This window comes from Phaseolus vulgaris, chromosome 3, assembly GCF_000499845.2.
Source record: "Phaseolus vulgaris cultivar G19833 chromosome 3, P. vulgaris v2.0, whole genome shotgun sequence".
Taxonomy (NCBI): domain Eukaryota; kingdom Viridiplantae; phylum Streptophyta; class Magnoliopsida; order Fabales; family Fabaceae; genus Phaseolus; species Phaseolus vulgaris.
In genome coordinates this window covers 41810846-41924167 of record NC_023757.2, presented here as the reverse complement: position 1 = coordinate 41924167, position 113322 = coordinate 41810846, and the positions used below count along the sequence as shown (strand labels likewise).

Genomic DNA, 113322 nt, shown 5'->3' with positions numbered 1-113322 from the left:
GATTAGATACTCGTTTTAACTATGTAAAAGATGGGATTTCATATGGATGAAATGTGTTAAAAGTAAGTTTTATTCATATAGGCGAAAATGGTGATGAAAAAATTGAATGCAAATTGTTCCTTTAGTACTTTGGTCTGTGCATAAATTAATATATTAGAGGATGAAAATTAGATAACACTTGAGAACTTTGAAGGTGGAAGTCTCAACTCTCCACTTATAGAGCATGCAACCAGTGTTTTTCCCAATGTAAAAAGTTGTATTCTCATAGCCAAACTTTCCTTTTTTTTCCGTTTTTACTCCATAAATTGAAGTTTGCTTAAATACATGATGTCTTTTTAAGTAAAAATAATACAAAAAATTGTGTACTTTGCATAACTTCTTACTTAATGGTCTATCTTAGCACCGATCAAATTCAATTTTTTATTTTTTCCTTTTTCACGTGCCACTCGTTTAGTAAGTGGTATGTTCATTAAACGAGTCCTATGACTCAAACTTTCTAATTCTCTCCAAAAATAATACAGATATATTAGTAGTATTCCTTCCAATTGTAATCCTAAGCAATATGATTGTATTGTCTTCCTAATTCACAAAAAGTGAAAAATATTAATTAAATAAGAAGTAAAAAAGTATGATAATTGAAGTGCATTAAATCAATGTAAAAATAGATTTTCTCAGGAGTTAAATAAAATTACATTCCTAGACATGTTCATTGTCTTAATTAATCAAAGAGGGTAGTTTATGTTTTTTAGCCCACAAGGTTATTTTGTGTTCGCTTTAATAGTGTCAATGTTTGGTTAAAGCAACATCTAGTAGCATAAGGGATATTCTCATCTAGTAGCATAAGGGATATTATTATTAGAGGACAAAAAATTGGGGATGAACAATTATAATAATTGGTTGAATTTTTATCAAGCAAGAATGAGATTTGTGTGAAATTTGGTGGAAATGTGATATTTAAATGGATATAAAGAGTGAGGGAGAAAGAGAAAGAATGAGGAATAAAGGGATAATGTATGTTAATAAGAAGGAAATTATTTCTTTTGATTTTTTTTTAAAGATATATAAGGTGATTTGTAAAAGACTAAAGGAAATGAATGAAAGGAAATGAATTTGTTCCACAACTTTGGTCCACAAGGATGAAGGTTAAGTTACAAGTAATAAATGGTGGGCCAATTATATATAATATTATTTGAGAGTTATACATTTTAGTCAAAAATAAGTTAGTAATATTATGAAACGTATGTGATTTTTAAAAATAAAAGATGAGCTAGATGTTACTCGCTATGATAGGATCGAAATGATCCTGATACCATATTACAAAGTGAACTTTAAGCCTTACTCAACCCCATAAAACCGGCTCATAAGATTGAGGTTTTCACCCACTTATATACCATGAAAGACTCTAATCTCTAGTCGATGTGGGATCTCCAACACTAGATGATTTGAAAATCAAGGTAAAAAAGTTCAACTTAGTAGATGAAATACATTAAAAGTGAACTTTAATTATTTATTTAGTTATTATAGTTATACAAAAGAAAATACTTTTATACTTAAAAAAATTATTTATCACTCATACCATTTAATCCATTTAGTTTTTAATTAAATAGAGTAGCCTCATTTTAAAAGGGAATTAAAACGATTGATAAGTCCAAATAAAAAGCTCACGTATAAACCAGATTGGTGTCGAAATTCATATCTTATTCATGCTAGTGGTTTAGGATTAAAGAAATAATCAATAATAATTCAAAAGGTGGTATCATGAAAAAAATGATGAAGAGAAACAAAATGTATAAGATTAGATAATTTAATTATCAATGATAAAAAAAATGTGCGTGATTTCACGTTACTTTAATGTATAATTTATGGTGATTAAGGATGATAATTTAATAGAATTAATCAAAGTTTGTTTTTTTTATGTTCAAATTTATATTTATTATAAGTATGAAATGAATATCTCAACTTTATTAGATAAAGAGTATATTTGTATCTTTATTTGTACTGGCGTAAATTTATTTTGCTAAAATTAAAAATTAACATCTTCTCTTCAATACTAAATAATATCTAAAAAGATACATTTACATAAATAAATTTCAAAATAAAATATCAAATAAATTAAAAGTGAATATGAAAACGTAAACGAACATGTATATAATCATTATCTCATTTTCATACATCATTTAAAAGTACAAATATCACTTACACTCATAACAATTTTTAATCAATCAAAATTTCTCAAACAACACTAGAACGAGTTTATAAAATAACTGTATTTATTAATTTATTTGTCATGTAAGAATTATTGGAAAAATATATTTTGCTTTGTAAGAAAATCTTGAACCTATAACTATATGTAATATATATATATATATATATATATATATGTGTGTGTGTGTGTGGGGGGTGAAGTTGGATTGCAGTTTTCTAGAATTTAAGTTGAGATTAGTCAAATGACATTAATGATTTTACTTTTATTAATATTATTTATTGAATTTAATTTTATCAACAATAGATGTTATTAAAAAAATCCCATTAAAATTGTTACATGACACTTTCCCTAGGTTTTCTTATTCAAAAATTATTTTAATTAAATATCATTTTAATTAAAATATCATTTTATTTTAGAGAAATACAATCCGTTTTTTAAAGATAAATAAAGAAAGTAATTAGATGAATGAAAATAGTGTTAATGTGTTGACTGCTCTAACTATATCATAATAGAAATTTATTTTGCCAAATTGTCAATACAGTTCCATATTTAAACTACCTTTTAAGTTCACTTTTATTTAAAATACCATTACAATAACCTTTTTTAAAAAAAATAATAAATATTTTTCCTTTTGATCATTACCAAAAAATTGACCAAATTAAATTCTACAAGGAGTTAAAAAGACCATACACATGGAAGGGTCCATATGAATATAGGTTTTTACTTTTGAAATTTAAACATTTATCAATGAAAAAAAAAAGTAATCTAAAATAAATGTAAAAAATAAAAAGCATTTAAACTTTGCATTATGAATAATATCTATCATTCTGAATTAAAAAAAAAATAATCATTCATCCATAATTAATATATATCAACCTATGAATTGATGATTTTTTTTTCATTTATCGACTTATTTAAAATATCAGATATCAAATTAAGTCTTCCTCACGGAATTCTAAAATCACAAACCAAAAACACATTGAAACTAAAATAATTGCTTACAATATAAGCTCAACAATACAAAAACAAGTGTCTCGAAATATTTACCACCACTTAGAATTCACCCAAATACATCTATAAATTACCACGCTTCAACACATATCTAAAAATATTTCGTAATAAAAAAATTAAAAAATAATAATAAATCATTGTTTATGTGGAAGTGAACCATGTAACAAACCTCGCATTAAAATATGAAATGAGGATGGGCCACTTAAAATTTGATTGAAATGATTGTATGATTGAAAGATAGTCCCAACTCTCTTGCATCTCCAATATTTATTTTTTTTAAAAACTTTTATATTAGTTATGATTATGTAACTTGACATCTCACTAGTTATGTGAAATCAAGTAACAACAATCATCCGTATAAAAAAAAATATAAAAATATGGAAAGATTAGATCAAAATCCATATGCTAATAAAAATATACAAAGTGTAGGTACTTTTTTATTTGAAGATGTTTCATTTATGTTTCAATCTTTATTATAGTTAAATGTTGATTTTTATTGTTATATTTTTCTTAACTTAAATGACTCGTAAAATTAGTGACAATATGATAATTGAAAAATGAGGACTAATAAAATAGCATTAAAATTATAAAAAGATAAATTATGTAAAGGATAAAATAGACTAGAGAAATTATACAAAATTAAAACATAAAACAAATATGTTATAGACATGGGAAACATGTTTGATAAAAGGTTGAGTCAATGTCTTTAGAGAGAACCAAATAAGCTCTCAAGAAGTAGTGGATGTATCACCAATCACATTATATTCTACTACTTTTTGCATTAGTAATTAGAAAAATGATTGCTAAATAAGTAGGGATTTGATTATAACTTGGATCATTTTTTTCTAGATTAATTTTCAATCAATAAACACTCATTTTCTCTCCATATTTTTATATTCTGTAGTCTAACTATTTTTACTAGTTTTATTTTTCAAATTTAACTCAATTGTCTTGTGCCCAATTAAATACTGAATAAGAAAGGAATTGAAAATTTTACATAAGGTCACAGGAATAAATTTATCGAGGAAAAATACAATCTAATTTGAAGTTTTCATAAAAAAAAAAGTAATTAGATTAACAGGAATATATTGTGTTGATTTTTGGACTACTCTAAATATATCATGTTATTAGATAGAGAGAAATTTATTTACAAATTTGTCAATAAAGCAGGGATGAAAGTGACAGTTTCATAATAAAACTACCTAATTGTCCACCTTTATTTGTAGTTTGAGTTAAAAAAATATTAAATTCATTATGTTTGATATTGAATGGCATTGAATACAGTAAATGTACTCTAATTTGACCATACTATTTTGTTGAAAAAAATTATCACATATCATTATTGATTTCCCTCTTATTCCTTTAATTCCATCATTTTGTTTTTTACTAAGTACCTAGTTAAATTTTGTGTGATTGGTAGAATTATGGAATGCGAAGTAAGAGTTCAATAAGTTGAACATATCATGTTTTTGTTATCTTATTTTATAACTATAGATATGTAACTAATTATCTTATTATAATTCATGGAGGAAGTGCCAAGGTACTTTGGATAATATAATAATGAGTAGTAAACAAAACGGAATCACAAAAGTGAAACAAGGTACACAAACATTTAGAGATCTGGGAGACCTTTTTAGATTGTCCTCCTTCTCCATAAACTTCATCATACAAAATAGGGTAGGCTTTCCACTTTTCACTAAGCTACAAAGTACAATTGCAACCCCCCTTCTGCTTTATAATACAATTTCTTCCCCAAACCATGCCAAAAGTTTGGGTTCAAGTACAGTTCTTGTTTGGTTTTCAAAGACTCTATTGCTAGTGTGAGATCACTCTTGATCCATCTCAAACCATTCGTCAAATTAATAGCATCCACGGGAATCACTTTAATTAAGGCCATAGACACATTTATGAAAGTAGCATACCCCACTAACCACTTCTGCCAACAATTTCCTGGTTATTCGGATCAATGTAATGTAATATTTGAATAGATTTTAGTTATCCTAAGCACTGAAAGACGGGTTCAAATTCTCTCTATCAAAGGTTTAAGAAGTTGTAGCTGGAGAAATAAGAAAGAGACAAGAATGAGAATGGGGACTCATACCAAAAATTTAATGGCATGGACCCCAAATATACGTGACACAATTGAATGATTGCGCAAATTTTGCAGGCAAGAAGTAGTGAGCGAGAACGACGTGAGAATACTAACAGCCCCTTCCGTGCCCTTTCAAAATTCCTGATCAGATCCCATATCCCCCACCTATTACCCTTTTCTTCTTTGTCACATTGGTACACACACACCATGTTATTTGATAACTAGGTTAACACATCACTGCATTCATTGCTTGGGACACTCTATTCCCATATTTTTCCTACTCCTCATATTGCTAATCTTCTCCTACCAACTATTTCAACTTCATTCAAACAATTTGGAAGAATATCAAATGTCCGCATACTTTGTAGCATTAGATACAATTAGAAAAGTATTAAATAATTTAAAAATTAGAATTTTAATAATTGTACAACCGAAATTGATTTCAGTCAAAAAGATAGATACACATGTAGATACACAACCACGTTAAGGGCTCACGGTTTCTTCTCTTCCATTTGTTATGCGGCATTATCATCTTTAGAAGCTGGAGCAATGTACAGAAGCTGTTGCTGTTACTCCAAACCTTTTCTTTGTAACATAAGTGTATCCAAAAATTATTCTGACCATTGCAGAATTCACCTCCTTCAACCTGCTTTTTGTACTGCGGTTTTAAATAAGAGAATGTATAGTTTTTGATCCATGGAGAAATATAGAAACCCTCCAACGGAATGGGTCACAAAAGACCCAAAACTAGTCCCCACAATACAGTGCCATGCCGGCCCATACACCCCGTCAAATTCCTGCAAATCGCAATCACCCAACCAAAATTCATTGACCGACCAATCAACCACACACCCAAATTTTGAAACACCGCAACGACTTAATTACTTGCTAGTAAAACTCTTAGCACGCAGAACAAATTAATTAATCCAGCAAAACTAAAACCGAATAAGGTTGTTTTGTTAGAATTGTACCTTCTTGAGGGAGAGTGCAAGGGTCTTGGATGTGAACTTCTCCATGCTATCCAAAGCTTTTCTGGCACAATTCACAGCGTGGATCTGCATAAACGGTGGCATGTCAACCGAAACCATTTTCGCTCCATTGATTGCAAAGACATCTCTTAAATCAGTCTGTGACCCACAGAAGGATCTCCTTCTACCCCCACCGCCACCCGGAGCCACAGACATTCTCTCAACACCATCATGTTTTTCCAAACAAGGTTTCCCAGGTTTCTCCAAACAAGGATTCCCAGGTTTCTCCTTTTCAACCTTAACATCCTCGACTACACCCTTGTCGTTAGGATCACCAAGCTTCCTCCTTTCCAATTCCAAACGACTCCTTTGGGGCTTCTCTTTGTGGGTTCTCTTCACAGCCACAGCAACAGCACTCTCTTTCTCTGGGACGACAAGAGGAGAGTGTTTGTGGGGTGGATGGGTTTTGTGGGTTGGAGCCAAGTTTAGGCTTGACATGTGTTTTACCAGGAAAGAGGGTTTATAGGTTTGGATGAGATCTGGGTTTGGGGATGTAAGTTTGGATTGTGGAGCTTCCAAGTTCCGACGTTGGGAAGGGTGGTGTGCCATGCTGGAAGGGTGTTGGAAGGGAGAAGATGGAAACTGGAAAGTGAAAAATTTTGGCTTTGGGTTTGGTTTGGTTTTGTTTTGTTTTGAGAGAGAAAGAGAGAAGTGTCTATTGTAATAGGCGTTTGCTTCTTCATCCCAACAACTACTGTACACTAGATGGGGACTTGTGTGGTAAGATGAACACTTGAAGTGCTGTTTAATTCCCTCACGCGCCATGGGGCGAGTAGGACCCATTGAGAATGGAGAATTGTTGACCGTTGACCGGATACGCCGAGGATCTTACGTATGAGAATGGGTGTTGTATTGGGGGAGTGGTAGGGTAGGGTAGGGTTGGTCAGGAGTACACAATAGTAGATTATTGGTATTATTGTTGTTGATTGTGATTTTGAACTTTCTCGTGCTAAGAATTGGTTTATTCTTGCTTCTATGGTTGCTTTGTTAACGTTACGATGTTTCAAATTTTGTAGTTTTGCGTAAGGTATATTGAAAAATCAAATATATTGAATGTTATTCGGGTTTGTTTTGGAGACGGGTAGTAGTCATAGCACACACATGTGAGCGATGGGGTCACAAGTTTTGTTGGGTCTTTGTTGGTAAAAGGCTGAAGCGGAAGGAAAATGCGTAATTGTCATTTGAAAATCATGAAAATTATGAACATGTCTCCTCTAAAATATCAGCGGATCCAAACTACCCACCCAATCTCTAATCACTCTACATCACTGTCAACTGAATTTACAGTCAAATAAACACAACATTAAACCACAAAGATCTTAAATATACAGTGCTAACTACTTTTTTATACTTAATTTCAACAACGTGTCTTGTAAGCTTGATTTATTTTAAATTAACCATTATCATAGATCTATTTATTTAAATTAACTATAGAAGTTATAACTTTTATTCTACAAATAGTGAACCTTATTAGAATTATTTTAGTTGAAAGAATATATGCTTGTCAAAAAATATATACAGTTAATTTTTAATGAGACTATTTTCACCAGTAAATATTAAATTTTAAGTTAACTTTTATCCATATAAATTAGATATATAATTAGTTTATTATTTATTTTTATTTTCCCTTCACTTTAACTTTCTAAATAATATTCATATTATTTTCTCAATTATATAAAATTATTTCGAATAGAGCATAATTGTTCCGTTGAAATTTTTATAAGAGTAAGTTTCTCTTCTAGTATTAAAATGTTGACATCTGTCTTTAGATTTTATTGCACGGATATGTTTATTGTTTCTATAGAAATTTTTATCTTTAAAAATAATTTTGGTTAGTTTAGAACTATAATAATTTTTTTTATTTTTTTTTTAAATTATAACTTTTGAAAAAAAAAATTGTAAGTTGTATATTTATGGACAAATGAATAGAAGTGTTGGAAGTGAGAATATATTATTAAAATATTTGATATGAAAAGTACACAAGTGAAAATAATATTGTGTAAAGCATTTATATAAACTCAATGATCTTAGTATATGGTTTTAGTGGATTGTATTGTTGTAATTGGATTATACTGGTGATTATGTTTTTTGAAATAGGATGTGTGTAGTAAATGTTGGAGTTGTATCTTTTATTTGGTTTATTTTTTTAATAATTTAGTGTTTTACCTAAAAGATTTATGTTGATATAAAGTGTTTTACATTTTTTTTTATAAATTTTCATATAGAAAATTATTTCTCAAACTATATAAGGAATATTCTTAAAAAAAAGGGAAATGCACAACTTATTCTTTTAAGTTGAAAGTTTACTTCCATATATATATATATAACAGATCATGCAAGATCTTAATATCATGTAAGTTTAATGTAGACTGATGGCATATTTAGGTATCAGTACTTGGAGAAACATTTTTATAATCCCATTTAGGAGAAATAAAAAAATAACATAAAATTTTATATAAACTAAAATTAATTCATGAATTAACTAATTTCTGAAAAAGATATTAAGTTATTTTTTTCATAATTTCTTTTTTAATTTATATGTAAATAAAAAAATTTAAAATGTCAAGTTTTCATCAAGATAATTGCTAAAAATTAATTGAGTGGACTTACTATAGATGGCTCTTCGTCAAAATATTTGAACAAAATTGATAAAGTGGAATTAGAAGGAACTAAGAAGTGTAAAAAAAATTGTGTAATTATATATATTGACTACCCACTTAAAAAATATTTAGCGGTTATTTTTTTTCCGTTATAAGGATATATACTTGAAACAATCTGTTTATACTTGTGAGTATTTAAGACATTCATCAATAAAAATAAAATAAAATTTGAAAATCATTCTTTAAAGTATGTACTTAAATAAATACTTCCTTCAAATATAATTTAAATAAAATTATACTATAAATATTAGTACAAGAAAAATATTTTTTAAAAAAAACTAGAAGTTAAGTCACAATATATAAATGACATGGCTTGGCATAAATGTGATTTTACTTTGGTTTGGGTTTATTGTTAGGACTAATGTTCTTTGAATGTTTCGTAATCGATGAAATACTTGTCTTAATTACTGTGGGAAATGTTTAGGGTTACTCATATTTTTTTGAAGAGAATGTGTGTGTGCTTTGACTAATTTAAAATTTATTAATAGATAATCTTTTTATTTGTATAATAGATTATCATCTAGTTTTTTTATAATTTTTATGAATAGGTATAATCTACCTATGTATCGTTTTTGTTAACATATGAGTTTTGGTCTAGTCTCCATATTTTTGTATTTTTTTTTAATAATACTTTTAACATTATAGTTAAGTCTAACAAAAAATATAAACATTTATAAATTCAAACTTTAAAATATTATTCAATTGTTAAAAAATTTATATCAATTATTTTATTTTGTTCATTTGATTTGAAAAAAATACCTTAAACAAAAATAACTAATAATTAGTATAAAGGTATTATTATTTTTCAAATAGTCATAACCCTACCATGAATGGAGAAAGCTGAAAATAATAGTAACTTATCCTAGAATAATTTAAACTCTTTTTATTTAACCTACTATTCAAAAGAATTTAGGTAAGATCAATTCAAGAGTTTATTGTGAATCTGTTTTTAAAAATAATAATTATAATTAAAATATTATTATTTTAATTAAAAAATATATTAATTTATTGAAGAGTGTATGTTTTGTAACATCACGCAATCCTATTACATTACACTTTAAAAAAAAAAAAAATTTATCAAATTAATATATATATATATATATATCTTTTTTTATTGAGAAATTTCTTACAACAATCACATAAACACACTAAAAATAAAAATAGTAAGCTAATATTTTAAAAGTTCACATATATACATATATTAAATTATATACTTAAAAAATCATAATTTATACAAATCATTCAAATTTGATTCATTAAACATATATTAAAATTAGGTGTCTAACTCTCAACTCAATTGGTTATCTCTCATATAATAAATAAATCACAGACATTTGATTCATTTGATTATAGTATTGGAAAACACGTGCATTGAATTAAACTCAAATATTTGCACATGTTATACTACTTTCATTAAGTTGTCATCATGATAAGATTACATAGTAGAAACACAATCTAATACAAATTCATATGACCTACAAGACACAATTTCTTTTCACACTATAGACTAGGTCATGGGAATATTTTTCGACTCTCACCACATAATATTTTTCTCTATATGAGTCCAATATCAGTAGAGTCAGAATATCTTATACAAAATTTTAATTTAATACGCAACCTACAAATTTCACACATAATATTCCATCATTGAAAATAACAATATTAATAATTCATCATATGAAACTCATCACACAAACATAACTCTTAAATATATATAATTAATATTAATATTCCATTTACAAATATAATTAACATCACATTCAAATTAATTCAAGAGAGAAATAAATAAACAAAATAAATTTTCTTCCTTGAGAGAAAAAATCTTAGCTTGAGCAAAATTGAAGTAGGGAGCAAATATTGATTTTATGCTTTATTTTTGCTTGAGTGAAAAACTGTCGTTTGAGAAAAAATTAACAAAAATATCCTTCAAAATTTTACAAAATACAACTTAAAAGATACTATAATTTACACAAATGTAAGTTGCACTCCATATTAACTAGGGAAAAATGACTATTCTCATAAAATTTGATATTTAAAACACAGTTTAACAATCTTTATAATTTAACATGTAAAAATTTATTCCCCATCTCAATATCTCAACCATGAATATTGAATCCAAAGTAATATAAAAAATATCTATTAACCAAAAACTCAAATAAGATTATACTCTGTTGAAAATATTTAAATATATTTCCAAACAAAAACATAAATCCAGCATATAAATTAAAATAATTGTGATACATTCACATCCATATTATATACCCTACCTACTATCAAAACATAAATAACTCATCTTACTTATTAAAACTTAAAACTTGTTTAGATTTAATATCAAATTTCCAACTTCTTCTATCACACAAAAGCGTCAAATTCTAAAACAAAATACTTGTTATCACAAACTCTGATATATGTAAGGATGAACAAAATTTTCAAAAATCTAAAAAGAAGATAGAAAAGAGAAAGAGGAAGTAGTACTGGTGTCATGATTTTTATAAAACAAAATTTAAATAATTAATTTTATTTATTTATAAATTTCATACTTAAATGATAAAATATTTATAAATCTCAGTTATACTGTAACACTCCATAATTTACATATAACTATTAAAAGTTCTACTAGTTTCTATACAAACTTTGAATTTTTCAAAACATTCCTAATACATGATTAGGATTTATAGAAATACAAATATTTACATATCCACAGCTCAAAATAAAACTTTGAAATGTCTAAAACTCTCTTGCACATGTATGGTCATCTGCTCGTGTACATAGTACAGTCATCGCAGTTCAAACACAACAAGAAAAACAAAGATAAGCTAGTGAAAATATAATTTTATAATATACACAATTAAATCAAAAGAGAAAACCAAATTACATGATCAATTTCTCAAATTTCTTCAAATCTCAACAATAAACCATCACATAAATTTCACATGGATCTACACATCCAGAATATTCAACAAACGTCTTCCGGAAGACCCGTATTAAGTAAGTCCTACCAGAGATTAACACCTGATCCAAAGATTACCAGCGAATCCAACAGAAAGGATCAGAGTAAGTTCAATACAACCCAAGCCGTGCATCTCATATGTCACGGTGTGCATGAACTCCCCAATCAGCTTCTCACCACCTGATATCTTAGTCTATGTGACTTAGATCATCAGTGAAGCTCGGAGATCTCTGTTACCACATATGCATCAATAGTTAATACACAACAAACATCAGTCCATACATTATCCCAAATGTATGAATTCAATTCCATACCATTCTGTCATACAATATCATTCAAAAAGTGATCCACAATATTCAAAAGTCTATTTGACATAAAAAGATAACACTTTAATACTAAATTATCAAAATATAATATTTTTACAAACTTAAATAATATACAAACAAACAATCCAATATATAAACACACAACATCCCTGCAAGAAAAATTGAATATTGGTACCACGTCCCTTCCGCATTAAGATCTTCTATCCTAGGGTGCTATTAAAAAATAAATTTAGCTTCCTTTACCTCAATTGTTTGCTTTCCAAACAACTTTTAGAATTTTATTTCCCACAGTCTGGATAAATTTCAATATTTACGGGCCTAATGCAAATTATCCAAACAAAACAAAAATTCAGTATATAGTAGAATAAGTTGAGAGGGTTAAACTTCTCAACTGAACCCATCAATATTGATGACTAAATCCTAAGGAAAAACAGATAACAAATGAGATTTAGAGTAAAAATGAAATTACTCTGTTTAAAAATCTGATCGGGTAGAAATGTTCCTTAACTCGCCAGCTACAACGTGGTATGATGAGATTCTAAAATAGATGAGGTATGAAGTGAGAAATTAAGAGAGAAGGGAGAGGAGAGAAGTTGGTAGAATGAGAGAAAGTGATTTTGAAAAAAAGAAGAATAAAGAAGAAGAAAGAAGAAGAAAGAAGAAGAAAGTGATCGTGTGGGTTGTGGGGAAAAATGCTTTCTGCTTTTTAAAAAAAAGTGTTGTTACATATACCACTTATTCGCTTAAATTGAGAAGTTTACTTTTTTTTCCAATAGTTTTACCTATTTAAGAAATACCATTACTAAAATAAATTATTAAATATTCACAAATTAATTATTATTTTTTGATAGAGATGATAAGCCACTTCCTTTAAGTATTTAATGCATTAAAACTTCAAATGAATAATTAAGATGAACTAACTTTATGTTAATTGATTTACACGCGTGGTAATTAAAAAAATATGAGGTTGATAAAAGTTGAACACGAAGTATACTATACTCCTTCCAAATTCGCAGTTAAATATCAAAATTACAATTAAGAGTCTAACTTTTGTGCATGATCAATGTGATATTTTCTTATTGTTAGTTTACAGAAAACGTAATAGTTTTTTAAGAAATTATTAGAAAATCATTATTATTGTTTTGTTTTTATGTCCTTGTATAATCTAAAACTGATATAAAATAATTGGTTGAATATATGCTTTAAGTTAATATAATAATTGTATTTTCTCATTTTAGTCCAATAAATGTTGTGCTACTTTTAAATCTTTGTCAGTATTTTTTTTTTCTATCATATTATTAACTATACATAATTTGATTAAAAATAGAAAATGGTAATTGAAACAATTAGTTTACTTTTAAGTACATTATTCAACAAGGCAATATAATTACTATTTTTATAAATAAGATAAATATTTATAACCTTTTTAATTTTTAATTTATTATGAACTATAATTTTTATAGTTACTTTAAGAATAATGATATATATATATATATATTATTTTAAAATATTATTTAATAAGATTATTATATATATATAAATATTTTATTTTGTAATTACATTATTTATTATTTTACATCTATAGAAAGATTAGTGATCAAATATATTAGCACATTATGAATACAATTATTTATATTGACTTTAAATTATATAAAGATAAAAATGTCATGATTATTTTCAACATAAATTTTAATATTTATTATAAAAATATATTTTATTTTTTAAAGATAAAATCTTTGTTTATGACATCATAAAATAAATAATTTTACAATCATTTGAAAATTTTAATATCAAAATTAATATAGAGAAAATGAATTATAAGCATATAAATAATTATAATTATTTTAAATAAAAATAAATATAAAAATATCGAATAAACATATAAATAATATATATATAATCATCTTATTTATATTAAATAAATAATGTATTACTTAATAAAAATATATACTTAAAAATTTATTTCAATATTTTTACTAGATTAATTAATATTTTTAATTCTACCGTTAAATTAATTATGATTTATGATATGGACTAAAAACTAAGAATTATAATTAAATCAACGAATAGTTTTGTGAAGAACATAAAAGAATCGAAGTCATCTTTCCATAGCTAAAACTATATTCAAGCATATTATATAATACAAACTGTAATTTATAAATATATAATAATTAAAAATAAAAATACTAATAAAATATTCCAGTAGTAATAATGAGTATTATATACAAATAATAGTGAATGATTTTTAGTGTGTTATATGCTGTTGAAATATTTAAGTAATTTATTGTGTGTTGGTATATTTTAGTGTGTTATGCTGTTGAAATATTTTAGTGCGGTATGCTCAATTATTTTTAGTATATAAATAATTTATATATGCATTTTTAACTTTTTAATTTAAAAATATAATTAAAAATAAAATAAAATATGAAATATATATATATATATAATATTATTATTATTGTATTACATGAAATGCATTATTTATTAAAATAATAAAGCTAAGAAAATTGAGTTAGTGAGATATTTATTTTTACATTCATTAAATTATAATCATTATTTTAAAGTCATACATATTATTTATTAGTTAATAGTATTAAAATAATTAATGTAATAATTTAATCATAAACTGTTATATGCACTGAAATTATTAACTTTATAATAATTATTTTAAATGTTACGCCAATAAAAATTGTTCATTAGTCAACAGTAATTTTTTTGACGGTGTATAGTTTTTTGTATAAAAATAAAATAAGTTCTGTTAAATAGATTTTAATATTTATATATGTATAAACAGTTTAAATAAAAATGAAGTAATTAATTTCTATTATTTGTAGATTAACAGCGGATTTATTGCGAAGGAGAGAAGATTTCGTTAAATCTCATGGAAAGTGGCCTGAAAATGTGGCAGGAAAATACTAAAGTTCAGATTATTCATGCTTACGTGAAGCAAACTATAAACGAAACGATATTGTAATGCCAAGAATAGGAAGAACGACGTCGTCGTCACCAATCTGAAATCGATTATCTCAGGCGCCAAAACCAGAGATGAAAAGAGGGAGAATAGGCAAGTTAGATACTTTTTTCACATTCACCAGACAACGATCCACTCAGATTCTCATCGTTCTTGCGCTCTTCTACGCTCTCTTCGTCTCCGTCGAGATCCCCTTCGTCTTCAGAACCGTTCAAGAACAACCGTCTCGCCTCCCGCCACTCGTTCGCCACCCAAACGGCGTCGTCTCCGGTTTGATCCTAAACGACGCCACATTCGATTCCTTCCTCTACCAATCCGCCTGCCGCGTCGGCAGGGAGCTTTGGGCCGAACTTAAATCAGGCAACGCGCAGGCCCCCGTTTCCAAGCCCGACAACAGATCCAGGCCCTGCCCCGAGTCCATATGGGTATCCGGGCCCGATTTTTTGGGCCGTGGGAGTTCGATGGTGATTCCCTGTGGGCTCACGTTAGGGTCCCATGTAACGGTGGTTGGGGAGCCGTTAAGAGCGCAACGGAAGGCGTGTCAGTTTGTGATGGAGTTGCAGGGGCTGAAGACGGTGGAGGGTGAAGAACCACCTAGGGTCTTACATCTGAATCCTAGGTTGAGAGGGGATTGGAGTGGGAAGCCTGTGATTGAACTCAACACGTGTTACCGCATGCAATGGGGTACTGCAATACGCTGTGATGGTTGGAAATCCAGAGCTGGTGAAGATACTGGTAAGAAAAAGTATGTTTTATTCATTATGGTTGTGATGTATGAAACACTTTACTTTAATTTGCTTTCTATACATGGATACTTTACCAACACGTATATATGAAGTATTTAGTTTATTGAAAATCCAATGTTGCTTCATTTGAGACTATAAGCATGTAATTTTCCGGACTTAAATATAAACAAAAAAGTACCTAGTTTTACATTAATTAAGAATGCTAGTTAAATTCATATAATTTCTTGATTTCATATAAAAAGCAATTGCCTTTAATCATATTTATTGGGGTTGATGAACATATTTAAATTAATTGAAATTTACTTATATTTCAATTCACCAAACCGGAACATTTTGCTTATATTTGTGTCAAGGGAGTAAATATTTTACACATATAGGAGCATTGTCCCATCCAAGAATGAAAATTGCTCTCATTATGAGTGATTACAAAGAGAACATTAAGTCTGATACTATTCTTGACTATATACAGTAGGAACTGATTTATAATCACAATGATTTTTAATTTTGTTTTTGAGTAATGTCGAAGATGTTCTTTATTTGAATTAGATATTTGCAATTATATGTTTATTATGTTTTATGAATTTTTATACATAGAGAGAGACACACACACAGATATGTTATATGTGTCGTATGATCGTATCCCATAATTTTTTAGAACTATTGTTGTATTTGATACTATTGTACCTGATACATTTATTGTAAATATGCATCATAGGTTGTGATTGTGCTGATTTGAGTTGTTACATGTGTTTGATACAGTTGATGGGTTGGTGAAATGTGACAAGTGGATTAGGGCTGATGATGATGACAGGCATGCAGTGGAGACCAAGGTACAGTGGTGGCTGAAGAGATTGATTGGTCGGACAAAACGAGTAACAGTTGATTGGCCATTTCCATTCTCTGTGAACAAGCTATTTGTTCTTACTGTCAGTGCTGGGTTGGAGGGCTACCATGTTAATGTTGATGGGAGGCATGTCACCTCTTTTCCTTATCGCACTGTGGGTAATCAATGTCCTTCAACTTCGTAGTTTGAAGTGGGTTTTACATAATGATGATCTGTTTTGATATGAACAGGGCTTTACTCTTGAGGATGCCACTGGTCTTACTTTGAGCGGGGACATTAGTGTCCATTCTGTATTTGCTGCTTCTTTGCCTTCGGTGCATCCCAACATTTCCCCGCAGCAGCAGCTTGAATTTTCAACCAGATGGCGTGCCCCAAATCTTCCTCCCTTTGGCGTGGAATTGTTCGTTGGGATACTTTCAGCTGGAAACCATTTTGCTGAGCGGATGGCTGTGAGGAAGTCATGGATGCAGCATAGCTTTATCAAATCTTCGAAAGTGGTTGCTCGCTTCTTTGTAGCACTGGTACTGTGAACAAATTTGTCAATTTTTTGGTCATTTTGTTGGTTCTTGAGATTTCTTAACAGTTGAATGGTTTTAACAGCACCCGAAGAAGGAAATTAACGTGGAGTTGAAGAAGGAAGCAGAATATTTTGGTGATATTGTTATAGTTCCTTACATGGATAACTATGACCTTGTTGTGCTGAAAACGGTGGCCATATGTGAGTACGGGGTAAGTTGATTGTTTAAAAAGCTTCCTGTTTAAAAGCGAAATAGTTGAAGTTAATGTATGAGACGGCTTGTTGTTCACAGGTTCGCACAGTTTCTGCGGAGTATATCATGAAGGGAGATGATGACACTTTTGTAAAAGTTGATGATGTTATGACTCAAGCCAGGAATGTTCCATATTCTACGAGCTTTTATATAGGGAACATCAATTACCGCCACACACCCTTGCGCCGTGGTAAATGGGCCGTAACATATGAGGTAAGCAAAAACCTGTTGGCTGCTGCACTGCTTTTACCTTAGTTGAGGAGTGAGCATTGTATGGGAATTTTTTTTATGAATTAGTTTGTTATAATACAGCAAAGTGTCTGTATTTGATCCAAAGAGTGTATGATCTGTGCTTGAGCATTGGTTTCTTAAGGCACAATTAAGCAAAAGCTCAATACGAAATTAAGAGTATGTTTGGATACAAAGTTTGAAGTGTTTTTAAGAGTTTGTTCATCGGAAAAAGCTTTCCAACTATTGTGGATAAGCTCTCAAAGGCACTTTTAGTTTGTATTCCAACAGACTCTAAAATAACTTCATTTAGTATTGGCTCCACTTATTATTATTTAAATATTGTGCAACCTTTTGATTGGTTGTGCTTACACAATAATTATTTCATGAAGATTGCTATTCTTCCCTCTCTCCAGTCAGTCATCAGGTCTCCATAGCATATAGTTAAGCACCTAGTTACAGCACCATATTGTCAGTTATCTTAATTTTATGGGTTGGAGGCCACGAACCCTAACTGAACATAACATGCACAGCATTCAGCGAAAAGCTTTATTGTGTATTCCGAGCTCTTACTCTAATAGGCTGTGATTGATTTAACAATGATTCTTACTTCCTCATTGTTTTGTCATATCTAGCTTCTTGCTGGTGATAATTTTGTTGTCTTCTGCTTTTAGGAGTGGCCAGAAGAGGAATACCCCCCGTATGCTAACGGACCGGGTTATATTTTGTCTTCTGATATTGCAAGCTACATTTTATCTGAATTTGAGGTGCATAAATTAAGGGTTAGTATTCTAATATCATTGCACATTTTCTGCGTTGTCCTGTAATGTCTCGAGTGTCTTCATGGTAGGCATTTGCTGTGTGTAGTGGTTGAAGTTGTCAGTGTTTACTTTTTTGTGCAGTTGTTTAAAATGGAAGATGTGAGTATGGGAATGTGGGTACAACAATTTAACAGAACAAAACCAGTGTACTATTTGCATAGCTTGATGTTCTGCCAGTTTGGTTGTGTGGAAGGCTATATCACAGCCCATTACCAATCGCCTAGGCAGATGATGTGCCTGTGGGATAAATTGCAGATGCAGAGAATTCCTGAGTGCTGCAACATGAGATAACGTTGACGTATAGGTGGGCCATCTTTGAATTCTGCGAGGAGGAACAAAGAAAAGTTTTGCAGTCATAGCTTAGATTCAATATTGTATATATAGTGTTTTGGTTAGTTAACTGTAGTCCTGTATAAATGTGGCATTTTAAATTTCATTATTTATTTGGGCGAATTCCATTCTTTAGGTTACTCGATTTTATCATCTTCCCTTTCGAGTTGTTTCAGCATGGGATTGGATTGGAAGATCAACGTGAGGTTGAGTGAGTGGGGATATCATTTTTAGGAGTGCGGGAACAAGTTCTCACATTTTTTATATCTTACTTTTTTTTCACATTTTTTTGTTTATTATTAGAATATTTCATCTATCTCATACTCAGTGTTGCTCCAGGGGTATTTATGTAAAGCAGGTCTTAATATCTTCATTGTTCTTAAAACGACTTGTAAAATAAAATTAGATGTATATTAGTAATATTAATTTCTCAATAAAAAATACACTTTAAAACCTTTTTGGATACGGATTTACTAAATTAAACAGCAATTGTAGAACATTTGCGTTTGCATTAACTGATAGCAGCTAAATTTTATTTCCCTAGTTTCTTTTACATAAAGAACATTTGAATTTTTTCCTTCTAACTATAAAAGCATAACACCACGTTAAGCATATTTATTGTTAAAATTTTTATATATTTAATTCATTGTGAAATATGTTAACGGTACATCTACGCATGACCTGTTTATTAAACTATTAATCATATAAATCAGATTCCTAGTCATAAGTTAAAAAAATGATTCATTAAATTATGAATAATATTATTAGATATAATCACTTAAATAGTTTAATTCGATGACTATTTTTAGAGTAGAATTTAAATGATGATGTTCTTGATTAAAATTAAGTAATTTAGGTAGGTATTGAAGAAATATGTATTTGCTTTTTATATATGGAAATGGAGGTAGTGCTTAACATAAAGGTATTTGGCATATAATAAAATAAATTGTTTAGGATGAGGCAATGATGGAGGGGTTTGAGTGGTATGGTCATGTTTTAAGATTGTCATTAACCCATGAGAATTTTGTGACACGATAGTTTAGCCTAGCAACAGTCATATAAACACTCATCTTTGTCCACCATCATCTTTTTTATTCACAATTTTCTTGTCTTCTTTCCAATTTTTTATGGTTCCAGTTACTAGTCACTTACTAACGTTTCCATGTCCTCCATATCCACTCTTCATCATGGCTCTCATGACGTTGATAACATTTAAGATGGATTTTTTTTAGATAACTAAAAAGTCCTACCTCTCCAGTAATCCCAATTTTTTTTAGATTTATATTTAGTAAAATATAAATCGTTGTCTAATTATAATATTTTCAAAAAATTTAAATTATTAAATTCGAGGGACTATATAAAATATATTGTTAAAAAAATTAAATATGAATCTAAGTCTCACATTGATTAAAAATTAAAAAATTAGATGCAGTATAAAAATAAGACTTACAAATCTATTACTTTAAGGTTTTGAGTTGAGGTTGATGTAAATCTCATATTGTGAGTTTGGATGTTACGAGAGATTTTGATTTGTATTGGTTAACAAAGAGTAGACCAATGAGATACTCAAATGCTTATAAACATATTTCTCTGCTATTTCTATATATATATATATATATATAAAATGAGAATGACATTACTTTTACTCAAATTCTCTTTGTTCTCTCGAAAGTTTCTTAATACTTTGATGAATTTATTTTTTTGATTACGAGAATATATTTATACCCAACGATTTTTCTTTTTCATTAAAAGCATATACGTACTGGTATAACTTAAGTCAATTATTAAAAACCTCTTTTGTGTATGATTGTGAAGGAACAAGTAATACTTTCCTATTTCTGTAATTATTAGATTTAAAGAAGAAATTGGTTTGAGTGTGACATATAGTGGAATAAGGTGGTAGAACAACACATTTCACATTTCAAAAACTAATAAATATTAATGAAGATTCTATTACAACATAAAATAAGGTAGTCTTTTAAGTTATCTTATTATAAGGGTTAAACTTATGGTTTGGGACGAAACCTCAATGACTTATATACATTGTTTTCAAGTTGGTAATAGAATATTGAAGGATATATTCTTCGATTTTCAAACATGATGATTCATGTGAGGACGTTTTTGTGTGTGTTAATGAGTGTGTAAAATAATTGATAAATTATAAATAAATAAGTATGTTGAAACTTTAACTTACTATATATTTTAAACAGTGTATGTATTGAAATGATTGGTGTAGTTAGTAAAAAGTACTTGGACTTGAGTTGTTGAGATTTTAATTTTTGGGTCAAGAGTAGTTAAGAATAAAAAAGAAACAGACCAAGGAGTGGACTTAGGAAAGGGTGGTGTGTCTTTAGCAATCTGGAAGAGGCTCTCTTCTACATAAAAAGAAAAACTGAATTGTCCCTTTATAGTCTCACTCTCTGTCGATCTGATTATTTCTTAGGCACATTCTCCCTGCACTCAACACATTTTAACTGGCACCCAATCACCTATAAAAGACAAATTTATCCTTAATAAATTTCAGAATAGTTTAATTGTGATATGCACCAATTTCCTGCACAACCCTATTCTTCTCTTCTTCCATTCCATTGTGCGTGAAACAGTGCCGCAGCCACCGTGAGCCACCGTGTTGTCCAGCCACCGTGAGCAACCTTGTTGTCCAACCACCGTGAGCCACCTTCTTCTCCATTCTTCTGCAACCACCGTGACCTTCATTATCGCAGGCAGAGCAACAGAGCTTCTGAAGTCGAAGGTACAACATGCCTACGGATATTTTGATCCGTAATTTTGTATTGCATTCTGTATAAATTTATCTGTAACCCATTACTGCATTCCAGATATTTTTATCCGTAGGTGATTAGTGACTTCCGAATTTTTTTATCCGTAAGTAAGTTGTGACTTGCGGATATTTTTATCCGTAAGTGAGTTGTGACTTGCAAATATTTTTATCCGTAAGTGAGCTGTGAGGTTTTTTTGCAGCTCAAAACAAAGCTTCACACATCCTCTTTTGCAGCTCAAAGCAAAGCTTCACACATCCATGAACTTCCTCTTCCTCACCATTCAATGTTTTCATAAGTGAAGAAGACAAGAGCATTGTAGGATTTTTAAAAATATGTCGGGTGTCAATCACAATTGATCGGGTGCAGGAAGCAATTGTCTATTTCTTATTGTTGTCGTCGTCGTTGTTATCCTTGTTTTTCTGTTGTGTCATAGATGGATTTAAGAAAAAAAAGTGTTTTAAATTGTGCATAGAAAAAGAACTTCAAGATTGTGTAATTCAGACGATTCTTCTAAATTACACAAACTAAAAATCAAAATATGACTTATAAATTATACAATTTAAAAAACTCTCAAATTACACAATAATATTTTTATGAAAAATGACTTTTGAACCATCCATACTTTTTTGATTTTGGATTGTATAATTTAAAAATAAAAAAAATTATAGATTTCAAAAATGAAAAATGATTTCTATATTATACAAGTTGAAAACTCTTTCTTCTCATTAAATTTTTTTCTCGATTTTACAATTTTTATTTATTTTTGAATTGCACAACATTAAAAAAAAATTATATAAAAAAATATATTTTTACTTGTATAGATTGTATCATCCAAAAGTCATTTTTAATTAACTAAAAAAATTAAGATTTTTCATAGGTGCATACGACCCTTTCTCTTTTCCCTAGGGTCCCTAAAACCACTTCATATCCTTCCTGATGGAGATTTTGTGGTTCTGAATTCATTTCTTATGATTTGATGGTTATGTTTTAGGCATGCCCTCCCTCGTTCCACCGTTCTGAGATGATTTGATGGCCTGAATATCGAGGATGCATGTTCGTGACCTTTTTACTAATAATAACTGATTAGTTATCAAATAGCAAAAATCAATTAGTTATAATCAATTATAACTGATTATAACTCTGTTTCGATCTTCTCAATGCCACACTTGTATCATTCAAATTCAATTATCAATTAGTTATTCTCTTCTGAAAAACTCTAAACCCTAAAAATTCACCTAAATTTATTTTTTTAATTTATTATATCATAATTTTTTTTTCTAAAAAACTGATTTAAAAAAGAAAAGAAAAACGGGTAAGAATTGGGGTGATTACAGTTTGTAACTCTGTTTTGTTCTGACAAAAAAAATGTTTCTACGAAATAAGCTATAAATAGAAAAATGTGTGTAATTGTATTTTAGGGTTAACAGAGAAAAGATTTGATGGAAGAAGTTTGAGAAAGAGAAGTTTGAGAAATAGGAGTTCACCACGCCTCTGATAATGAGTGCACCTTTGTTTCTTTAACTTGTTTGAGCCTTTCCAGCTAAGGAAACTGCAGAAGTGGGACCATAGTTCATGTTACACTCCGATATTATAACAATCTTTCACATCACATCACTATCAACTGGAAATTGATTTGAAATCATTTAGGTGATATATGAGGATTTATGATGATTTCTAGGAAAAGTTTTCAAAAAGAAAAGGAAAAACCTCAGATGAACGGTGTCTTTGTATCCCACGGCAAAATTTTATTCTTAGTAAAGAAAGTATTTAAAATAAGAAAATAAACACAAAAATCAACAAGTTTTTTTCATCTCAAACTTCACTTCTTATAAAGATGTGAAGAAAGTTTTAAATATATATATTTAATTATTTGTAATTTATTTTTTTATTTTTTTCTATTTTTTTAGAATTAAAAAACAAAAATTTTATTGATCAAAATCTCATAATTCAATTAAAGATTACAAAAGAATCAATCAAAGAATTTAGCTTTCAATGCAGAAACAAGAAAAAAAATAAAAGATAAAAATATATTAATCTATATTTTTTATTTTAATCTCAAATAATTTTTTTTAAAATAAAATTACATAATTAAATATAATATAATAAAAAATAAAAAAATGTTAAATTTTAAATATATTTATATTTATGTTATAAAAAGATATAATAATTAATAGTTATTATAAAATTATAATTATAGATAATAATAATAAAAAAAATTATAATAAAAAATAAATTATATAATAAATTATATTAATTATAAAAATAAAAATAATAATGTTATTTAATATAAAAATAAATTTTTATTAAATATTTAATGTTTTATATCAAATTTTATATTGTTTTGTATTTTTTCAAGTTAGTTCTAATATATTACCAAAAATAATATTTCAAAATCATTTAAAATAATATTTTAATTAAAAATAATTATAAGTTATATATAAATTTATCAAATTAATTTAAAAATTTTTAAATACAAGGGTAATTTTGTAAACTTATATCTTTATCAATTTAAAAAATATAACTTTAATTATATCCATCACATTACCCACAAATTTTTAAAATTTTTTCCTACACTTTCTACTCTATTTACCTTAATACAAACAACCTCACTTTCTTTAGACTTTCTCTACAAATTATCTCAAATCAACTCTCTCAAATCCATTTCCTAATCCAAACAAATTAGAAGAAAGAATGGTGAATTTACGGAAATTGTTTAGTAAATTATTAATTCACCCATATATTAATATTTATAATTATTGTTAGAAATTAATACTTAATATTTTAAAAAATATATTTTTTTTATTTTCTTGACTATTTTAAAAAAAATATTTATATTTTAAAAAATACACCTAAAGATAATTTTAACACAACAATAAAAATAATCTATCAACCATCATTAATTCAATCAAATCATATATAACAGTAATCTTTCTACTCAAATATAGTATCTTTCCATAAAACAAAACAACTTCACTTTTCACACTTGTAACAAATTGTTATATGAGTTTTAAGTGGATAAGTATCAAGCTAATCAATTAAGTTTTAGACAAATATTTTTTTAAATATTTAATTATTTATAAGTGTATTGATTGGTATGAGAAGAAATCCAGAAATTTCGAAATACAATTCTACTTTATTGAGATATTCAAAATATATTAAAATTATAATAAGATTAATAAGTCTAAATATTCGAAAATATTAGATAATACATTTTTAATCATAATAGAAACGCTAATCTGATATAATAATAATGATCTATGATAAACATAGAAATAGTCCCTTGTTGAGAGAAAAGTACATCATTATCGCACATTAATTACAACAGATACCTTAGATACTTACTCGAACGTCAAATTACCTTTTGCAGGTGTCTTACCGGTCGAGAACACACGAAATAAAGAAGAGCTTGACAAGTGAAAGAACTAAGGTAAAGAAAAAGAGAGTGAAACAGTTTGATACGTTTAGGACAAAAAGAAATTTTCATCAATGGACCAAAATACAATCAACAAATAAAGATTCTCTCCATCCATAAAAATTTGTAAGAGAAGAATAATTATGTCAATTAGTTAGTGTTGTGTTAAATTTTAATCTCATTTTCTATTTGGGTCACTAGTAACTAATTGACATAATAATTAATGTCATTATGATTATTATTTTTAAATTTAAATTAATAAAAAATTATTTCAAAGTATTTTCAAATGATTTTTCTTTAAGAAAATGAAAACCTGGTTTATAAAAAAAAGGGAAAAACCAAGCGAATTTTGACTTGTCTGTTGAGAATTTATTGAAAAGTCGAATTTGAACCTTAAAAATGTTAGATCGGATCGAGTAGGGACTTGAACACTCTTCTTAAATGGTGTGTATATGTTAGATACACGTATCAGATATCGACACTTGTATGACAACACTCGTACGACACGTCTATGTGAAATATCTAATTCAAAAAATATTTGTTGAATTTATGATAATTCTAACACGATTCTAATACAATTTTAAAAAAATACATTATTTTTTTAAAAACTCAAACTTATTGTATAATTTTTTATTATGATTATAAAAATAAGAAATAAATCATTTTGAACTAGTCATGAAAAACATTTGTTTGCTCCAATTTTTTTTGAAACATACTTGTGTACATAAATTTATATAATTTATAATTATATAATATATAGATCCGTGTTTCCGCGTGTCCTCTATTTTAGAGATTATGTATCTCCATATCAGTGTCTGTGCTATATAGAGTAGATATTTTGACCAATGTAATTTTATTTTGGCAATAAGTTTATTTAAGAAAATAATAAATTATATTTATATCATTATTTTATTTTGAGCAAAATTATTTTTGAAAATATAATAAATGTATATAAACAAAGAAAAAAAAAACGAATAAATAGTGTCCGATTTGTTTGGCGTATGGTTTCAGGGTTTTCAATAATTCTAAGTTCCGCTTACCAAATTCCGCGTCCCATCATCTCTATCCATAGCCGATTAGTGTTGGAAAAACAAAATCTAGGTAACGTAAAAAGCTAACAAAATATATTCATAGTGAACAGTTTAATCAAAACTTCAATCTTGTTTCTTTAACAAAAAAAAATAATAAATAAATATAAAAAACTAAAGTATAATTTCATATTGTTTTCAATGGAAGTCATCATAACCCAAAAAGGCCTATACCCATTCTCCACTGGCAACGTGAGTTTTTGGATGCTTTATCTATAATGGAGAATTGAATTAGAAACAGGGAGTTTCTTTTGTTGTGTACCATCTTCCATTCTCTTAAATATAAAATATAAATTCCAAAAAAACTATTTCCAAAGGAATGAGATGTGATGGAGGTACTTTTTATTTTATGCTCAAACAATTCATTTGGTAAAGTGTCTTAAAATTTCAAAGGTGGCGGCAGGTATGATGCATCACATGGGCACTAGTATGAATGAAGTGTGAAGAGAATATGTTGTAAGTGTACAATTTTTGTTTTTGAAACACAAAATTAGTGTGATTCTGTACTATCCAGTTGAAGTCTGAGAATGTGGCTTATGTTATAGATGAAACCGGATGAAAATGTTAAGCCAGAAAAAGTATTGAACCAAAAAAATTTACTCTTCAGACATCAATTTGATGATGACCTCAAGGTTCTTTGCGTCATTATAATAAGTGAATAAAATCTCATAAAATGCTTAGTGGAAAATTTGTAAAACTGGATAAGAAACAAACATCTAACATGGATCTAATTTGGAAAACATTAGTGGTGTAAGTTTATTAACTTGGAATTGTGCTTGTGTTTGTGCTATGTTTCAACAACTTGAGGAAAATGACAAGAACTGGATCAAACAATGAGAAATAGACACAAGTACTTGAAATTTAAGTATTGTGAGCATGAGAAGGACCCCATTATGTGTTTTATTGAGAATGTGGTCGTCATCTCCATTGACAGCCAAGTAGCAGCCTCAATAGAGAGAGTTTGTTTCACTAGGCCACATTTGTTTTGTTTTTTTTTGCAAGGTATTTGCTCAGTTTCAGAGCTTTCTTTCCCTGCAGTGTCCAATAAGACACAACATACCATGAATGAGTTCATAATTTAAAGCTTTTGGACCACCTTGCACATAGTCCCACCAAATCAAAAAACTTAGTGGAACCTAATATTGTATTTCACTTGTACTTTTCCCATTTTAAAAGTACTCCACATTGCTTTGGTAGTGTCATTTGACTCATTTTGGTTATAAACACTGGCTGGCCCTTCTATTCCTTCTCAATTCTCATCCCCACCCACCCACTCTCACCACTTTTTAGTTTTCTTTTCCCTCACCTTTTGACACACCAATTTGACACTCACCCCCTCAAAGTGTTTATCAAAATCAACTCCAAGAGAAGCGGCACCATGAAGATGAGTGAGATGTGGACAACAATGGGGTCAACCTTAGCCAGCTTCATGTTCTTGTGGACGATCATGAGGCAGTACTGTCCCTACGGGGTTCAACGGTTCTTTGAGAAGTGCACACATAGGATCGTGAGTTACTTTTCCCCTTACATTCGAATCTCCTTCCATGAATACATGGGAGACAGGCTAAAGCGCAGTGAGGCCTATGCGGCTGTGGAGGCATACCTCAGTGCCAACACATCAAAGAGTGCTAAAAGGCTCAAAGCTGAAATGGGTAAGGATAGCAGCAACTTGGTGTTGACTATGGATGAGTATGAAAGGGTAACGGATGAGTACGAGGGTGTCAAAGTTTGGTGGGTCTCTAGCAAAGTTATGTCACCAACGAGGTCTCCAATGTCTTATTATCCAGAACAGGAGAAAAGGTTCTACAAGCTCACTTTTCACAACAAGTATAGGGACATAATAACCGAGTCCTATTTGGAGCATGTGATGAGGGAGGGGAAGGAGATTCGTTTGAGGAACAGGCAGAGGAAGTTGTACACTAATAGCCCTGGCTATAAGTGGCCAAGTTACAAGCAAACCATGTGGAGCCACATTGTCTTTGAGCACCCTGCAACTTTTGAAACAATGGCCTTGGAGCCTGAGAAGAAAAAGGAGATCATTGAGGATTTGGTCACTTTCAGCAAGAGCAAGGATTTCTATGCAAGGATTGGGAAGGCATGGAAGAGGGGGTACCTTCTTCATGGCCCTCCTGGAACAGGAAAGTCCACTATGATTGCTGCAATGGCCAATTTGTTGGCCTATGATGTCTATGACTTGGAGCTCACTGCAGTAAAGGACAACACAGAGTTGAGGAAGCTTCTGATTGAGACAACCAGTAAGTCTATAATTGTTATTGAAGACATCGATTGCTCTCTTGATCTTACAGGGCAGAGGAAGAAGAAGGCAGATAAGTTGTCGGACGAGGAGACGGATAAGGATGTTGTTGGAAGGAAAGAGGGCAAGGAAGAAGGAGGGAGTGGCAGCAAAGTCACACTCTCAGGGCTGTTGAATTTCATTGATGGGATTTGGTCTGCTTGTGGAGGGGAGAGGTTGATTGTGTTCACAACCAATTATGTGGAGAAACTTGATCCTGCACTCATTAGAAGGGGGAGAATGGACAAACACATTCAGCTCTCCTATTGCACTTTTGATGGCTTTAAAGTGCTTGCAAATAATTACTTGAAGCTAGAAACTCATCCTTTGTTTCTCACTATCAAGAGGCTAATAGGGGAGGCCAACATCACCCCAGCTGATGTTGCAGAAAACCTCATGCCCAAGTCCCCACTGGATGATCCTCACAAGTGTCTCTCAAACTTGATTGAGGCACTTGAGGAAGCTGTAAAAGCTGAGGAGCTGGAGCAGAGTTGTCCCATTGAACATGAGGAACTTCTGCAACAAAATGGGTCCATTAAGGAAAATGGTGAGCTTCCAGCTGACCAAGCAATGAATCAATGCCAGCTACGGCTGTGTAATGGTACATAATGTTGTGTAAAAGAAATTGTGGCATGAGAGCAGGCACATTTCTTATTATACTATGTATCTATGTTAGTCAACTCGATGAGATGATTAAAAAAGGAGGGATTATATGCTTCAACAATGAAGGGTTTGCTAAATGCTCCTACTTTTGGGATTAATTTTGAACTTGTATTAGAGAGTTGATAAAATTTATTGTTATTGGGATAGGTCCCTCCCCTGTTGTTCTTTTCTCTCTTTAAATAATACCTTGCTGTTAAGGTGGCTCCAAAGTGCAACATAATCATAATATGAAGGTTATTGTTTCTCATAATGGAACCTTATATTGTGTGGGCGATTGCTGAATATTGTTATAATGCACTGATATAAACAATAGGAATCATGAATAAGGGAAGTGTTGAGAGGCAAGAGCACAGGCTAAGGGAGTAGATGTGTGTTTGGTTGCATGTAAATAGAAAAGCAATTTTTGTCATGTGCTTTTAAGTAAGTAGGTTGCACAAACGGAAAAACGAACTTGCTCTGAATGATCACTGAGGGTGGAGGAGGGAAGGGTATTGAGATGTCTCATTTTTGGTAAAACTATGCCCAAATTATTCTTTATGAGATCTGCACAATCATACTTTCTTGAGCTACTTTTAAAAAATGAGCTGTAATCGATTTGTCTTTTATGAAAACAAAACAAGGTTGCATGAAAGTTCTATGCATGTATCAGTAATTTTTTTAGTAGAGTAATATTTTAAACCATTAATTTATAAGATAAAATTATAAGAAACATACATCCAATAAATATAAAGATATAATATCTTCATAGAAACAACATGCCATTTTACTATTTAAAAAGGAATCATTTATATTTGTTGAGATATTTTAGGAAATTTCATATTTTATTCTTAGTAGTTTTAATTATGTATATTTTGTTGTATATTGTTTTTATATATAGTATAACCGTCTCACAATTTAAGGGATATTGTTTTTGAGAGGCCCTGTCTATTTTTTAAAATTCCCAACTCATTATATATATAATAATAATATATGTAATGAGAAATAAAAAGAAACATTTATCCTTTTTTAATGCAAAGATTATGAATACAAAGGTGGTCCTCCAGAGGTCAATCCTAATAGTTAACTCAAATCCTAAACTCTTATAAATCATAAATTTTAAATCCTACATCCTCTATAAATCCTAAATCTAAACCATAAACCTACGTATTATTTTATAATATTTTCATTTTTAACCTACATTTTATTTTCTAATTATTGACATATATAAAATAATCAAATATTTATAATTTATCTTACCATAGTTTTTTTAACACAAATTTGTTGTTTATAAGTAAACAAAAATGAAAATTAAAAAAATATATGCACAACTTTTATGTAAATTTTTTACACATAAGTTATCACAGACTTCAGTTGAAATATATAAAATAATAATCAGTGTTAATTTAAGTCGAGCTCGTGAAAACCATTTTTTTACTTAAATTTTCAAAACGAAAGTTGTATGGGCTGCTAATAATTTTAGTGTATTTTTTTTTTATTCATACAAAATTGTCACCGTGTATAACGACGTCATAACAATGAAATTCTCGTGTTCTGAGTATGATTTGACCATTTTGATAATAAATTATAAATTTACCATTATCATAATATACTCAAAAAAATTAGACTATTTACGTAAAAAAATCCTACCACATCAAATTAATATTATGATATTGAAACGATATAAAGTGTAAAAATAAATAAATAGAATGATCTATTTCATTTGTTTATTCCCAAATGATACAAGTGACTTGCACAAATAATCTCGACCCTGTAAATATGGTCTTGATTGTTATCCACATGTTTGTGTTACAAGTGTCTCATCCCCATCACTTGAACAAAGTTAATATAAATTGAGTAGAAAAAAATACATTGACTAATTTTAACTAAAATGTGAATTAAATTGATAACCTTAATTATGATTACATTAATGAAAGAAAACAAATATTAAAAAAGCTTATTTAGTATATTTAGTTTAAATTACACCTTAGTGGAATTTTTGACAAAATTTAATTGGATGTTAATACTCTAAACTTAGCTACGAGAATCATAAAGATGTTATGTAGTAGAAGGGATCATATTTACTAATTTTAACTAAAATAGAAATTAAATTGATAACTTTAAATAGGATTACGTCAAAGAAAGAGAACAAATATTAAAATCAACTTATCTAACCTATTTAGTTTAGATTATAGCTTAGTGGGATGTTAATACTCTAACCTTAACTATGACAATATTTAAGATTTTATTTAGTAATTATGAAAATTTAAATTTGTTGTTTAGGTCTATTTTTATCCTTTTTATTGAGATTAAATGTGCTTAAAGATAGGAGTTTCTACTCCTATATCTTGAGTGTGCTTATTGATAGGAGTTTCTACTCCTATTTCTTGTGTGTCCAACTACTATTCCTTCTATACTATAGATGTTATGGGTAAACCCAATCCATAATTAACTTTCCAACCTATTTGAGCACATAATATGTTACATGTTGTATTGGATTGAGCCATAAAATTTTGAAAAAAATTATAAAAATTAATTAACTCATAAATTTTTATGTTTTGGTAAAATAACTAACAAAAAATCTCTGTTGGATATATACGTGTTATAAGGATCTAGAAAATAATTTTCCAGTAGAAGTGATATATTTTAAATGACACATGAATATTTTATTATTAAAATGAAAAAAATATATAAATAGAAAATTCAGTTTTTCAGGTTTCATCTTAAAATAACCATCATCTCTCTAAAAGTTTCCTTTTACCTTTCTCTATCTTTTCTCTAAGATTCTGACATCCTCGCTCATCAGTTTGATAATCGGAGTGCGCCATTAGACTCCTGGAAGTGAATACTACAAGACTGCTCAATCAGAATCTTTGATAGAGTAAGTTCATTTTTGCTCTTCTCCTTAAGTCAAATTTTGATCTTGTTAGGTTTGTATCTGTCTATGATTCTTTTAGTTTCAGGGTTAATATCTGTTAACTCAGGGTTATATAGTTAGATTTTTTTTATCCGGACTCTATGGTGCAGGTTAATTACCTCTAAGTTTTTGGTAGATTTGGAGTTCTTAGTGAGCATCTACTAAAGTTCAAGTAAGGAAAACTAGTCTTATTATTTTCAATAGAATCCTAGGTTAGAAGATTTGGATGTGGGGGTGACGTAGTCACCAACTCCATTTTTTGCTTGCAGGATTGTCTCTTTTAAGAGTAAAGTAATATATTGATGGAAATGGTTGAAATTGAACCACTTTATGTAAGTCATGTGAGAATATGTTTACATTTTTTTTTGAAATGAATCTTTGCATTCATGACATCATTTATTGCATATTATTTAACATTTTATTTTGCAAAGATAAATTTTAAACATCACCATATAGGTGGTAAACCCTAAACCATAAACCCTAAACCCTAAACCCATCTAAGTGCTCCGTTTGGGAGCTTGTTCTATCCAAAATCAGAAAGAAACTTTCGGTGTGGCAGGGAGGAACTTATCCTTCGTAAGAAGAGTATATCTTATAAAATCGGTTATTAATGCCATACATATGTTCTTCTTATCCTTTTTTGAAGCCCCTATAGGAGTCTGCAAGGAAATCACAAAATTAAAGAGTAACTTCTTATGGGGTTGGGGTGCAGAAGGAAGGAAAATAGCTTGGTCTAGCTGGGAGAACATTTGTAGACTAAAAGAGGAGGGTGACCCTGTCATCAGACACTTTGAACTGTTTAATAAGGCACTTTGGCAAAATGGTTATGAAGAATGAGATCCAATGAGATTGGCCTTTAGAAAGAGGTCTTAGAATCGAAGTATGGATCATGGAGGAAGGTAAACTCAGTTACACAGACTTAATAAGTATAAATATAGACGATGGGTTGATTTATCCAAACTAAGCCTATCAGATTAGGGTACTAGTTAGTTCAATTCAAATGTGGTTTGGCAAGTAGGATCTGGGGGCCAAGTTCAAATTTTGGGAAGATGACTGGTTAGTCAATTGTCAACTCAAAGAGAGATATCCCAGAATCTACAATAATTCTTTGCTTAAAAATGAACCTATTGATAGATTCAGAAGATGGTCTGAAGAGGGGTGCGAGTGGGCTTTTTGAAGGGGTATATGAGATTTTGCGTATTTTTGTTTTTGAAAATTATCTGTAAATCAATCTTCTGTAGTGTTTATCGTTTTATGATCGATCATTTTCTTTATAACTTGTAGTAGACGGTCTCACAACTTTTCAGATTGAAAGAAAACATCAAAGAAAATCTCCTTGTTCTAGAAGATCGAAAAAAGTATACGAGATTCTGCTTATTTTGTTTTTCCAAATTATCAACAAATCAATCTTTTGTAGTCTTTATCTATTTCTAATCGATAAAATCAATCTCTTGCAGTGTTTATCTATTTCTTGATCAACTATTTTCTTGATAATTGTAGGGGACAATCTCACAACTTTTTAGATTGAAAGAAAGCATCAAAGAAAATCTCTTTGTTCTAGAAGATCGGAAAAAGTATACGAGATTCTGCTTACTTTGTTTTTCCAAATTATCAATAAATCAATCTTTTGTAGTCTTTATCTATTTTTGATCGATTATTTTCTTTATAATTGCAGGGGACAATCACACAACTTTTCAGAGTGAGTGAAAGCATAAAAGAAAATTTCTTTGGTCTAGAAGATTGGAAGAGGTATACGAGATTATGCGTCTTTGTTTTTGTAAATTATCTGCAAATCAATCTTCTGCAGTGATTATCTTTTTCTGACTGATCATTTTCTCTATAATTGTAGGGGACAGTCTCACAACCTTTCAGATTGAAAGAAAGTATGAAAGAAAATATCTTTAGTCTAGAATATTGGAAGAGGTATACGACATTGTGTTTCTTCTATTTTTACAAATTATCTGTAAATAAATGTTTTACAATGTTTATTTACTTCTGATTTAGAATTTTCTTTATAAATGTAGGGCAATCTCATAACTTTTAAGATTGAAATGAAACATCAAAGAAAATCTCTTTGGTCTAGAAGATTGGAAGAGGTATACGAGATTGTGCTTCTTTTGTTTTGCAAATTATCTGCAAATCAATCTTTTTCCGTGTTTATCTATTTCTGATAGGTTATTTTCAATACACAAGTCTTTCAAAAATAGAGTCAAATGTTTGAATATGTGGGTCAGTAGAAGTCTGGCACGAGTAATGTGAGTGATGAATTTGATAGATACTTGAGGTGATAAAGCTCCTTAGTGTGTGTGTGTGTGTTTAGGGTGACAATGGCTCAGAATCACCTAATAGTCATGCATTAATGTGAGACGACTAGATCTGCTACAACAACTCCCTATGCTAGTCAACCTCAGAAGCATATGGGGGTAACTGAGTTCATGAGGTACAACCTTCCAAAGTTCTAAGAGAATGCCACTTCTGACCAAGTAGATAAATGGATCAAGGAGTTGGAAAAGATCTTAAGGGAAACCTCCTGCCCATAGGATAAGAAGCTTGTGTCTGTTGTGTATCCGTTTTCTGGAGAAGAAGAGTTTTGGTGGATGGAAGCTCAATGGATGATGGAAGCTCAATGAATGATGGAAGCTAGAGCTGAAGTGATAGACTAGGAGAGCTTCAGGGTGAGGTTTCTGGAAAAATATTTTCTAGATAGTGCAAAGTTTGCCAAGGAAGTTTAATTCCTCAAATTGGAGCAGGGAAAGATGTCAATGAATGCCTATGACACTAGGTTTGAGTACCTAGCCATATTATACCCAAGCTACCTTTGAGGCTTGGAGGTGTAGAAACTTTTAAGAGGGTTTGAGGCATGAATTGAAGAAGATTGTGACTCCTATGTGCATTAGAGAGTTTCATGCTTTGGTAGGGAAGGCTAAGATGGTGGAGACCCTAGAAAATGGTGATAGCATGGTGATCAAATCACATCCTGAAGGGTCTTCAAGTGGGAAGGCCAAGACTCATCAACAACATAAACCTCCATAATATAGGGCTGAAGTAGTGATGACTCTTTTTACGGCAAGTGTACCGAGTCAGAAGTAATAATTTGTCCCTAAGGACAAATATCAAATCCACAAGGAACAATTATTTAAAATCCTAATAGTAACATTCAGTAAGTATAAGAATATGTACAATAATTTGATTTAAAAGATATTGACATAAGTTTGTGTGAAAATTAAATGAAAATAAAATAAATGAGTAAAATAATTCAATTAAGAAAATTGGGAATGAGGTTAATCTTTCTCATTCATATGTAATTTTAAACATATAACATTTCATCTTCTTTGACATTGATGCACTTATAAAAAATAATCTAAATATGATAATAGTTTCTTTTATAAAACTCATGTTAAGCAACATGTGTCATCACGTGAAAAATATCATAAAATAAAATAAAAACAAAAACATAGGGATTAGACCTAACTCATGTAAAAAAATAATTAAATAAAGACAATAAGACAAACAAAAAAAATATTCTCTAATGCGTAACTCTAGTGAAAACAACAAAGAAGAATGATTGAATTCCGAAAATCCAACTAGATTAATACTCGTTTGCATTCAGCAACAATAATAAAATTATATGATATTGATGCAATCGTAATAAAATTTTATGATATTGATGCATGTTATTATAGTTAATTTTTTTTTATCTATTTTGGAAGCATCTTATTGACTTTCACTCCAATACCTTCTAAAAATTTGAATTGGTTCATCTCCACTTAATAATTATTCCTTATATTACGTGGGCTATTAGTGCATATTGTTTCTATTGCACTCCGATGTAAACCATGACTAAGGAAGATCAGATAGCGCAGAGAAAGAGCTCGAACAACGTGGAAAAGGAATATTTAGACTGTGTTTGGATTAAAATTAGAAAATTAAATTTTCAAATTTAAATATACAAAACGAACAAGGAAAGAAAAATTGAAATAAGAATACTTTGAAGCTCCCCCGTTAGAAGGGAAAAAAATTGTTTTAGAAATAAAAATACCTTTAATCTTTCCCAACTGATGAACAAACCTGCTGTTTGCTTGCATGCAAACGGAAAAACACTTTATTTTATTTAGATGCTTCTAAACAAAAGCAATTGTGTGTTAGGAGTTGCACGATTGGAAAACAAGCATGTTATGATTGATAATTGAACGGGGAGAAGGAACTAAAAATTAACGTTAAATCAGTTAAACTTTATGAGTATACAAGGATGCAATTTCTCAAAAACGATCATTTGTCTGCACCAGTCAAATTCAGTGTCATTAATCCAGTTTCGTATTGGATCACGATATTACAAACAAAACTAAAAGCTCTAACTTAATTCAAATAAGTATAAATTAAATAAAAAGGAGAAAGTACAGGGCTTAATAATCTGAAAACCACATCTTTTTAAAGTTACAGTACCTGTTAACAGTTATTGTACATGGATTGGATAGGCTAAATAACGCCCAACAATTTCTCATTCATTTTGGAGGACCCTTTGAATGTAAAAATATTAAAAAAAAAAGTGACTACCTAATCTGCATAACTGCGTATCACGCTGCTTCTGGTGGCAAATCATGCACCAAGAGCTGCTAGACTGTGCCTCAAGAAGAAACCTGATCGTAACTTTTTTCTGGGGCTTATAACAAAATTTATAGTTCTATTATCATACACATTGGCTTCCCTGATAGAAAACTACAATTCCTGCTCTCGAGCAGGATGAGAAGCTTCAGTAATCATTGCCTTCATCTTTCATTATTGTGTTTGGACCATCATCAAAACCAGTGGTAGGGGCAAGCTCATTCAAATCAAGGAAGCGTCTCTTTCCTGTGCTCTCAACTTCCTCCTGACCAGGAATACTTAATTTTTCAGGAGCCTGGTTTTGTTCATTCTGTTCTACTGCAGGATAAGTAACAGGCTCAGCTACTTTCATTTCTTGTTCTTCATCATCACTGCCACCTGAATCTTCACTTTCCATCATGTATTCACCATTCTCACTGGGTTCTGAGTGATCAGCTGATGTATCAGACTTCTCAGATTTGATGAACTCAGTTTCTGATTCTGAGGCCTCATACTGCCTGTAATTTACAGAATTTCTAGTTGCCCTCTTGCTGCGTCTTAGACTTGATTGAATCTCACCCACAGATCTGAGTTTGGTTTGTCTCCTAGTCCGGCCTGGTAACTGTTTGACCTTGCGGGGTTTGTCACTATCCTCACTTATGCTCAAGGAATCATCATCATCATCATCTTCATCATCTTCAACATTGTATTCGTCCCATTCATATTCTTCTTCTCCTTCAGAACTACTAGAAGACTTCTGTTTATGCTTGCGTTTCTCCAGATATTCTTCATCATATACAGCTTCGCCAACAATATCATCATCACTATCGAAGTCTGCCTCATTGTACGATACTTCTTCAACAAACTCTCTTTCTGAATACCGATTAGGTCTCCGTCTTTGACGATTGCTAATGTGAAATGAAATTATTAGTGAAAATTATATTTGAGAAGAAACATCTCAACATATTTGAAAGAAACAAAAAATACACACCTTCGATCCAAGTTGTCATTTTCATGGTCTTCCTTGTCATCATAAGAGTCAGCTGATTCTGAAGATGGTATACCAAAATTCACATCTTGTGTGGCATGCAGAGGACCATATTTACCATTAGTCAAAGCTTCAGGTTTTGCTACCGATTCTCTCTTGGGCATACGTTCTGGAGATGGCTGTTTCTGCCTGAATGGAATAAATATATATATACATGACATGAGTAAATGGCACAAGTTAATGCATATGACTGACCTATCTCCCTCCTCATATATATACCAAACAAAGCGGGAAAGGATATAAGCACATACTTGGTTACTTTAATTGCCTCATTGATTGACCGGTCATAATCATCTGCAATAACAGTAATTTCAGGTTAGGTTTAAAACAAGCACAGTGGTTTCTGAGGGTAAGTTGATTCAAGTTCAATCAAAAACAAAATCGGGAAATTCAAGCATAGGAATTTGAACATAACCAATAGGAATGGGTTAGAAGTGAGTGTTTTGGGTAATTAGCATGTATGAAATTGCATCTTGCTGACAATGAAAAATCTACAGGTGAAGATGCAAACAATGTAAGTTGTTTTTTTGGATCTTGAAGCACCGTGGTTTGAAAAAAGAAAAATCTACAATCATTGCGATAATGGAGAGGGTCACATATGCAGTTTTACCCTCATGAGATGAAGGGAGTTGTTTCCAAGCCTAAAACCGGGGACCACCAAATCACAAGGTTTATCTTACAATTGCGAAAGGACTTACCCTCTTAAAATTACTCAAGAACTGAGAATGAAACAGAATGTAAGATTTTTATAAAAGAAGTCTACCATGTTGAAACAGGCTGACTGGGTAAAAAGGAAAATTTCAATATGACATTACATATTAGATACTCATTGGATTATACAAAAACAAGGAGCCGGAATCAGACATTTCCACCGCAGTATCCCTATGGTAGCACTGACAATCCCAGGCAATCGGTTACTGCTAAAACCAGATATTCCCCAAATATAATACAGATATGGGTCAATGGACCCAGCCTAAATGCTTAAAAAAATAGGAGGTGCCTGGGGCCAGTGCACAATCACAGAAACTCATTTTGTTCAAAATATATTATTTAGGTTGGAAAAGGAGGAGAGGATACTAATATATTACATCAAATTGTGTTGCAATCATGTGTTATAAAATATTCAAAGTTCCTAGTTATCCTGATAGGTAGGTAGAATTAATAGACAAGCCCAAGCTCACTAATACAATAAAATTATTAATACTAATTGAATAAAACAAGCAGGAAATATTGGAAACAACTCCCCAGATTACTTCCCCAGGTGTAGAGATCATATATGTTGCTCTAAAACTTTCAACAATAGAATCCAGATGTCTATGAGATATATTTTATATATCCTAACATTCATACAGAAGGAGCCGGGACTAATAAACAAACTGCAGTTGTTAAAACAAAATCCAAATCAACCAATTGTAGGCATCAGCTACCAATACCATGAAAATGATGACTCCAGTTATAATTAAACTTTCTTGCTCTTACCAAAAGTGTAGGTAACAGGTTTTCTGTCACGGAGAGAACGCCCTGGACCAAGCCCATCAACAACCAAGTAATTATCAAGCAGAAGAGCTTGTTTGTGTTGCTTTTTCAGCAATTTCTCCTTTTTCTGTGCCAACCAAATCAATTTGGTATCAGTTGAATAAAAATGCAACTAAGATCCTTCAAGGACCATAAATCAATATTTAAAAAAAAATTGACATAATTTTAAAAACACCAGTTGTTCTCAAATTTCTCGACCCTAAAGTACCTTATGAGCTTTCTCGACTTCAGGAAGCATGTCTATCTTCATCTTTTTCCCCACAGAAGTCTCTGTTCTGTTTTTACTTGAGAAAAGCTTCTCCTGTGTGAGCAGATGAAAGAATTGATTAAATTCATATATGATACGGCTCATGTAAAGAAAAAGATGCAATTCATAAAAGGAGCAGGATACACGATTCTGTTTTCTGTTCTTTACTGAAACTGAAAAAAGAAAAATAAGGGTAAAACCAATCATCTCGCTGGATAGTTATGTACTAAATAACATTGACTAAAGTGCAAAATCATCAAAAAGTTGAACAAGGCAAATGCTTCCCCAATTAACATCAGATCTCATGAAATAATCGCTAACATTGACCTCTGGATCGCATCATGTATTACACTGCAGTGTGTATAGTTCACCAAAGGCCTAGCTACAAACATTTAGGATGTTTGCTTGTGAGATAAAATAACTTTCAAACTAGTTTAGAACCAGGTTATTATGAAACCTACACAAAACTATGAAAGTGTCTTTGACTTTTGAGAACCACCCACAACATGCAAGTTTTCATTTGATTTATAATTAGATTCTGATAAATAAGTTTTGAACCTAACATCAGATTTCACGGAGAACCCTAATTTGGAGACTATTTGGGTTAAAAACGCAATAAAGTAGATTTATTGTGTTTTACAACACGACAAACTATTGTGTAGTTTACATTTAAAGTTATCAAGTGATTTATTATCAAAATCACAAATCTATAACACCAGAGTCCCAACTCCAATCAAGACAACTACAACAAACGTTAGTTGTTCCATGTTTAAGTGATAAGTAACTCATTAAAATGAATGTAGATCAACCACCAACTTTAGTAACTTACAGAAACATCTTGAAATTCATCAAAATTGGTAGCAACTGCTTCCCACTGGTATGATGTGCTAGAAAGAACCTGGGAGCCTCTTGCTTTCCCTTTCTTCATTTGAATCACTTCAGTTTTCCTTATTTCTCGATACAACCTATGTCCAATAATGGGATCGTCTTCATACCTGCACCAGTCAAATTTCAAATGAATAAAACCATAATGCACAATACTTTCTAATATAAGATTTCAAAATTTGGCCATGACAACCGAAAACAAAAGTTTATTACCAATAAGAAATTCCGTGTGAGTCACCTCCAATACGCTCTTTACGGAATGTTGAAAGTTGAACACCGTGTTTAATTGAGTTGTCAATATAACTTCGGATGTCTTCTTGCTGTAAAATAATCGCTCAAATTTGTTCATCACCACTTGTATAATCCGCAAAGGGATAACAGAGTAACAACATTTGGGGAATTGTGGATGCACCCAGTAGGTTTTGATCTAGGGTTCCCCCTGACCCTACCCATTAAAAAATCCTAGGAGGTTGACTAGAACTTAGATATTAAAGGATGCCTATGTCTTACATTGAGTAGTATGGGATGCTTGATCAAGTTTTAAGTGTTCGGTTCTTTCATGTTAATAGCTAGCTTTTACAAGTGGGTTACCCAAATGCTTCAGTGCTTATCCAATGGTATCAGACTTGTTGTTAGTGTCTTGAAAAGGGCTATCTATGGAGGGTTCCAAACCAACGATAGAGTTGAGTAAAGTGTCACCAATTGATTTTTAGGATGCTAGGTCATTGGTCCTCAAATCAGACACAAAAGTCATTGGTCCTCAAAAACAGAAAACATAACAACATCTATCCAGATTGTATGACATGACAATACACAAGCATAAAGGAGTCGTTTATGTGAAAGATACAAGGAGCATGCCAAATAAAAGACAATGCCATTCTAGAACATGAACAGCTGTATATAGCATGAATGTATACAACCATCCATTAAGAGAAAAAGATATTGATAGATTATACCTCAACACGAATGTCACAGATTGCTTTTAAGATGACAACACGGATCCCTGGATCAAGTGATTTATACACTTCAATCTCCACCCTGTCACATTAGCATAACCTGAGCCTGTGATATTTGAAGATTAAGATTCTAGGGTTACAAAAATTGCATGAGCACTTACCCATGGGAAGCAACAACTGGAAGATCCCCATCAGCAACCTACATTTGGATTCCATCCTCCTATTAACTCCAGAAATTGTAAAATAGACATTATTATAAAATATCAGCTTGCTGATTGAAAGTAACTTATTACCCAATGCCACCAATCTCTCAATTTCCTGCACAATACGGTTATCCAAGTATCGCGTGTGAGTGCCATTCGGGTAATCGGAGGGATTGCCTATCAAAACGTTTAATATATTACGTTATTATCAAATGAGTAGCAGCTCTGCAAACACATGGAGAAGAAAGTACTGATTCTCTAAGGAATAAACTTTGAGAAAGATAATTGCAGAAGAATTACCGCTAAACCACAACTTCAAAGTTCAAACAACTAATATTAGATTTGAAACTGTATGATTACTCAATTGACAGCCTTCACTTTCCCTCACTAATATATTCTAAAGCAAGGTTGATGTTTTTTTATAACAAGTCAAAAACAAAAGTTATATAAGCACAGGTAGATGATTCATTAGATCAAGGACTGGTTGAGTACCTTGCCTTCAACATACATTTATAAGCAGCAATACAAAATAAAGGGCTAAATCTTCAACCTATTCTCACAAGTCAGACAATTTAAATCTTGTACGAAACTGTTGTTCATGTCAGAAAACTTCCAATAATAATTAGGTATGTAGATGTCCCTTGTACCCAAAATTTAGAAAAAACTTCTAATTCGGTATGGTATCCAAGGTACATATATATTACTCATTTCAACAGCACCTTTGAGATTGATTTGCATCCAGAACATCAAGAGCGGGGTCAAAGTCAACACAGGGATAAATGCAGACAAAGCTTTTAACTTACTCAGACTGTTTTGGATATTGTAACCTTCTCATTTAGAAAACACTGTCATTTTCGTTCTTAAAAGTGACAACTGCATGGAATAAACAAACTTCACGGTTGGATTCAATGCTTCAGCAGGGAAATGGGCCTTCAGATTTGCTTATCACAATCCCCACATGCTCCCAACTTAACACTCATGCAGATGAAAAGAACAATGCAAGTTCATATTTATCTTTTAGCTACCGAATAAAGGGCTTTTCATACTTCTAATAAAAATCTCCGAATCAAGTACCTTCTTTCTACTTTACAAACCTCTGTCAACCCCGAGAATGCAATCAGTCAAAAGCAATTATATCCATCTCAGAATATTAAATTGGTCAAATTCATTGCTAAGTAATCAATCATTAATGTAATTTGAAAACTAAAATAACAAGCCTTCTTCCATCCATCAAATCCAGCAATACAGAAGCCACCTACATAAAAACACTCCCAATTTCCCAAAACACATAGCTAAACTTATATCTGAACTAAAACTAAATAAAACCAATGCAAAATGTTTGTCTAATCCACTCTTTCAACCACAGAAGCTTTCCCTGAACAAATAATAATAACAAAGATCCACTTAATAACTCTAAAATCTCTCTTACAGTCAAGCATTCAACTCGACCAGGTTACAAAACTATATTCTGCAATTGAAGGTGTAAACTTGAAGCAAAAACATTCAAAATAAGTAAATTCAGCACAGAACAGGAAGAAACATGATGATCGAATCTTATTAGACACGTGCAGAGTAAACACAAGAAGAAGAAGCAGTAAACAAACTCAATCCGCAAATATTAAGACCTACATCCACATGAGAAAAAAATGCCATAAACATGAACCAAGGACCAAAACACAAACTAAAAGAAAAACTAAACAAAAATCAGTAATAAAACCAACCAACCTTTAGCAAAGGCATATGAATATGAAACAAAGTATCGTTGGGGGTAAGAAGGGCTGTCTCCAACTCTTCCGCGGAAAATTCCAGCGAGATATTCAAAAGAGGCATAAACAGCTGCAACAAGGCACAACTTTTCACACACAGAAAACACTAACAAGAGCAATCCAAAGACAAAGATTGCACACTTCCCAACTCACATGCAAGAAATTCAGCACGGAAGCAAACTCCCACATCGTCCGCAGGTTCCACCGTGGCAACTGTGACGGCGACGGCGGCTCCACCAGCGGAGTCACGATCTTGCCGCATTGCGGCGCCGGCGGCGGAGAATCCTCCCTCTTCGCCGCCGCCGACGAGGAAAGGAATCGAGAGGCGGCTCGCATGGTGCACGCCCGAGAAGGGCGGGTACTCCTGGTGGTTGGTGGAGGAGCCGCGGCGGTTTCCTCCTTGGAATGGGAAACATGGTTTGAGGGGTTGGGTTCCGGCGGCAAGGACCGTTCGCTGGTCAGCGGAGGAGGGGATCCGTTGGACATGAGAAGGGATATTGAATTAGGGTTTAGGGAAGTGAGTGTGAGATTAGAGTTGGAGAATCATGGTTGATGAGTTAGCATTAGATTGTGGAAACTAGAAAGCGCAAGAGAAGAATAAAAAGAGAAAATTGAAAAGACAAAAAAGAGAGGGGAGATGGGAAGGACCAAAGGGTCCAATCCAAACCCTCAAATCCAAAGGTGAGTGTATCCTATGAGAAACTCAAGTCCATGAATGAAACTGCAAAAATAGGAAAACCACAGACTCAAGAAAGAGAAAGAGTGGTGACTGGCAGTGATGATAGAGAGGGACAGTACCTCAAATTTGGAGCTATGAGGTTAGATTTCGTTTCACCTTTGGTCAAATGTAAGAAAAATTAAATCTACTGTTTTCTTCCCTTTTAGATTTAACTGCTGATGGGGTTTACTTTGGATTTTTTTTTCTTTTGCCTTTCCTCTATCTTTAAAATTCAGAAAAAAAAATCTACTTTTTTTTCTTCCCTTTTGGATGAGACTGTTGGTTTAGTTTAGTGTGAAACCTGAACATAATCTGAAGTAATTCTTATTTATTTCTGTTATTTAATACATTTCAACATGGATTTAACCATGATCAAGTGTGCGAGTTCAAGCAATTCTTACTTGTTGTTAGTATGCTATTTGAGAAATTTTGATGGAAACACATGAGTCTAATCAAGATTGGTTTTGTTTTTCAAAATCTAAAATTATAGTTTCTTACAATTTGCTCAAACAATGATTTTCAACTTCTCAAAAGCTAAACCTGACATGTTAAGTTAACAAACGGGAAACTCTAACTTGTCTAACAGAAATGTTGAAACTGAAGAATTTCGACATTGCTGATTTTATTCCCCCCTTTGCCTTAAAAAGGTAGGTAGCATTTTTGCAAATTCATTAGTGGAACAAAAGTTTAAAGCTTGATCCACAATGAAAACAAGTAGAACTTCCTTTTCGATGTAAAGTAATACACAATATTAGATTCATATATACAGATAGATATTGTTAAGTTTATTAGATGTAAAAAAGAAGTGTTTGAGGAATGTGAGGAAGTTTTTCTTAACTATCAATGTTTTGTTTACAATAATTGCAGAGGGAGGGAGAGATACAAAACAATAATTAATACTAGGTTTTCTCCTGTGCATGTGGGACATAATTTGTTCATCATCATGCACGTATACAAAGCTAGATTCACTTGTCTACTGTTGTTTAATACGAGATTTCACATTTATATTTATGAAGACAAGCATGATTGAAAGTTTCAAACCTTTTTAATAAGTTTAATAGCTTCTTACATTCAATATTGTGTTGAAAGGTGTGGAAGAGGTTCCATGAATGAAAAGGAGAAAGTAGAAAAAGAACTAGTGATTAAAGCTATGATTCGTACTAGCCTACTCAATGAATTGGGTGAAGTCAAATATTCCACTATGGATTATATGTAATGGAACATGACTGAACTTGACTGGGTCGATCTTCCAAAGATTCTGATAGGGTCACATGGCTTGCTTAATTCAACAAATTCTTCTTGCTCAAAACAATCCTACCCCAGATGATAAGAATAGGAAATTAATGCATAGAGTGTTGGATATATTACAAAAAATAACTCCTTAAATTGGTCAAAAATATGGCAATGTAATTATTGTAACTCTTTTCGTTGTAATAATTGCACTAAAATTTCATTATAGAGAACACCAATGTTCTTAATTATTTCACTTTTTTAGATTTACTAACGTGATTTAGAACTCCGCATTTGGATTTGATTTTCATAATGATCTTTTGTACTTCTTTCCTTCTGTTGCTTCTGTCATCTTTAACTCTGCTTTCACTTGTATGAACTGTGTGAAAAAAAAAAACCTGAGGGTAAAGAGAAAGAAAGTGAAAAATAAGGTACTTTGAATTAATGGAAGAGACAGTAAAAAATGAAAAAAAGAGAGTTTACAATGGTTTGATTGATAACATAATATCTTTTTTACATTTTTGTTTGTTTTATATTTGAAGGTAAATGCGTAATTGTTCATTTTTCACATTGGCTTTTTTCATTTTTTTTAATGTAAGAATGCATTTTTGTCTTTGCTATAGGTTATCCTTTATCTATTGAGAAAAATATTGATGATGAAAAAGTTTAATACTATAATGACGTGATTTTGGTGGTATAATTAAATAGTCTGGACAATATATAAATACAAAATATCTAATCATTAACTCAACACTTCCGTATTTTGGCAAGAATCATCTTGAAGAAAGTGAATGATGAAAAAAATGTGTATTCTACTATTAATTGTCCTATACTGAAGATAAAAAAAAAAAAAACCCCATTTTAGCATTTTGATTGATGATTGGTTTTGATTGGTGTATAGATGAAATTAAGTATTGATTTCCTTGTGTTGTCCCCTTTCTCTGATTAATTAAGGACATCAATTGATGAAAGCAATTCAGTGTCAGGTTGAACAGTATTCTTTTGCAGTGAGTTGTCAATTCTTGAATGTTCAACCTGATTTCACCTCTACAAGTAGTAATTGCTTATCCAGCTGTACCAAACCGTCCCAAACTATTAGGTCACTCCAAAACTGACACTTGTATGGACCAGATTGTCAACATTGTTAATTGCTGCCACACTCCAATTGCTGCAAACACCTTAGTTGCTCAACCTCAGTTCAATGATGTCTTTTCAAGAATAGTAACACTATTGAGTTGTTGGACTATGGCATAAAACAGCTAAGACGCGTAAAACACCTTTCAAGGTTTGCACTTCACCAAGCTCATAATTATTGGATATTGATGAAAGTATGAAGAATTGGCCAAAATTGGGAACTTGTAAGCTGCAGCTGGAGTAGCACATTATGTGCCACATTTAATCAACTAGTCCTACTAACATAAGTAATATCCTGCATATTTAGACTCTAGATTATATTTTGCATACTTCAAACCTTCAAGAAATTTCATCCACAGATAATATATTTTTAGCATAATTTGGAGTTTTCAGATCATAGCAAGTTTTAGAAATGTGCCCTTCAGCTCTTCTTTCAAAATACGTGAATCCTAAACTAGAACGTTATTATTTCATGCCAGAGTGATTCAATAGCTGCAATGCATGTAGATATACATGTGTAACTAACATGTGAAAACTAACTTCCTATTGCAATGTGAATTATTCACAAGGCAACACTACACAAAATCTATGTAAAGCAACAAAAAGGATGAAAGATGCAGAAACAGATATCCGGAGAAGAAGTTACTACAACAGCTTGAATGAGATGGAGAAGGGGAAGAAGGAGGAGTGGTCGTTGCCTTTTCCAGTGAACAAGTGTAACTGCAACGGCTTGGACGAGCAACACGGTAAACACCAGTGCTTGCAAGAATATAAACATCTTTGTTGTTGTCTTCACCGAATGAAAAAATGTAGCCCAGTGCTGGAAGGGAGCTTCCAGGGACTGAGTCACATTGGATAGGAGAGTCATGTGCACAACAGAAAGGTATTCTGGTGGTGCTGAAATTTCCACTGTTTTGGGGATCTTCAATGGCTGTCCATATTGCACCAGCATAGAGATCAGTGTACAAGTACCTGAAAAAACACTGATTAATGATAAACAATGTGGATTCTTCAAAGTTCTATAAAAGGTATTTAATGTCACTATCATTTTAATTTCTATAATTAAGTAATCAATGAATACACATGTTTCTAATTTGAAATAGACATATTATAATTATTCTTTAGTAGGAAACATTAAATATCGATACTCATTGAACTAAAAATATGTGTCTTGATAAATTATAATTTGATATATTCCTCAACAGAGAGTTTCTGATTTTCCTTACAAACTTAAGAAAAGTTTGTTTTTACCTTCCATACATGCAAGGATCAGTCCTAGACCGATAGACATATCCACCAGTGACAGATGCAGATTCTTCATTCTTGTTTACTTCAGAATGGTTGTATCCAGATATTGGGAGAATTGGATTGATGGAGTTGAGGGAGGTGTTGCCACCAGGTGACTCTGTAGGAGTGAAAAGATAGGGTCCCTCATAAACACGCCAACCATAGTTTCCACCCTTTGTGATGAGATCCACCTCCTCATAAAGATCCTACGAATCAATTATGTAATATATTCCACTTAATTTTTTTCTGTGGCTCTAGTCATGTCAGATTGTGGAGTTCTGATTTCTCAAATGCTCAGTCTATTGTGGCTTGAAGTGCATCAACACTTTCAATATATGCAGGCTAGTTAATAGTAATACTTAACAGCATGGTACTCACACTAGAAGAGTTAAATTACAGATTGCATTACAGTGCTGTATAAATTTAACTACCATAAGATTTATTTTAGGATTAGCACTGACAAACCTGTCCAGCATCTGCACAAAAAAAGTAGGAAGGTCTTTCTGAATCAAAACTGCATCGCCATGGATTTCTTAATCCCAAGGCCCATATTTCAGGTTGCAGATCTTTATCTTCACTGAACGCATTATCCTTAGGAATGGAGTAGCTACCCCAAAGGCCAAGTTTGCTGATTTCTGATGCACCTGAACATTTGTTAGATGTCATTCTCAAGAGTGAGGGAACAAATGATATTTAGCATTCAATAACTTTACAATGTGTGTAGAAACAGAGAAATGAAAAAAGAATAAACTTCACATTTTCTATTTATCAAATCACCGTGCTACAAGATTCCCTAGGAATCCATTCTACTTTATGGCCACTATTTAATTAATTAAATGGTAGAATATTTCACAAGAAGTCATCAAGCTTCTAATGCATGGTAAATGCTTTATGATGTATAACTCACTTGGAATGTTGTTTATATCAAGCCTCATAATCTTTCCAAGCAATGATTTCTTGTTTTGGGCAAAGTTGTATGGATCACCTGAGCCTCCACCATCTCCCATCATGAAGTATAAATATCCATCATTAGGTCCGAAGAGTATTTGGCCTCCATGTTGAGATATAAAAGGGAGGCCCATGGTAAATATCCTTCTCACTTCTACTGGTTTAGCACTTAACTGAAAAATCAAGAACAACTTGGTCCCTGAGTTAAACTTATTATAGAAACTACTTTTATGAGTATAGAGATGTGTACCGATGATGGCGGAGATGCAGTACCATTTGCAGTATATTCTGCAATAACAGCTTGATACTGGCATGGTTGAACACCATTCTCATTTCCCATCTTTGATGGATCACAATCAACATTTGAATTACAAGAACATACTCCGTTACATCCAGACCACTGATCCTTATCACAGTTAAATGAAGCAAAGAATCGACCATTGTTTGTAAAGTTTGGATGAAATGCCATTCCCATCATTCCAAGTTGAGTATCAGAATAAACTTGGTCGGTTAGATCAACAAAGGGACTTGACACATCAAGTTCCAATTGTCCTCCTGATCCCTCATCAGGAATAGTTGCCAGCCAAACCTTACCCATTTGACTAGAGAAGAATGCGCGATTAGAGCCATCAGGGTGAGCAACCATATTGAGATAAGATCCATCCCCAACTTTCTCAAGGCACAAACCATGAGGGGTGTTCATAGGAGTTCGAGTGTTATTTAGTTCAACAGGTTCCCCCTCAAAGCAAACTGATTCACTATTGGAGGCTCCACCAAATGCATTACAAAAATCTGTTTTTGATTGCCATAATTCAGTTAGTTTGGTTGCATTGGCGTTATTACCCGGTGTTCCTCCTGCTTGGCCCTGTAATGAAGGGGAAAATGGTGAGTTTATAATTGACACAGCTTGGCATGTGTCCCATACTTCAGAGCAGAAGTCCTGCACTGCTGCTTTTGACTGAGAGGAATTTCCAGGGATGGTCGAATTGCAAAGCACGGGAACTGATCTGGGAGTGGATTGAACAGTAAATAGCTCCGCCGAAAAAGGGTCGCATCTCTACAAACAAAAGAAAGTTAGACAACACAGAACTGCAGCATGCAGGGCAGAACTTGTTGGTTGGTTTTGAAATATAAAACAGTGGTTGACAACATCTGAAAAGCTCACGCGACAATTTAGTCACTTCGTATGACAAGAAAAAATTAACTTTGAAAGTATCGAGTGAAATTGAGCATACTTTTGAGCCTCGATATGAACACGTGTCCAGATATTTATGACGTAAAAATCATTGATAGCAGTGAGTCAACCATGCAGACCTTGAAATATGCTGTTATGGCCCCTACGAGAGCGACAAAGAAAAAAACGCTTTTATTCATTTTTTTCCCTCTACATACTATATGGTTTTGTTTGAGTAAACCAGAACCTTACTTACCGCACAAAGTATAGATTTCAAAATGGAGGCACAGCCAGGATCAGATGCATTCATCAGTTGGAATTGCTTCTGTATCCCTTCATCTTCTGTGGAATGGCAACACGTGCTGCCATTGTAAGGGCAAAACCCGATCGTGGTATTGAGGGTAAATGGTCGCTCTACAAAAAAAGTAATAAAGAAAACAAAACCATGTACATTCATAATGAAAACAAAGCTCAAAAAATTAATGGCAAAGGCAGAAAAGGTCTGCAGACCTGAATGAAGGCATAGAGGAAGTGCAGTTGAAGAATCCAAAAGCAGCAAGAAGCAAGAAAGCATGAAGCTGATGGGAAAAACACCCTTCATGGCAGAAAAACCAGTTGAAAGCGTCTGTACTTTAGTTCACATACATCTCAGAACATATTAGAAGCATTAGTGGTTGCCTTGTGAGTTGACAAACGAAGGAGGAAAATAGTGTTTAGATGAAAAGAGCTTCATTTTTTGACTTTCTGCCTCTTACGTCTTGTTTCCCCTCCAAATCCATTTTTTTTAATGAAATGGTCTCTTTCAATCTGTCTTCTTTAATTCAACCCTCTTAATAATATGAAATAAAAAAAATGGTTTTGCTTGATTTTCTGTGTGGCTGTGCCTTCACTTGTTGAAGAGGAATTGAGGCATGAAGTGGGTGGTATCTACTCTCTGAAGCAATTGACATTTTGACCAATGACTACATAAAATATGAGAGACGGCTAAGAGATATACTGAGCACTGGTAGAGAAAGTGGTTAATTTACTTAAGAGGGGTGAGTCTTCTACATGTTAAGATCGTGTCAAGCTATAAAAAAAAGCTAAAACTAGTTTGCATAAATGAAGATGAAGTTGTGTATTCTTAATATAACTTTTACTAGATAATAAAATTTTATAACTTTAATTAATATTTTAATAGAAGTCGTGGTACTCAATTTATAACGAAATCGTTGAAGTTTACCACGAATTTATATTATATAATAGAGGTGCCTTATATTCATGAAATTGAAATGTAAGATGATTTGGAATATATATATATATATATATATATCACCTGAAATTAATTTTACTATTTAATAAAACTAATAATTGTTGATTGTGTGTTATAAATTAAGAGAAAAAATAAATTATTAAATAATATAGTGAAACAGTTGAAAGAAGGAAAAGAAAAACAAAACAAAAAATTGTAGGATTTCTTTTTAACTAACGTGGAAATGAAAATATTTTTTATTAACTAATTGAATCTGTATCTTGAACATTGCTGAATGTTGTTTATAACAATAGCAATTTCTTCTGAGAAACATCCACCCTGCCAAATTGTTATAACCCAAGCTAAGCTTCCACGACTTCGTTATAAAATGAAGTCAGGTGACAAATTGTATTAAAATATTAATTGAAATTGTTTTAATTACTTATCTATATGTATATGTATGTAGAAGAGTATTCTCTTTATTATTTTTGAAATATATAATAAAAGACTTTTTGTCATTTTCTTTTGGTTTAATTACCTTTTTCGTCTTTATATTTATAGCCAATAGTCAATTTGTTATAGTGGTTTTTAAAAAATTCAATTTGGTCTCTAAGTTTTTTAAAATATATTCAAAATGGTTCTTTCTGTTAAATATCACCAAACGGCGTTACATGGTGCTTATGTGGCAGACACGTGTAAGTTACGAGGATTGTGCTTACATTTACTTTGGTGAATACTGAATTAGGGTTTAGGTTATTCAAATCGGGTTTCGAATTTCTGATTTAGGGTTTCTGATACGAGGATTGCTCCCCTGGTTGGATTCTGTGGTGCGCTTCCCTGCTTCGATTCCATTCGAAGGTGTGCTCCCCTCATTCGATTTTGTGGTGCGATCGTGAGTTACGATGGTGAGCTGCGTTCCCATGGTCGATTTGGAGGAGCGATTATGTGGTGCGGTCCAAAGGTGGTGAAGGGGCAGCGATTGCGATCCAGACCGTGGTGTCATTTTGTGGTTGCTCCTTTATAAGGTTAGTAATTTTTGACTTAGTTTCAGAGTGGTTCTGTTTTTTATTACTTTTAGAGAACATATACAGAGTAGTTTATGATGTAGGGTCCACCATGTGCAACATTTTTTTATGTGTGGTCCAACATTTGGTCTCTGACATAATTTTGTGATGTGTGGTCCAACATTTAAGTGAAGGTTTGGTTTGTAATTTGTTTGTTATTTGTGGTCATATGTATATTTATATTTCACAGGAATACCTTTTATAAAGTTCATATCATGAAAGAAGGTTATTTTCAACTTGTGGTCCACCATAGTGGGATATTTTGTGATGCGAGATATGTTGGTGGTGATACATCAACATGGTCATGTGACAGTGATAGATGGAGTTACTTTGAAATAGTTGGCATCCTAAAGGAGATGAGGTTTATATCAGTACGGGAGATGTGGTATTCACGTGGAGGTTGTGAAGAGTTAGAAAATACATTGGAGGTTCTGGTTGATGATGGTGGTGCAATAGAAATGTTGAAAATTGCAAATACACATGGTGAAGTTCATTTATTTTTAGTGCATGTTGTTTCAGATGCAGAAGTGATGTTGGTTTTAGGTGATGGAGTGGAAGCCAAAGGTGTTGAAGCTGATGTTGAGGATGGTGGTGGTCCCGAAGGTCTTGAACATGATGTTGAGTATGGTGGTGGTGTGGAACCCGAAGGTGTTGAACCTAATGTTGAAGATGGTGGTGGTGTGGACATTGGTGAGCATCATGGTACGAAGTGGGTGAGGAAGATGATGAGGAGGATGAAGGTCATGGTGGTGGGCATGCTTCAGAAGATTCTTCTTGGTTAAGGGAAGTTGAATTTATTGAAGGTGAAATTGAAGTTCAGAGTGAGGGTACTAGAGATAAGGGTGAGGTTGACGGTGAGGGTGAGGGTGAGGGTTCTACAGATAAGGGTGAGGGTACTACAATTAAAGGCGATGTTAGGCATAGACGCCGAAGTAAAAGGCGGGTCAATAATCCTATTGAAGGTTTAGAACCAAATTGTACAGATGATTTGCATGATTTGGGTGTTGATGACGATGAAAGTGAAGGAACCTTTGTGAATGATAGAGGGCTGTCAGATACAGCAAGGTTTATTACAACAACAACACACAACCCTACTAACAACATCTTTATCCACTTTCTTGACATCTTCAAACGCTTTTCCAAGCTACAAATCTTGTTTCTTTGTCTAGCAATAGTTTCATCTTTGTCATCCCCAATGTCTTCAATGCACTTGCACCATCTAAAAAAATTGCATCCCATGTTTACGCCACTCCTACTCTGTATTAGACAAAACCATAAGCAAAAAGTCAATACCAATGCATTTTTTTTTCATAAGCCATAGTTTAATACATCTCACCTTATACTTTGGACACCCCCAAAATTGCCTCCCACAATTTTTGACCGTTGTTGCGGTTCTCAAAACCGCAAATTCCCCACAATCGCAAATGGGAGCAACAAAATTCGTCCTACTCCCACCACCATGACTAGAATTCGATCGTTGTTGTTGCACTTCCATTCGGTTACAGCTACATGATGATACAGATGCAGATCTATATGCACAAATTTCCACCACAAACGGAACTACACCCACGAACGAATCACAAACCACAAGATCGCACCTCCGAATTCACTCGCACCATAGAATCGAATGACGGAAGCACACCTCCGAATGGAATCGAAGCAGGGAAGCGCACCACAGAATCCAACCAGGGGAGCAATCCTCGTATTAGAAACCCTAAATCAGAAATTTGAAATCCCCAATTTGAATAACCTAAACCCTAATTCAGTATTCGCTAAAGTAATGTAAGCACCATCCACGTAACTTACACGTGTCTGCCACATAAGCACCATTTAACGCCGTTTGAGGACCATTTTAAATACATTTTAAAAAACTTAGGGACCAAATTGAATTTTTTAAAAACCACTATACCGAATTGACTATTGGCTATAAATATAGAAACGAAAAAGGTAATTAAACCTTTTCTTTTTTAGTATTCATTTCTCATTTTTTTAATTTTATTATTTGAAAATTAAAAGTAACTTTTTTAACAACTTCTTACTTCACTCTCTATAAAAAAAAGCTTCTCACTTTTCTCTTTATAAAAAACTTATCACTTTTCTCTCTATAAAAAACTTCTCACTTCTCTCTCTTTCTCTTAATTGGCCTTAAGTTACAATATTAATGTATTTGAAACTTCATTCTCTTCTCTCACATTCTTGAAGACAGAGACATTCGTTTCTGCAAATACTTACTCTCACCCTCATTTTTTTTGTCTATTTTTTCTGGTTTTGTTCTAATTGTTTCACATTCTTTACATGCAGTGCATTTTTGTATATAGTTTTTATATTGGTTTGCAGTTGTTGTTATTAAAAGTATAAAGTTTGGACCCTTGATTAAATTAAGATGAGTGACTATTCGTCCAATGCACTCTTTACTCCACTCCCCCTCACTTGTTTTGTTTCCTTCACTCACAAATGAGTAAGTTTTTCAAAAAAAAAATTCATAAAACACTACAATCCTAAACCTAACACGTTTTGTTTTGTGTATTTTAGACATCCACATGTTGTTGTTTATTTTTTCACTATTTTTTCCTTAAATTCTTTTTTTTTATTAAAGACTCAAATATTATTTTTTTTTTCTTATCAAAAGCACTAAAATGATTGTTTTATAAACATTAATTATTCACTACTTTTTTTTTTCTATCTTCAAAGATAATTTTGTTAAACCTTTAAAACTTAAAATAAGATAAATATTTTATTAAACTTATTTATATATTTTTATTTTACTCTCAAACTTCTTTAATAATCATTAATACAGAGAGTCTCTATGTTTCCTCCGTTAGTATTGATAATACATTTTTCTTTTACTTATTTTTGTAATAACTAAATCAAATTATCCTCTTACGTATTTAACCAGATAAAGCGTGTGAGGGAACTTCTTGGGATTTCCTTATAAAGTAAAAACAGGTCAAACTATCTGGTAGTACGGTTTAGGGTTAGTCAAATATAAAATTTGTTACTGTGTAGTACGGTGTTTACAGGCAGCACTGATTTCTGATTCAGTGACTTCTAAATTCGATGGATAATAGACCGCAAGCAGTTGGGATTAACAGTTGTCGGATAATTAAAATAATGAAGAGAAGAGAGAAAACCATTGTAAAAAAAGCTGTGGTATCATTAGATTAGCACATTTTATTGGCCAAGTTGTCATATCATGTCATGTTGTATTGCAGTAAGTGGTGAACTCACTCATTTAAGTGCCTGCTGTTCAGTTTATCCCTCTAATTCAGGATTCACAAAATAATGAAATATACTTCTTCCAGCTTGACCTCAAGTAAATTATAGGAAGCTGCATTATTGTTCATCAATAAACTAATTGGAATTTTTACATCATTAGCCACACAATAATTGCCCTGATTGGATACTGTAGCAAAATTTGTTTAGTTTTCTGTTCATACTCTCCCAGATAACTTCTCTTAACAGAAAAACAACCTCCCCTTTTTATTCTTATTACGTGCATCCATGGCAATAGTTTTATGTTTTGTTGCGTCCCATCTATCGCGTAAGATTTAAATCATGTTGTTATAACCTAGGTTAGATTATAGTGCAAATTCAACATAAAAAATCCATGCCCATTATACTTCCAATATATGAATGCATTTAATAAACAATAGTCTACTAATACTATAAATTTTATAAATAAAAAATAATTTGTAATATTTTGTAATTCACTTTTGCAGATTTAAAAAACTTATACTAGTTTACTTTAAAATGTGTTGCTAGCTAAATCTTCACCTCTTTTTTTTCTAAATTTAAATCTGTTTTATATACATATATATAATGTAAGTTTTTTTAAGTATCTAGACAACATTGGTTAATAATGAACATTATTTTATTAACTAAAAACGACAGTCTAATTTAAACTAGAGTAACAAAGGAGAAAAGTTAGAAGTCACAAGAGTGTACAAGATCTGGATTAACTTTCATCAAGAATAAAAAATTGAGTGAGGTCATGACAGTGAATATTTGAACATATGCAAATTCCATTGAACACATACTTCACCATTAACCGCACCGCCACTTGTGGTGATCTCAACCATCAAGTGCACCAAGGGCTTTCATGTCCTCCAAGAAAGCCGTGTATGAGTCATCAATGCTTGGTGCTTTTGGAGCTGATGACGAGCTCACCGCCTCTGACTTTACAATAGTTGGCCCTGATGTCCCAGAGACAGTCCTAGAGGTTGACACTGCCGGTTTCGGTTTTGTTTTACTCATTGCAGTTTCTCTTCTCACTCGCACAGATGCAGGAACCTAGTAAAAAACAAGATAAAGCCGCAATTAGAGGAATACACGAGATATTGAAATATAACAAAGTGATTCAACTTTAAAGTTCTCAGTTATTAAGAGTTCGGGATAATGTTATATTGACAACTACTAACTAAATAACCAGTTCACAATCACTTATTTAAAATCTTGTCATAACATCATTGAGTAACCAAGATATTATTATATTATTATTCTTATAAAAGAGTTCTTAATTGGTTATATATAGAAAAGGAATTAGGAAAATATTTTGTTTTGTTAACTTATTTAGCAGCTATTCCTTCCTCAGAGGCTCAGACATAAATTCAAACACACAGGTAACATTTCTTCTCATTAAGAAAAGCTGTTCCGTATGAGTATGAGCAAATGCACATATAAATCATTTAGTTGTTATTACTTGGTTACATGATAAGATATCAAAATCACTAAATGCAGTAGCATAAAAAAAGATACCGCCAGACTTAATTACAGTATGATGGCATTAACATTGTTAGAAATCAAGAAAGCTTATCATCAAAACACAACAGAAATAAATTTACTCAAAAACTTGGTATAAAATTAAGGTATAAATAAAAAATATAGATCAGGAAAATCCAAAAGCACAAAATTCAAGAGCCAATACAAAAGAAAGCCAAAAAGTCCCTGAACTTACCATAGCAGTGAGTTCTGGAGTGTGTTGCGCTAATGGCCTTTTAACAACAGTAGAAGCAGCAGATTTAACATATGATGGTTTCGGAGGAGGGGGAGGCGGCCTAATTGCCATATGATCCTCTTCCTGGAAGTTTGGAGGAGGACCAGGTGGAAGTGGAGGCCTCATCATTGGAGGAGGACCAGGTGGAGGGCCATATGGTGGTGCCATAGGAATTATGGGAAGCATCATTCCAGGAGGTGGTGCCTGACCAGGGAGTCCTGCCACAGGTAAAGGAGGCCTCATGTCAGGTGGTGGTGGGGGTGGTGGGAAACGGGATATTCCTGGGGGTAATACATCAGGCTGTAAACTTGGGATTAAATTGGGTCCTGGAACAGAAGGTTGTTGCCTTGGAGGAGGATGCCCGGCAACCATTTTTGGAATTTCCTGGTTTGAAAGTGAATTCTTACTCTCCGTAGAAAGCACGGCACCATCAGACTGAACCATACCAATTTTTGGTGGCACCTGATTAGGTGGAGGAGGTGGAGGGAGCTGCACCTGCATTTTAGTAATTGTTACTGTCCAAGAAGCTTTTGTTTTGGAGAATCATACCATGATAAATGTATATACTACCTCCCATCTATTAAGCATGAATATCCAAAAACCTACCCATCAAAAAAGCATGAATTACCAAAAAGCCAGAGGCACGACTGAACCCAAGACCAGAACACATACAAGAAAAAACAACAAATCCAGTTCCTTTTTGGGTCTTAACCATTACAAAATGCCTCTAATGTGTCCAAAATCCAAAATATGCTTCGCAATGTTTCAAAACAAAGAAAATAGGTTCTGAATAAAGCTAAAGCATGATAAAATAGACTGAAAAATTTAGACAACCTTATCCACCCTTTACAATCAATCTTTGATACTTTCAAAAATTGAAAATATGTCTATATTTTCTGTAAAGCATATCAGATATGATTTTAGTATTTTATTCAATATTGCCTGTCATCCCCATCCTACATTTTGAAAAATCACTGTATCTGAATACTTAATCATTTTAGATACTACTACAGCACCAGTGAATGCTTTCAATATATCTATAATTTCATGTCCTTCAATGCCTTTACAATCAGGTCATGTCTTTACAGATAAAACAAAGTCATTTATTTAGTAAGACAAATCTACCTGACTAGGATCCTTGGAAGGTGAATCATCTGTTAATGCAGACTGATTTCTCCCTTCACCTCCACTGGTGCCAGGTGGAGGCGGTTGAGACTGTTGTAAGGGAGGAGGTGGAGGCGGAATAGGACGATTTGCAACTTGATCTTTAGGTGGGGGACCAGGAGGTGGAGGCGGCAAAGGGGGTGGTGGTAATGATGTGGACACAGCACTAGCAGGCTTTGGAGGCATGGGAGGGGGAGGAGGCAATGGTAAAGATGCAGGTAAAACAGTGCCATCTGCTGAACTTGCATTGCTACCATCAGGCAATGGAGGCGGTGGGGGAGGTGGAGGTACAGCTAATACATCATCCTCTGTCTCCATTTCCATGGATGATGCTGCACCACTAGATGAAGCACCAGACAAAGGAATTCTTGGTCCTGCATTCAAGCACAATAGTTGACTGATTAGTGCAGAAGATGTCAAACCAACATCATTTATAGATCCATGATTTTACAACATAAAATATGAAAAACAAGCTCAGCATACCTATAGATGATTTAAACATAGGAGGTTTCCCTGGTGGTGGAGCCCCAGTGGGGTTTAACGTAGGATGGTAATAAACAGAATCCTGTAGAAAAATCAGTAAGGCACCCAACCATCAATCACAGCTATGCCAGTTTAGTTTGGAAGGAAGAGAAAAGGAAAACATAAAGCATGCACGCACAAACAACTTAAATCTTAAATCCTACCTCGGGCTTTGGGTGTTTAACCCTCTCTTCTTCTTCCGCAGTTGTTCTCCTTCGAGGAGGCCCCAAATGACTGCCAAAAAGTCATCCTAGAATGTGTAAACCACAAACACAAATAGGGAATAAATCTATATTTTAAAATGACAAGAAAAATCTTCACCTGAACATGACTGGGGCCTCACCCTTCTCCCGCATTTTCTCTTCATATTCCTATGCAAGAGGGATTAGATCTAGATCATCACAATTAACAATTGGCAGAAACCATTTAACTAAATAAAGCATATACTCGTATAATATGTTCAAATTTTGAAGAATGAATTGTCAGTCTCCCACTAGCTAAACCAGACAGTTTCTACTACCAACACAATATTCAACTCAGTTCATGAAGTTTCCACTTACACTAAGCACATGTTTGGTTTGACGTTGGAGTCTTGGATCTAAGTTCTCAATGTGAAAAATGGAAGCTATTTAAAGTAGCTTCAGCTAGAATGTGGATAAAGGACCACATTTGCCTTGATCTGGCGTGAAACCAAACATGCACTAAGTTTTCATTTTCCTTGTTTGTGACACTCAAGCCGTAAATTATAGTGAAAAAACAAGTGTCTCTCAAAAGACGGAGATTAACAATGACCCACAATAGTGTGTAAATAGAAACAAATTGAAGACTATAGCCATGACCACACAACCTTTACATGTGTCTAAGAAAATATCAACCTAAACTATCATTTACAGATTGAGATAAACACGGGAGGATGCTGTTTGGCTACTCTTAATGAGACTTGCCCGTGACAATAATGGTTCATAAGCCAATGTTCTTGTTAAGTGGTTTTCAAAGGCACAATTAGCAATCAATTTTGCACAAAAACAAATGGATTTTAACCACATCAGAGAAAAAGATAGTAGAGACTATAAAGAACTGAGAGATATTTTGCATCATACAAGGGCACAGTTGTCAATTCTGACCTGGACTATGAAATAATGATTATTTTCATTCATTGATTAAATATGTTTCTATACACTCCATAACAAACTAACATCCATACATAATTGTGTACAGAACACAAGAACCTGATAATCTGCAAAATAATATTGAATAATAGAAAAAAGTGATCCAACAGAAAGAACATATAATAAGTTCTTACCTTCCTCTTCTTTAGAACAAGATTAAGTGTGTCTTGTAGCTGTCTCTTCTTGTGCTTTCTTGCTTTATCCAAAGCACCATCAGCCTCTGCCAAAACAAACAAAGCACCGTGAGTTTGAATGGTAAAATCAACCTAAAAGGCACCATACTTAATTTGTAATTATACAACTACATCCCAGAAAACAACTATAGTCATCACTGCACCAGATGAGTCCATGTATATGCAGTAACAATATTTCCCTTTTCGAGTTTGCAATTATCTTGTAGAAGAAGCAAATGCATAACTGTTTATGTTTCATACCACAACATCTACATTTATAAAAATAATTGCAAATGACATAACTTTTCCATTGGACATGGACACATAGATCGTTGTCCATGTTCCATGTACACAAAAAGGGTATCCTTCAAGGATAAAAGAAAATTTGTACAGAATTCAAAAGAAATTCCCTAAGCACTTGTTGAATGTCATGTTTTGATTCACCGTGAGCATTTGAAAGTTCACCAAATTTAATTTGAATGTCTTGCTAGTCTGTACAAATCTAATTAACTTGCTCTCTTTCATCATCACACTTTATTTGTGAGACTAACGGAAATTTCAACAATTGTTCCTACTCCCCGAAAATGGGTTCTCACATTTACGCAGACTGAGAGATTCATTCAAACAACAACTACCAGATGCACGACCAAACAGTCCTTTATCAATGCTCAGTAATCATTTTGCCATAATAATAATAATAATGAAAAGTGAAAGAAATTATATTGCATTTTACAGCTTGCCATTGAAAAACAAAAGCACGACTTACTCATCATCTCCAAGTTCTCAATCTGCTTCTTCAACTGATCAGGATCCTTCTTCAAAATCCCCACCTCCCTCACTTTTTTTCTTTCCTTCTTATTCTATTGATCAAAACAAATAAAAAAGGTGTCAAGGATACAAAATCCGACCATGAGCTGAATTCTTCGAAAACACAAGCAATACATAACAAGAACAAACACTTTAAGGAACACAGAAATCAAGGCATATTAAGCTAAGTTCATTTGGTTGAAACTAAAACAGCTCCTTTGTTATAAAAGCATGTTTGCATCTCTTTCGCATTATCAAATTCGAAGAAAAACTACTTGCAGTGTCAATCAATTAACAGCGGAGCATGTGAAAGGGTAAAACAGCAATTAGGGCAGGGATAAGAGAAAAAGGGGAATAACAAAAAGACATTAAAAGCGAAAGAGAAAAAAAATGGAGTGCGGGTTGAGGAAGTGAAGAATACCCTCTTCAATTCTTTCTTACGAAGCTCCTTCCGGTAAGCATCGGTGGGGTTCATGACCTTGCCACCCTTCGTCGTCTTCATTGTGGAAGACTGAACCCTCTCTCTCTCTCAGAAGCTCCTTAATATTATTATTCCTCTTCCGAAATCGAAACCCTTTTCCCTTTTCGTTGTTTCTCTTCTGTCACGATTTCAAAAATTGGGAAAAAACACAAACAACACAGGACCCTTCACGCACCCACTAATGTTTGTAATAATTATAAGAATATTAAATAACAATGTGTTAGAATGAGGAGAAATGAAACCAGGTCCAAACAAAGCCCGGCCCACTAACACTATCGTCTGCTCTTCAGCTTATCCTTTCCGCTTCTTTCTCTAAATCCTAAGAACTCGTTTACTTGTAGATATGATAACATAATTACCCTATCAAATTCTAAGTAGATAAGATATTTATTTTTATCTATTTTTTATTTTATTTTATCACTATAATTATCATATAGATATGATAAGATAATTGTCCTATCATTATCTAATTAGTTATTTGATGTAATGGAAGATAAACATTTATATATATATATATATATATATATTTATTTTTTATTTTATTTTATTTCATCACTATAATTGACTTGGTAGAATAAAATAATTTATCTCTCTTATAATAACACAAATATACATAAATTTGTAAAAAATTAAAATGTTATAATATAAACTTATAGTTTGATTTTAACAATTTCAAAATATATATATATATATATATAATCATAATAAAAATAAAAAATATAGATATATTCTCATATATTGTATCATGATAGATATTATAACAACTACTATCATGAATGATACAATCATTTTTATACTAACTACTTTCATTTAAAAAGAATAGTAGTATTTTTTCTATTATGACGTTACTCTTGTTATCATTATTAGTCTTAACATCACTACTATTTTTCTTCATTATTATGATGTTACTCTTAACCACTATTATCATCTTTGTCACTGTTCTTATAACTTAGAAATGTTGTCAATTTTATTGTTGTTATCTTAAGATTGATTGTGTGTTTATCCTTATAATTATTCCCATCATATCATCGTTTCTATTTTTACTCGTAAGAAAATAAATAATAAAATTAAAATTTATCTTATTGACATTGCATCATACTTTTATTTTACTTTAATATTTTATTCTATGATATTGTTTCTAATAATTACTTTTGATATTTTACTTTTATATTTTATTATATGATATTGTATTTTAACCATTAAGTGGGATTAAGTTCTTCAATTAGCATTTAAGATATTGTTTTCACGGCATATGTTATTCAATTACTTAGTGAACAATAAGAGTTTTATTTTTTTATCTTTAAGATATAATAATTTTATTGGATAATGTAATTTGATTGTCTATTCAAATTTTCATCTATTTATTTTCAAAAATATTTAATTCATTGAGAAAATGTTTGATGCAAGGACAATATTTAATTTAGTTCAATATTTAGATTAATCAAATATTTAACTCAGTACAATATTTGGTCTTGTTAACCCATGGAACAATAATTTTCATATTTTTTTATCATTTGAAAATTTTTGTTATGAACTCTTCCCTTCAAAATGCTTAGTTTTTAAGTTCTACAAAACTATAACTATGATAGAAATATCAACTTGTTTTACATTTTATTTATAACTTGTCTTAGAGATAAAAAAATTATACGAACCAATTTGAACAGTACGTACACAAGGATCCACTCACTGTATATTTATTTTTTAAACATAAAGATTGATATAATAAAATCTCAAAATTTATTTTACTTTTATAAAAAACAGCAATCAACTCTGAAGACTGAATATATATATATATATATATATATATATATATATATAACTAAGCAAAATAATACGAAGCAAGTTACTAATTTGATTACATAAAGGGTTGGTATTTATAAAAAAAAAATAAAAAATAAAAAATAAAATATATATATATATATATATAGTTACAAGTATGTTTTAATGAAATAAAAATATTGTTATGTATATAGTTGCTAATTTCACAGTTGCTAATTTTTATGCATATGTATAATAAGGACCTAAGTAATTAGATGATTCAACTTACAAATATTTTATATTTTATGGTTTTAAAGGAAACTATCATATTATATTATCTTTCGATACTCATATTCTTTCATAATATTTGTGGAACTCTTATTTTTTATAAGAGTCAAGTCATTTGTCAATTGTTACCTTGCTTTTTTTATTTAAGTTTTTTTTTAAAAATTTTAGGTGGTATAAATTACATTAACATTACGTATAATATTTGTATCCTCCATTTGTGTCTTATATACGCAGTCAAAATTTGAAATTTATTAATTTTTATGACTATCTCAAATTTAAAAAGTGAAAAATAGTGAAAGAAAAATTGTGAAATAAATCAACAAAGCTTATATTGGAATGTAAGATTTTTTTAATATTAAATAACTTTAGAGAAGACGACAAGCATAATTCGAGTTATTAATTATTTATGAATTTTTTTCTACAATTATTACTTATTTGTTGAATTTTCGTCTCACATTATTGAAACTTGAACCATATATATTATATTTATCTTTTTTTCATTATATTTAGTTTATTTATTTTGTTACTTATTTCTTGAATTTTTGTCACATTTTCTTTAAATTCGAAGATTTTATGTATTTATGTTTACTAATGTATTCATATTTATACTTTATTTTATTTTTATTATATTTAATTTATTTATTCGTATATAATTGATGTTTATTTTTTTATATTCACACTTACTTTGTATTTTTATATTTATATAAATTCTATTTTTACTTATTTGTAATTTATACTATACATATACATGCTAATTAAATTTAGAATCATTTTATCACCTTTGAATTAATTCAAGTTCAATTTAACTAATTATTTTTTTAGATAAATTAATAATTAATACACTTTTTATCTAATATCTCAAATGTGTTATTTTAAAAACAATTTATTTTTAAACTTAATAAATTAAATTTCATAAAACTGGTTTAATTACATAAAGGTTTGGTATTTATAGAAAAATATAAATAATTAGAAGTATGTTTTAATGAAATAAAAAATATTTTTATGTATACGGTTGCTAAGTTTTAAAAATGAAAATGTTAATACAGTATTTTTAAAATGATTTGATATTTAAGAAATTTAAAAGTATAAAAAAAAATCGTTATACAGTAGTACTCATGTATTTATAAAAAATATACAGTATAATATTTATGACTTTATGGTTATTCATTATTATGTAAAAGAAAATCAATACATGAAACATGCCTTTAACTCAATGATTTACCAATTAAGGTGAGGTATACAACAAAACGTCCATCCATTAACCGAAAAGACATAAACGTGTATAATCTTTAGGCAGACACCAACAAATCACTTCAATAAAAATAATAAAACAAAAACAATAATAACGAGACACAGAGTTCTTCATGCCGTCTATTTCTTGAATCTTATTACAATTTTAAGAATATGAAAGTGAAAATACTTATTAAAAGGTTATAAAAAAATATTTTTTTTTTGGATATATTTCAGTTTCAAAAAAGTTATATATATATATATATATATTTTACATTTGTATATTTTTTGTTTGGAATAAAAGGAAGTTAATTGAAAGTTTAAAAAATATCCTAAAAAATTAACCAAGCATATTTAGACATTTCTAGTAGTAGTTGACAGATAATAATATTTTTGCATATATTAAAAATTCTACCATACACATATATTAATAGCATGTTTAAGATAGATTAATTTTTTGCCAGATCAAAAAAATAAAATAAAATAATTTCACAAATTTGAACTACTTATTTAAGTAAAAACCTGTTTTAAGAAACAAGTTCTATTTTTTTTATGAATTTAAAAGTTTTAATTATAAAAATTAACAAACTCAGTAATAATATTTACAATTTTTAATATATTAAGTAGTTAATTTTTGAAGATGTTATTCATTAAACCTCTTAAACTAAGGGTCGGTGACATTGTTGAATCATAGCAATTAGTGAAGTCAATTGATATCTTAGGTTACGAATTTAAAAATACCGCAGATATAATATGAATGAGTTAGAAATTAATATATTCCTCATTGTTATAATTTTTTTAAAAAAAAAAAGAGTAAGTAGAAGACAATTCTCTCCATTATTATTCAAAGCAATTCTGAGCGCGCCAAAGACATTAATAAAACGCGCGTGGCAGTAACGCGGCAATTATTATTAAACCGAGAACCGGCACTCTTCATGCCACCTCCCTCCTTATATCGCAAGACGCAAACCCTCTTGGCCGTTAGTTACGAGGTCTCTTTCCAATTGTCAGCATCAATCTCTTTTTAATTTTTAATTTTTAATTTTTAATTTTTTTCACATAAAAAATTACTTACAGGGAGAGATAAATCCCATGCCACTTTCCCACCAGAACCTCCCTTTGCTCTCTTTCGCCGTTGATGGTGCTTGCTGCCGGAAATTCCGCCGTGGATGGACGACGGCGATCCTTCCCTGTCCGATAAAGAGGAGGAGAACGATGAGGAAGACGTGGCGGGCATTCTGTTGCGAATTCCGATCGTCGATGCTCCCATACTCATCTTCGTTTGCTTCCACAAGGCTTTTCGCTCTGAACTCGATCACCTTCGTCGCTTGGCGGAAACGGCGTCGTTGGAGGACAAGCCTCGCCGTTGCCGGCAAATGATTCTTCAGCTTCAACGCAGGTTCCAGTTTCTGAAACTAGCACATAAGTATCACTGTGCTGCGGAAGACGAGGTCAGTTTCAGTCCACGCTCTGTTTCGTTGCTAACGAATATATACTGTTGAGAATATACATGTTATTACTTGTGAAAGTAGTTTAGTTTGTAAATAACAAGTAAAATGGTAAAGTATTGAGTGCTATTGTTTCAGCTATGATTTCCAGCTTTGCGATTGCAAACGCAGAAAAAAGAGTACAGATAATTATAATTTGTTTGTGTGCCAAGATTCTCTTGTTAGTTTGAGGAATTTGATAAACGTACCCTTGATTTCAAACTTCATTTATATTTATTTCTTAACCTGCTTGTTTCTTATCTGCTAAATCCCTTACTCTTTTTCTGGGTAAATTTTAATTTATTTTATTTTTGTCAATTTTATGTTTTATGATGAACTGTAGGATAGAGACATGAGACCAAAAAAATGCATACCTACCCAAGCGATAGAGAAAAATGTTGGTATATAGGTGATAGGAAGAGACATGAGAGCATAACGAGAGTTCATGGGGATATTGGATGTGTAGTAATGTCTGGGGAATTAACCCTGCTTTTGGTTCTCTTTTAATAGAATTTAGCTACTTTTAAATTAGTTTAATGGAATTTATGCTATTTTTAAATTAATTTATATATACAAAGAAATGGTTTACTCGATGATAGTACGGATTTGATTATACTCGTTATTTCAAAATAAATAAATAAATAATTTTAAAATATAAATTTGAATAAGTATATAATTTGTGTCTTAACCTCATTCATCTTAGATAATATGTATAGCTATTTTTTTTAAATATAAAAAATTTAATATAAAAAGAAATTTTTCTCTTTAATATCAAATAACAACAAAAAAGTTATAATTCTAAACTTTAAAAATAAAATAAAAACAATAAAGAATGTTTTAATCATTTAAAATGAAAATAAATATAAAAATAAAAACGAATTAATTATTTAGATACTCATCTTTGTTTATACATTCAATTTTGAAAATTATTCGTAACAAATATACATATTCAATTTATTCAAGTATTAGTAGTCAATTTCTAAACAAATTCGAATAATATTCATAGATATTTTATTTGTCATTTTTAAGCACACAATTATGATATTGGGATGCAATAACAATATTTTTTACGAGTTCTATTGGTGTTTCTGTAGTTTTCAGTATTTTTTTTTTACAAGGAAAATTAAATAAGAAATGTCAATTCCTTAAATCAATTGTGATAAAGTGAACTTATTTGACTTTTTACGTTATTGACTACCTATCAACTAATGTTTGATGGTACACTTGGCTTGCCTCTAGTTGAGTAAATAATCAATAAAATTCTTTACAAATAAAAACATTATTTTAATATAAAATTCACTTTTTTTTTTTTTCATTTTCTCTCTAAACATATGCTATTATTATAAGTTAAGCTTCCCGATCAGGAACTAAAGTAAAAAAAAAAAGAGTGAATTTCAAAGATTTAAATGAAACTCTAAATAATTTCAGGGACTTATTTGATTTTTTCTTAGTTTAAGGGATTAGTATGATAGTGAGATGCAATTTTATTAACCAAATTGACCTTTTCTCATTCTATTCCTACTCAATCATCACTTAATACTAACAAGAGTATGGAAAGAACTAGAAATATGATTGATGCATTGAAACTACACTGCCTTCTTTTCTCGCTCGATAAGTTTCTCAAATATTTGTCTTCATGTCTGCAAGTGCATGTTTGGAGCTGAAATGCCTGTCCTTGACAACTGACGAGGAGCATGAATTGTGATTGTTATCTAGTCAAGGTTGGCACTTCTGATATCACTTTCAAACTTTTTTTGACAGGTTATCTTTCATGCACTGGATGCTCATGTGAAAAATGTCGTTTGTACATATTCGCTTGAACATAAAAGCACCTCAGACCTTTTTGGATCTGTTTTTCACTCCTTGGAAGAGCTGATGGTTCCTAAAGAGAATATTTCGAAGCTGTTCCAAGAACTTGTGTACAGTATTGGTATCTTGCAAACCTACATCTACAAACATATGCTGAAAGAAGAAAAGCAGGTGGCTGTTTGCAATTTTTGTGATTTATGAAAATATACTCTAGTTGCATGAAATGTTCTTTCCTCATTAAAGCAGGTGATCGACACAAATGCATTCATTTGGTTAATTTTTTTCGCTTTTGTTGGTTTATATCCCATTAATCTGAACCTATCGTGGAAGATACTTGCTTCATTAAATGCAGTTTAAACACATTCCATTAATTTGTTTACATCAACATTGTATTATTGCATATAATACATCTTTTATATCCTCTCATTCTTAATGTAAGACATTTTTAATATAAACACACTACCAGTGAAAAAAAAAATTTAGTTCAATTTTTAATATATCAAATTAACTTTTGTTATTAATGACTTTTAATAATTTTTTTCTTACTATTCGTTAATACAAAAACACAAATACTTATAATACTAGTAAATGAGAAAAAAAATATAAATTGTATAGAAATTATAAAGTAAAAGGGATCAATAATTTCTTCTAAAATATGTCTTATAATAAGAATCGGAGGAAATATTTTATTTTTTGCTTCCATTTTTCTTATGGGATACAGATGATGTTGAAAGCAACTATACTAGGTAGTTAGCGATATCTTGTAAGGAATGTGTGGGTAAGCATTTTTATCTTGTTAAAAAAATCAACTGTCCTGTGAAGCCCTTTACTGCATTAATGCGAAAGCTACCTCTATTAGTTATCATGACTACTCTTTTTAAGTTTTTTATAGGTGGATTTTATAGTGATATAGTGTATGTTATTAGAAATAAGGAGCATTTAGGAGAAACACTATACATTGCTCGTACCTTCTAATTAACTTGTATAGTGAATGTTCAAGTAGAGAAGCTAATAAAGGACTGACTAGGCAGCTAATTATTTTTCGTAATTATAAATGATTAATATTATAGCATGTGCTGTATAAGATAACAAATCTATATTAATATGCTAACTAATCTTGATGAGTATTATGACATTCTCTTAACTTGGAGCTTACTCAGATCACAGCTTGTTATGAATAGATTCACTTGAATAAAAAATATAAGGTAAAATGCAAAAAAGCCTGCTTTCGACTTTAGGCATGTACAATTTATGAAGTGGTCAAACCCTGACCATCTTTACGTAGTGCTAAGAGTTCAATAAAATACCTCGCCCAGACAACCTTAATCTGAGACTAATGGGTAAATCACTGAAGACCTCTTAATTGAGTGATCGAGTTAAGGCCACTTTTGCCCACTTTTGAAAAGGATGAAAACTCATTCTTTCTTTATTGAATGTGCAAGAAAAACCTATATTGTACAAGACGTTAATCTAACTAATGAAAGTGTTCACGTGGGTGTCAATTATGGCTTGCTACCTTTATCTTAGATGCTTGGTTAAAATTTAGTTTTGCAGCAATTAATTTCTTGTTCGTATGTTTGTTAATTGCAATTATCTTGACCATTAACTTCATTCTAGGATAAGGAAACGTATGATAGGGGCAAAACAAGACAACACGCTACTTATAAATTACATTTGTCGCATTTAAATTATGACCATATTATCTAATGTTATTTGCATGAGCAAGTATACATGCATTCTGGAATTCTGAAACTCACATTATCAAATTTCTGAACTACTGCAGGTTTTCCCCCTATTGATGCAGAAATTATCTACTGAAGAACAGGCCTCACTTGTGTGGCTATTCATATGTAGTGTTCCTATAATGTTTCTGGAGGAACTTTTTCCATGGATGGTATCCTTCCTTTCTGCAAGTAAGCAGTCAGAAGTTACCCAGTGTATAAATGAAATTGCACCAATGGAAACAGCACTGCAAGAGGTAGGCCACACAGTTCAGTAATTAATATATTTTAACAAACTTCCATTTTATACTAATTCAGATACCATTATGAAGGTTTTGGTTTCTTGGCTTAGAAGCAACAAACAAACCTTTACTGAGACCAGTTTTCAGAGTGGAGAATTTCAAGGTGTTGATGGTTTCCTGCATATAGAAAGATCATATAGGAAAACCGAAGAAGTTTCAAGTCTAATGGAAGTGAATGGCCAAGAAATAGAAGATGGGGTCAACCAGGTTAATGTCCTTCATCTTTGGCATAATGCCATCCAGAAAGATTTGAAAGAAATTCTGAAAGAACTTTACCTACTAAGAAAATCAGGCTGTTTTCAGAATTTAGACTCAATACTTATCCAAGTGAAATTCTTTGCCGATGTCCTCATCTTCTACAGGTAGTGCTTCTGACAATATGTTTTTTGGCGTGAGTGGAATCTGACTAATTTGTTTAATGTTATTTGCTAAAGTTCCTGACGGCCCATTCTTCTCTGCTATCTGAAATACTTATTGTGGTTCTCAATTGTCTAATTACAAAATGTATTTTTCTTACTACAGCAATGCTCTGAAGAAATTCTTTCATCCTGTACTGAGTAAATATGCTAATGTCTGGTTGTCCAAGTCTATTGAAAAATTTCTAGGTGAAAGTAACATTGAAGATATACAACAGTTGCTATTCTATAACTCAGAAAGTGGAACATCTTTGAGCAAGTTCGTAGAGAAGCTTTGCCAAAAACTGGAATCATTTGTATCAGGAGTTAACAAACAATTTGCTTTTCAAGAAAATGAGGTATTATATTTAAATCACTACTTGTTTCTTTACCAAGGAAGGCAGGTAATGAAATTAGTAATATGGAAATGGTCCTTGGTCCTTGAGTTTTACCTCACACAACAGCTTTATAAAATATCCAAATGTTGTGCTTTTGAAACTATTCTAAACTGAATAGTGTTATCGTTTTTTTTTTATCAAGATAGCAAGTAGTTGTACCTATCACTTATTCAAAAACATTGATGTAATGTTCTCAGATGAAAATTTTCTTACTCTCAGAGAATAGAACAAATATCTATTTGTTTTAGAAAATCAATTTATAGACTTGCAACAAATTGAATATCCTACACGAGAGGGATGCTCCATGCTAACATATAAAAAATTTACCAATTTGGAACCCTTACTTTTTTTGTCAGGTATTTCCTATCTTTAGAAAGAACTGCAGAAATGGAATGCAAGAGGGACTTCTAAGCTTGAGCCTACATATGATGCCTCTGGGGTTACTAAAATGTGTTATAACTTGGTTTTCAGTTAGATTGTCTGAAAAAGAGTCCAGGTCCATTCTCTATTGCATAAAGAAAGGAAACAATTCTGTCTGTAAAGCTTTTTCATCATTATTACATGAGTGGTTCCGCATTGGCTATTCAGGTAAAGCCTCTATTGAAAAATTCAGACTAGACTTGCAACATATGTTCAAAAGAAGATGCTTTATTTCACCTGAAGAAATTAAGGAAGCTCATAGATTTTCTTTCATAAATTCTGAGAAGCAGCCTCATAAAGTCTCTGACCAGAATTCTTTGTCCTGTTCTTCCTCATCTGGATCCAGTAATGTAAACAAGTATGAGATACCATACTCTACAGGAATTAATCTGCACATATTTTTTCCTGCTACAGTTGGGAAGTTACATCAGTATCCTGCATTACATGCAGCAGAACGATCTTCTATTTCCTTTCTTGATGATCCGAAACCAATTGACCTAATATTTTTCTTTCACAAAGCTATCAAGAAAGATTTGGAGTTCCTAGTTCTTGGCTCAGCCGAGCTAGAAAAAAATGATAAGTTGCTTACGGATTTCCAGAAACGATTCCATCTCATATATTTTCTTCATCAGATCCATAGTGATGCAGAGGATGAGATAGTTTTTCCAGCCTTGGAGGCAAGAGGAAAACTAAAAAACATTAGCCATGCTTACACTTTTGATCACAACCATGAAGTTGAACACTTCAATGAAATATCTCACATCCTTGATAAGATGTCTAGATTACATCTTTCAATTTCTACAATTGATTCAAATATAAAGGAGATGGGACTGCTAAGGTATCAGCATTTATGCAGGAAGCTGCAAGAAATGTGCAAATCAATGTATACATCGCTTTCCAATCATATAGACCGTGAGGAAATAGAAATTTGGCCTATAATTAGAAAATTCTTCACAAACCAGGAGCAAGGGAAGATCATGGGATGCATGCTTGGAAGAATAAAGGCAGAAATATTACAAGATATGATACCTTGGCTAATGGCATCTTTGACACAGGATGAACAACATGTTTCAATGTTCTTATGGTCCATGGCTACTAAAAATACAATGTTTGCTGAATGGTTAGGTGAATGGTGGGATGGGTACAGTTTAGCAAAGGTAACAGAGGGCTCAAAAGATGTCCCTCTTCAGCCTGTTGAGCCACTGGAGATTATATCCAAATATTTATCTGAAGAAATTCTAAATGAATTACAAGAATCATCATCTGCCAACAAAAGCATAATTTTTTTGGAGAAGGATCGTATTGGTGATAATGTTGAGCTGTCTAACTACAACCACAATGATAAAGTTAAGGTTCATAATGCAGAAAAAAATAATAATCAATGTTCAAAACGCACAAATCAATTTCTCAATGATGACAAACATGTTTGCAATGAGGTAGCAGATATCAAAAATCCGGTAGCCAATGAAGGTAAGTCGTCTAAACTTTGTGACGAGTCTGGGCGTTATGAACGACTTTTGAAATTGAGCCAAGATGATTTGGAGACGGTGATAAGAAGGGTGTCTCGGGACTCATGCTTAGATCCTCAGAAAAGGTCGTACATAATACAGAACCTACTGATGAGGTTGGTTTTATTTTCTTGTGTTTTTTTTTCTTTTATAGATGTAAGTTAAAAATCCATTCACATGCCTTCACCTAACATCTGAAGCTTATGGGAGAGTTGGTAAAACTTAAACTTTTGAGAGAGTTGATTTGAAACTAAAGTTTCATCTTCAATTTTTGGCGTAACAATTTATTAGTATCCCAGACGGTTTTCTTTGTCAGTTTTAGTGCCGATAAACAATATAATATCAATGATACTTAGATAGTTTTGTTGCATGTTTTGATTCACTTATTTTGCTATTTTTTGAAAAGATTATCAAAATGTGGGGACCTTTACTTTGCAGGATTTTTTCAACTTGTAAAATAATCCAATTCTAACATTCAGTAATGACAAGGTTATGCAATTTAGCCTGATTTTTCTTACCATTAATTTTTGGAATGGAGTAAACCTATGCTAGTCCTTGTGAATCTAACGTTGCCTTGGATAGTTGATTCTGAATGCCTGTGAATTTTAAGTGAGAGATTGTAACAAGCATTATAGAATATTGATATTTATACTGGACAGAAGTTTGCGTACAAATTTCTAAGCAGGCTGTATTCTCCTACATAAGTGAATACACTGAAATATGATACGGGGAGCTGATTGCAACTTTCAGTAATTTATTTCACGCAATAGATCCGGTCTTGTGTAGTTTAACGTTACTTTCCACATAATTTCAGCCGTTGGATTATTAAACAGCAGATCTCTTCTACTGAAGTCAATGTAAAAAATGATAATCTGGAATTTTCTGGAAAGCATCCATCATACAGGGATCCTCTAAAACTAAGCTACGGCTGTAAACACTACAAGAGGAATTGTAAGCTTTTGGCTCCATGTTGCAACCAACTTCATACCTGCATACACTGTCATAACGACGAATCAGATCATTCAATTGATAGGTAACAATACTGTGTTTAATTAATTTTTTTTATTTATGTTTAAAAATAAATAAATGTTTTATTTTTTTGAATTGATAACTTCTATTTTGATCTTTGACACATTTTCTAAATATATATACATAGAAAATCTATTACAAAGATGATGTGTATGAAGTGCTTGATGATTCAACCAATCAGTGCCACATGCTCAACAGTTTCTTGCAATTTATCGATGGCAAAATATTACTGCAGAATCTGCAAATTATTTGATGATGAAAGGTAAAGTAGCATTATGGTCATTTTTTATACTTAACCTTAAGGGAAACTTTCATTTTTTTTGTTACTTTTAATCCATTGGCGGGTTCTATGAAAATAAACATACTATAGAACATGTAACAGTTTTTGAGAATAGTGTGTCCAGGATTACACACTAATCACTTATTTTATGGTATAAATCCCATTAGTTAAAAGAGATCATTGGAGCCAAGGAAGGAGCTAATAAATAATTCATTGACGTCAACAACATAACATACTATCAGCTAGCAAATATGTGAATGCCTATTTTTAAAATTTGGGTTTTGGACTTAATTCAACCTCAATAAATAGGATTGTTAAGGTGAGAACTACCAAACTTTATAAAAAATAGACTAAACAATATATTTAGAATAATAGATTCTAATATAATTTTAGAATATAAGTTTAGAGTTTAACTCAAATAAAAAAAGACTTGTAAAATAAGGACTGGACAAACTTTAAAGGATTACATTTATAGTAAACGTTGAATATCCACTTAAAGCTCATATATTGATGGTTCCACTCTATGACAACCTTCATTTTATCTTAGTCCAAAAAACAGAGTGCAGTGATTTCTTTCACTCGAGGACACCACACCACAAAAACCTGTCTCTACATGAAATAGAACACTCTTGATCCATAAGTTTGTAGAATGCTACCATACTCCCCTTGTTTTTAATCAAAAAGAAATAATGCTCTTACATTTGCAGTAGTTGTTGATTTTGGATACATAGTTATTAGTTCGCCCGGTAGGTGTTATTATAGTTGCTAGTTTACTATCTGTTGACATGATATCATATTTCAAATTTGTGATATTTTGAATGTTGGAAAGTGATTCTTTCCTCGATAAAATTGGATCCTTATCAGAAGTGGAAAAGCATTCCCATTACAATTAATTACCAGAAACACATAGGTTGACCCCTGAGTGTGTTTACAATTCTAGTTGTATCTGGATTGAAATTGAATATTTATTAATGTGTGCATTAAGTTTGGATGTAACCCACCATTGAAGATAAATAAAACAGTGTGTGCCTTAGTTTAGAAAATGTGATAGTTTTCTGGATGCAACTGTTTCTCTAAGCAGAAACACTATTTAAAATATTAATATTTATTAAAGGTAAAACAAATACATAAAATATATACACTAAATAAAGATATCTCACTAATAGATATACAATCAAATATAATTTGATTCAAATAATTCATAATAAAAAAGACATTAATTTAAACCCATGGAAGTTATAAAAAAAACAATACTAATGATATCCATAATCCTTTAGAGGTCTTTGGGCCGTAGCTGTACCATAATCCAAGTTCTCAATGAAAATGGTCACGTGCACGAAGGTCATGCTTGTTTGTCACTTATGATGCTAAACTTGCATATTTTTGTTAGCGCTTCTTTTATCATTTATTTTAGCCATTGTTAATGAAAACCTCTTTTGAAATGCTCAACAGGGAAATTTACCATTGTCCTTACTGTAACCTGTGCCGAGTTGGAAAGGGTTTGGGTGTAGACTACTTTCACTGTATGAGTTGCAATGCGTGTATGTCCCGTTCTCTTATGGCGCATACATGCAGGGAGAAACATTTAGAGGACAACTGTCCAATTTGTCATGAATATATCTTCACATCCTGCTCTCCTGTAAAAGCCCTCCCATGTGGTCACGTGATGCACTCAACATGTTTTCAGGTACTTCCTTGCATTTTTTTTCCCTCTCCAACATCCACGGACTACAGAAACAACTTTATTAGCATTTGATGGTACTTCCAGGAATATACAAGATTTAATTACATCTGCCCCATATGTAGCAAGTCCCTCGGAGACATGCAGGTCAGTTTTTATTCAATGTTATCACGTATCCTATAATAACATATATTGATCATATTGTTGAAAACACGTTTGCCATTGAATTTCACATACTATTCATATAATCCATATGAAGATATATTGTTTGTTGAAAACTCAGGTATATTTTAGGATGTTAGATGCGTTATTGGCTGAAGAGAGTATTTCCGATCAGATGTCATGTCAAACTCAGGTTTGTCAGCTATTTTTCTTATTTATGGTGCCTTATTCTATGGTTTCTCAAAATGCATACTCTGATGGATCCTACAAAAGCTGCAGGTTATATTATGTAATGACTGTGAAAAGAGAGGAGAGACCCCCTTCCACTGGCTCTACCACAAATGCCCTAGCTGTGGTTCCTACAACACTAGAGTTCTGTGACTCTTCTCCATCGGGAGCTGCTTCTCCTCCCTTACTCTCTGTATTTAAACAATAGATTGTAAAACATTTAATGGTTATCTGCATTGCCTGTGCCTAAATAATCATCTGTTATTGTCTAAGACATTTAATTGATCTCTCTTTGCGAAACACAAGAATCGCCATTCCATCTTTAGTTTGAAAAACATGAAATGTGTCATTAGCGACAACTTACTTGCTGTTCACTTTGTTTCTGTAAGTAATAGTAACTAGATTCTAAATAAGAATAAACACGCACATAACGATGTGATTGTTTTAAGGATGATGATATTTTTACATCCACTGAACAAAAAATACTCATTTAACTTATTTCATTATATTATTAAAGTGAGTTGTGGGTGGATGTAAATTTGTAAAGAAATGTTAGTATTTTCCTTGTTTTTATAATTGAATAAGCAAACATGGCTACCTGACCTCCCCACACAAAATATAAAATTATTAAAAATTTAGCATAAGAAGAAAAATAAGTCCGATAGGTCAATTTATAATTTCTTTCTTTTATTTTTCTAAATTCTTCAAAGACTATTTGTATTATTATTACAGTAAATGAAGATGAATATTCCTTGTCTGATGTGATGCTTTAATGTAGCGTACGTAATCGCACGTAATCTTAATGAAGAAAGAGAGGTTTTGATGAACCCTAATTGTAGAGAAAAATAAATATAAAAGAAACTTTTATTCACTTGTATATTAGAGAGTAAAATACATGTGTATATATAAGAAAAAGATTAAGACCTAGCTGAAACAGAAAAGGAAAGTTCGTTCATGAAAAACTTGATTGGAAGCTATTTGAAGGGCAGATTTGTTGTCACAGTACAGGGTTGCAGGCTGGGAGAGAGGAAGATGTAAATCCTGAAGGAGGTAAGACAACCATTGTAACTCACATGGGGTGGTGGCAAGGGCTCTATACTCGGCTTCAGAGGAGCTGCAGGAGATAGTTGACTGCTTCTTTGATTTCCATGATATTAGGGAGTCTCCTAAGTAGATGGAATATCCAGTGACAGATTTGCGTGTGGTAGGACATGTTGCCCAGTCAGAGTCACTAAAACCACAAAGGTGAAGTGAACTAGTGTGAGAAAAATATAGTCCTTCACCAGGGGTGCCCTTGAGGTAAAGAGTTGTGGGTGCAGATATGAATTGGCTTAAATTGTGGACAGCGAAGGCGATGTCTGGTCGTGTGTTGGTTAAGTAAATTAGACGTCCAAGGAGTCTTCTGTATTGAGAAGTGGCATCAGCATCGAGAGGTGAGCCTTGGTCGGGAGAGAGACGGGAGGTGTGAGTCATAGGAGTGGCCACAGATGCAGAGTCAAGCATGCCAGTTTCTTGAAGGAGATCAAGAGTATACTTGCGTTGACTTAAATGAAGACCAGTACTGTTGCGTGCAATTTCCAGTCCCAAAAAGTAAGTGAGATTACCAAAATTTTTTATCTTGAAGTGATGGTGAAGGGAAGGGATGCAGTAATTGTATTGATTTCCTCCGTGTCCTCACCAGTTAAGAGCAAGTCATCAACATAAACAAGAATAACAGTGAGTTTATCATTATTATATTTAAGAAAAAGAGAGTGATCAGCAACAGAAATAGAGTAATTATTTGATAAAAGAAAAGTAGAAAGTTTGGCGTACCATTGGCGACCAGCTTGACGAAGGCCATACAAAGACCGTTGAAGCTTGCAAACATGCTGGGGAGAAGGAAGAGAGAGGCCAGGTGGGGGGGGGGGGGGGTCATGTATATCTCTTCATGAAGATCACCATGAAGAAATGCATTATTAACATCAAGTTGTTTTAAAATCCAATTTTTGGTAGTGGCAATAGCAAGCAGAAGGCGGAGGGTAGTGAGTTTAGCAACATGTGCAAAAGTGTCTAAGAAATCAAGTCCTTCAAGTTGGGTAAACCCTTTGGCAACAACTCTAGCTTTGTGGCGCTCAACAGTGCCATCAGAATGGTATTTGATTTTATATACCCATTTACAACCAATAGTTTTCTTTCCTGGAGGGAGAGGGGTAAGTTGCCAAGTATTGTTAGCAGCAAGAGCTTGAAGCTCATCTTGCATGGCAGATTGCCAAGAAGCATGTTTGGAGGCTTCATTATATGTCCGAGGTTCAGGATGAGAATTGATAGAGGAAATAACATTTCTAAAATTGGAAGATAAGGAATTGTAAGACAAGTAATTATGAATAGGATATCTACTACTTACAGTGTTGGTTGCAGTGTGGAAATCTGCAAGATAGGCAGGTTGTCGGTGAGGACGAGCTGATCTTCTTGGAAATTGGGGTGAGATGCTTCCTGGAGATGTAGGCGGTGATAATTCTGATGGAGTTGTAATGTTGGATGCAGGAGCAGAGACACTATTTGTTGGAAGATCATAGGATAATGAGGCTGGTGGAGGAACAGTATTGGGTGCAGGAGTAGAGGCACATGGCTCGACAGGAGGTGCAATATCAGAAAAAAAATCAAAAGCAGAATTATATGCATTAGAAATAGGGAGAGATAAAGTGTGAGGGTCCTTAGGCAAGCCACTGTCCAATTTATAAGGAAAGTGGTTTTCATGAAAGATTACATGTCTTGATATCTCTATGCTATGAAACTTTAAATTTAAGATAATATAACCTTTTGTATTTTGCGGGAAGCCAAGAAAAATACCTTTGATAGATCTATCATCTAATTTTTTCCTATGTGCAGTAATGGTACTAGCATAACAGAGACAACCAAACACTTTTAGAAAGGAAATGTCATATGGTTTTCCAAACAACTTTTCATGAGGAGTGATGTTATCAAGTAATGGAGTAGGAATAACATTTATTAAGAAAACAACATGATTTACAACAAATTCCCAAAAAATAGGAGGAAGATTTGCTTGAAAAAGTAAAGTCCGGGTTACATTTAGTATGTGTTGATGTTTACGTTCTACAATGCCATTTTGTTGTGGTGTTTCAACACAAGATTTTTGATGTATAATTCCCTTTGAAGCATAAAAATTTGACATAGCAAACTCAACACCATTGTCAGTACGAATCATATTATTGGCTTGGGATGTCTAATTGGTGAATTTGTAGCCAGGAGGGAACCCATGCTTTTTATAACAGGTGTCAACAGTGTGGCCAAGACGATTACAAAAAGTGCAGACTTGTGGCCTGATAAGCCCAACAAATACTCGTTAGGATAGACTCGAAATGGCTCTGATACCATGTTACGAAGTGGACTTTAAGCCTAACTCAACCCCATAAAACCGGCTCATAGGGTTGAGGTTTGCACCCACTTATATACAATGAAAGGCTCTAATCTCTAGTCGATGTGGGATCTCCAACAATTATAATTATTATATTTTCATATAGTCTATTTGTAAGAATTATTATATTTTTCATATAAATGTATATAAAAAGTGTGTTAATCTATAATAAACGTGATAAAAACAAGACAATAGCTTGATGTAGTTGTTCATTGATAGACATAACATATATATTAGCAAATTAGATGGAGCATATCTCTCGAATTTGATCGTATATGAACAATAAACATGAGTTGAATGAATATGCAGAAACATCATTTTCATAATACTTGATATGGTATCAAAGTCATTTAAAATCTATCATAACGAGAGTTTGTTGGGTTTATCATGTCACCCGCTATCGGACCACTTCGAACCACCCATAAATGTGTACATGAGTTGTCACTCTCAGCGTGATGGGGTGTGTTGGAAATCCTACATCGTCTAGAGATTAAGACATTTTACCTATCCTAACGAGAATTTGTTGGATTTATCAGATCACTCATTATCGGTCGCTAGCGAACCATCCATAAATATATAGTCTCACACACGATTTATCACTTTCGGCGTGACATGATGTGTTGGAGGTCCCACATCGACTGGATATTAAGACATTTCATAGTATATAAGTGGGTATTGTTGACTTGAGTCCTTAGAATCACAAGAAAATAGGAGGATTAATTGTAAACAACTATCAAATCCTTGTGATCAAGGATTTAAATTACTGAGTATTGTGTATAGGTTAGATAATTCATAAACTTTCTCTTTTTTTTTTATCTATTTATACTCTGTAAATAACTCAAAAGAGATACACATGAATAAAATACCTTATGTATTGACATGGTATCAGAGCATAATCTTGAGACCTAAACAGTCTTGAATAGATGGATGCCTCCGCTGTCGAGTCCATTATGGAAAATCTTACAGCCAAAATGAAAAATTTTGGCAACTACCTAGTCAACATCACAATCACTGATCTTTGAGCCATCGACGTACCGATCAGCATCAAGTTGGATGATTCCAACTACGGCCTGTGGTCCCAAGTGGTTGAGATGTACATCTGATGACTTTTTACGGCAAGTGCACCGCGTTTGTCAAAAGTAATAATTGTCCCTAAGGACGGATATCGATCCCACAAGGAACAGTGAATTATCGAGTACAATAATCGCTAAATATAAAAATAGAACAATTAAAAGAGTTTTGAATTAATTGTGTTGGCATTGATCAATAAGAAAACAGACAAAGAATTAGTTATTTCAATTGGAAAAATAAGGATTAGTTTCATCTCTCTCACTCTCAAGTATTTTGATTAGCATGTCAATATTAAGTTCTTTGATTGGAATTGATGCCCGTATAAAAATCATTTATATCGATTCCTCGCATATAAAATCCTTAAGAATGTCCCCTAACTATCGATCCCTCGCATAATTATAAGAACAACTTAGAACGAAGCTCAGACGTTTAATAGCAATTAACATTTCAAGTCTATTCCTAACACTCAAATATGTTAAGTATTGTTGTTTAGGTCCGAACCCTAAAAATACCTCCCGGTCAGATTTAAGATTCTCAATTTGTCACGGAAAGTTAAAAGTAAAACAACAATACCAATAATCAACCAAGAACTGAATATTAATATATAAGATATCACCTCAATACATAAGAGTTTGAGCAGATTACTCTCAATCCCAAAGGGTAGAATTAGCCACGCATACTTCTAGCACCTTCCATTCTCCCAATTGGGTTACAATTCACTCTATGGTGTTTTCCTCTCAATCTGGCACCCTACGGTTGAGCCTCTAGCCCTCTATTTATCTTAGTTTTCTAGGTCTATGTTGGTTATTGTGTCGCGCTAATGGGCTAAATGATAAAACATAAAAAAAGCCCAATCTTTCTTTGCATCTTTTTACATTTTGGGACCTTCTATCTTTATTTTTTTAGCTCAAATCATTCATCTTTAATCCAAATCTCCAATCTTCCTTAAAAATCTGCAATTAACACCAAATTTGGGAATAAAATACTCTTATTCAAATAAAGATCATAAAAATGTAAAAAGGTATAAATTCATAAATTAGGGATTATTTTATATGTAAATTAGCAATAAATCCTCATAAGTGTCTATATTTTAATATGAAATATTACTGAAATTAGACACTTATCAACATCTCAGGCAAAGACAAACTGGGATATATTGACAGATCATTCCCACGGCCTTCGGAAACTGATTCAACGTTCCGTAAATGGCAAACTGAGAACACCATAGTGAAAGGATGACTGATCAACTCAATGGATCCCTCGTTAGTGGGGAATTTCATCCGCTTCCCAACAACAAAAGGGGTTTAGGATGCCATTGCTACGACATACTTTGACGGATCTGATACTTCACAGGTTTATGACCTGCGACAAAAGTTAACTCGGATGCGGCAAAAAGGAGGACCGATTGAAAAATGTTACAATGATCTACAAGGGTTGTGGCGTGAGATAGACTTCCGACGCCCTAATCCCATGGATTGCCTAAGAGATATACAAAAATACAATTCTCTCTTGCAGGAGGAAAGAATTTATATCTTTCTCGATGGATTGGATGACTGACTTGATAACATTCAGAGTGACATACTCCAACTGAAGCCATTCCCCACAATCGAGCAAGCTTACGCACACGTTCAAAAGGAGGACACTCGTCAGACTGTGATGACATCTGAGGCAAAAATATAACAAATGGTGTTGTTAATGCCACTAAAGGCTTAAAATGTGGCCAATTGCCAACATTAGGGGTTGGAAACACAACTCAATCTTGAAGTTGAAGGATCCATCCAATGGAGGAAAGTGCACATATTGTGGAAATGCCAGATACACTAGTAATACCTATTTCAAGTTACATGGGTATCCAGAGTGGTGGCATGAGTTGCAAGTTAAGAAGAAAGAGGACACCACTACACTTGAGAATGACACTGGTAAAGCTACTGTAGTCACTGTCGAGTCTCAACTCTTGCTTGTTTCTGAGTGTTCTCAGTCAAATATAAAGTTGATGGATCCATTGATCGACACAAGGCAAAGCTAGTAGCTAAAGGGTTCAACCAGGCGTGCGGTATAGATTTTATAGAAACTTTTTCACCGATGGCCAAACTAAATACTATTAGAGTCCTATTATCTCTTGCAGTAAATTTGGATTAGTCACTACTCCTACTCCAGCTCGACGTGAAGAACGTTTTTCTCCATGGAGATGTTGAAAAAGAGGTTTGTATGGATATCCCACCAGGCTATATGCCCTCTTCCAGAACCAAGGTGGTATGTAAGTTAGAGTAGACATTATATGGATTAAAACAATCACCTCGAGCATGGTTTAGAAGGTTTAGCTCAGTTATGAGAAGATATGATTTTAACCAAAGTAATGCAGATCACACCCTATTCTTAAAGCATCAACAAGGAAAGGTGACATCTCCAATTATTTACGTAGATGACATGATTATTACTGGAGATGATACTAAAGAAATTTCAAGACTACAAGAGCAATTGGCAGTTGAGTTTGAGATGAAGAAATTGGATGGACTCAAGTTCTTCTTAGGAATAGAGGTGACGAGGTCACAAAGAGAAATTTTATTGTCTCAAAGAAAGTATGTGTTGACCTATTGGGCTGAAGTGGGGTTGTTGGACTGTAATCCACCAGATACTCCAATAGTCCAAAATCACAAACTCTCACAACACACAAACCAAGTACCTACAGATAAAGGAAGATACAAAAAGTTAGTGGGAAAACTTATCTATTTGTTGTGTACTCGCCCTGATATTGCCTATGTTGTAAGTGTGGTGAGTCAATTTATACATAATCCAAGTGAAGAACATATGGATGTAGTAAAGCAAATACTTCGTTATTTAAAAGCATCACCAGGAAAGGGGTTGATGTTCTCTAAGAATAATCACTTGAATGTTGAAGGGTACACTGATGCAGATTGGGCATGGAATGTTTTAGACAGAAAATCTACATCAAGATACTTCACATTTGTGGAGGGAATTTAGTTACACGGAAAAGTAAAAAGCAAAAGGTAGTGGCTTTGTCTAGTGTTGAAGCTGAGTTTAGGGGCATGACAAAAGGACTTTGTGAACTATTATGGCTTAGAAGGTTACTGATGGAGATTGGCTTTGGTCCTAACATGGAAACGAACATATTTTGTGACAACAAAGCTGCAATTGATATCTCACAAAACCCTGTCCAACATGATCGAACCACTACAAAAAAACGTGTATATAGTGACGGTTTTAATATGGCGGTTACTAAACACTGCCACAATTTTCTGTATAATACGACAGTTTAATAACCGCCAGAATTCTCCGTCAAACTATGTCATTTAGAACCGCCACAATTGTCCTTCGAAATATTCACTCTCCCGCATTTTCTTCCCTCCATACCATTCCTTTTTTTTTTCAATTTTTTTCTTCTTTTGACCCTTTGAAAACCTCACTTTTACCTCTTTGGAAACCTGAACCATTCACACCTCACAAAAAGCAGTCTTTCGAACCCTTTCACTAAACCCTAAATTTTCTCACTCTCATTACCGCAAACCCTCCCACCCCTCCTCATATAGAGCATTCTTTCCAACTCTTTCTCCACACTTCTCCCCTAAAGTCACTCGGTGACTATCATTTCCCAAACCCTTCCATTTGTGAATCGAAAGAGAAACAAGGAAAGGGGGAAATGATTTCGATTTCAGAAGAGGAATATTAATACTAAGGAGCTTGTGAAAGAGAGGGTTCACTCTTCCATAATGAAGACGACGAAGGGTGGTAAGGTCATGAACCCCACCAATGCTTATCGAAAGGAACTTTGCGAGAAAATAATTGAAGAGGGTATTCTTCACTTCCTCAACCCACACTCCATTTTCTCTTAGCTTTTGATGTCTTTTTGTCGTTCCTCTTTTTTCTCTTATCCCTACCCTAATTCGTGTTTTACCCTTTTATATACTCTGTTTTTAATTGATTGAAAGTGCAAGTAGTTTCTCTTCAAATTTGATAATGCGAAAAAGGTGCAAATAGGGTTTTAAAATAAATAAGTTGTTTTAGTTTCAATCAAATGAACTTATAACTTAATTTGTTGTGATTTTTGTTCCTTAAACTGTGTGTTCTTGTTATGTATTGCTTGTGTTTTTGATAAATTCAACTCATGGTCGGATTTATTGTTTTTACAGCTTACGGTGTTATGGCTTATGCAACTCAAGTGCGTCCTGGTGATTTTATTGCTATTGAACTGGTGTTGGTTCTAGGTAAATAATTAATTTTTAAAATATTTTTATTTTGTTAAATATTCACCTTGATGTGCCTACTGTCCTTTGTATTTGTCTTCAAATTTTCTAGGTCAAGAAAAAGTGGATAATTCTTGTTTGTGGTATTGTATATTTTACCACTGCTAAATATTGTCCAGCTTAAGTGCTTGGAACTTGTAATAACCATTTTATTCACATTTGATTAGGACTATATTGCCTAAGTTACTTTAAATTGTTGGAAACTAGTTCTGAACAATATATGTCTAATATTATTCAAAACATTAAATGTGCCACCCACTAGGCTATTGAGAACCTAAGAAATATTTCTCCCAACTGGTATTAGTGAAAAAGGAAGAAAAAAATGGCAGTGTGTGGAGTTCTAAACCAACTGGTATTACTACAACATATTTTTTTTTTGTTTTGGGTTTCACTGGTTTTTTTGGTGAAAGGGTGTGGGTATAGTAATTTATCTCTTTTCTTTTGGTTGCTGCATTTTCCATTTAGCTAGTTTGGTTGTAGTGTTGTAGTGTTTTTGGATTAGAATAGTTTCTATTTTGCTTTAGAAGTTGTTGGTGCAGTTGGTTCTTTGAAGCTACCGCAAGTGCTACTGCATCATTTTTAGGGTGTAGTTTTTTTTGTTTTGATTGTTAGCTACATAGGGATGTTAGGTTTGCTACCTTGTGCCTAGTTATTTTGGTGTAAAGTAATAATGCATTTTGGGTACAATTTCTTCATCATGGAAAGTAATGCATTCTACATGGATGATATTAGCTTACATGGAAAGTACTGCATTCTGTATAACCTTTCTATATTTGTATCAAACAGGTTCTACTCTTTTATTTTCTTTCTCCATTTTCCTCATTGGTTCTATTATATATTTTAGCTACGTATCCCCATTCTCCACAGTTTATATTTTCTATGTTTTGTAGTTTCTTTTGTTTTCGGTAAGGTCTTCATATATGTTTATTGCAAATTTCAAAGCTTGGTGTATCTCAATTCTGTTCAAAGTTTCTTTGGGCCAAGGTTTATGTATCTCTATATTTTTCTTTTACAAGTGATATCTTTCTCAACATCTTTTCCCTCTGCAGGTTTTCTTTCATTGGCTAGAATTTTTTTTCTGTTGGTTTTATTTTTGGTTTTTAGTTTCAATCCCTTGCATTATAAATTATTGATGTTTATATAGCTAGGTAAAGCATGAAATAAACAACCCTTCAACTCTCATAATTGCTTAGTTGCTCCTTTTCTCTTTACTTTTCTTTACATTGTTGATCTTATAAACTGCTCCATCCCCTGTGCAATGTTCCTTTTGCAACTAACTGGTGAAACAGTGGGAGAAGTAGAGGTTGTAGCTGATATTGCCCAGTAATTGCCCAGGTACGCTATCTTTCAAGTCTTAAGGTTTTTTTTATGTAAATTATATATAACATGACAATAATAAATATGTGTTTGGTCCATTATAGGTTGGGATGAATAAAGAAGTGGAGATATTGATGGAAAGCAAGGTTTTGTGTAATGTGGTGGTGAAACCTGAATGGATCAAACCTTTGTTTTTGGAGTCATCGTAGTTCTTGAGTACATTTATGGAGAATCGACCTACTGCAAAGTTTGAAATTGTTCTAAGTACATGATGTTTGAAGAATTATTATTGTATAAAACTAATAATGGTTTTATTTTCTTACCATAAATATGCATATATATGAAACCAGAAAACTCCTTATGGAAAGAAAATTGGATTATTGTTTTAAGCTAGTGCTTATAACTTATTTCCTTAATTCGCCTTCTTGTTTGACAATATGGATGTGAAAATTAATTATTTAATTATTATTTCTTGAGCTTATTGTTTATTGTGAAATTGGATTGGTGATGGATGAATTGGAAAAGTTTGGAACTGAATTAATTGAATAAATTAGATATGAAATTGGGTAATTTGGCTAAAGAAAAATCTCAAGAAAATAACTCTGAATTAATGTATATGTATTATATTCACGGAATGAATTTAATTATGATATCAAATTAAATAATATTATGAAATCAAATTAAAGTTTAATTATGATATGAAATTATATAATAGAATTAAATAAATTATTATAAATATTAAAAATAAAATAAAATTAAATATTTAATATTCAAATTATGACAGTTATAAAGAGTATTATAAATGTCATACTATACTGTATTAAGTGGTGGTTAGAAATGCCACTATTTACTCTAGAATTAGTTTAACCAATTTTAACATTATGACATTTATAACTGACGTAAATTACACGCTTAAAACCGCCACTTTATACAATGCATAATATGGCGTCTGCTACAACGGTTCTCAATTGACCGCCATATTAAACTTTGTGGCGGCAAGAATTCTGGCGGTATGCGGTACCGCCACTGATGTATAATGTGGCGGTTAAAAATGCCAGTATTTACGAAAATAACCGCCACCACATACACGTTTTTTTGTAGTGAACAAAGCATGGGGAAGTAGATAGATATTTCATCAAGCAAAACCTTAAGGAGAAAATTATTGGATTTCCTTTTATCAAGTCGGAAGACCAGTTGGCAGATATTCTTACGTCCGATAAGAACTTCCATGACTCCCTTAACAAGTTGGGCATTAAGGACATTTATGCACCAACTTGAGGGGGAGTGTTGGCGTGAGTCATTAGAATCACAAGAAAATAGGAACATTAATTGTAAGTAGTTATCAAATCCCTGTGATCAAGGATTTAAATTACTGAGTATCTTGTATAGGCTAGATAATTCCTAAACTTTCTCTCTTTTTTTTTTATCTATTTATACATGTACACTACAAAAAAAATCATCAAATAGAAACCAATTTTTAGACACCAAAATAATTAGTTGCAATAGTAACAAAATTATAGACCATTTTATAAACTAAAAAAAAAATAGTTTCTATTATTGTGAAATAGTTTCTAAATTGATATCTAATTAGCTACCAAAGTTTAACTACCAATTATTTAGATTCTAAATTTGGTAGCAAAAACCTTAGTTGCTAATTGGATACTAATTTAGAAACCATTTAACAATAATAAAACTAATTTAGAAACCAAAAATTTATTTAGTGCCTAAAATGGTCTCTAATTTAATCATTATAGTAACTAATTATTTTTTGTCTCTAAAATTGATTTCTATTTCATGATTTTCTTGTAGTGGTAAATAACTCAAAGGAGATACACATGAATAAAATACCTTATGTATTGACAGGTACAAACCTCACCTTATAAGTCGGTTTTATGAGGTTGAGTTAGGCTTAAAGTTCACTTCTTAATATACCTTAACAAGGATTCAAACAAAATAAAATACAAGTCTAACTGAGGCAAAATTGGATAAGTTTATCATATAGCAAATTTTGAAATTCACTCTTATTGATGATCATTTATTACATGACCCAACTAAATATCACAGGTTAGTTGGAAGACTCATTTACCACACAGTCACAAGGCCAAATATTGTCTACTTAGTTAGAACTTTAAGCTAGTTTATGCAAGAGTCTCACAAAACACATTGGATGCAGCATTACGGGTCCAGAAGTACATCAAGGGGACACTCGGACAAGGATTATTACTTCCCTTTAATAATGATCTTAAGATGAAAGTCTATTGGATTCAGATTGGGGAGGATGTTGTATTACTCGAAGATCAGTCAACGACTATTTCATTTTCCTGGGAAATTCATTGGTATCCTGGAAGCCAAGGTCATCAAGCGAAGCAAAATATTGGGTCATGGCAAATGCTTGTCTGAAACTAACATGGTTATATCCTATGAGACCTCAAGGTTCCAATTAGCATGTATACACCTTTGTATGGTGACAACCAAACAACACTCCATATAGATAGGCATAATACACTACAAGAAAATCATGAAATAGAAACTAATTTTTAGTGACAAAAAATAATTAGTTGTTATAGTGACTAAATTAGAGACCATTTTAGAGACTAAAATTTTTTGGTTTCTAAATTAGTTTTTATTATTGTTAAATAGTTTCTAAATTGGTATCTAATTAGCAACCAAGGTTTTTTCTACCAAATTTAGAAACTAAATAATTTGTAGTTAAAACCTTGTTTGCTAATCAGAAACCAATTTAGAAACTATTTAACAGTAATAGAAACTAGTTTAGAAATCAATTTTTTTTTTTAGTTTTTAAAATGGTCTCTAATCTAATTACTATAACAACTAATTATTTTTTGTCTCTAAAATTGATTTCTATTTCATATTTTTTCTTGTAGTGGTATATGCAGTACATATATGCGTTGAATGAATATAGAGAAATATCATTTCCATAATATTTGATAATTTTTTTAATTAATTATTAATTAAATATTTTTATTCATAAATAAAATACTTTAAATTTCATGAAAGATTTTATTAATTAATTATCCTTTGTTTAAAATCATTTTCAATCTGTGTATAAAATTTATAATAAATAATAAATAACATTACTGTGATTATCTAACTTTCTATTAATATTAATTTTGATTAAATCAAATCAACGTTTTTTTAAATTAAAATTTTAATCAATGATTTTAAATTATTAAGTTTTACATGAAAAATATAACTTTATTAAATACAAACATTTAAAATGGCTTTTATAACCTTATTTTAGGAGACAAATATTCACTATAACATCTCTTCTTTGTGTACATAAATATTTTTTAATGAAAATAATATATGCTTAAATTATTTTAATTATATTTTCAGTTTGATTGTATATTAAAAGTCATCTTTATTATTTAAAAAAATTATTTCGAATAAAATTGGCTTAAAAAAGTAGTATGATTGAGTACTGTATAATCATAATTAATTAGCTATATTAGACATCACAAAATTAATTAATCGGTATAATGAATATCGTGTATTGTGTGGACAACCTTAAATATACACGAAGTGTGAAAAATTATATAAATTCAAAAAATATTTAAGGAAAAATATTTAATATAAATTGAATATAAAATATGCTTATCTGTTTAAATTTTTTTATTTTGATATGGATTTATGAATATTTTATTCTAATTGATGTTGAGCGAATACATTTAATTAATATTGATAAAAAATATTTAGTTATTATATAGATAAATTAAATACATGAAGTGTAGTGAAATTTATGCTTTAAAATGTTTTCTATACAAAAAAAAAAAGTTGTATAGACGAATAATTTTAGTACTTTTCTAAATGTTATAGCTTTGTACTTGAAAACTTTAGTCTATGAAGGTTTAGCCACTAAGAACAGTAGAATAGTTTAGCACAGAGATTGATGAAATATCTATTTGGATAGTATTATTTGGGTTTGCATATAACCAATGCAATGGAAAATATCTACATCTATAGAAAATGTTGTAAACTATAAAAAAATCTATGAAAAGCTTACCAAGAATAAAAGAATCAGAAAAGGAAAACCTAGTATATCTTTCCATTTGTTGAGGGAGAGGTGACATATTGCTGATTAGTTCACACTGGTAAGGCTAAAGCAGGCTGCAGCACTCTTCAATTCATTCTCAGAAACATGATCTGTGCACTTTCTTATATCTTTCAGTGATTCTTCTGAACTGCAGGCACAACATATATACAAATAATGTATCAAATATGAGCATTTAATCTTACTGCTAAATTATTCAATTCCTACTACGCATTCGTTTTATGCAATTTCTGCATGAACTTAAGCTATATAGCTGTTTGTTTTGCTAACTAATTGATGGTTTGTTCCATTTCTATAGTTTAGAGATGTATATATACTTGCATTTTTATCTACTGTTTTTTTTTTTCTGATTACAAAAATGTTACATTGTTTTGAATCAGTTTTTACTTAATTATCTCATTGATATGGTGACAAGTGTTAGAGAGGCTCTCAAATAAGCTAAAATCTACATTGTTATGCTAAAAACTGACTAAAATTGAAGGATTAATTTGTTCTAAGATAAACACTGAATGAAAGTGAAAAAAAATGTAAACTTGAAATCAAATTAAAACCTTAACAAAAGACCAAAATTATATTTTAGATTTACTGATGTGTAAAGTTGAAACTTCATGATCGTCATTAAGCAAATGCAAAACATGATTAATCAATCTACCTTGATTCGTAAGGCTCCTTGGAATAAATGTACGATTGTCTATCATCAAGTGAATCAAAAATGGGAGGCATGTCAACATAATCCTCAACAACATTTTGTTGGATGGCCAATGGCTGTGAAGAAACCAATGGAGTTTGCATTCCTATAGAATTGTCATTATTTGAACAGGGGTACTGAACCCACAAAGGATTAATGGCATTATCCTTGGAATCTAAGTAGAGGGAGCTATAATCCATGCTGTTACTGTTGGAATAGGAATGTTGCTGTGACACAGACAATGCAGTGACATTATTGTTGTAAGTGTTTGGTTGTGGAGTATGATGATTAAACAATGAGAGTGCATTATTATTAGTACATGGTGTCATGCCCAATTCTAATTGTGAAGTAACATCATCAGGCATGGAAGGAGGGCCTTGGTGATGATGTTGAGGCAGTTGCTGTTGTTGCTGCTGCTGCTGCCTGCATATTTCAAGCTGTTGATAAACTGCATGAAGCTCTTCTTCTGCAAGCCATATTTGGTATTGCAGCCTACAAATCTCTTCCCAACAGCCATGCACAGGGTACTTATCCCTATAATTTGCTTGAATAATGATAGAGTCCATGGCTATTTTCTTCTGGTTAGGCTCCAAAATCTTCAATATCTTAACGATGTTGCTGACTCCGAAAAGCTTGTGGACGTTGAGAAAGATCTTGGGTTGGTCTGCAGGGAAGTAGGGTGCAAGAAGGCATTCAGAAGTGCACTTTCTCCTCTGGTGTTTGCATGCCGCACAGGCTTGGGTTGTGCCACCCTTAAGGGTCATTCTTGAATCCCCCCCCAGCTATGTTGAGAGATGATGCTGCAACCCCTCGTGAGGAAAAGAGGAAGCGATGAATCCCTCCACGGTGGTGATGGCGATGAATGGATGAAGAAAGAGAAGAACATTAGTGAGATGGAAAGGTAGAAGGAGAAAGAGAGAGAGAGAGAGAGAAAGAGAAAGGTTGAAGTGGAATGGGTGCTGCATGTGTTTCTCACATTGGTAGCATGCTTTAATAACAAGCGGATCTGGTGGGCATGGAAAGACCCAGTAAAAGAGCAGGTGTAGGGTCATGGTGAGTGATGCCGTTAGGGATAGGTGTGTGGAGAATGTGAGAACTCCTAAATATTTGGGTTAAGTACCATCTGGTCATTTTGTCTACTTTTTTTTTTTGCTGCTTCAGATTTTAAGCAGTAATCTCATTTCATGAATATACATTTCATAGATTTGTGCCACAATATGTTCTTATCGTCTTAACAATCTAATCTTCAACTAACCTCAACTAAAAAGCAACTCACTTCTAACAGAAAACAACCATTTTTATTTGCAAAATTTCCCATCTACACCCTTCTAACACTTAATCAAAAAAAATGTATTTTTACTTTCTTTTACTTCATTCATCCCAAATTATTTTTAATTAAGTGTCATATCATTTCTGTTAGGTTAGGTCAGTGTTTTAAAAAAATAAGGTATTTATGTTTTTTTTTGGGTAAAAGAATGAATTTATGTGAAGTATTTTAGAAATGAATTTATGTGGAGTATTTTAGAAATGTTTTAATTTTATTACACCAAAAGTTAAAGTATTTGTGTGCTTTTTAATTTTTGGGTGCTGTTAACATTATGAAGTTGAATTATCATCACTATATCATTTTTCTTAAGAATTAAATATGTTTTTGAATGTAAAATTAAAAAGTGTGAAAAAATCAACTCATTTATAAGATATGTGAATTTTAGTTTTTACAGTTTCGTTAAAATGTTATTTTTGTTTTCATTTTTTTGAATTATCAATCATTGTTTTTAGTTTATGATATTGTTTTAAGATATTAGTGTTGTTTATGTTATGGTGAACAGATTCATAAGTTAAGATTGATTTGTTCTGTATTTGTTTCTCTTTTGTTTGTTAAGATTGATTTGTTGAACTTCATTCTGTATTTGTTTTTCTATTGTTTGTTGAAACCACTTTTCCATTAAAGAAGGTGTACGTTTGACAGACAAATATTGCATAGTGAAAACATGATATGGGGTTTGTTCAATTTTAAACATGTTCATGAATTTACGTGTAATTCAAAAGACCAATTCATTCACGGGAAAAGTTTCTTTTAACAATCAAAAAAGAAAACCACATACATTTCACAATCAATTATAATAATACAATAATATTTTAAATTAAGAAATAAAATAAATTTAATTAAAATAATAATTTATAGAATTGTTAAAGGTATAAGTTTTACTGTATTAAAGAATCATCACCCTTCATTCATACAACACCCCATGCTCTTTTAAAAAAAAAAAAACAAATCAAATATATAAATAGAAAAAGGAAGAGAATAAAACCCAAAATTTCTCTAACATCACAATGTACAGAAAATAAGCATTAACTAGTGAAAAAATATTGTGCTAATGTGAAAGGAATGTTAGGGTTGGTCCTTTAGTCATGTTTGGTATAAAGATGGATATTTGTTTTTTCTCTGAATTTTGATAATATATTTTTTTATTAGTGATGAATTAAATTAAATGGAGTATTTGGAGAATCTTTATGTCTAAAATAAATTCGAAATAGATCAACGGAAAACAACAACAATTACAACTACTGTAAACATTCTAATAAAGTTTGACCTACTTTGTTGGAAGATATATTTTGATTTGATCTTCTAAACATATCTTAATAAAATTAGATTACATATAGAAAATATATATTTTGTTTTATTATATTGTATTTTTTAATTATTTTATTTTTACTAGTACGTATCATTATGATTTTTTAATATTTTTGTGGCTTCTACAAGTGAAAGACAGTAATGACATCCTATTTATAATATATCAATAAAGTGAAAAAGTGCTATCAAAATAATAATGAAAAAGTTATAGGTAAAACTTAAGAATTTATTTTCCCTATTTTTACTTAGTAATGCACTCTCAAGCAGCATTTCATATTTGAGTTTCAAAATAGTTGAAATCATATAACGACTCAACAACATGAAGTACTTATATTTCTATTTTTATTTCAAATTTTAACTTATTGTTCTATGTTAAGCATTGCAATATAAAGATAAGACAAAAATCTCATTAAATATAAAGATAAATTTTTACTTCATGAATAAATATAAGGATAAAAATGAATTTATTTTGTAAAGATGAAGATGGAAATTGTCAAACCCAATCTTTCATTGAAATCTCTTAGTCTTTTTAATTGTTGGAGAGTGAACTTCAATGAAACTGGGTGAAATTGAGCCAAACATAATGAGTATTTTTTGAGAAAATAGGCGAAGACTATAAACATAGATTGTTTGTTTAAATTAATTAGAAAATAACTCAATGATACATTGTCATTAATTAAGCAAAATTTACTTTTAAACATTGGGATAACACCTTGCGAGAGAGATGAAAGTAAAGGTTATCACCACAATCCCTTATACTTATAAACAGGTAAGTAAAAACAGCATGTAAAGGATTTGTAAGACCTGCCTTTCAAATGAAGAAGTATAGAATGTGTAACCCAAAGAAACAGAAGTTGTCCCTCAGTGTGTGACCTTCAAGAACTAGGAGTTTCTTTGCACCATATCATTATTTTTTATATGCACCCAACATAGATTTTTAAACCTAACATTGCCTTTATCTTGTTTTTTTAGAAAAAAAGCTGCAGAAGAGTGTTTAGTCTGCGTTTAAACGGAGCTGGTGGTGGTACAGTGGGTTGGCGTAGCGGTGGAGGAAAACTCACTCCTAGTTGTCGTGCAGATTTTTCTGACATAAAAAACCAGTCACCATGTTTGTTCTTCGTTTTTTTTAGTTAAGATGTCCGGATCCCGATATCCAAAATTCTGCACATAGAAATCTGGAAGTCATTGTCACAACTTTAGGATATAGAAATCTGGAAGGTGAAATAGTGAGTTATGAATTTCAGATATTCATATCTTAAAGTATTTTTTGAATTCTAGATTTTTATATTTGAGATGGTTTGATTAAGTTTATGGATATTAATATCTAGTAGGCAAAGATTACTCCTTAAGGATACAAGCAACTTTTCACATAACGTTGTTGGGTGCATGTCAAAAAATAGATTGTTTCTTTCTGGACCTCCATATGTTCTTCTATCACTCCATACAAAACATGAAAAATACTTTTTTTATTCTTCTTGTACACCCTCATATTCTAGATTCATAATTTAGAATTTAATCTCAAATTTAAAAATAACATAGATTATATAATTCAGAATATATTTTTAAAAAATGGTATTCTGGATTATATATTCTGAAAGTTTTGATTTGAGAGTAACTTCTGAATTATGTAATCCGCACACGCATTTGAGAAAAAAGGCTTCCGGATTACATAATCCGAAAACTAATTTAGACTTCCAAATTATTTAATCCAAAAACTAATTATATATCTAAAAAAAACTTCTAGATTACATAATTCAGAAGCTAATTATGAATTTGAAAAAAAAAATTTGAATTACGTAATCTGAAATATTACAGAGAAATATTTTTTAATATAAAAAAATTATGAAAGTGAAAGAAATTTATGAAAGTGAAAGAAGAACATATGGAGGTGCAGGAAGAAAGAATCCAAAAAATAGTATGGTGTAGCGAGAATCAGCCCAAGAACTAATCCTTTGTTTGAATTCCCGAACTTCGAGAGACAAAAATGATAGATTTGAAAAAAAAAAGTGGGGTAGTATAGATAAAACATTATCAGTTGAAAAAAAAAACGACTTATAATACTGTATATACATGTAAAATTATTGAAACTAAATTTTTAATAAAAATAAATAAAAATAATTATAATTTTTTAATTAAAATAAATTTTCTTGGAAAACTAAATAATATAAACAAAATTTGATATAAAAATTTAACACAAAATAATATTAAAAACATAAAATGGTATAATATAGTATTATGAAAAAAAAAATCAAATTATAATAATCAAACAAAATAAAAACAAGAATCATATCATGAAAACAATCTAATACTACCAATAAATATAAAAATATATTTTCATAAAATAAAATTAAAATATATATTATTATTTAATAAATTTATTTAGACTATTTTTCAATTTATTTTTATTATTTCTTATAATTTATTATTTATGATTTAATTATTATTTTTATATATTATTATATACATTTATTTTAGTTAGTCTTATTTTAGTAATCTTATTATAATTATGATTTATAATTTTATTGTTTTATATATTATTATTATTATTATTATTATTATTATTTTAAAACTAATTTTGAATGTTTACTATATAAATATATTTATATTATTATATATTATAATTATAATTGATTATTTAAGAATATATAATCAATGATGTTACAAAAGTTATAACAATCAATTTTAACCCAGATTTTTTTTATCCGGCAATTTGGTGGTAAACAAACAAAAGACTTCAGAAGAAATAAAAGATAGTTTTCGATGTTTCCATTGAAAACTCATGGTTATACCAATAACGTTGCTATCAAATCAAACAAAAAAGAAAAACAGAAAAACAATTAACCTAAAGGAAACTTGGGGCAACTTAGAAAATTGGTCACGGAATAAAGTCTCATGTTGAGACCATACAAGATTGACCGAATGTTGTGAAGGGAAAATACTACGGAATATTCAACAACTAAAGCTTTAGCTTCCACATTTTTTTCTTCTGATATTGCAACAAAATCATTGTTTTCTCAATGAGCTTAGATATCACTAAAGAAAACTAACAAATAAATAAAATAAAGAGTCTACCCACATATCGAATTATATTGCTGAAATGATAAAATATATAATTTGCAGATGACCTTCTATATAGAGCTTATTAGGGTTTACAATTATTTATAACAAACTCAACTGATAAAGATTAACAACACTAATACGGCATTATATCAGGAAACAAAGATCAACAATCTGAGTCATTTAGTCAGCGTCAAAAACACCAAAGATTAACAATCCGAGTTGTTTAGTCAGCGTCAAAGATACCAAAGATCTCCAAAAAGTGTCTTTATACATATTGTTATTTATCTTAAAGTTTGCACTTAGTTCAAAAAATCTGACTGAAAGAAGGAACACGAGTACAAATGTTAAATCGCACAGTATTTTGCACTAATGCATATTGAACAATGGGGTATATTATAATAATCCATCTTACTTGACGCTATTCCGAAAAAGTGTGGGACAAAATTGTGCCAAAACCTCTCAGCTTTTTCCTCACTCAAGGCTTACTACAGTTAACATCTGCAACTAGAAATTGATGACATTAGTTAATTTGCTTCAATCGTACTCAACTTACGGATCCCCATCCCACACCCAGGCGGAAGTAAACAAAAATAGAGTACAGTGTTGTGGATCCAAAGATTGGTGGAAGCTCCTCAATTTACTGTTGCACAAAATCTGCCACGCAGCACGTTCCAATACAAGGTATCTTGTAAGGGAGAAGAGTAGTCCAGTAGACCAGGAAACGACACTCCTTTTACAGCTGAAGTGACAAGAAGCTGACATTTTGACAAATCTAATTGTATAAGAACTATACATCCCTTTTTCTGTTTTGAGGGAGGGGGTGGGAGGGAAATTTCTTCGACAACTCGTGAATAAACTCTCCTCGTACATGTTAAATGTTCCCTATAATAATGGGCAATTATTTCCATCATGAACATCCTAAGATCTTCTCATACATTGCTGGCCAACCTCCACAAATTGTAGTTCATCTAGCAAATTCCAAAACCTGCTTATTGGTAGGATACAAGGAATGAATCTGATATTCTCAAAACGAACCAAATGTGTTCGGTATCAAAACACCACTCTCTGGGTTCTTCTAAGTCATCCTGTTACACTAAATGCATTTGTCATCACTCTCCCCCACCAGAACCTGCTTCTATCTAAACTGAATTGTATCAAATTTTAAAATGCTATACATCCCATCAGAGGTATGTATGCCAAAACTAGTTGACATCACTGCAACTTGCAAATTTATTTGCCTAAATCACTTTAGTGTTATGCAGAAATGTAATGCATCTGCATAAACAAGGCCACGCGAGAAACCAACAGGATGCCAAACTCAACACTCTTCAGTCCAGCAAATGATGTTATCATTTCCACCAAAAATTTAGTTTACAGCTTCAAAGAAAAGAACCTGAGGTTGTAGATGCCCTCTTTCACACATTGTAAGAACATCCCCCCATCCACCAATTACCTGATCATTGAAGAAATAAAAATTTACACACCAAGAATGACAAAAAAAATCATCTGCTTATTAGATTCAACTCACCTTGACAGTCTTGTCATCGTACATAATCCATTGTTCATGGTCATGGCTGTAAGCAAAGCAATGGTAGTGCTGACCATAGTAGCAAACCTAAAAGGTAAATAACACATTAGCACACATAAGACAGTCAATTGTGGCAAGTGTTATAAGTTATAACTACTTTTTTCCACTCAAAACAAAATGTTGTTAAACCATCTAATAAAAAAGTAGGGGTCGGTGACAAAAGTATATTATTTATCTGAAGTTTTTCATTTAGATTTTTTCTTCATTTTTTTAGACAATTAAGATAAGCTCATTTAGTATGCAAATGAATCCTTTCACTGCCAGAGAAGTCCCTTCAGATAAGGTCATATTTTTAAAAGAATTTTCACCGGAAAATGTTCATAATAAAGCCAAATTCATCTTAGAGGCTTAGAATGAAACTAAATATAAACATTCCTCACGTAGTTATCATTAAAGTACATACCACTGACACCAAGTTATGGGTGCATTCAAGATTTAAACCACCATAAAGGACACTGATGTTGATCGTGGTGCTCAGGGCAGCCAGAGTTGCTGCTATATCATCAGCACTCTCACATGTATTTTGCCAACCTAGGACTGTAAATAATAAACATGTTAAGTGAAAGTATCTATAAAGCATATAAAAAATGTCAACATTCCATAAGCAACAACCTTAGGTACCTGTCATAAAAACATGGGGTGGAGTTGAGAGAAAGTGATGGATGTGGTTCAACTTGCCACAGCCATCAGCTTCTGGATCGCAAGCCAACTGATGGTTCATCTCGACAAGATTCAAAAGATTATCGAAGAAACTTGCAGGAGACTTTTCCTAAGAAGTGAAGAAGGATCCAGATAAGGTACTTAACAGGCATAATTGCATGTGGATGCTCCCACAGCAGAAAATAAGGAACACCAAGAATTATCAAGTGTAAGAAGAAAATCTCCATAAAGATACCTTCATATCACGGAGGGCACTGGCATTTATATTGTGAAAGAAGGAAGTATATTTCATATGTCTGGATTCAAGACCACAGTGATAGCAGTTCATTTGTTCAAAAATGTTCATTCCAAAAAGTGAATGTGCTATACAACTACTATTTGCACAATCCCAGGATCCCATGCAGTTAGTTTCAGCTGATTCTGCATCAGAAACACTTGAACCACGAGTAAATGATCGATGAAGGCAGTCAAATATCACTGCCAGTACCTCAGAAGCATCATTCATCTGGGCCTGTCAAATGTCAGTCAGTATATTAATTAAATCATCCACAGAAGAAATATCTTCATTCTTTGTTTATGTTAATGTAGTTACCTCCTGGAAGAAACTACTGTGAGGATACAGATTACTTAGAGCAATCCGCAGTGATGTAGGTGCAACTGCTTCTCTCCTTGAATCCTTAGATGCGATGTCCAGTGCAGTAAAGATTTCGTACAATGCACAGACAACACAAGGATTGCCCACATGATCATGCTCTGTTCTTGATCTGCCAAGAAATTCCACTCGAAAGCGTCTTAAATGCCACAATGACTGAGCTCAACAGAGAAAGAAAATGCTTTAGGCCATGGAAAATAATACATCAATAAAATAGTGCATCGGTTGATATTATAATTGTGTAGAAAACTAAGACCTACCTGTATAATAACATTGAGAAAACAATTATATTCACCCACTTCATTCTTCAGTCCAGTACCAAGCAAAGTTGCCCCATTCACATTATCAGTTGGGTCTTCTACAGGCGAGCAATCAACACCATCTAACACTGAAGAAGCCCTCTGGGACATCCTTAAACTGGAAGCCGAAGGCAAACTTCCCCGGGCTTGAAACGTGTCTGATAAGAAGAATATATTTTTGAGGTTAGAGTATTGGATAATCTATCCAGGTTCCATAACACCTAAATATAAACCCAGAATTACATTTTAGAGCAGGAAACATTAGCATCACTCCCAGGATTCAGCTAATAGTTTGTCAATTTTCTCTTGTAGATCATGTAGAAATTATGCATGGATTGGAAGGTTTCTCTTGTTGAGAGGAAATATCTCTTATTTAGGTATTGTATATCTTCGGTAAATACCTAGTAATATACTTCTAGAGTTTGTAAATTGCAGGCACATACACATAATTAGTCCTGTGGAGGCTAGTACAAAAAGCAACAGGCCAAAGGGTCAGAATAGGAGAAAGGTAAGCTTTCCAAAAATAGACCATTCAAGCCGTTTCATTTTATTTCCCGAGTCATTTACAATGAGGTGGATTTCGTGCTAATAAAGAGAGATGTGTTAAGTATAAGAATCCATCTTAGATGTATATAAGATAAAAATAATTGGTCTATGCATGCATAGAATGTAAAAGTTATACCCAGGCTTTGGCGCACAGCAATTTTAAGATCAGCCTGGAATCTTTCCTCCTCTGCATCTTCTACTGGCAACTCTCTCATCACATTTGATCCATTGTTTTTCCACACTGATGCCACATCCAAGTAATAGAAAATTAATTTTCATACTCGAAAGATGCCTTTTATTATTAGTATTATCTAAAATATATTAAAAATGACTTCAACTAGGCTTAACAACTGAAATAAGATTTCTGTATGAACATACATTTCAACAAACATATTGACAGAATCCTCCCAGGAAAGAAAGCAAAAGTGAAAAATTATATTTCAACCAGAAACTTTTTTTATTATGAGAAGAAAGTACAATAGGGGAAAAGGATCTCTAAACATGTATTATTTGAAAAAGTATAACTAACCCCAAACCATTCTATCCATAACAGATAAAGTCATTATATAACTAAGTCCATCAAAAAAATAAATCAACAAGCAAAGTCATTAGAGAATATAAATCGCAAAATTTCCCATCCACAGTATTAGTCACAAAATGAATAACATTACTGATAATAAAGTTGGAATGTCTTCTAATAGAGAGCCATGTAAAGAAAGAGAATTATGACAAAATGACAGATGAATGGATGGGTAAAACAAAGATGACTAAACAAGCGCCCAACCACTGACTTACAGACATGTAAAAGGATTAGGATACTTAATGGTGTAAAAAGAAAAAGAGGAGGTTTAAATCAACATATTGAACACACTTTTAACACTGGCAAACAAATTGTCTAAACAATGTACATAAGCCAGGTATATATACAGTCCCACAAACTAGTAACACAGTTCATTCTGAGTCGAATACTGCTTTTGAAAATAGTTAGGAGTCAAATATGATAATAAGACCCTAATTTGGAAATTATGCACCACCATAACACCAAAAGTGTATTTGGGCAAAGCTAAACTAACCATTATTATTCTCCTGACTGTTATTAAATTTGGATTTCTCTCTCAAATGAGAATCAGTATGTGTATCCTCCGCATTATCTTTTTCTGAAGAAAAAGATTCAATCTTTCCATCGACTGGTCTGGAAGAATTTCTCCGTTTATGTTTTTTTCCAGAACGCCGATCAGACACAGGTAGACCATTCTCTCGAACAACTCCATTAGGCAAATCTGCTGCAAAAATGAAACAAATAAATGTTAAGAACCTCAAGTGAAAAAAATAATAATAAACTACACATTTTAGGACATTCAAACAACCAACATTGTTTAACTTTAGACTGATGCAAATAAATGGAACCATTTGTTGTGGTTGTTAGAACACCATCCAGATTGCTTCGGGATCCATTATCCTGTACCAACTGGTCCTGAAAAATATGCGTAAGTTCAGAGGTATATTTCGTTTAATAACACATTCTTATTTATAAAGTATTATTTCCTTTCATTTGTTCGTTTGCAAAGTAGTATAATTCTGTCTCCCTACATGCAGAAATTCTATCTCCCTACAAGCAGTAGAAGAAACTAAAAGGAGAGAGATTCCTACTTGCACAGTTTCTCTTACTTGTTTGTATGAATCTAGTGAATCAGTATCGGCCTTTGTTTGACAATCTTGAAGATCTTCTTCCACTTCTAAGTACAACCCAGATGACTTTTTTTGTTGCTCTGCAAGATGCCTCTGTTTGGCTTCATTTTCTATCCTTCGCTGGAACTCCAAAGTTTCTTCAAGCTTTTTTTCCTCCTCTTCTAGCTCAATTTTCCGTCTAAATTCCTCTTCAAGTTGTTCTAAGTCATCATCATTCATAGAACCAACTTCATGATCTAGGAAGTCACTTTCAGGTGCAACTAGATTGGAACTGTAACAGAAACACATCAAAATCAATTTTAAGAAGACTGACAGTGATTTTAGAAGATACACAATAAAAATCAAGAAAAAAGGAAACATATACTGACTCGGGAACAGTAGATCCCACTGAGAACTGCACATGATCACCCGTGGCCTGCAAGAGAGAAAGAAAGTTTAGTCAGTTGTCATAGAAAATTAGTCAATGAACCCCATATATAAAAACATTAAACATCCATGATAAACACCTTTATATCTCTTGCTTTTCTGTGATCTTTATTCTTCTTCCTATCTTTTGTTTTCTCGACATGTTTTGTGCTCTCACTTCCACCTTTAACAGCCTTCTTGGAATCTAGAGCAAGTTCAGCCAAAAATGCTTCACTTGCAGCATCAGACTTCTCTCTTGCATCCTTCTCGGCTAAATCTTCCAAAAGTGCCTAAAATATCAAAACAAATGTACAATTACGTAAGGGAAAGGTAAAACAACAGCACATGCTTCAGCAGTTTGAATACAAACCCTTAGGTACGACTTCACTAGAGGCACCAATATTGCTCGATAATCATTAGCAGAAATAGGCCCAAGCTTGAATTCCAATTGCTGCATCTCTGTGACACTTCTAATTATTCGGGCATCAATTTTGCTAAGCTACATAGTGAAAGGAAGGTTAGAACAAGGAAGGATATCCTTGCTGTTATCTCTGTAGACATATGAAACAAACAAACTGACCTCTATAGATAAATGCTCCTTCAGTTTCTGAATAGCATTTTCTATACAGCCATCCATTTGGTGCAAGTAGTCCTTCATTCTCCATTCATCTTCTTCACCAGATTCCAAGTCACATAATTGAGAAGTTACACCAGCATAAGTTTCCTCATAACCAAATTGATTGACATTCCTTGCTTCTGCTTCTTGCAAAACATTTGATATAGCATCCAACTCAAACCTATTGCTGACATACATCATATCATTCTCACTCTCTATGAGCTCTTCTCTTCGCTTTCTTAAGACAGATTCATAGCTTCGCTGAACAAATTCCCCAACAGTTTCCCTCTTCTTACCTTCTTCAAGACATAGATCCTCTACAGTTTGCAGCGCTTCCTCATAACTTAAACGCTCACCCTTTTTCTCACATAGGCCCTGTAGGTGATAAAACTCCTTCTCAAGCATCTGGACAATTTCCTTTCCTTTATTTATTTTATCTTCTCTGATCCGCAGCCATGATGTCACTTGATCCCCAATAGGAGAACTTGAAAATATCCAGGATAGAAAAGCATCGTTATAGCATGAAGTTCCATCAGGAGACCTTGGGGTGGTCACATCATCCAAGACAGACCCCTGATTTGTACCAGCAGTGACTTGTGTTTGCAGCAAACACTCATCCAGTAGGAGTCGTGATGCATCTCCATCGAGTACAATCTTGTCTTTAATCTCGGGACCTTGACTGATATTCAGCAAATCATTTGTGGGACTACTACCTTTATCAGCATTTCTGGCCAAGCCACATGCGTGAGATATTTCCTGCAGAAATTGGAAGATTGTCTTAAGCTGTGAAGGTCCTAGAAAGCATATGCACATTGGTGTTTGGTCCACGCCATGACTTAGAAGTTGAGAACCAGCAGCGAGACCCTGTATCTCACCCATAGTAAATTGTATGACCTTGTTCAGATGACTAGCAGCAAGACATTTGTGCCTAATAAGAGTCTCAAACATGCCATGAATCTTCCCCAGAAGTTTTGCACGCTCAGGATCATCAGATACTGGCCAACAATCAATAATGCGATCAGCCACAGATAGTTGGTCTTCAACACCTTCTCTTACATTATTTTCTATAATTTTACAATGGTTATTGCATTCTTCCAAACAATTACGAAGAGTGTCCCCTGAACTTTCCTTCTCAATGTAAGAGCTGCTTGCTTCTTTAAAACAAACATTATAGTCCAGAGTATGATTATCCAAGTATAAATCCTCAGAAAGTGATGGACTTTTGAACCTTGCTTTATTATCAAGCATTCTAACTGCAGCTAAGACATCCAGAGGCTTCCATGAACAATTAAGAATCATCTCAATCCATTCACTATCCACATTTTGGGGCAGAAGTCTCTGCATTTGTGGCGACAGACTCCCCATATGCTCCTGCACAACATGATGCCTATGAGAATCCGGGTTGTAATGTTTCTCTTCACAGTTGCAGCAAGGCCAGAATTTCCAAGTTTTATTGGCCTCAGCATAAGACAAAGCCTCTGACAATATATCATTCGGCAAAGTATCCTTCGAAGACCCATAGTGCAACTTAAGATCACATGTTTTAACCCTCAGAAAGTTCTTCTTCCTATCTACGCTAACCGACTTCCAATAGGAGTGCACCCATTTCATCCTTTCCGTTGTAAAACCACTCTTCCTCACATTTCCATGCCTTCTCCTATCACCAATCCTCTGACCAGATCCTGCAGATGAATCCAATGGTCTGTCATCCCTATCTCCTTCATTCGGAGATTGTGGTGCCTCTGACTTCTGTTGCAACAGCCTGGCAGCAGCCACTCGCACTTCAATTTCCTTCCGTCTTTCCTCGGGCGTCTTGGTCACTTTCTTGATCTCATTAGGCCTTCTAGTCTGAACCAGCCTCACCTCCATGGGGTCCTCTGGAGTCCTCCTTATCGGAATCAACCGAAACCTCTCCTCCCCGTTACTCAAATTCTTCATCCAAGAAGACAAGGAAGCTATATTCGACTTCTGAATAAGCTGCCTCAACTCATTCTGCACGTGCGCAATACGTTCCTCAGTAGATGATGCTTTCTGCTCACTCTCATCCTGCAACGTCTCCTTGGCAGGATCACTGGGGTTCTCGATAGCGAGCCCCCTCTCGCACTCATGCACCACATCCTCGTAATCTTTCCCTTCACTTGCCGCCTCCAACATCACCGTGGCACGGAAATGCGCGTACTCAACGGAATTCGGCATGAGCTCCACCGCGTGGCGCGCCGACTCTAGCGCGTTCTTCAAATGCCGCTGCTTCGAGCTCGGGTCGGTGATAACCGTCGCCGTTTTGAAACACATGAGGCTGTGAACTCGGTGGACGAAAGCGGAGTGAGGCGAACCCTCCTCTCTGGAGCAAATCTCCCGCAACAGCTTCATTGCCTTGTTGTGGTTCCCGCGGCGGAGCGTGGTCAGGGCGCGCTCGCATTCGAGCTTGATTGTGGAGTAATCGGAACCCTCGGATTGGGGCGGAGTCAATTCGATCTTGCTAGGGTTATGTGGTTTGTGATCGGAAACATTGCTAGCGTCAGCGTCCGGCGAGGTGGAACCGTTGGCGGCTCCGCCGACGCCGGATTGCACCGCCGGAGAAGCCGCCGCAGATGGTTTCGTGCGCGGCACTGAGTTTCTCTTTTTGTGTCCCATCGATTGAGTTCATACAAATCCGATTCGCGTGCATAAACACCCGTGCAAGAATCGGCTAGCGTGGCTGTGCAAATAGTATAGAAGCGACACAAACTACGAAAAGATAGAGAAAGAGATCAAGAGTGACCTGACCTAGATAAGTGGCCGAGGAAGGTAGTGAGTGGTGGCCGGTGATAACGGTTATGGAGAAGGATCGGCGGAAGAATCTAGAAGGTGGTGAGAAGTTTGAATGGGAAGGGTTTGGGGAAACTGAGAAGGAAAGAAGACAGTGAAGAGAAGGGAAGAAGACAGTGAAGAGAAGAGAAGAATAGAGAGAGCACCTACCCACACAAGAGGGTGGGGTTTCATGAGACACAAAGCAGGGAAATACTGATAAATTTAACAAATAAAAATAAATTTAATTATTTATACCTAATAAATCAATCCGATCAACGTTCATCCACTCCTATTTCTTAATTGCATAATCCTTCTTTTTATTATTTTCTAAACGGAAAAATTAAAGATTTTAAATTTTCATATAATTCATTCTTTTTTTTCTACAACAATTTAATTTAAACTGACTGTATTTAAATATATAGTTGTAAATATTGACATTAAATTTGTTGCTCTAAAGAATGAGATGACATAATTGGTTTACATCATGGGTCAGATTATATTTATCACGTGATCTTCCAACTAAACCTGACCCGGAATAGGGGTTCAAAAACATATATTTTAACAAAATTATTTATTAAATAGAAAAAATGAGAAACCTATAGTCCCCAAAAAATATATCACAAGTTTTATAATATCTGCTGTATTATTTTGTATGATAAATTCGGGTCATTTTCTTGAAAATGATGTAAAATCCAAGTGTTATCTTATCTGGTTGAATAATTATTATTTTATGTGTAAGCACGCACAAGGTTCTTTTTATAACTAAAACTAATAAATTAATTGTTTTAATGTTGATAACAAAGAAAAAATTAAACATTTAACTTTATATTATAAATAGAATTTATAAAAACTAAATCATTTAAACATATAAATTAGATTTTAAATTTATGATAAACATATTTTAAATTTGACATTTGTCAAAAAAATAATAAAATTCAAGTTAAATATAAAGATAAAAAAAAAGTATAAATAAATAGCACAAAGTTAAAAATACTATTAAATAAAAACTTTTGAACACATTCTCACTGAAAAATTTCTTAAACACTCATATTTACTATTTAGATTTAGAATTTAATGAATTTTTAGTACCCAAGTCCTTAAAAAAAACTTATCAATTATAATCATAAGTTTTCTTTATTAACATTTAGTTTTTACTACTTAGTATAATTATTAAATAGTAATTGAATTTCAGGTTAATAGATATATAAATTGTCATATTTTATCATTTAGTATGTTTCTAGTATCTAATCTCATCTTATTATATTTGCTTCAAAGGTTTTAATCTTGATGAAGAAGAAAAGACATTGAGAAAAAAACTTGTTTGTTTGTATTAAAAAGTAATGATTTGTATGAAAAGTTGTGGAATTATATGTATGTTATCCTTTGAGGGAAATCTTCATAATTTGCAATGAAAGTGAGGTGGACATCACTACAATTATAAAATTGTTCTCGTGTCAAATAATGCAAGTTGATAATGAATTTATTTATATGTCAATATTACCAATATGTGAAGAAAATATTTTTGATATGCATTCCTTTCTCATGAACCAACAATACTTATATTATGATATGAACCAAAAATACTACTATTATGATAGTATAATTTATATGTTTTAATAATAGTCAATATTTTATTAATATATATATATATATTGAATAATTTAATTTTTTGTATTTTTGTGAAATAATTTAAATTTGTCGTTGTAAAATATATTTTTTATTAAACTTTATAATGATTTTTCTTCTGTTAATTTAAAATTTATTTTAATTTAATTTCTATTTTTTTTACATTAAAATATTTTTAAAAAATTGAAAACTAATATTTACCAAATATGAAATATTATTTTGTAGTTGGGTACTCAATTCATAGTGATACAAACTTTTAATTTGAAATGAATGTAGATGTTTAAATATTTCTTTTAACATTTAATTTTGTTCTCTTCTTAATATAGGAACACTTTAATAATTTTCTAAATATATTAATTTTTTCCTACATCAATCAAATAACTTAATAATATTTTATTTATTTACTTTTATTGTTTTACTATCTTTCCTTAATTCAAATAATTACATTTTTTATTTTTCATTTTTTATTCTTCAATTTTAACACCTCAAGTAAAGCATAAAAGATAAAAACAACTACGAAAATAAAAAATAAAAAAAATGGATTTTTTTTTTGAATTCAATGAAATATATAAAAAAAATAAGCATAAAGTTATTATATTTTTTTATTTATAGATTTATTTATTTAAAAAAAACTAAGGAGTTAATTATGTTAAAAATATATCTATTATATTTTTAAAATGTAATGTAAATAATATACAATAATTGATTAGGTATTAGAAATAATCAACTATATCATAAATACTTTATTAACATTTATAAAACAACTATGTGTAAAAAAAATTCATACAAATCTTTGTATGTCTATGCAGAAAAAGAAAGTTACCTATTGTTTTACTTGTTTTTAATAATAAGTGTGAGCCTCGTTTTTTTCCTTTTTTTTATTTATTAGGAAAAAAAATATAAGGTTAGTCTTTTTAATGTTACTTTATTAATTAGTAGCTATTTTTTCCCCGAAATTAACTTTTAATTTCTCAATAATATTTTACTATTTTTAATTCATGAATTATATTTTTTATTGTTTAATATATATATTTCATCAGATATCATCATTGAAAAATTATGTGACATTTGTGTGACTCTTTACTAAGTCCAGTTTAACATTAAAGCAATATGATGATTTTATTGATTCAAGTTATTTTTAAGAAATTTCAAGGCATTCAATTTTGTTTGATAATATAAATTTGCCAAGCCAAATTTTGAAATGTGAATGATATTGGGAATAGAAAATCAACAATTCATATACATAAATTACAACTCCCATGAAATCATCAAAAGATACTTCAAACTAATAATACTTTATCACATAATTGTTATATTAAATCATAACTTGTGTAGGAAGACAAACAAATCTACCACATTCTACAACTACAACAGTAATATTTGATGGAAGAAATTTAAAATAATGATAAATATAATTGAAAATTAAAACTAATCAAATATTTGTTGAGAAACTATTTAGGATTTTTGAAAAGACAAGGGACTAAAAAATAATTATATACAAATATGTGAATATCACATCTCCCATATTGATGAAATGGTTGTTAGTTGATGTAAATAACAATAACTAAAATGTTAATGGAAAAAAAGTTTAAAATTTGAGAGCGGTCAATTTTAAGTTTAAAGAGAACAAGTATAATTTAAAAAAAATAGAAACTTAAACCATATTAAACTCTTTGATTTATATAAAGAAAATATTATGTGTGTTTGTCATTTTGGATGTTTTAATCTTGAGATTAGTAAACATAAATGATGTAAAAGAAATTAAAATAATTAATTTGAGAAAAAAATGGCCTTTGTAAAATAAAGATAAAAAGGTAATTTTGGACTCTAAATTTACAAGTTAATAATAATTTATTTTTTGAAAAAGGATTTCAAATTTAGTTTATATATACTTGAAAAGCATCAACTTTTCACCCTAGTGTAAAGTTAGATAGAAATAATTTTAGTGATAGTATTACAGTTTATGTTAAAAAGAGCTTATAGGTTTGAAATTCATAGTGCATGATTTGCCTTGGGAACTCATGTTATAAGAGTTTCCTTTATTTTCTTAACTTTTCTATTATTACTAGGATGTATAAAAAATGTGCATATAAGGAAAAATGTGTCTTCAGCAACGTTTACAATGAATATATAAAAGTTTGAATACTGTATTTTATATATCAATATATGAATATTACTAAAATAAATCTTAATTTGTAGTTAAAGCTATTTTAATTTCGAGAATTTGAATTAAATCATAAAAAATGAAATAAAAATATTTGTAAAAGATTAAATTATTAGAAAGGTCTTAAACCTGTATTTTCACCTTCAAAGCCCTTAACATAAGTTGCCTCCAATTTATTATTTACAATCCTTATTATTTAACCAGTTTTTTTTTTTTAATTTATCTCTTTCTTTTATCTTCAATTATTCATCTAGGAACATAAAATAGAGAATCATTTTGAGTTAGATACTGTAGTAATTATAAATGAATGTTTATCATTTAAATGCTTAATCCCAATTATCCTATGTAACAACACTTTCTTTAAAAAAAAACAAAACAAAACTCTCCCTGCATCATTTTTTTCTTTCTTCCTTATCTCCCTTTCTCTCTCTCCATAATTTCTTCTCTCTCTTAATTTTCTCTCTTAATCTTCATCTATTTTAGAATTTGATCAGACCACGTTCTCGCTGACGAGTTAAGGAACATTTCTACTCGGTCAGATTTTCAAACAGGGTAATTCAATTTTGCTCTAAATATCCTTTGTTCTCAGTTTTTCCTTAAGATTTAGTCATCAATCTTGGTGGGTTAATTGAGAAGTTTAATCCTCTCAACTTATTCTACTATATATTGAATTTTTGTTTTAGGATAAAACTCTCAAAGTTTATTGGAAAGCAAACAATTAAAGTAAGGGAAACTAAATTTAATTTTTAATAGCACCCTAGGATAGAAGATCTGAATGCGGAGGGGACGTGGTCCCAATATTCAATTTTTCTTGTTGTGTTTATATATATATATATTGTGTTGTTTGTTTATATATTATTTAAATTTGTGGAAATATTAAATTTTGATGGTTTAATATTTAAGTGTTGTTTTTTTATGTTAATTAGGATTCTGAATATTTTGGATTGCGTTTTGAATGATATTGTATGATGAAAATAGTATGGAATTGAATTCATACATTTGTGATAATGTATGAACTGGTGTTTGTTTGTGTATTAAGTATTGATGCCTATGTAGTAACATAGATCTACGAGTTTCATTGATGATCTAAGTCACATAGACTAAGATATCAGGTGGTGAGAAATTGATGGGGAAGTTCATGCACACCGTGACATATGAGATGCACGGCTTGGGCTGTATTGAACTTACTTTAATCCTTTCTGTTGGATTCGCTGATAATTTTTAAATCAAGTGTTAGTCTCTGGTAGGACTTACTTAATACGGGTCCTCCGAAAGATATTGTTTGTTGAATACTCTGGATGTGTAGATCCATATGAGATTTATGTGATTGTTTTATGTTGGAATTTGAAGAAGATTAAATAATTGAGAAATTGATCATGTAATTTGGTTTTCTCTTTTGATTTAATTGTGTATATTATAAAATTCTATTTTCACTAGCTTACTCTTGCTTTTCTTGTTGTGTGTTTGAACTGCAATGACTGTACTACGTACACGAGCAGATGATCTTACAGGTGTTGATTTTGAAACTTATATTGTAAATATTTGTATTTCTATATGTCCTAATCATGTATTAGGAATGTTTTGAAAAACTCTAAGCTTATGTAGAAATATGTATATACAATATGTAGAATGTGTATTTAAATAGTTAGATGCTATTTTTCGGGGTATTTACATCCTACAAGTATACTAATTAATTAATTTGATTATACAAAACAATTAATCAAAAACAACTCAGTAATGATTATGTCCTGTAAAAAGTATAATTGAGGGTAAATAAACAAAGATAATAAGTCAGAGTTTGTGAGAGAAGCTATAGCTTAATATATGCAGAACAATTTAGTCATATATGTTGAAGTTGGAGGAAGCTTCTTCCCTACCAAGACTTGATGTGTGTTTGATGAAGAAAATGGCTTGAGTGCTTTGAAGATTGTAATAGGTTTTTAGATTCATTTGTAATCAGGCTTGTAAGTGTGTATGATTGCCTTTTGCTGTGTAACCTATCCTAGATGCCTAACCAAGTCTAGATCAAGCACATGATGTGGTTAAATGGTTTTTGAAATGTTTTTAACAGTTTAAAACAGTACACAAATAAATCTGTTTTATGGAGAAAGAATCTGTTTATTTCTTCTCTGTTAAAAAGGCTTTCGTTAAATAGTTTTTGAAAAGCTTTTTAAAATGTTTTTAACAGTTTTAAAACAGTACACAAATAAATCTGTTTTATGGAGAAAGAATCTGTTTATTTCTTCTCTGTTAAAAGGCTTTTCTAAATTTCTGTTAAGGCACCAAGGGAAAGCTCAGTTCGTTATTTCAGTTAAGCTGAGCTGGCCTGTGTGTTATACTTTAATCTGTTTTACTGTGAAAGAACAGGTTCATTCTTTGGTGTGCTGAAAGGTTTTTCACAAGTTAGTTAGGGCACCAAAGGTACCACTCAGACAGTTATTTCTGTTAAGCTGAGTTGGCAGTTTTTACAAAATAAATCTGTTAAGTTCAAAACTGAATCTGTTGTTTTCTTAACTGCTTTTCAACTGTTTTTTGAAAAGAAGTTAGAAACTGTTTTCTATATAAACAATGTCTCTCTCACATGAAAGAGTGTTGAGGAATTACGCTTTTGACAGAGATCAAACAACTTCCATGTGAGAAGAAGGATTGAAAGAGTTTTTGAAAGGTTTTCCAAAGAGATTTTCAAGTGTGCTTGTTCTAGGAAACCTTGAATCTTGGTGAAGGTGCTGGTGCAGTTCTGCAGCAAATTGAACTACTGGTTTTGAGTTCTTGCATCTTCTTTTCAGGTGTAATCTTTCCTTTATTCTGTTTTGTAAAGGTGTAAGTGTTAGTCACTCCTTGATAGGGTTTCTTGGAGTGCAAGGTGTGCTGAAATAGGGTTTTTTTCAGCATTGTGTGTGGTGTTCTTGTAGTGTTCAAGAACTGCTGGTTTTGTAAGTGATTGGTACTGTTTTTAGTGAATTCCACCTTGGGGTAAGGTGAGACTGGATGTAGCTCTGTATGAGTGAACCAGTATAAAAACGTGTGTATCTTGTATTCTCATCCCTGCACTCCTTTCTGGTTTTTGCTTAATTCTGTCAAGAACTAAATCTGTTCTTTTGAAATTGAATATGTTAATTCTGGGTTAAGTGAAAACTGTTCTTCCTGATTTGTTAAAGTTTTCTGATCATAAACAAGGTTGCTGCATATAATGGTTTAAGTGAATTGTGAACAAACTGACCATTCATTAAAACCTAAGAAAGGATCATACTTCTTGAAATCTTGTGTTGTGTAATTTTTAGTTGATTTCTAAGCATAGTTGTATCCTTCATCCTCACTATATTAAGCTGATCTGGTTCTGTCATAATTCTCTGTTGATCACAATTTTACATTGAACAAAATTCAAATTGTGCCAAGACTGCTCTGAAGAATCAATCTGTTTCATGTAAAAACAATCTGTTCTTTTTGCCTCTGGAATACTGAAAAATTGTGTGTTCTTGCGAAAATTTTATAAGCTCAATTCACCCCTCCCCTCTTGAACTTAGACACTAATAGACCCAACAATATATACCCTGAGAATATAAAATGAGAGAAATAGAGTATTCTTATATAAAGGTTTCATCTTAGTCTTATATAAAGGTACTTAGTCTTATATAAAGGTTT

General features: G+C 31.9%; 10 protein-coding genes and 1 long non-coding RNA gene across 19 annotated transcripts; 5 read left to right on the top strand and 6 right to left on the bottom strand.

Annotated features, from left to right (window-relative positions):
- Positions 1-5689: 5689 nt before the first annotated feature.
- LOC137807817 (uncharacterized) lies at positions 5690-7050 on the bottom strand. The gene is made up of 2 exons (XM_068608628.1): positions 6281-7050; positions 5690-6106 (listed from the first exon to the last, which is right to left on the bottom strand). The coding sequence occupies exons 1-2, from the start codon at positions 6884-6886 to the stop codon at positions 5951-5953; spliced, it is 762 nt and encodes a 253-aa protein (XP_068464729.1). The 5' UTR covers positions 6887-7050; the 3' UTR covers positions 5690-5950.
- Positions 7051-15113: 8063 nt separating this feature from the next.
- LOC137807814 (hydroxyproline O-galactosyltransferase GALT6-like) lies at positions 15114-19267 on the top strand. Of its 2 annotated transcripts, XM_068608625.1 has the most exons (7): positions 15114-15979; positions 16750-16988; positions 17065-17355; positions 17435-17563; positions 17644-17817; positions 18507-18614; positions 18735-19267. In XM_068608625.1, the coding sequence occupies exons 1-7, from the start codon at positions 15319-15321 to the stop codon at positions 18942-18944; spliced, it is 1812 nt and encodes a 603-aa protein (XP_068464726.1). In that variant the 5' UTR covers positions 15114-15318; the 3' UTR covers positions 18945-19267. The 2 variants fall into 2 exon arrangements, with proteins under 2 accessions (XP_068464726.1, XP_068464727.1); XM_068608626.1 differs by lacking the exon at positions 18507-18614 and having other exon boundaries at positions 15176-15979; positions 18735-19130.
- Positions 19268-27435: 8168 nt separating this feature from the next.
- LOC137807816 (AAA-ATPase ASD, mitochondrial-like) lies at positions 27436-29428 on the top strand. The gene has a single exon (XM_068608627.1). The coding sequence runs from the start codon at positions 27642-27644 to the stop codon at positions 29163-29165; it is 1524 nt and encodes a 507-aa protein (XP_068464728.1). The 5' UTR covers positions 27436-27641; the 3' UTR covers positions 29166-29428.
- Positions 29429-36519: 7091 nt separating this feature from the next.
- Positions 36520-44193, bottom strand: LOC137807813 (DDT domain-containing protein DDR4-like). The gene is made up of 12 exons (XM_068608624.1): positions 43488-44193; positions 43294-43404; positions 41659-41745; positions 41527-41564; positions 41366-41447; positions 40623-40729; positions 40354-40519; positions 39486-39578; positions 39221-39344; positions 37993-38035; positions 37685-37870; positions 36520-37601 (listed from the first exon to the last, which is right to left on the bottom strand). Exons 1-12 carry the CDS (start codon positions 43818-43820, stop codon positions 36863-36865), a joined length of 2109 nt encoding a protein of 702 aa, XP_068464725.1. The 5' UTR covers positions 43821-44193; the 3' UTR covers positions 36520-36862.
- A 2659-nt stretch (positions 44194-46852) lies between these two features.
- LOC137807812 (HIPL1 protein-like) lies at positions 46853-50551 on the bottom strand. Its single transcript, XM_068608623.1, has 7 exons — positions 50336-50551; positions 50082-50239; positions 48902-49708; positions 48611-48824; positions 48169-48347; positions 47668-47909; positions 46853-47388 (listed from the first exon to the last, which is right to left on the bottom strand). The coding sequence occupies exons 1-7, from the start codon at positions 50424-50426 to the stop codon at positions 46992-46994; spliced, it is 2088 nt and encodes a 695-aa protein (XP_068464724.1). The 5' UTR covers positions 50427-50551; the 3' UTR covers positions 46853-46991.
- Positions 50552-56044: 5493 nt separating this feature from the next.
- Positions 56045-61791, bottom strand: LOC137807811 (protein EARLY FLOWERING 5). Its single transcript, XM_068608622.1, has 9 exons — positions 61370-61791; positions 60908-61001; positions 60103-60188; positions 59121-59170; positions 58964-59033; positions 58761-58842; positions 58239-58651; positions 57075-57608; positions 56045-56410 (listed from the first exon to the last, which is right to left on the bottom strand). The coding sequence occupies exons 1-9, from the start codon at positions 61448-61450 to the stop codon at positions 56192-56194; spliced, it is 1629 nt and encodes a 542-aa protein (XP_068464723.1). The 5' UTR covers positions 61451-61791; the 3' UTR covers positions 56045-56191.
- Positions 61792-65645: 3854 nt separating this feature from the next.
- Positions 65646-76450, top strand: LOC137807810 (zinc finger protein BRUTUS-like At1g18910). The gene is made up of 13 exons (XM_068608621.1): positions 65646-65697; positions 65783-66156; positions 67954-68172; positions 69785-69979; positions 70055-70386; positions 70547-70778; positions 71174-72861; positions 73560-73778; positions 73902-74036; positions 75507-75741; positions 75823-75882; positions 76019-76090; positions 76177-76450. The coding sequence occupies exons 2-13, from the start codon at positions 65875-65877 to the stop codon at positions 76276-76278; spliced, it is 3771 nt and encodes a 1256-aa protein (XP_068464722.1). The 5' UTR covers positions 65646-65697; positions 65783-65874; the 3' UTR covers positions 76279-76450.
- A 6489-nt stretch (positions 76451-82939) lies between these two features.
- LOC137805645 (uncharacterized mitochondrial protein AtMg00810-like) lies at positions 82940-83593 on the top strand. Its single transcript, XM_068605586.1, has one exon. The coding sequence runs from the start codon at positions 82940-82942 to the stop codon at positions 83591-83593; it is 654 nt and encodes a 217-aa protein (XP_068461687.1).
- Positions 83594-84031: 438 nt separating this feature from the next.
- LOC137807807 (uncharacterized) lies at positions 84032-86666 on the top strand. Its single transcript, XR_011080602.1, has 4 exons — positions 84032-84421; positions 84760-84834; positions 86163-86208; positions 86295-86666. It is a non-coding gene; the product is annotated as an uncharacterized lncRNA (long non-coding RNA).
- A 3554-nt stretch (positions 86667-90220) lies between these two features.
- Positions 90221-91892, bottom strand: LOC137805935 (LOB domain-containing protein 27-like). The gene is made up of 2 exons (XM_068605809.1): positions 90915-91892; positions 90221-90392 (listed from the first exon to the last, which is right to left on the bottom strand). Exons 1-2 carry the CDS (start codon positions 91712-91714, stop codon positions 90290-90292), a joined length of 903 nt encoding a protein of 300 aa, XP_068461910.1. The 5' UTR covers positions 91715-91892; the 3' UTR covers positions 90221-90289.
- A 5095-nt stretch (positions 91893-96987) lies between these two features.
- Positions 96988-106120, bottom strand: LOC137807808 (uncharacterized). Of its 8 annotated transcripts, none has more exons than XM_068608612.1 (15): positions 103065-106120; positions 102855-102983; positions 102586-102774; positions 102448-102494; positions 102041-102350; positions 101762-101864; positions 101464-101673; positions 100527-100631; positions 99806-100002; positions 99486-99701; positions 99129-99404; positions 98855-99002; positions 98637-98770; positions 98174-98260; positions 96988-98098 (listed from the first exon to the last, which is right to left on the bottom strand). In XM_068608612.1, the coding sequence occupies exons 1-15, from the start codon at positions 105732-105734 to the stop codon at positions 98012-98014; spliced, it is 4908 nt and encodes a 1635-aa protein (XP_068464713.1). In that variant the 5' UTR covers positions 105735-106120; the 3' UTR covers positions 96988-98011. The 8 variants fall into 8 exon arrangements, with proteins under 8 accessions (XP_068464713.1, XP_068464714.1, XP_068464717.1 ...); XM_068608613.1 differs by having other exon boundaries at positions 101464-101670; XM_068608616.1 differs by having other exon boundaries at positions 101798-101864.
- Positions 106121-113322: the final 7202 nt, after the last annotated feature.

Bases quoted from the DNA above. Each gene is read 5' to 3' on its own strand.
- LOC137807812 (XM_068608623.1), bottom strand. From the start codon at position 50,426: ATGAAGGGTGTTTTTCCCATCAGCTTCATGCTTTCTTGCTTCTTGCTG. The intron at 50,240-50,335 runs GTCTGCAGACCT...CTTTTTTTGTAG, and splicing joins TCCTCTATGCCTTCATTCAG to AGCGACCATTTACCCTCAAT. The intron at 47,910-48,168 runs GTTTGTCAGTGC...ATTGATTCGTAG, and splicing joins TTTGTGCAGATGCTGGACAG to GATCTTTATGAGGAGGTGGA.
- LOC137807811 (XM_068608622.1), bottom strand. From the start codon at position 61,450: ATGAAGACGACGAAGGGTGGCAAGGTCATGAACCCCACCGATGCTTAC. The intron at 60,189-60,907 runs GTAAGTCGTGCT...TTGTTTTGGCAG, and splicing joins TGAGAACTTGGAGATGATGA to AGGCTGATGGTGCTTTGGAT. The intron at 59,171-60,102 runs GTAAGAACTTAT...CCTCTTGCATAG, and splicing joins TTGTTCTAAAGAAGAGGAAG to GAATATGAAGAGAAAATGCG.
- LOC137805935 (XM_068605809.1), bottom strand. From the start codon at position 91,714: ATGACCCTTAAGGGTGGCACAACCCAAGCCTGTGCGGCATGCAAACAC. The intron at 90,393-90,914 runs GTAGATTGATTA...TTGTGCCTGCAG, and splicing joins AAGGAGCCTTACGAATCAAG to TTCAGAAGAATCACTGAAAG.
- LOC137807810 (XM_068608621.1), top strand. From the start codon at position 65,875: ATGGACGACGGCGATCCTTCCCTGTCCGATAAAGAGGAGGAGAACGAT. The intron at 74,037-75,506 runs GTAAAGTAGCAT...AATGCTCAACAG, and splicing joins AAATTATTTGATGATGAAAG to GGAAATTTACCATTGTCCTT. The intron at 76,091-76,176 runs GTTTGTCAGCTA...CAAAAGCTGCAG, and splicing joins AGATGTCATGTCAAACTCAG to GTTATATTATGTAATGACTG.
- LOC137807817 (XM_068608628.1), bottom strand. From the start codon at position 6,886: ATGGCACACCACCCTTCCCAACGTCGGAACTTGGAAGCTCCACAATCC. The intron at 6,107-6,280 runs GTACAATTCTAA...TGCGATTTGCAG, and splicing joins TTGCACTCTCCCTCAAGAAG to GAATTTGACGGGGTGTATGG.
- LOC137805645 (XM_068605586.1), top strand. From the start codon at position 82,940: ATGAGAAGATATGATTTTAACCAAAGTAATGCAGATCACACCCTATTC.
- LOC137807814 (XM_068608625.1), top strand. From the start codon at position 15,319: ATGAAAAGAGGGAGAATAGGCAAGTTAGATACTTTTTTCACATTCACC. The intron at 17,356-17,434 runs GTACTGTGAACA...TGGTTTTAACAG, and splicing joins CTCGCTTCTTTGTAGCACTG to CACCCGAAGAAGGAAATTAA. The intron at 18,615-18,734 runs GTTAGTATTCTA...TTTTTTGTGCAG, and splicing joins TTGAGGTGCATAAATTAAGG to TTGTTTAAAATGGAAGATGT.
- LOC137807808 (XM_068608612.1), bottom strand. From the start codon at position 105,734: ATGGGACACAAAAAGAGAAACTCAGTGCCGCGCACGAAACCATCTGCG. The intron at 102,495-102,585 runs GTGTTTATCATG...TCTCTCTTGCAG, and splicing joins GAAAAGCAAGAGATATAAAG to GCCACGGGTGATCATGTGCA. The intron at 98,261-98,636 runs GTATGTACTTTA...TTTACCTTTTAG, and splicing joins CCCATAACTTGGTGTCAGTG to GTTTGCTACTATGGTCAGCA.
- LOC137807813 (XM_068608624.1), bottom strand. From the start codon at position 43,820: ATGTCCAACGGATCCCCTCCTCCGCTGACCAGCGAACGGTCCTTGCCG. The intron at 40,520-40,622 runs GTAATAAACTTT...TGACTGGTGCAG, and splicing joins TCACACGGAATTTCTTATTG to GTATGAAGACGATCCCATTA. The intron at 37,871-37,992 runs GTATGTGCTTAT...TATTCCATTCAG, and splicing joins GAGGCAATTAAAGTAACCAA to GCAGAAACAGCCATCTCCAG.
- LOC137807816 (XM_068608627.1), top strand. From the start codon at position 27,642: ATGAAGATGAGTGAGATGTGGACAACAATGGGGTCAACCTTAGCCAGC.